Raw genomic sequence first — 144,179 nt, forward strand, 5'->3', positions numbered from 1 at the left:
AATTTTGAATGGCAGTGTTAAATATGATCAATGTGTCTATTGCTGTTCTCCCTCTATTTATCACAGTATCTCATGTCTAACAAAGTCATTTACAACAAGAGGACAGGAAGGGGGTCTTCACTTACAGACTAAACACACTCTCTCTCATACACACACACACACACACACACACACACACACACACACACAGTAAATGCCCGTTCTCTCATGCACTTGATGTTTCCCCACCCAATGGTCAAAGCACATTTCTAAAAAAAATAAATAAAAATGCCAGATCAGGTTTCAGTTTGACTCAGAAGATTAACTCCACTAAACTGGTTCTGTAAGATCATGGTTTTAACTTTGTACTTTTTCCATAAACTAAAATTGAGAACTGAATATTTACACACAATCTTTTGAAATCAGTGGAATTAGGCTCCATATTACCATGAAATGTAGTTTATCCAAAATTTAGACAATTTTCTTCAACTTTTAGCTGTCTATTTATAGGGTTCAGGTCTTGGGACTGGGGACTGGTTTTGGAGAAAAACATTTATTTCATAATGTGATTTTTACATCCCCCCCATTTTTTATTATTTTACTTCAATAAAAGGTTAGATCTTTGCATAAAAAAAAAAAAAAAAAAAAAATTATATATATATCAAAAGGATAAACAATGTAGATTTATTTTTTACAGGCATCTTTGATCATAAGGATCAAAGGACTTTGATCAAAAAAAAGAAAAGAAAAGAAAAACTCAGTCATTCATCTGTTCCACTCCGGAACATTTGTTGGCGAAGTAAAGCAAAAACTGTCGATATTAACTCATCATTTATTGACCTGTTGCATAAAGTGGATATCACATTTGAAATCATGCTGATATCCTGGAAAAAAAAGCACTCATGTGATATTAGTGAACTGTATCATGTTATAAATACAAAAAACTGTGCAAGAAGAAATTCAACAGTTTTGCAGTGGTCTCTTAATTCTTTCAGAACTGTAGAGTGAGATGCAAATGGCTTTAAATATCTTTATATTTCTCATACACAAAATATATGATATTTCATATTTCACATTTACACAGTAAGATCTTAAACTATATATTGTATATAATGTCTGGTTTGAGTTAATCTGTCGAAAGTTGTTTTGTGTAGAGCAGAAGTAAAACTGTGAGCATCATATGAGTAGGAATGGAAAAAAACACCTTCAACCACATGCTATTTATACAGACACATTACTGACACCTTAAACACAGTAACAAACAGACATCAAACACAAACGTCTAGCAGGAGACATCTCATGCACAAGCTGATCATCCACAACAGATCAAACATGTCTATGAATCTGGTCTTAAAGACTGAAGTTTGATCATCTCCTCATGGTAACAGGCATATACTCTATGTGATCCTCCTCTTCAACTTTCTGTAAAACACATCACACAAGATACAATAATAGCAAAGTTATGATATTAGAAATGTGACATCCTGATCTAAATCTCCCTCATACTGCTAAGATAACATAAGGTAGATTGAGATCAGATTCTCAGTGGTTTTGGACATCAAGTGGAGATGCAATAATTGCAAAATTGTTAATCTTAAAAAATAAATAAATTCTTAAAAAATCTAATATTGAAATTAACTAATATTATTCACTGTCACTATTCACTGACGTATATCCAAGTGAAACAGAACAAATGTTGGGCGGGGCTTGATTTTGTCCATGGGGAATTGATTGGATGGTTGTGGTTTGCTATTGGTGGATCTCATGTGAGTGACAGGTTGCCCCGCCCTCGTCATCAGATAATAGAAGAGATATTTTGATTCAAGATTACAAGGCACATGAATTAAAAAAATAATAATGTGCACAGATAAATCATTTATAATAAACACTGCAATAGTCCATAAAATAATAGGAATGTTCAATTTTGATTTCATGGTGACTTTAAGATAGTAATAAGTATTCTTATGGTACTATGAACTGCACAGGGCTAACAGCATGCACAAATATAAACAAGATGCAAGCCAAATAGGAAAACTGACAATTTTGCAAATGCATAAATAACAACAGAAGTGTGACCCTCTTTGAACAGACCTGTGAACCAGTTCTTTGGTTGTGAAGTAACATGTGACTTTCTGACTTCAATGGTTCGCATGAAAAATAGGGACATGCTCGGTCAGTGTTGAAATGCTTGAATTCGTTCAAAGGCAGGACGAAGGCCCCACTAAAACTTTTTCAGAGGCTCCTGGGGCATATGGCATCCGCAGCCGCAGTAACGCCACTCGGATTGCTTTATATGAGGCCACTTCAGCACTGGCTTCATAGCTGAGTTCCAAGATGGGCATGGCAGCACGGGACACTCCGAGTGACAATCACCCTGGCCTCCTGCCAAACCTTCAGCCCTGGTCAGACCCTGTGTTTCTACAGGCAGGAGTTCCCCTAGAACAAGTGTCCAAACATACTATTGTCTCAACAGATGCCTCCACCACCGGCTGGGGGCCATGTACAATGGGAAAACAGTTTCAGGTATTTGGACGGGTCCCGAACTACATTGGCACATCAACTACCTCGAGTTGTTAGCAATACGACTTGCGCTGGGTCGCCTCAAATCAGTGCTACAAGGCAAGCACGTACTGGTCCGGACAGACAGCACTCCGGCCACTGCGTACATCAACCGCCAGGGTGGTCTACGCTCCTGTCGCATGTCGCAACTCACCAACCCTCTCCTCCTATGGAGTCAGAAGCATCTGAGGTTGCTCCGTGCCATTCACATACCGGGCTTGCTCAATCATGCTGCCGTCAAGCTCTCACGACAGCCTGCGCTTCCAGGAGAATGGACTCCATCCCCAGGCGGTCCAGCTGATTTCGAGTTGCTTCGAGGTAGACCTGTTTGCCGCACCGGACACGTCTCATTGCCAGTTGTTTTACTCTCTGACAAAGGGGACCCTCGGCACGGATGCACTGGCACACAGCTGGCCCCAGGATTCCTACACAAATATGCATTTTCCCCAGTGTGCCTTCTGGCACAGACACAGTGCAAACTCAGGGAAGACATGTAGCAGGTCTTGCTAGTTGCCCTGTATTGGCCCAACTGGACCTGGTTCCCAGAACTCATGCTCTTCACGACAGCCCCTCGCTGGAGCATCCCTCTGAGGAAGGACCTGCTTTCTCAGAGACAGGGCACCCTATGGCACCCACATCCAGACCTCTGTAACCTCCACATGTGCCATGTTCCATGTTCTGGAACCATGTTCGTTCATTGGTCAGAGGAGAACTGGCCCCCCGACTGACCTAGGGCTCTCGCAAAGTTTTTTTCTCCTGATGGAGTTTTGGTTCCTTGCCACTTTTGCCTCTGGCTTTCTTAGTTGGGGATACCTAAATTTGAACAATATTATTGTTATTATTATATTATTGATACTGACGTGCATTTTTGGTCAACAAAACGTGCCTGGAATTTGGCCTGGCCAACTCTCACGTTATCCTGAGGCCAGGGACCGGATACGTGCCCAAGGTTCCCACCACTCCTTTCAATGACCACTGGATAGTGGATGTCGTCATCTTGGCGTATTAGACCCAAGGCGTGCTGTGCCCTCTTGGGTTGAGAGCTCACTCTACCAGAAGTGTTGCATCCTCTGGGGCATTGGCGGACGGATATACACAGAGCTACATATACATGGGCGACACCCAACACGTTTGCTATGTTTTATAGTCCTTGTGTAGAGCCAGTGTCGCCGCAAGTGGCCTGTGAACGCCGGGACCTGCTCTGTGTCTCGCTTGCTGACCCATTCCCCTCCTACGGACCAGATACATGCACTTATCTTGCTTAGGAGTTCCCCAGCTGGTGAACCTTGTTGAGTTCCTCCACCACCACCTTCAGCAGTCAGACGTGGTGGAGCGTCCGACACCAGGCCTAACACTTGTAAATAACACTTTTATAGTCAGATAAACACGGATAAAGTCACGTTTATCTGTTTTGAAGAAAATTCAACATGCTTTTAACATGCAGGACATTCAACATTGAAAGTATCACGAAACATACAAGAAGTTGTAATGTTTTGAATATGTCACCACCACATATTTTCATGAGCCTGGATTACTTAATCCTTTTGTGTTGGTATTACATTCATTATTTTTGTAGACTGGATGTGGAGTAGCATTATTTTCATGGCACTTCTTTAGGAGAGTAAGTGTTGAAATGTAAGTGTTATTAGATGTGTTTTTCAGTATAAGGACTGTTTATTGTTCAGTTATGTTGGAGATTGAAGAGTTTCTGTTATGGTGTTGTGTTTTTGTGGTTACCATTGTTCTGAACAGTAGCACTCTTGATGTGTGTTGCTGTGTAATGACTTTAGATAGCTGACTTGTTCTTGTTTTAAACCTTGTGTATAATTTTTTTTATCACCAAATTATTTTTTAGTGTATATCTTGTTTTTGCAGTTAATTGAAAGTGTTGATGGCTGAGTGATCCTGAACTCTTTCAGTTTTTTTATTGCTATTCACACTGACTGCTGGTGTTGTGGAATTTAAAAAATATCTAATATGCTGCTGTTATATATGATAAGACAAAAACTCAAGCGCTCACACATCTGAGTGTGACTCACTGCTGAATTTACACTGAGACTAACGATACTTTCATGTGCTATCAAAAATGTTCTACTTCCTACTTCTGAAGTCATGATTACAAACTCATCGCATTCAAATGTTGACCTGAGAGGGCATTAATGTCCAATTTTTGACTAGGAAACTATTTACGATAATTCCAATAGCATGTGAAGGCAGCATAAATATAGAGATTAAATGATCTTACCAACTGTTCTTTTCTTTTGTAGAACTTTGGCTCAGTGTAAGTGATCCCTTCTTCACAAGTCTGAACTGTTTAAACAAGAATAGATGCAAAAGATGCAGCATTAAACAATCAATCTCAACTTGATCTGTTTATTTACAACATATGCATTATTATCAAGACTCTTATCAAGAAATGTAAGCATCAATACAATTAATTAAAAACTATTTAACACTGGAATTTTTTTAAATTTTACAACTTTTTTAAACAGGCATTAAAAAAGTCTTCAGAGTATGCATGCAATATTTATACTTGCATTAAATTATTTTCATATAATTTTCATTAAAGCTCAACAATAATAATAAAAAAAAGTTTATTTGAGCAACAGACTGCATCTTTACATATGCAAGATGGTTCATAAATCGGTTAATAAGCAAGATGGTTCATAAATCGGTTAATAAGCAAGATGGTACATAAATAGATAAAATAATCGATTCAGAGATTTTGCATTTCTGTGTTTGCATTTAAAGTGTGTTTTAATGCAGTTTGAGTGAGTGAGACTAGTAAAGAGTGCGGTCCAGTGATATGACATGAATACAAATTTCAATTTAAGTGCCAAACCTAATAACTGCACACATGATTTTGGTTTCTTCTAATAAAAAGGAACTAGATGGCATTAACTATGAAAATTCTGAAAATATTTGTAATAAAATCATAATATTAGAGTATTCTTTCATATTACTTTTTTAAAAGCTGTAGGTAAAACACTTGCCTTCTCGGTCAGTTTTTCTGTGTTTCTTGCTGATCACGACTATAGCAACAATCATCAGAGATCCAGCAGCAGCAGCAGCAGAGATCAACACTATCAGAGACACTGAGACTGGAGGAGGAGAAGAAGAGAGTCATTAGTGCAAGTGAATGTTTCAGTCTGATCTACAGCAGAAGACAGAGATCAGGTCAGTAAACACACACACACATATCATTAGTGCTGTGGTACCTGCACATGTGTGACAGAGTGTGTTGATGTCCAGATGTGTGGTCTGGTTGCTGATGGGATTGTTCAGCACACAGCTGTAGGTGTTTTTATCCTGATATTCCACCTCCAGAGGGAGAGAGAGACTGATGCTGAGATCACACACACTGATGCTGGACAATACACTGATTCCTTTGTACCAGGAGAGAGTCACATCACACACTTTCAACACTGATGAACACACCAGTGAACATGATGATGAGGATGAAGAACATTGTGAAGAGTTACTGCTGATGACAGGAACAGGCAGACGAGCTGGAAAACAAAAGAGAATAAACATAAATATAAACAAATCAGCATTATTATTTTTACTTTAATGTTTTTAGTGAAGTTTTAGTGTAAATTTATAAAACAAACATGTGAATGTTTGGACAAATAATACACACCATAGATAGAAACACTGAATGTTTTTGATGACAGTTTTGCTCCACTTATCAGTAGTTGATAAACTCCAGTATGTTCAGTTCTGGTGTTTGTGATGGTCAGAGATCCAGTTTGATCGTCCAGCTTCAGTCTGTCTCTGAATCTCTCATCAGGAACATCAGGTGTGGAGAAGATTTGCTTCTTTGTGTTCATTTTAGCTATGAAAGATGTTTTATTTCTAAATTTCCACAGTATGTCTTGATCTTCATGTATTCTAACATCAGACTGTAAAGTGACAGAATCTCCCTCCATCACCGACACTGACTGTATTTCATTTGTTTTGGCACCAAACACACCTGAAGAACATGAACATATTAAAGCTCCTTTTTGTTTATAAAGCCTGAAATCAGCTGTAGATTTTATTGTATTAATATTCACTGAATTAGATATTTATTGTATTTTAAACTTATCTGCAATAGAGTAAAATCAAAGTGTGAAGTTACATATTTTTTAAAATAATAAATACATGGTGATAATTACATCTTAATTCATTCTGATAGATCATTAGACAAAACAGGGTCACTGCATCTGATTCACTTAATTTACTCAGGGAATTTTTTATCCAAACTTCCACTCTGTAGTTGTATATGATATACTGACGAATTATTTTGAAAAATATTTCTTAGAAAAAGCTGGAGAGAATTTGCTATTTAATTTTTGACATTGAGATATAATAACTAAAGATGCATGTGATTTGCAATCGGATCAATGGTTTTGGATTTCTGAGTAAGAAAAATGTACAATCACAGCAGAAAGTGCAGAAATTTCAATCATATATTTTGGTCAAAAACAGAGACCTCAGCTGATGAAAATGATAATTTGACGTCTAGCAGCTTTATTACCCTGATACAGAAAGAAATTAAGCTATATATATATATATATATATATGATAAAATGCTTTTATAACTCACCGATCAGTCTCCACCAGCACACACAGAACAAAAAAAACATGTAAAACATTATTCAACAGTTCACTGAACAGTCTGATCTAAAGACTATATCCGGTGAAAACACTCAAGCTGTTTATCTGGTTCGTGAATCCTCCCTCTGACAACGTTTGACCCTCCTATTTAACACATGCACTGAATATGAATATGTTTAAAAATATATGTGTGTGTGTGTGTGTGTGTGTGTGTGTGTGTGTGTGTGTGTGTGTGTGTGTGTGTGTGAACCTTTCATGAAGGTGTAAAACATTCTTCTTTTTTATCATTTGACATTGATTTTTTTTTTTTTTTTTTTTTTTTTTAAGTTTGAAGGTTTGAAATACATTTCAGGGTAAAATGGAGCTTAACTCTATCGATTTTAATATGGTTGTATATATTTAGTTTCAGTGTATGGAAACACCAAAGCACACAGTTAAAACCATGTGCCATTTTACAGTACTATTTTTACTGCCGTTCATCTTCTGAGTCAGACTGAAACCTGCTGCGGTTGGTTTTCTACAGAAACATGATCTGTTGGATGGACAAACATCTTGTAGGTGAGAGTGAACATCCAGAGGTGTTTAGGTGAAGAGTTTCTTCCTACGTGCTTTTTGACTTTCTTAATCTACGGAAACAATAAACCATGATCAGACACATTGTTTGACACAGGGAGAGAAACTAATGAAAAACACACTGATCATATTTTACTAATATTTAGTAAATCAAGCATCAGTTCAGGCAGGGCACATCCGTAAGCTTGCATCAACATCACCAGCTCCTCCTCTCATCCGCAGGATTTGTGCTTCAAATATTTCCTCATCAAATTCAGTCAGTCATTTATCTGAATTTAAGTCAATACATTTAAAGAGGCCATATTATTCCCTTATATAAGTCTTGATTTTGTTTCTGGGCTCTACTAGAACAGGTTTTCATGCTTGAACATCCAAAAAACACTATTTCCCCCATATTTGTCATTGTTGAAGCTCAAGCTGCGAGCTGGGGAAAATAATGAACTAAACATTAGGAAGTGTTACAGTCTGTCAGTAATACTCTGTTTAGTTCCTGTTTCTATGAAGCTCCTCCTTCCGAAAAAGCACAATGTGCTCTGATTGGTTGGTTGGACCAGTGTGTTGTGATTGGTCAAGCGCTTCGAGTGTGTTTGGGAAATGTCCCGACCCTTACCATAACTGTGAGTTTCAACACACTGGCTGCATCCGAAATCGCTTTCTTGACTAGGTACTTATTTTGATTACTAATATAATTACTTAACAACTGCTAAAAAAAGTATGTTCTATGTAGTATGAATGTGTGTAATCTACATTCGCCATGTTTTCAGTATCATGTGATCTTTTAGTGTCAGTTGCGTTGCTTCACTGCCATTCATTAATCCCCTCCTGGCCTCATGGGTTATTAAAATGTCCATCAAATGCACACTTTAGAATCCCGCTGGAAGAAGTATGTCATCCAGGTACTTTTTGCCTATTCTTATGAGTACTGTGAATTCAGATTTCTGTCACATACTGTTTTTCGACTACAGTAGGGAAATTAGCCATACTAATGCAAGTCAACCAGGCCCTGCCCATTTATTTTGCTTATCCCTTGGGCGGGAATTATTTAAATGAGGAATATTGTGACGTATTCATTCCTATGGGATGAGGAGGGGGAAGGGATACAAATGGATATAAACTTCAGCTGTGATAAAGTATGCAGACACAGCACGAGCGTCACTATGGTAAGAACTGAAGCAGAAAGTGTCCGACTTCACATCTCTGTTTTCAGTTCTTCCAGCCTGCACGTGGAAACTCTCACCTTTACATCCAGCAGGAGCCGATGTCCAACACACTACTGACAGTGAAGTGACGCAACTGACGCTGGTAGATCAGGTGACATTGACATCGTGGGGGATATAGTACGTCCAAATTTCATTCAATACAACCCATATTTATACTTTATAAAACATACTTTTTTAACGGTGGTAAAGTAAGTTCAAATTCAAATATAATATTGTGATCCCAGTCTGTGTTCCCCTGTCTTTTGAGGATTTTTAGTTTAGTTAAAGTGTTTTCTGTTCCTTTTCCTTTTTTCTGTATTCTTTCCCTGTTTCCCTGTTTGCCATGCTGCCTTGTTTGTTAACACTGTTCCCCTTGTTTGTCTCCATAGTAACCCTGATTAGTTCCTGATTTTTCCCAGGTGTGTCTTATTTTGCCTTGTGCATAAATACCCCAGTGTTTCTCATGGTCTTTGACTTGTGTTGTCCATTGTGGATATATGCATTTGTTTTAGTTTCTGTTGTTTTGATGATCATGTTCTGGCCTGGATTTACTTCTGTTGTTATGTTTAAATAAACCTTCAGCTGCATTTGGATTCAACGTCCTGTTTTTACTAAACAACTGTTACAGGACACCAGACCAAATATGGGTCAAGCAGTGAGACTCGTCTGATTTCGCCAAGAAACTCGCATATCGAGGACCACATCAGAGAGTTCCTGGACATTGCTAATATCACTGACCTCCCAGGCTTTGATTTGATTGACTTCTTTTGCTATGGATTGCATAACGCGTTACAATCTACACTTATCTGTGATGGTCCTCGAGGATCACTGAGTGAGTTCCAGATTATAACCTTTTGGATAAGTGGCTCCTGCTTCACTGTGGGGGAGGAACCTTCCCCTAAACATTGCATCTAGCTCCCAAGTCTGATGATTTCAAGTCCAGTGCTTCAGAGTCCGGTGGTCGGTCCCAAGTCCAGAGTCTGCCAGTAGCACCTCACTGCAGTACACGAGATCCAAGGGGCGGAGTTGGATACAGATCTAAGGGGTGGAGATTGGTAGGTTTAGGGGTGGGTTTAGGTATCAGGGGGTGAAGATGGGTATGTAAGGTGGATCCAGATCCAACTCCTCCCCCTGGATTTTGTGTTCTGCAGTGAGGACCATCTCAAGTCATTTCCCATCATGCTTTCGATCAGCGAGAAACATCTTCTGACTGCAGAATCCGAGACGTCTGTCTCACCGTCGCCAGAGGGGTTTTTTTTTTTAAATAAGAGGAAATGTAATTGGCATATTGAGAGAGCCACAATTGAAGGCAAGGTTGCAATGTTAGCATAAAAGAAAAAAGAAAGCGCAACACCTCCTAATGTTGTCATAAGCAGGGAAGGAGACCAGAGGCCGTTTTTTTTTAAAATGGATGTCAATGGAGGAGAAGCTTCACAACGACTTGCTGACGACACAGCTTAATGCTCATTGGTTTAATGATGTATAATGTGATGTATTGATCTCTTTTAAACATTTGATTTTAAAACTCTGATATCATGTTATAAATTGTGTGAAAATTCCCAAGTTTTCTGACAGTGCTATGCCTGTTTCATATAACTGTTGTAATATTTCTTAAAAATATTAATCAAAAAAAAAAAAAAGGAAAAAAAAATGCCTGTATTAAAGTAAAAAATAATGGAAAACCCGTTTTTCGAATGGAATAAAATAGCAAATGTTTTGGCTGTCTTATTCATCATATTTATTGTCCCATAAAAATACAGAACCTAAGTCCACAGTTATGTCCAGCAAGCAGCAACACAGCGCATGAGCGCGAGAGACGCGACCACCGCCTTTGATGTGTCTGACTCTGATCCACTTCTACCAGAGAGATCTGCATGTCCGTCGTTGCTGCACTTTTTCTCTCCTCTCCTCTCCTCTCCTCTCCTCTCCTCTCCTCTCCTCTCCTCTCCTCTCCTCTCCTCTCCTCTCCTCTCCTCTCCTCTCCTCACTGCATGGCGAGGCTCATCTCAAACGAGCCTAACCGCCCATCACTACAAGCAGAAGCTGAAAAAGACTTTTGTTTTGTACAGTTTAAAGAACGTTGGACGCATCACAGATTACTTTCAGTTTCTCTGGTGAAACAGCACTTTTACGTCACCGAATCTGCTGTCATTTTAGGCAAACATTGTGAAAATGCAGAATGTCTCAAATATGCGCTCATTGCGCGTTTATTTACTTTTGTACGGTAAGACATTTTAGGTTATAATTTCTCTAGTCTCTTTAGGACAAAGATGAACTAACGTGAAGCAGTTTAGTTAATATTCGCAGGAAATTAGTTTAATAGGCCTGTATGTATTTTGCTAGAGACCATTCTAAGACATTTGTTTGTTACAGTCTCTTTTCTGGTCAGTGATTAAAAATGAACGCAAACGTGATTTGTGTGTTGTTGTTTGGCTCGTAACTGTTAATTTCTTCTTCAGGTATTTTTGGTGTTGGTACAGATGGAGAGTCAGTGTCTGTGGTGGAGGGAGATTCAGTCACTCTAAAAAATCTTATAGAAAAAAAACAACAAGAAGAAATGATATGGTATTTTAATAACATTAGCATCGCTGAAATCACTGGAGATCAGAGTAAGATCTGTACAGATGTTCAGTGTAAAGAGAGATTCAGAGACAGACTGAAACTGGATCTTCAGACTGGATCTCTGACTATCACAAACACCAGAAACACAGACTCTGGACTTTATGATGTATGGGTCTCCAGCAGAAACCATGGTGGTGTAGAATCCTACTCTATTGTTGTCCGTGGTAAGTCGTTGTTTTTAAGGTCTTTTTAAAGTCCCCCTATAGTCAATAATGTTATCCCTTAAAACTTTTTTTTTCTTCACCAAAATGACATTTGTGACCCTGGACCACAAAGGTACATGTACATTTTTTGAAATTGAGATGTATACATCATCTGAAAGCTGAACAAATAATCTTTCCATTGATGTATGGTTTGTCAGTATTTGGCTGAGAAACAACTATTGAAAATATGAAATCTGAGGGTGCAAAAAAATCTAAACATTGAGAAAATCTCCTTTAAAGTTGTCCATTTATGTTCGCGATTGTGCAGTATTCACTCACAAAAATATTTTTTTTATATATTTATGGTAGGAAAAAATATCTTCATGGAACATGATCTTTACTTAATATCCTAATGATTTTTGGCATGAAAGAAAAATCAATAATTTTGACCCAAACAATGTATTGTTGGCTATTGCCACAAATATACCCATGCGACATGTGACTGGTTTTGTGATCCAGGGTCACATATGTAAACAGTTTTTTCCTATGAAAAAAAAATATATTCATGCCTTTAATTAGATTGAATGTAACTCTACAGCCTCGCTTCCTGGCTAATTAGCTCTGCCTCCACTCACTCACAACAGCTCAGATCGCTGGATGTCATTTGACTCTACAGTGAGCAGCACTTGCAGAGATCCACTGGCTTTACTTTTCTGTAGTAAACGACACATTGCATAATGGCAAGTGGAAATACAGGTTTAATTCAGGCATATGTTTTAACAAGAAACTGAAATAGAAGTAGTGGAAGACAGTATTATACAGACTCCTCTACAAGTTGATGTATCAGAATGGTAATGCATTTTATGTATCGCTCTCTACAACGTCAGACACATATCAGTAATTAATATGATTGGCCTTTGGATTGACTACATTGTCAAACAGCTATTAATGTGTTGCTAATGTTACACAAACCATGTTCCTGTTCGCCATCTCAGTCTGCCTACTAACAATCATCAGAAACACTTTGAACAACTCAGAACGTCAGTGGAGAAAGGCATATAGTTCATCATAACATCATAATCATCATCATAATAGAAAAATAGAAAAAAATTCTTAAGTATTATCATGGATAACATTCATTTATGTAATATTCATGAATTGTATGATGTTCATTATGTTAAATAAGATCATTCAGTATACTCATAAATGTTTGTCTGATGAGTGAATCTGTAAATCAGTGATGTTCTTCTTCTGCTATTTGTTTACATGTGCTACATTTATATACATTTAGGGGTGTGCAATATCGAGAGAGAAAAAAAGTGCTGATATCTTGGCTGGTTTAGTCCAGTCATAAACTAGCTTTTCATATTCTTCATATTCATACTCTGTGGTGTAAATTTTTGCTCATAGGGGCTTTTCTTTTCTTCTTCTTCAGGTTTGTCTGGTGTTGATAAAGATGAAGTGTCAGCGATGGAGGGAGATTCAGTCACTCTAAACACTGGTGTTAAAACAAACCAACAAGAAAAGATTAAATGGTATTTTAACAACATTCGCATCGCTCAAATCACTGCAGATCAGAGTAAGATCTGTACAGATATTCAGTGTAATAAAGGCACTGAGAGATTCATGGACAGACTAAAGCTGGACAAACGGACTGAATCTCTGACCATCACAAACATCAGGACATCAGACGCTGGACTTTATAAACCACACATCATCAACAGCAGAACCAGCATCATGAAGAGATTTATTGCTACTGTCGCTAGTGAGTATAATAGTGTTGACTCATTAAATATAAACATCTTTGATCTCATCAGTTGATCTAGGCTACTATAAGAAATCAGAGAAGTCATTATGTATAAGAGCATCCTTGAGTCTGAATATGTTTGTCTGATGAGAGAATGTGTAAATCAATGATGTTCTTCTGTTGTTTGTTTGCATGTTACATTATGAATCCAGACATATTTCTCTATTCACAATCTTTATGATCTGGAGGAAACATTTTCACTGCACTTTCCATTTGTGTAATTTTGTTTGGTTTATAATGAGCTGTTAATTTCTTCTTCAGGTGTGTCTGGTGTTGGTAAAGATGAAGTGTCTGTGATGGAGGGAGATTCAGTCACTCTAAACACTAATGTTAAAACAAACCAACAAGAGAAGATTATATGGTATTTCAATGGCATCCGTATAGCGCGAATCACTGGAGATCTCAGTTATATCTGTACAGATGTTCAGTGTAATGAAGGCACTGAGAGATTCAGAGACAGACTGAAGCTGGATCATCAGACTGGATCTCTGACCATCACAAACATCACAATCACAGATGCTGGATTTTATGAACTAAACATTATCAGCAGCAGGACCAGCATCATGACGAAATTCAGCATTTTTGTTAATGGTGAGTCGCTATGTTTAAAAACAAGAACTGTACAATTAAATTGCATTAATAATGTTATCAGTAAAATTTTTGCTGTGACATTCAGAGATGATTGTTTTTTTTTTTACATGTAAATTAATTCACATTTATTCACGTTTACAGTTAAAGGGGACCTATTATACCACTTTTTACAAGATGTAATATAATATGCCCTGAATGCCTCTTTTTGGGTGTCTGTATCTTTAAATGCAAATGAGCTGCTGCTCCCCCCTTTCCAGAAGAGAGCTGTGCCTTTACAGCTCGTGCCTGAATACTCTAGCAACAGAAAAACAGTAAAACAAAAATGAATGACAGTGAAAATACCACTGATATATGCTAGAGGTCAAGTGGGACACTAGTGAAGGAGAGACTCCAGCAGAAGTAGAAGCATGAAGATGTTGATGAATGGTTAGTTGATAAATTGATAAAACAGAGACCATTTAGACCATTTTCCACGTATCGTGGGCATGGCCTAATCCTTGCGTTACGTCATAAAAGACAGTAGATGTACAGAATATACACTTCATTTTCAGTCTCGCACACAGTTGAGTGCGCAGACCTCTCAAAATATATTCCTTGGCCGTGAACATAGAAAGACGCAATGTCTAGAGATCATCAAGTGAACTTGTTTTCAAGCACGCAAGTCACTCGCACGTGCCATTGTAAAGCCTGTGTATACCTTATTTAAACTAACATCATTACCCACGCTCCCCAGTTCCATTCGAGACCAGCAAGTTTTTTGGGCCGAAACTTAACCAATCTTTCCGGCCTAGAACCCCCTTTTCAGCAATGGAAATGTGCTGAATGGTTAGAGAAAGGACACAGGTGAGGGATCCACACCGGAAATATGTGGTGAATTTTGCAAAATAATAATAGTGTAATGTCAGTATAAATGGAAGACTCTAGTTGGTGTTATGTTGTTCGACAATGTTAATCAAATCATAAGTGGTTCTTTCTGTTAGTCCCTGGTTCTTTAAGGGCGGCGTTTTAGCGGGGTCAAGTGACTAGAGTGAGTTGAGAGCTGGGAGCAGGAAGACGAAGGCCCTGTCCCAAATGGAACCCTAAGCACTCGCGGTCTTCCTCTGAGTCCGCACTTTCGTGACGTAATGCCGCTTTGACTGTCGGGAAGAAGTCTGCTGCGGAGTCCGCATCAGCATGGGCTCGGTAAAAGTGCGCCTAAAGGGCGCAAATCAACCACATGGCGGCGCTCGCGAGCACCCTTCTGAGATCTAAAAATGACAAATGGGACACACTGCGGTCTCACGGACACGCGCACGCGGGCAGCCATTGTAAGTCCACAAGACCGAAAGTGCACATGAAGTGTACCATTTGGGACAGGGCCAGAGTGAGTTTAACAGCCAAGGCAGCACGTTATATCTCTCCCTTCATGTTTGTACCATAGCTGTCAACCCTCCCGTTTTTTCCGGGTTTCTCACGTATTTTAACTCTTTTCCCGCTGTCTTCCCGTTTTAGTATTTTCCCGTAAAATATCCCGTATTTTTAAAAGTCTTAAAAACGGCCAGATTTTCATCCTAGGTCTTACATTTCATTTAGTCAGGTGACAGATCTAATAAAGTGTTTACCCTCGTTCATTTCCAGAAACGCTGGCCGCAGAAAGTTGTTACAAAGTAGCAAAAAGTATGGAGTTGTAGCCTACAAAGCGGAGCGCTAGATCAGGGGTCTCCAACTCGTCGCTCGCGTGCTACCAGTCGCTCGTGGCTTGATATGAGCTAGCTTGCCAGAGGCCGTTCACATATCGCGTCTTTTGCACGCTCAAGTTTGTTCAAATGTAGGCGCGCGGCAAGCGCGCTCATAATTGAAGCGACGCGCAAATTTTTTTACCAGGCGCAACAAGATGAAAAAAATCTAAACTTTTCAGAATGCCGCAAACGCACCGCAGGTCATGTGACAGGAACCAACCAATCACCCCTTTCCATAACAACATTGAAAAATATCTACCTATCCCTCTGTCTCACACACACACATCAGATAATCCTAGATAGATAGAAAGATAGATAGATAGATACATAATGATCCCGAGGTAGCTATCTATCTAACTTGGATAATGCGTCGTCACATGTAGGGTCTTAAATTTGAATCTTTATGGTCTTAAAATGTCTTAAAAAGGTCTTAAATTTGACTTACTGAAACCTGCAGAAACCCTGAATGTTTACTTTGTTAATAAATAAAGCTCTTTAAACATATCCATTGGTCTGTAATATATATTGTGTAGTTATAAACTCTTTAGACTGTTAATGATTAGTGCTTTTTTAAAAAAGTTTTTGGGTAAGAATCGTGTAAAAAAAAAATCCCTTATTTTGGGGATGGATTCCGGGAAATCTCCCTTATTTTCAATGTTCAATGTTGACAGCTATGGTTTGTACGGTGTGGGTTATGGCCATAAGAGTAACCCTGCAGTTCTTGAATAAAGCCTTAGAAGGAGGAAGATTCCATTTGTTTACTTTATAGTAGCGAAACGCTTCAATATCAACAGCGTTTCTCAGAAATTGCTTACTGCACCTTTAAATGCAACTGCTATTTCATACTATGTGTTTCATACTACTTTTTAAGTTCTTGGTTTTATAGTTCACTTGGAATCCAAACTGCAGAGGCTTTGATATAAAAACAACTCTGTAAATTGTGTTTTATAAGCACTGAAAGTCAACAAATGGGAAATAGCATGAGGAATTAAAACATGTTTTTCAATTTTTATATCAGCAGTTCTTGATATTGTGTGTTTTGTAAGTTTTAAAAAGATCCTACAATCATCTGTTGGTTTGTGTTTCAGGTGTTCCTGCTTCAGAACGAGATAAAAAGAAGAGAAAGTCAGTGAAGGAGGGAGAATCTGTTACTTTAGATCTTGGTGAAATAAAAAAAATAAAAAAAAGAATTATGTGGTATTTTAATGACACTCTCATCGCTGAAATTACTGTAGATCAGTGTAAGATCTGTACAGATGATCAGTGTAAAGAGAGATTCAGAGACAGACTGAAGCTGGATCATCAGACTGGATCTCTGACCATCATGAACACCAGAAACACAGACTCTGGAGAATATAAACTACGGATCAACAGCAGCAGAATCGGCATCATAAAGAACTTCAGTGTTACTGTCATTGGTGAGTATAACTAAGTCACTCAAATCAACCCAGTTAAAGTTTTCATTGTGACCTCTTTGAAAAAGTGACTTGGACTCAATATTAAAATATAATTGTGATCATCTATATCACCTTAACATGCACATCAGGTGATACACAATTAACATAACATGCTGTTTCCTGTTCAGCTTACCGTGATGCTTTTCTTCTAAAACCCACCAGAATGTATCAGTTAATTTAATGTGATATTAATAATGATGACCGAAGTAGCAGATACATATATTGGTAGAGTTTTTTTTTGTCTCAGTCACTTTGTTAGTAATAATAAGTCTGTCTTCAGCTGTTGTAGCAGGAATAAATGCTGTTGCCGTTGCTGCTGTTCTTGGTGTTCTGCTGTTTGTTGCTGCATCTGCTGCTGTGATTTACTGCTGTGAGTATTACATACAGTTTATGTAACAAAATGGAAATTATGATGTTTATTGTAAATTTTAATCTTTAGAACATGTAAATATTTTGATTCTTATTCTAATGAACCAAAGTACCGTGTGCAGGTAGCACGGACAGCAGGACAAATCTCCTTTATCAGGTAAGATATATGAGCACTGAATCTGCCTGCATAAAAACTGATTGAGATCTGTGAGTTTGCAACATGTTAGAGTGTTTTGTGTAGTTTCACTCAGAAATCATTGCATAGACACACCAGTAATAACTCACTCTTCAAGACTACGCTTCTTCCATATTGTTTTACTATACAATAAAGATGAATACGTGAACACATTTTATGTTATTAAAAAATTACAATAATTTGTATTGCTATCATTATATAATCATTATATTTATTTACCATATAGGCTGTCATGATCCTAGTATCAGGGTGTAATATAAATGTTTCTTACAAGTGAACTCCCAAATAAAGTAAATGGCAATATGAAAACAAAAAGTGCAACTTTATTAAGAGAGAAGGTTAGAGTATCAGTACTGTATTATTCATATTCGCCAGTAGTTCAAGCATTTTAGATGTGGAGGCTGTTTAGGAAGGCTGTTTTTTTTTTTTTTGTAAAAGAAAAGCACCATGCATTACTCAAATATCAGGTGGAAAAACAGCATTTCAAGTCTTTAGTATTTTTGTGTTTGTCAATGAATCATCAGTCCCATTCATATCTTTTACCTTCTGTGTATCTGTTTTATTACAGATGTGTAGTGAAGAGCAACTCTAGAACTGTAGTGAAATCTAATCAGTCTGTGACTGAGGCTGCCAATAAGACACCACAGTAACATTATTATGTTTGCTTGAGAAATCAAACATTCTGATCTACTCTTTAAGCTGCTTCTTCTTCTTCAACTAAATTTTCTCTTTGTTTTCTAGCTACATCCTACCCTGGTAATCCAGAGTTCTCGCGAGAGCACAAGTTGAATTTGCTCAGCGAGTTACTCTGGTGTCGAGTAATGATGCTCATTTAATATGCCCCTCGATCTGAGCTGCACCAATCACATCAGGTTATCTGATATAGGCGGGCCAGAGGCGAGATGACGACAGCGCTGTGATGGCGAAGTCATTAGTAAACATTGCAAGATGGCTATGGATGAACACCAGTTGTTTGAAACGGCTTTGGCCACTACAATGAACGAGTTAGACTTGGCTTTTTATCTAAAAGAGGAACAGAAGACGGCGCTCGAATTGTTCCTTTGCAAGAAGGACATTTTTGCTGTTTTGCCGACCGGATATGGTAAGAATCTAATCTATCAGTTAGCTCCGCTGCTTGCTAAGTGTATGGGGCTTGTTGTGATTGGTTGTAGTGTTATCCAATTGCGTGCAGTGAGATTTTCAAATGCATGCTTGGTGCCGCCCCTCGAGCTGGCCGTTTTTCATTAGTCAACGCCAGACCATTAATCTTTTAGATTCAGGTCTGGATTTCCAGGCTAGCTACATTTTCATAAAATTTTCTTCTAGAGTTTTCAAGCTACATCCACCAAACTCTCCTACTTTTCTAACTGATCAGACTTACGATTTTCCTAAAAATGACAATCAAAACTTTAAGAAATCTCATAGATTTGCATTGACTGAATGAGTTCAAACTCAAACTGTCAAAATTCTCATTTAAACTGCCATTAAGCTGCCATTATATGTAATATTTCTAAGCCATAAACTCATTTAAGCTTCCATTCTATCTAATTATATCCAAAATTCTAGCTTTTAGAACTACTGAACTAAAACACAAAACTATTTCAAACGTATAAGCTTTGAACTTAAGTTAAACCTACTTCAAACTTCCCTGTTATGTTTTCTCAAGCCATCATCAAAGTGAGTCTACAAACTGTTTTATTTAGTTAATTATTTAGATTCTTTCAAAAAGAGAACACAAAAAGATGATGAATGATAGAAGAGGATCAGCAAACACTTGCCACCACACTTAGTAGTGACACAAGATTACACTGTTAGGTACCATACTGAAATATCACCTCAACACCAGTTTCAACTAATTCAAACAAATTTTCTAAAATTCAGTTTATAAGTCATTTAAATAATCCATTAAAAATGTAGTCAAACTATCTATCTATCTATCTATCTATCTATCTAAATATATATATATATATATATATATTATTATGTAAACATTGCTTGAGGAATTCAGTCAGTTAGCTATAAAGTAAGAAACAAAGAAATGTGGTGGCAGCAATACAATAGAGTGCTTTGTTTTTCAGTATATAGATGATTTGGGTTTAGTGAAGCGGCTAAAGTGATCCAGACAGGAACAGTGAGACATTTCATTAATAACTGAACATGAATCATTCAAGATGGATATTTTGACCAAGTAATGTCCAGCTCTTCACAGAGCGGCTGTCAGTCAAACACTCAGGTACTGAATTGTTGTCAATTGACAACATTAGAGAGGAACATCCCGGATGAAAACAGTCTATGAAGTCTATGAAGACCTTTGTGTTTTTGTTGGTTTGTTTGTAATGGCGTAGCTTTTGTGGTTAACAGAAAGTCAGATAAAATCCTGCAAGGGTTCGTCAATGAAATATCACCACATTGTGTCCTTGATCAAACTCTCACTCTCAGGAACTGAACCTGTAACAGAAAGACACTGGATAATTGTGGCGACAAAATGCCATTTCTTTTCTTTTTTTACATTGTATTTTCATTTGCAACATATTGTTGTTTTGTATGTTCCATACCTGTTACTGGCTGCTGGGCAAGCATGTTTACCTGTATTAATCATCTGAATGATGTTTTAAGTTTTTCACTTGAATACACTTGTCTGAACAAAATGCATTTGTACAAATCTCTGTTTCTAAAGTTTATCTGTTCTTTTTTCTTGTTCAAAGAGCTCAATTTCTGCCTACAGAACATCATCAGATCTGGGTTTCCCAAATCAATAGCAGGATTTAGAAGTGTTATATTGTGCACTTTAATGTAAATGTTCTCAGAAAAGTCATGTCAGTGTCACAACCAAAAACAAAACCTCAGTAGTAGAAACTTGGGTGCTTTGCACTTTGAGTGGAATATTAGTTTTTTATTCTATTTTATTTTTTACTTTGCAACAGCAAAGGAAAATGTGCTTTAAAATGTTATATACATAAAAACACTATTTTAATTTATGTAAGAATGAAAATAACTTGAAAGGTCTTTAAGTGTTTATGATGAATGACATTAAACAGATCTGTCTCACTCATTACGACTGAATCTGTGAGTTTGTTATCAGAAATAACTGAACTAAGCTAATCTTAACATTACTTACTGATGGACTAAATGTTCACCTGTTACATTTTAGGATTCATTTTAGGATTTTGACATTTACTAAAGCTAACTAGATGTACAACTCCATGTTTAGCCCTTCAGTTCAGTTAGTCTTTGTCTGTAGTTGTCGTTGTATACTCGTGTTTTGAGTGAATACTCTGCCTGTCTGTACCTTTGGAAGTATATCTGTGATTAAACTCTTACATTGAAGCCTTCAGCCTTATCGTCTTTGTCTGCCTGCACTCACAACCTGTGACAACTGTGATTTTAATAAGTTTTTATTTATATTGGAGGAAGGTGAAGGCTGTTCTTGGAAATGTGAATTCTCAGATAATGTTTTGCTTGTTTTAAGCAAAAACTCATTTTTTATTTATTTCTCCAGAAAACAAGATTTAATATCTTATGTCATTTTCCTACTTTAGTAAAATAACGTTATGCATCTTTATTTAAGAAATGTTTGATATTTGGACTGGAAACAAGACAAAAATACTAATTAAGAAAAGCATTTTTGCAGTGTAATAACTGAACTTGCAACAGTTTTGTTGCAAAGAACAATATTATGGTGAAATTAGATCTTGTGTTTGAGTTAAAACCGAATTATTGTTAAGCATAGCAAGAATCATAGCAAAAAGGCTAACAAATAAGAGTTATACCCACCAATTAATATTGCCCCTTCAATCATGACATGGATACTGTAATCATACAGAGAAAACATAGTTGCATACCTTTATCTTTCGCTCGTTTCTAAATTGGGCACCTGATGGCTTTGACCTTTCCTGTCCATCTCTTATTTGGCACTCCCGACATTGACAATCAACAGATCCCCTGATCCCCCATAACTGTCACTCACGAGTCACGACCAGAAGTCAAGACTAAACCAATTCACCTTGGTGGTGGTGACCAAGTAATCGTTTTGTATTACCTATTTTTATTAGCCATTCAGAAAAACAAAACTGCGCAGGAAATATAGAGGCCTGTATTTATAATATTATGAATGAAATGTGCGTTATTTGGAAGAAAGTCGAGGTGTGACTGACTTCGATAATTATATGGATCCCCCCCTCCCTGTCCGTTCCATTACACTCGCCATGTTTTCAATATCATGTGATCTTTTAGCGTCAGTTGCGTTGCTTCACTGCCATTCATAAATCCACTCCTGGCCTCATGAGTTATTAAAATGTCCATCAAATGCACACTTCAGAATCTTGCTGGAAGAAGTATGTCATCCAGCTACTTTTTGCCTTCTCTTTTATGAGTACTGTGAATACAGACTTCTGTCACATACTGTTTTTCGACTACAGCAGGGAAATATGCAAATTCGGATTTAGCCAATACTAGTTCAAGTCAACCATGCCCTGCCCCTTTATTTTGTGTATGTGTAATGGTTATGAGAGTGTTTACAGTCAGAAAAGTTCATTAATTCTATGTGTTAAAAAGAGGAAAATAAGCAATTTGCTTTAATTCATAGAAGTACTTAAATAAAAAGGGTGAAGAGCACATCATAATTCATGTCCATAAATAGAATACTGGTAAGAGTAGCACTGTGATTTCCTGATTGAATGATCTATAAGCGATTACTTTGGTCTTCAAGTTACAGAGTCATAAGATGATGCATTAGCACAATAACGTGTCAAAAACGGCATTATTTAACCCTTTGATGCGCACGCTATGGAAACCCCTTCTAATGCACAACATGGGTCTAAAAAGACCCGTATTCATTTCCTATGTTATTTCATGCATTGCTGGACTTTTTTTTTTTTTTTTTTATCTTTTGAGATCAATTTATTTAAGCATTTAATATTCCATGATCTATAAATTCCATGATTTATAAATATAAAAAATGTATTGTTTTCAATTACCAAAAATTATTATTTTAATTTTTTCTAGGTTTTGTGTTACTCTATCAAATTTACTTATCAAGCATGATAAAACAAAAGAATAAAGACAACATTTTGTCAAATTAATCATTTTAGCAGTCATTTAGACAACACATTTAACACTTGAAATATTAATTTGCCACTTTCTCTAACATAGCAATCACCAAAGGTGTAAAGTCCAGGTTCAGAAAGTAAAAGTCCTCCTCAGTATTTTGTTCCAATCACCTGAATTAGCCTAATTGCACCACCTAATTAGCAGTTTTTCAGCCAGTAGGTAGAACTAATTAGTGAAATCAGCTGTCTGAGGTCATGGGTGGAATAAACATATGGCAGGACTTTTACTTTCTGACCCCTGGACTATACACCTCTGGCATTCACATATCACAGATAACTGATAACAATAAAATTGAACTGTGTAACTGTATTGAATTGTGGTGAATGTGATCAAATAAAAGAAAATACAACAAACAAAATAAAATCACTGGGACAGCGGCATCTCAAATTGCCATCTTAGTGCTTACATGCCTCACAAATGACAAATGACACCTAAACTCTTAAAACATTGAATCATTTCAGCATATGAAGGATTATGAACTGTTAGGCCTTCTACATGTAAATAAGCTTTAAAATACAATCTTTTTTTTTTTTTGTGTAGCTAACATTAGCTAGCTAGACTATGTCACCAGCTAGCTAGCTAATAGTATTGGACATGTTTCACCTTCTCACAAGTCATTTCTCACTAGGATTACAAGGTCAAGGTAACCATAGCCTAATATTCAAATATGTCCATCTTTTACAAAATATAAAATATTTTCTGTGGTTAAAATAAAATAAGACTTGCATCAAATATACAAAAGCAGCCGTGTTGAGTTGTGAAATGTGTGGCAGGTGAATAGTATTCTGCAGTAAATGTTCCTACTTGCAAAAATGTGCAAATATCAAAGGTTTCTATATGGGTCATTTTTGACCCATGTATGTAAAATTGATGAAAAAAAAAAAAAAAAAAACTGTGTTTGTTTATAAAGTAAGAAATGAAACATTAACATAATGATTTGTGGAAATCAAAAACAAGATATTTAATGAATACCTGGAATAAGAAAAAAAAAAAAAACATATCTTTTAAAGATTCAGCAAAGAAACACTCAGCCATCACTGAAATAACATAGGAAATGAATACGGGTCTTTTTGGACCCATGTTGCGCATTAGAAGGGTTGCGATACAAAAACGATTTTTATTCGAAAAGAAAGAAATGAAAAAATTAAATTAGGATTTTTAATGATCTAAAACAAGTTAATTGAGGAATACCTGGAATACTGAATGATGAAATTAATTTCTTGCAAAGATATAGAAAATGAAAACTCAGTCGGGTCTTTTTAGACCCATGTTGTGCATCAAAGGGTTAAAAGTTACTCGTTTATTATTGTACCTTGTTTTCATGTGGTTGCTATTCAAAGTTTGTGTTTAAGAGTTCGCCTGTTGATCAGGAATCGGTTGATTATGCCTGACGTATCATACGCAAGGGAAGCGTGTTGCTCCTGTTCGTCCATTATTACACTGGACGTGAGGGAAGTAACACCGTCCTGTGTCTTATTATTCATTATTCCCCTTTCCAGGGGTGTAACATATGCCTTGGGTGGGAATTATTTAACCTCTTAACCAGCGCCCCTATTTTTGAGAATTTTCAGAAAACGACTTACCCAAATATAATAGTCTGTAGCTCTTGAACCCTATGGTCCATATTCATAACTCTGATATTTTTTTAAACCAGCCACTTCAAACTTTGTTACCCAAGAGTCATTATAACTCATAGGAACAGAGTAAAACAAGGTAAAAAATACATGAAAGTGACTCGCGATTTCTTTGAATAATCTTCACTAAGGGGAAAATGTATCAGAATTTTGTGTTAAAGGCCTGAAAACACCATAAAGATAAAACTGAATTAAGAAGTTAAATGAGGAATATTGTGACGTATTAATTCGGGATGAGGATAAAAATGGATATAAACTTCAGCTGTGATAAAGTATGCAGACACAACGCGAGCGTCACTACGGTAAGAACTGAAGCAGAAAGTGTCCGACTTCACATCTCTGTTTTCAGTTCTTCCTGCCTGCACGGAAACTCTCACCTTTACATCCAGCAGGAGCCGATGTCCAACACACTACTGACAGTGAAGTGACGCAACTGACGCTGGTAGATCACGTGACAGTGACATCGTGGGGGATATAATCGGCCTATGTCCAAATTTCATTCAATACAACCCATATTTATACTTTATAAAACACACTTTTTTAACGGTGGCAATGTAAGTTCAAATTCAAATATAATATTGTGATCCCAGTCTGTGTTCCCCTGTCTTTATTTTTAGTTTAGTTAAAGTGTTTTCTGTTCCTTTTCCTTTTTTCTGTATTCTTTCCCTGTTTCCCTGTTTGCCTTGCTGCCTTGTTTGTTAACACGGTTCCCCTTGTTTGTCTCCATAGTTACCCTGATTAGTTCCTGATTTTTCTCAGGTGTGTCTTATTTTTCCTTGTGCATAAATACCCCAGTGTTTCTCATGGTCTTTGACTTGTGTTGTCCATTGCTGATATATGCATTTGTTTTAGTTTCTGTTGTTTTGATGATCATGTTCCGGCCTGGATTTACTTCTGTTGTTATGTTTAAATCAACCTTCAGCTGCATTTGGATTCAACGTCCTGTTTTTACTAAACAACTGTTACAGAACACCAGACCAAATATGGATCCAGCAGTGAGACTCGTCTGATTTCGACAAAAAACTCTCATATCGAGGGCCACATCAGAGAGTTCCTGGACATTGCTAATATCACTGACCTCCCAGGCTTTGATTTGATTGATTTCTTTTGCTATGGATTGCATAACGCGTTACAATCTACACTTATCTGTGATGGTCCTTGAGGATCACTGAGTGAGTTCCTAGATTATAACTTTTTGGATAAGTGGCTCCCACTTCACTATGGGGGAGGTAGAGGAGGAACCTTCCCCTAAACATTGCATCTAGCTCCCAAGTCTGATGATTTCAAGTCCAGTGCTTCAGAGTCCGGTGGTCCCAAGTCCAGAGTCTGCAGCCATCAAAGCCGTCACTCCCAAAGCATCAAAGTCTGTCCCAAGGAGTTTGAGTGTCTAGTATTGCAGACCCGACGCTGATGTCAGTGCGAGCAGGGACGCAGGGAGTGCCGTAAACTGAATCATATCATTTTTTAAATGTAAACTAAAAATAGATCAAGCCAAATTTAGCTTGAGCCTGAGGCTGTTGAAGATTAGCCAATGGGGTGTCGATTCATTAAATAAGCTGTTTCTCCCCCCCCCCCAAGAAGCAGGGTTGTTGTTTTTTTCAGCATAGTGAAGCTTCTCCTCCATTGACATCCATTTAAAAAACAGTCTCTGGTCTCCTTCCCTGCTTATGACAACATTAGGAGTGTTGGGCTTTCTTTTTTCTTTTATGGTAACATTGCAACCTTGCCTTCAATTGTGGCTTTGTCAATACACCAATTAATGTTTCCTCTTATTTAAAAAAAAAAAAAAGACCTCTGGCGACAGGGGCGTAATTTGTGGGGGGGTTGGGGGGGGAGATAACCCCCCCCCAATATTTAAATCTATGCATTACAACCCCCCCAATATTTATACCATGATCACATGAAAAATATGCAGACCCAAACTTCAACCCCCCCAATGTTCAAACCAAATCTACACCCTTGTCTGGCGATGGTGAGGCAGACGTCTCGGATTCTCAGAAGATGTTTCTCTCTGATCAAAAACATGATGGGAAACGACTTGCTGACGACACAGCTTAATGCTTATTGGTTTTAAAACTCTGAGATCATATTCCCAAATTTTCTGACAGTGCTATGTCTGTTTCATATAACTGTTGTTGTCATATTTCTAAATAAAAATATTAATCTTAAAAAAAAAGCCTGTATTAAAGTAAGAAATGATGGAAAACACGTTTTTCGAATAGAATAAAATAGCAAATTCTTTGGATGTCTTATTAATCATATTTATTTTCACATAAAAAAACGGAACCTAAATCAAGTTGTCCAGCAAGCAGCAACACAGCGCATGAGCGTGAATCACGCGAGTGACGACAACCGCCTTTGATGTGTCTGATTGATGATCCACTTCTACGAGAGAGATCTGTATGTCCGTCGTTGCTGCACTTTTTCTCTCTTCTCCTCTCCTCTCCTCCGCCCATCATTACAAACAGAAGCTGGAAAAGACTTGTTTTGTACAGTTTAAAGAACGTTGGACGCATCACAGATTACTTTGTTTCACTGGTGAAACAGCACTTTTACGTCACCGAATCTGCTTGTCATTTTAGGCAAACATTGTGAAAATGCAGAATGTCTCAAATATGCGCTCATTGCGCATTTATTTACTTTTGTACGGTAAGACATTTTAGGTTATTATTTCTCTTGTCTCTTAATGACAACGCGATAAACGAACGTGAAGCAGTTTAGTTTATATTCGACGGAAATTATTTTAATAGGCCTGTATGTATTTTGCTAGACCATTCTAAGACATTTATTTGTTAAAGTCTCTTTTCTGGTCAACGATAAAAAAATGAAAGTGAACGTGATTTGTGTGTTGTTGTTTCATAACTGTTAATTTCTTCTTCAGGTGTTTTTGGTGTTGGTATGGAGGGAGAGTCAGTGTCTGTGATGGAGGGAGATTCAGTCACTCTAAAAAATCTTATAGAAAAAAAACAAGAAATGATATGGTATTTTAACAACATTAGCATCGCTGAAATCGCTGGAGATCAGAGTAAGATCTGTACAGATATTCAGTGTAAAGAGAGATTCAGAGACAGACTGAAGCTGGATCATCAGACTGGATCTCTGACTATCGGAAACACCAGAGCCACAGACTCAGGACTTTATGATGCACGGATCTCTAGCAGAAACCATGGCAGTGGAGAATCCTACTCTGTTGTTGTTCAAGGTAGGTCATTATTTTTAAATTCCCCCTAGAGTCAATAATTTAATTTTTATCCCTTAAAAAGATTGAATGTAACTCTACACCCTTGCTTCCTGGATACGGTTCATGAATATGCTAATTAGCCCTGCATCCACTCACTCACAATAGCTCAGATCTCTTGATGTCGTTTGACTCTACAGTGAGCAGCACCACTTGCAGAGATCCACTGGCTTAACCTTACTGTAGTAAATGTTGCACAATGCAAATACAGGTTTAATTCAGGCATATATGTTTTAACCAGAAACTGATACAGAAGTAGTGGAAGACAGTATTGTACAGGCTCCTCTACAAGTCGATGTATCAGAATGGTAATGCAATTATGTTCGCTCTCTACAACGTCAGACACATATCAGTAATTAATATTATTGGCCTTTGGATTGACTACATTGTCAAACAGCTAATAATGTGTGTTACACAAACCATGTTCCTGTTCGCCATCTCAGTCTGTCTTCTAACAATCATCAGAAACACTTTGAACAACTCAGAACGTCAGTGGAGAAAGGCATATAATTCATCATAATACACATCGTAATAGAAAAATAGCACAATTTTCTGAAGTAATATCATGGATAACATTCATCTATATTCATGAATTGTATGATGTTCATTAGCCTATGTTAAATAAGATCATTCAGTATACTCATAAATGTTTGTCTGATGAGTGAATCTGTAAATCAATGATGTTCTTCTGCTGTTTGTTTACATGTGCTACATTTAGGGGTGTGCAATATCAAAAAAAAAAAAAGAAAGAAATGATGTGCTGATACCTTGGCTGGTTTAGTCCAGTCATAAACTAGCTTTTCATATTCTTCATATTCATATCCTGTTGTGTAATTTTGTTTTGCTCATAGGGGCTTTTCTTTTCTTCTTCTTCTTCTTCAGGTTTGTCTGGTGTTGATACAGATGAAGTGTCAGTGATGGAGGGAGATTCAGTCACTCTAAACACTGGTGTTCAAACAAACCAACAAGAAAAGATTAAATGGTATTTTAATGACACTCGTATAGCTCAAATCACTGTAGATCTAAATAAGACCTGTACAGATGTTCAGTGTAATGAAGGCACTGAGAGATTCAGAGACAGACTGAAGCTGGACAAACGGACTGGATCTCTGACCATCACAAACATCAGGACATCAGACGCTGGACTTTATCAACTACAGATCATCAACAGCAGAATCAGCATCATGAAGAGATTTAGTGTTACTGTCGCTAGTGAGTATAATAGTATTGACTCATTAAATATATACATCTTTGATCTAGGGCTGGGTAAAAAATATCGATTTCTCGATTTTTACGAACCGATAACGATTCTTAAATCCCAAGAATCGATTAGTCATCCTGTTTTCAGTTGATGAATTGTAGCATGCATCCCATCCAATAAATCACAATAATCTTTGTGCTTTGTTACTATTGATATGAAACAAAGTCTCAGATTTCAAATTACGTCTATTTCCTTACGAAATTCCAAAACATAAATACCGCTGTGGCGTGAGATCGCTCTGGCTCAGCTCAAGAGAAGCAGCAGCGCATGATCTTCTCTTCCACCTTAATAATACCAGTTACTGTGCGAAATAAACATGAATGAGCATCTGAAAGTGTGTTAAAAGATAGAGTACAACTTATCGAAATCCGTATCATGCCACATGGAATCGCTCAATCAGTGTTTCAACCGTGGAAAGACGTTAGTAAAACAGCTTGTAAACAATGTCATGTAACATCACATTTACCTCAGAAAAACCATATCCCGTGACCATAATGTTACAGGTCTCGGGCAGTCGGGAGGACTGTAAGCAGTTTAAAAACTTAACAGTAAATGAGAGAGAGAGAGACAATAGTTAGTGGTTGCTTAAAGGTCCTCTTTGTTGTCTTTTAATCAACATTGTACTTCAGAGTTATTAAGACACTTTGAATCACAGGATTCATAAATACGTTGAAATACATATAACATACTTATAAGTTCAGTATTTTACACTTAAAGTAACACTAAGTAACTTTTCAACCTTCATAATATATTTCCAAAAAAACGCTTGTGATGGTACATCGACTTAAAATAGGTTGAATGACGTGTCTGCCATAGCCTCCCTGCTGAAAAAAAACAATAGAAACCATTACAGAATTGCTAATGGTTTCCACTACAAAACCATTACAAACCATCAGCCGTTAACCATTAAAACCATTACCAAGTGGAGTCCATTACGTAGTGTGTTTTGGGCCATATTCCATTAGGATTTATTGGTTTTAAGGGTTTCCATTACAAATTTGTATTGGTCATGTATTTTAATAGCCTGGTTCTACCAGACTCTAGTACATTTCATTTGTACAGAGAGTCTGGCCTCGCTCCATTGAGAAACGTTTACTTCCTTGTAGGCGGGTTCTCTGTTAAAGTTCAAAACTATTGGATCTGCCCAGAGTCACTCAGGATCTGCCATAGCCAATCGCTAACGTGTGGTTGACTGTGACGTATGTCATGCGCCGAAACCGGCCGGCGGAAACAAGAAGTCCAAATGATCAGAGGATTATGTTTAGAATAAGATGTCTGTCAACGAGAGCTGCTGGTTTTGTTAATCGAATTTAAGAGTTCAAGGAACAATTGTAAATTCTAAATGTATATTTGACACTAAGGACAGTGATGTATTCAGTCAACTGTCGAAGCTGGGTCTAATCATTAACAATACGCCGCTGCGGTCGTTTTGGATCTGCCGCAAATGCTGTACAGTGATCACCAGGCTACTGCGCGATATGGAAACAACTGTTCTGCCTCCTTCACTTGGTCCTCCATTAGTGCAACAAGAGGGGAGAAGACAACAACTATCGGCTTTGCATCCCTATCGTTCGCCTTAGCTAACTCATTCACCACTAGAACTGCCAGTCATTTTTACCGTTTTGAATTTTATATCTGCAATAACTTTGTTGAAAAAATAAATACAATCCTTCTGGTACCTGACTTTTCCTAAAAGTGTCTGTATTTTCATTTAAAATGTTTTTCATATAAATTACACATAAGGCAAAAAAACAAACAAAAAAACAAATGAACATCTATTATTTACCTATTTCGGTCATAAACGGTCATATTGACCGCACTGAATTTCGCGGTATTATACCAATATACGCAACAATAAAATGCGGTAAAAAATACACTAAACATATTCAACACAAATCATTTAAATGTAATGATATTCAGAACAGAACAAGAATGTAAAAATAACTAAAGCCTTTAGTTATTTTTTCATTCTTGTTCTGTTCTGAATATCATTACATTTAAAGCCAAAATGAAATGCTTTATAAGCGAAAGTGAAAGTAAGCGGCGTTAGGCTCACGCAACTCTCTAATTAGAATCCAAATGTTTCAACATTTGCGATGTATTTAAACGCTAAACTATTCTTTATCATAGGATTTTGAACTTCACTCACGTTCCAATATCGACGGAAAAAATCATCACACGCATAAAATGGTACGAATTGTAGCCTACTAGTACTGAGAAGCAGTTAAATTTATATGTTAGGTTGACTATTTTATTCTTATATTTTATTATGGCTATAATGAACAGGCTGCAATGCTGGAATATGGTGTGTGTGTGTCGGCGGGCGCGATCAAACAGTGGAAACATGAAAACATAGGCTATAGGCTATTTTGTTCATGGCATCTACAAATATAATTTATTTATAAATTATAATTAAACTTGTTTAAATGTACAGTATGGTGTTGTTTTGTTTTTAAAAGACATCCTAGTACAATAAATGTATTAATCTCTCAATTGGGGATTTATCATTAAAGATAGCCCAGAGCTTTGAATAGCGATCAAAATGACTGCTTGCGGCAGTTTAGTAGTTATGGAATTCTGGCACGAATTCTAGTGCTAACGGAGTGAGCTGGAAATCAAACTTTTCCCGAACCCGGTGGGGAGGAGGGCCACAACATCATTGCAACCAATAAAACTTAGCAAACATGTTCTTGCTCCGGCTTTAACTTCTGTATAATCGGCCGTTTTGCAACAAAGGACCGAATAGCTTTTCTCACGTCTTTCTCCGTTGCCATTATTATTCCAACTCAAACTGACGCACTACATCAACGTCATCGTTCTCAGCCACACCCTCTGTTCGCTGATTGGTCCTACAAAAAATTTGGTTCTGGAAACCTAAGAATATACAGCAGTCCCAGACGTAGTACTGAAGGAAAATGAAATTGAGCGGAAGTACGTAGGAGGGCGGAGCCAGGCTAGTATTTTAATGGTTTCCATTACAAATTTGTATTGGTTAAGATTTGTAGGTTTAATGCATTTAGCTGTTAATAATAACATTAATTATAGTTTTTAATTAATTATTTTGAATTATTATTACAATTATACACAACTGATATAAGCTGCACACCAACTTTTCAATAGCTTACAGCTCAGGTTTTGTTTAGCAAAGAATGAAGAACATGCACCTGAAATAAAAATTATATACAGTATTAAGACCTGCTTTTTTACTCAACCCAGATGGAAATAAACATCTGACACAAAACATTAATATTACATTTTTATTATTTGATTCACATTTATTCTTTTACATTGTGTGGCTTCACTGGGGCTGAATGATTAGACCTGCAAAAAAGAAGGAGAATTCATTAGGACAATGTACCTCTTAAAGGACACATATCATGCTTTTAAATTGTTCCTTTTTACATATTAATCATACATTTGTAGTCTATATAAAGCGGAACTGCAATGCTTGGGTCTGAATTCTTCATTATTATAGCTCCACAGGCCCCTTTTTAACCCCTTTTCTGATGTGCGTCTGAGAGCAACTCGTTTTGGTGCGGTCTCTTTAAATACAATTGAAACACTTCATACCCCGCCCCCTCTCCAGGTTGCAGAGGTGACACTCGGTTCAACTCCACCCCATTCGGCCATTTTTGTAGTTTGATAGCAGAGATACGATTATCTAGCGGCACAGAAACGTTTTATTCACACGTTATTAACAAAATGTCAACAACGGAAGACTTGTTCAGCCAGCCTTACATGTTGGAGCCGGAGCGAGATGAAAATGAAGACGATGAACCTGTAGAACAACGTCTTCATATGGATGTATCGCACTGGTGTGTTACTGTATTTACACATGAAACTTTGGTCTTCCGACCTTTTACCACCGTGTCGATTTATTTTGATTAATATGTGTGAGGGAGAGAGAGCAAGACAGCGTCTAGTTTGGAGACGGTGATGTCTTGTTTACACTTTCGCCTGGCTCTGAAGAGAGAGAGTGAGCGCGCGCGCGCGCGCGACCGGGTCTCTCTCTCTCTGCTCGTTCTTTCAGTTAAACATGCGCCCTTGTCACAAGCGCGGCAGTTTATCTACATTCAACGGTGTAATGAAGCGTGTGGGTTACTACATCCAACAACCGAACATTTTAACTTACCCTCTCGTAACTTCTGCATCCTTTAGCTTGGACTACAAAATTGCAAGTTAGCATTTTTGCTCTTAAAAACAGACGCCCATAATAGTATCAAACTGCAGAGCCACAGCACTATTGAATGGGAAAGAAAGCTGGGTCTCGAGCAAAAAAAGCTGCTCAACAGTTACCCAATGATATGATGAAATGTAAAAGTACAAAGATATTATAAGAAAACATTACTATTACATTAACAGGGTTTTTCCTGGCTCAAAGCGAGGCGGAGGTGGTAAAATCCTGATCATGTATTTTAATAATAAGATAATTAAATTAGCATTTTTCGTAAACCATCATATACTGTGTTTCCCACATTATTTTTGAGGGTGGAGCTCAGTACCTCTAGGGGGGTCTTTGATTGACAAAAACTGACAAAAAAATGAACACTTTTTTTACATTTTAAAGATAAATTAATTAATCTGGTGCACCCGAATCCGCTGTTAAAAATAAATAATCCACCCACCAACCGCCCAAAATATGATATTCTCTGATTTAGATATCTGCATCTGATCATCACATTACAATTATTCAATTCTCAGTGTTAAGCATTATAATATGGTAACATATCACACTGAAGTAGGCTGCTTTAAAATTAACATTTACTTAAATTAAAAGAAATTCTTCTTTTGGCAAAATTACATTTCCTTAATAACCTAAACAGAGGCTTTACTCCCTTAGAACTTAAATTATCAATGTTTCATTGCATTACTGTTGGAAAACATTTTACCTTTATAAAGGGTATTTTTTCCCGAATTTTATTAAATGTAGGCCTATGCTCCAACTTTCATTTCAAAATATTCAATTATCAATACATTCAATTAGAATAAGACACTAGGCTGTTAACAATCAAAACGTTGGGAAACACAGTAAGACATTTATATTCTAAACTTCTTAGATACCTTTAGAGTTGCTCTATCTTGTTCAGGTTTCATCTGATTATTCTCAGTTATCATCTGAAAAAAGGAAAGAAGAGCAAATAAAAAATATAAAAGACAAATAAATACTAATTTTAGTATTACTTATTGAAAGCCAATTTCAACAGAGGTTGCTATTTTTACCAACTTCTTCAATGATTATATTTAATCTAACAAGCACAAATAGTTTTCGATATTGGTATTAGCCACTATAGGCCTTTATCTCATTTCCTGGTTTCGGAACGTTCGAACTCGCCAAGCAGTGTACTCGCACTTCCGGTGGTTACCTTTAGATGAAAAGTAGGTCAGTAAACTTAAATAAAATCGCGATATAGACCAGTGTCTGTCAATATTAAACCGCATAAAGACCATTTAAGTAGGAATCATGCATGTTCTGCGTGTCTCTGTGAATGAATGGCACAGACACGCTGTTTCATTAACCACACACACACACTGAAGCACGCATGACGCTCGCGATGTTTTCAGCCTAACGTATTAACATTAATGCACTTCATCAACACAGCCGCTCTGAGAGTCACTTCAGCAGCATTTGAGAAAAATCATATCATATCATAACCAGGGGGGAAGGAAGTCGACCGGAAGTTGAAGTCGGCCGCGTGCCGCCATCTTGTAGCAGAACTTCACCTGCAGTTAGCATCCCATTGACTCCCATTCATTTTGGCGTCACTTTGTTTAAGAAGTTTGATGGAAGTTTTAAGCACTTCCATCACTGTCTGGTTTGGTTCAGCTACCAAATCGGACATCAGGAGACTACAACGGACAGTCCGGACTGCAGAGAGGATTATTGGTGCCCCCCTGCCAACCCTCCAGGACCTGTACTCTTCCAGAGTGAGGAAGAGAGCAGGTAAAATCATCACAGACTCCACTCACCCTGGACATCCCCTGTTTGAACTGTTACCGTCAGGACGGCGACACAGATCACTGGCCACAAGAACTTCCAGGCACAGGAACAGTTTCTTTCCACAGGCCATTTCCCTTCTGAACACTTAACATGCCCCCCAAAGCATATGCCTGTAAGTGCAATACTCCCACTGTCTAGTGCAATAAACTCAGGTGATATTTATATCTATATTATTCATACTACTCAAAATACTGTAAATATGTTTATAATCTGTAACATGCGCTAGACTCCCACTGTCTAGTGTAATATTCTCTAATTCAGGTGATATTTATATTATTCATACTACTCAAAATACTGTAAATATGTTCATAATCTGTAAATGTTTATTCAGACTAAACCCAACTGTGACCCTACTTTTTTACTTTTATACTATTTTTATTTATTTTTTATATATTTTCATTCTTAGAATTTGTATTACTATGTTCTTGTTGTATTTGTATTTGTATATGTGCACTGGAAGCTTCAATACCAAGAAAAATTCCTTGTGGGTGCAAGCACACTTGGCAATAAAGCTCTTTCTGATTCTGATTCTGATTCTGACAGCGAATAACTTTACATCTGAGGCGTTTAAAGACTCCATTTGTCCATTATTTATTTCTAAAGAAACACGACAATGTATAAAATGCTCCATTACCTTGTAGCTTATGTTATGGCCCCGTAGAAGCAGTTTTTGTAAAAGTAGGCTAACGATTGCGTCATAACCACGCGACTCTCTGTCGCACAGTAGAGAGATTACCGTATGGACGGGAGGAGAAGCTCGCGGGCAATCGGGGGGACGTGGAGGCAAAATGACAATATAATTAATCAGAATACCTAGCAAAAGTTGCTCCTGCTCCAAGCTCATGGACAGCTCCTACTCACACTCTACGTCTCTGCAAGATTCGGAAGGGAATGATTCAGATTTCTCTTGGCACAGCTCCTAGAAGACAGACGGGTTGCTCACGTGGTCCGTGTGTAACGCTTTGCTCGGTTTGAGTCTGCGCGTCAGGAAAGGAAGTGCTAAGAAATCGCGAAAAATGGGCTTCACTTGTCTCAATTGAGTTCCAATGGGGTCGCTGTGTCCATTTCTTTTACTGTCTATGATCATAACACACAGAGAGACTCAAATGTCTACACGGCAACCCGTCAAAATAAAAGTTTGGTTTAACCTTTGAAGAAAGGTTTGCTTAAATCATTACATTTTAAATAATTGGTTATAACAATTTAATTAAACCATTAAAATGGAGTCAAGAAAACTAAAAAAAACGAAATTTTTGGGAGATGCGAGAGCGAAGTAGTCCAGTGATAATTAACAGGCAGCCATGGTGTATGCAATAACAGGAAGACGCAGTACACTGCTTCGCGGCTACTTCCGGCGTTCTATTGTGTTGCGATAAAGGCCATTGAGCTGTGAATTATGGGTTATCAGTATCGATCCTAATATTCCATTATATGTGTCCCGGTAAAACTAGTGTCCTCATAGACCAGGATTCTGTCAAACTAACACAACACACTGAGATTCTCTAGTCAAGTTAAACATCAGGAACATGTACTTATGATGTCCTCATAAAACGGTGTCCTCATAAAACAGGTGCAAGACACACACATCCTGACACACTGTAATAAACACGCATGTTATGTGATGCATTAAAGCCATGAACATATTGTTTTATCATTCATACCTATGATATTAGTCATAGGTAGTGATATTGAGTACACTACACATAGGTAGTGACATAGGTAGTGATATTGCAGTAGAGGCCTCTGTGAAGTCAGGCTATGTAAAGACTATGCCATGTTATTTTACAGTTGATTACTCAATTTCTGTACCTAAATTAGACTTACGTGGAATATTTTTATTTTACATCTTTGTTACATTTTTTTACCTATGCTTGCAATGTATTATTTTCTGTGCAGAAACCCCTACAAAATCACACCAATCATTCTAGAATGATTAATTATTTCCCAAATACAGCTATTTAAGTAATTTGGTGAAATAGTTTTTCATATTGCATTATATATTGCAGAAAAAATGAAATATTGCAATATCAGTTTTTTGCAATATCGTGCAGGTCTATTTCCGTGGGTAATTTTTAACCTTTAATATTACCTTTTAATAATAAAACAAGTAAAATCATCACTTTAAATAACACATAATGTACCTGCTTTATTAAACAGTGTCACTTAAGCATGGGAACACTGAACTCACCTTAATAATGATTGCTGAATCTGCCCTGGAGCTCATCTTTGTGTTTCTCCTGAAGTGTAAAATGTATGTCCTCCTCCAGAGACTTGATCTTCTCCTTCACTGACTCACTTCAGGCATTATATCATGTGTCTGCTGTCATAGAAAAAGGCCCTCAATAATCCTGACCATTGCATTTCTTTTGACATATTATTCAACAAGCTTAAACTTAAAGGTATAGTGGAGGATTTTTTTCTTCCGGATGGATCATCTATAATATTGGTCCTCCTAATTGTCAATCATTCTGGTGATATGTTTACGTAAGGCCGTCGTACGTGCTCGTCCCTTAGTTTTCGCTTTCTGCGCATGCACACTTTCAGGTGTTTATGTGTGGTGACTGGTGAGCTACGGTTAACGCCATTCATTGAAGCTCGCCATTTCACCGGGTCGTTTGAAAATGTCTGAGGGTCTCTAGAGAAAAAGTTTGTACTAAGTGTATGAGAAGAAGAGAAAGGCCTCAGAAGAGAGAAACAAGACCAGAGTGTTTTTGGGAGATTGTTTCACACGATGGCGTGCGCTGAAAACACAGGTTGGGCTTTCCACTGATGCCTCAGTCGCAAGGTTTGTGTGGCGCAATGGATAAGACACATGCCTTTGGTGTGAGAGACCCGGGTTCGAATCCACTGTGAGACACCAATGTGTCCCTGAGCAAGACACTTAACCCCTAGTTGCTCCAGAGGCGTGCGACCTCTGACATATATAGCAATTGTAAGTCGCTTTGGATAAAAGCGTCAGCTAAATGAATAAATGTAAATGTAAGGTTTCTACTCGACAGGTAAAGATTGGCATGCTATTTGGAGAAAAAGTGCAAATCTTCTTTTGGAAAGTAATGTTGTATGAGCGATGCCGACAGCAACTTGTAAACAGAGCGTGCACGAGGAGAACCTCGCACACGTTTAATAGCCGTTCCCTCTCGGGAGTGATGCGCATGTGCATTTTTTCAAAAAGTGGAGAGGGCGGTTCTTATCTAAAATTCGGAAAGATCCTCCACTATACCTTTAAGACATAAACTGTGTTTAAGTGAATATAAGTATGAGTATTGTTTCAGTACCCATGCCTAGGGCTGTCGCGATAACCGCAATATCGCAGTACCGCGCTACTGACAAGCCAACCGCACAGGAATTCAAGTTACCGCAGCAACCGCGATATTCGCGTGTTTTCTTTTTCATAAGGCTATTCCCTCCTTGTTTTGAACTTCGTGCATGTGTATTGAATGTTAAATAAGTTAATAATGATAATAAGACGCGGCGATCGTGGTTTTATCATGGTGATTTGTACAGAGGCTTCGTGGATTTGCAGCCTAAACAGACAGTGAATGAGAGAGATCGACTGAGCGCGTGCGATTACCTGCGTCTGTCTTTGAGGTCAAGTTATATTCGTGAAAAGGTTGCCGTGTGGCCAAGGAAAGTTAAATATATGTCCTGTCATCCTTTTGACGTTTAAAATAAAGGGTATTTACCATGGATTTACAGAGGAACTCGCGGTCGCGGCCGCGGGAAACAAAACTCAGTGAGTCACGCATTGAATCAATGCCATTTGTCTCTATTAAGTGAAGCTTCAGCGTTACCCATGCGACGCATTGCTGGTCAGCTGAGCCTTGAAAAGTGGAGCTCAAAGTTAAAAATAATTAACCTTGTTTCATTACTATCTTTTAATGAATTAGTCAGCGTTTTTAAACGTGTTGGTGAATGAATGGTTTATGACTCACTCAAAGACAGTCCGTTGCCATAACAACTGCACGCTGAGTGACAGGCTTTCAATGCGCAGAGACGCTGTTTTGTTTCGGTTTATTGGTTACTTAAAATGTACTCGTTTTTGTGCATGCTGACCACATCGTGACACTTATTTATATAGCAACAAATAAATATAAATAATTCAAAATAAATTAATAAATGCGGTAAAACCGCATATCGCGCTATTGAGCCACTCAAAATTACCGCAAGGGAAAATCCTTCACCGCGACAGCCCTACCCATGCCTACATATGGGTGTGTTCATATCACTGATCTATATAGAATGACTGGATAGCTCATGACGTCATAAACAGTGAAGCCACCGCGCCGCCATATTGGTATTCCCTAGCGAGCTCACGCGTTCTATTGAATCAATAGGAAATTTTATGATTTGACTGAAAAAACATTGCCTAACGAGACACCGTTTTTAAATCTAAAGTCTCCCTGTACATTCTCACAACGCAAACATCCTAAGCATTTAAATGGGTATTTGTTTAAAGTCGGAAATTTTTCCTGCTTATTAAAAAACGGCAATTTCTTTGCAAAAGGAATAAAAAGCTGTACGAGAACACTATCGGCCTTCACTGAAAAACTATCTTCACAGGTAAGAAAAAAAGTTTGATACTATTAATTAAATAGTGAATGCTAAAGACCTATATTTTTGTGAATTGGTGAATATTCAGGTGAATATTGTTTCGTAGCCACGAATTAATGATACACGTTATACTAATTTGTTCCCTCGTTTTATATTGTAGCCACGTTGTAATTCGTTAAATCTAAATGAGGGAGGGAATTAGTTCATCGTTCAAGTCGTCGTAACAACGATTTATTTAGATCAGTGTGGACAGGGCGCATAAGAACAAGCAGAGAGCGAGAGCCTCGGTCGCGCGCGCTCACTCTCATCGCCTTCAAAAAACACGAGCGCTGTATTGCTCTCTCTCTCTCGCGCATATTATCGACAACATCAATTGACACAATACAGTAAAAGGTCGGTAGACCGATTGTGTTTTATAGATTAGTAGTTTGTTCATATAAAGTGTTTGATAGAACTTTATAGAAAGGGCAGGAGTACTCAATAGATTCAAACCGCTTTTATTTTAGTGTATTACGCGCTGCTCTCAGGGCAGGAGTACTCAATAGATTCAAATCGCTGTTATTTTTAGTGTATTACGCGCTGCTCTCAGGGCAGGAGTACTCAATAGATTCAAATCGCTGTTATTTTAGTGTATTACACGCTGCTCTCAGGGCAGGAGTACTCAATAGATTCAAATCGCTTTTATTTTAGTGTATTACGCGCTGCTCTCAGGGCAGGAGTACTCAATAGATTCAAATCGCTGTTATTTTTAGTGTATTACGCGCTGCTCTCAGGGCAGGAGTACTCAATAGATTCAAATTGCTTTTATTTTAGTGTATTACACGCTGCTCTCAGGGCAGGAGTACTCAATAGATTCAAATCGCTTTTATTTTAGTGTATTACGCGCTGCTCTCAGGGCAGGAGTACTCAATAGATTCAAATCGCTTTTATTTTAGTGTATTATGCGCTGCTCTCAGGGCAGGAGTACTCAATAGATTCAAATCGCTGTTATACAAAGGAATCAGCGTCGCCCTGGTAACAAACACAAAACACCTGCACGTCCTCACAGCGGGCTGATCGGTCACAGCTGCACCTCATCAGCCCACAGCTACAAAAGCAGCACGCGCTGAGCAGACAGACAGACTCTGGTCTCGAGCTGAATGAATTGCTGGACTAACCTTTCTCTCTGTTCCCTTCAGAAAGCAGCGAGTGACCGACAGCCCACCACGTTTGGAGCACGTTTGGACACCCACTTTCAGTTTGGATTGAACACTGCAGAGCACTTGGAGCACCAGCCATCACTCACCGGATCACCGTCTTCCTTCACCTTTATTTTTACACTGTAAATAAAATCCACCCTCCGGGGCCTTTTCACTAAGCCTGCCTTGTCGAGTGATTCTTCACCCCGTGAAAATATATATATATATATATACTGTATATATATAAGGTAAGATGTTCATCAGCTTGGCCAGAATGGGAGACCAGCTAAAACCAGCTGACCACCAAATTGTCCAGGCTGGGAAACGAGCTTGATCATACACGCCAGGCTGGGAGACCAGCTAAAACCAGCTACTTCCATCTTAAACCAGCCAACCAGATTTTTAGCTTGGTTTTAGCTGGATTTCTCGATTTTTCAGCAGGGAGGCCAGGTGTTGATGTTGACAAGGAAAGCATAAAATAACTGGTTGCCAGTTACACGATTTACTGCAGTTGATAAATAAATTGTTTTGGCAAGAGGTTGTACCTCGATCCAAGTATCTTTTTAACAGAGTGTTTATAAACAGTTGTGAGAAAGTAGAATTTCAGTTCTACTGTGAAAGTTGTCACTTAAACATAGGATCAGTCCAGGAAATCAGTGACAAACAAATTATATATTAATATATCATCAAACCAAAGAAAACACTAAATTTGTTGGAGACTTAATGGTTCATAATGGTGTCCAGTAGATACCAACATGTAACTATAAGTTGCCAAAGGGGTTCTATTTGTCCTTAATGGTATCCAATAGAAAAAACATGCCACCAATAGAAGAAAGCAAATCACCAATAGAGACCTACTAGGACCATTACAGTTTCCATTAAAAACAATACAGACAAATAGACAAAACATGCCACCAATAGAAGAAAGTAAATTACCAATAGAGACCCACTAGGACCATTACAGTTTCCATTAAAACCAATACAGTTCTCTTTATAACCATTAAAACCATTAGCAATTATGTAATGGTTTCTATTGTTTTTTTCAGCAGGGGATGGGGTTTGTATAGTTTTTAATCGTACTTTTAAACTTCGGGGTTCGGGTAGTAACACCCGCGCACAAAAAGAACTACAAAATTCGACTGCTTTACGGCATAGGCTACCTCACTTCCCCCAACACGTCCTTGCATGCTGTTGGACTTGTAAGTATATTGCTTATACTGTATATCACTCGGACAAGCTTTTTACTCGTTGGTGTGAGCTAAAAAGCACCTGGTGTTCTTGTTGATGGATTAGTAGACATCTTCGGAGGCTAGCTGTGCTTGTTCGATGTCCGACGATTTGTAACGCGTTGTGTTTATTCCCCAATCGAACTCGTGTAACTGTCTGTCACACCACGTTCTACCGTCCACAGCATTACTTGATAGACAAAAATAGGACAAGAATGAGCATCAAACAGAAACAATCCGCTTACGGTGTGTTCGAGGCGCACATACAATACAGACTGTGCCGAGTCAGTTAAACAGGGCGCGCGCAGCTCTTAAAGGGGACACACCTTATTGCCACTCGTTACAGCTTCTATCCGACTGAGCAGGGACCGGTATACAGGGGCATCAGGCTCAGGATCAGTGAGTGAAGAGACTGCTACGTGAGTGGTATTTACGACAGTAACGTTATACAAGTAGTCCACAGCGAATCTAGGGGTCGTTGTTTGACCAAAACGGAAATCCTACATAATGGGGCTTTAAAGCCCTGTTTACAGATCATTTCTGATGAAATAGAACGGTTAAGATTAAAATTTGGACACATGCTGCTGTCCCGAGAATTTTAGGTTTATTTCGCTTTCCCCAAAACCTCTAGAATGGGTGTATAGATGCACTGGAACAATCCTTCCTAAAACACATTAAACTTTCGTTTACAAAGACGTGAAACTCACCGAGTGGTCAGGGGTGTTCACTGATATGCTCACACAAAAATCGCTGCAAAAGATGCTTTCCAACAGGTTTATCGTAGTTTTTGTCCAACTCCATTGACTTGTATTGAAAGAGCTGTGTGAGGTATTACTCCGCCGCTTCTTCTTCTGCTTCTTCTGTGTATTCAGTGAAACACGAAGGGACTTCTTTATGACAAAAACATGTATGTTTATATATATATATATATATATGACATTAAAACATGTAAGTAAACATTTGATATGAAAATTAATGAATTTAATAACTAACCTTAAGAGTAAATGAGAGAGAGAGAGAGAGAGAGAGAGAGAGAGAGAGAGAGACAATAGTTAGTGGTTGCTTAAAGGTCCTCTTTGTTGTCTGAGGATGCACCGCAATCGTCACGGCAACTCCTCTCTCTCAACTGTCAACCAGAATTCAGAAGATGCAGCTGAGCTGCCCAATGTAAACTCACTACAATAATAAAACTTATCGTTATATATACAAGTACTGAAATAGACATGTGTAGGTAATAAAAGAAAGAAAGAAACAAACAAACAATATACAAACAATCCAATATCCCTGTGACCCAACTAAATTCAGGGTGGTCACACTAAGCTCTAGCCTGACGTTGTCATACTCAGATTCTAGTCAGAGAATGTGAGTCTGATACTGGTCCATTGAGCTTTGATTATGGGGCGTGTTTCAAACGAACCAGGAAGGAAAATGCCTCTGCACTCAATTGGATAGACCTACAACCAATCAGAGCAACGGAGTAAGTGACGTATGTTTTTCATTCATGTTTCCGATCGGCAAATGCCTTGATCGCGGTTCTCTGTTCCTCTTTTAAAATTAATGCGCTGTCGATATCTTCTATAACAGACGCGATGGCGGAATCTACACATGAAGTTTCATAAACAAAGTTCGAGAGGAGCACGTTCAAATAATCAATCCAATCAACTTGTCATCAAACAATTACCATCTACGGTCTACACTATCAGCATGAGAGGAAGCATATATTCACTATGTCAACTCACCTAACATTCCTTGACAGTTTTCAGCATCCCTCCACTCACTCTCGGCTTGTTCTTCCACAGCCTGGAATACGGGGGGAGTACTTTGGGTTCAGGCCGAATACCGAGCCCGACAGCACGCCAAATATGCATTTATATCTGACTTATTTGTAAGTGTGAACTCGTGAAATAACAATTCTCCAGCGGCAGTCATCTTTGTTGTAAACGAATGCAACCCAAGCGCTCGTTGGTGACGTGGATGATTACGTTATGTTGCTCATCTGTCCATCATCGTATAAAGCCCGCCCTGACAATTTGATTGGTCCGAACAATTTTTGTTCGGGCATAATAGCTCCTCAACGGATCGAGTCCAGACCGAACTTCCCGACCTAAAATTCTTGTGGGCGGGGCTAAGTTCGGCTGGCATCCAGGCTAACTAAGCTCGTTAGTCAGCTAGAAAAATTAACTCTAGAGAGGAGCATTTTGCTAAATATGCACCATATTATATTCATTATAATTTTTAATGTTCTTCAATATTTAATGCATGTTTGAATAAATCTAGTAAGTTTTTATGACAGCCACCATTTAAATGTTTACATTTCATATAACTTTATTAGTATAAAAATAAATAAAAGTGTAATTTAAGTTTTTATACAAATCAGTTAATTTTTACCTTCAATATTATAGTAGGCTAATGAAGCCTAGTAGGCTACAACTGACTCCCATAGTTTACAGCATTAGTTAAGGCATTTGTTTAGAGATTTGAAATTTGCCATGTATTGTAGGCCTACCTGATATCCAAAATAATCAATATTGAATCGAATCTAATCGAAATCTAATCGAATTGCAAGCTTGTGAATCGAAATCTATTCGAATTGTGACATTTGTGTCAATAACCAGCCCTACTTTGATCTCATCAGTTGATCCACTATAAGAAATCAGAGAAGTCATTATGTATAAGATCATCCTTGAGACTGAATATAATATTTGTCTGATGAGAGAATGTGTAAATCAATGATGTTCTTCTGCTGTTTGTTACATTACATTATTATACATTACATTACACGTTACATTATGAATCCAGACATATTTCTCTATTCACAATCTTTATGATCTGGAGGAAACATTTTCACAGCACTTTCCTGTTTTGTAATTTTGTTTGGTTTATATTGAGCTGTTCATTTCTTCTTCAGGTGTGTCTGGTGTTGGTACAGATGAAGTGTCAGTGCCTGTGATGGAGGGAGATTCAGTCACTCTAAACGCTAATGTTAAAACAAACCAACAAGAGAAGATTATATGGTATTTCAATGGCATCCGTATAGCTCGAATCACTGGAGTGCTCAGTAAGATCTTTACAGTTGATCAGTGTAATGAAGAAAATGAGAGATTCAGAGACAGACTGAAGCTGGATCATCAGACTGGATCTCTGACCATCACAAACATCACAACCACAGACACTGGAGAATATAAACTAATGATCAGCAGCAACAGGACCAGCATCATGAAGAAATTCAGCATTTTTGTTCATGGTGAGTCGCTATGTTTAAAAACAAGAACTGTACATTTAAATTGCATCAATAATGTGTTTAGTGATATTTTTGCAGTGACATTCAAGGATGAACTTTTTTTCTTTCATGTAAATTAATTCACATTTATTCATGTTTACTGTTAAAGGGGACCTATTATGCCACTTTTTACAAGATGTAATGTAAGTGTCAGGTGTCTTCAGAATATGTCTGGGAAGTATCAGCTCAAAACCCCTCAAATTATGTATTATACCATGCCCTAAATGCCCCTTTTTGGGTGCGTTTATCTTTAAATGCAAATGAGCTTCTTCCCCCCTTTCCAGAAGAGGGCTTTGCCTTTATAGCTTGTGCCTTGTGTACAGGACATGTGAATGTCTTTTATTTATTCCACAAGTTTTGACTCGTATCTTCTTGTTTTGTATTCACACTCGAAATCCATATAGTTCCTTTAAGTCAAGTCAAGTTTATTTATATAGCGCTTTTCACAATACAGTTCGTATCAAAGCTGCTTCACAGTATTAAATTAAAATAATACATCAATGTTTGTTTCTAGTGGAAAACGTCCACGTTTGGTAATGCTGATCAATAGTATTGTTGATTGATTAATTAAATTAAATATCCCCAAATTTCCCCAACTGAGCAAGCCAAAGGCAACAGTGGCAAGGAACCGAAAAACTCCATCAGGTGACCTAATGGAGAAAAAAAAACCTTGGGAGAACCCAGGCTCAGTCGGGGGCCAGTTCTCCTCTGGCATTTATGAACTAGAGGTCGGATTTAACTGTAAGATTAAAAATATTATATGAATGCCTGGCTGAAGAGATGCGTATTTAAACTAGTTTTAAACTGGGAGAGCGAGTCTGAGCAACGAACAGTATCAGGAAGGCTATTCCAGAGTTTTGGAGCTAAATGTGAAAATGCTCTCCCTCCTTTGGAGGACCTAGATATCCTAGGTATGACCAAAAGCCTAGAATTTAGTGATCTTAAAGAGCGCGATGGATTATAGGGTGATAGAAGGTCTGTTAAATGGACTGGAGCTAAGCCGTTTAGGGCTTTATAAGTCAGAAGCAATACCTTGTAATTATACAGAACTTTATAGGTAACCAATGCAGTGATGATAAAATCGGTGTTATATGATCATGTTTTCTTGATCTAGTAAGAACTCTAGCAGCGGCATTTTGGACTAACTGTAGCTTGTTTATTGAGGATGCAGGACAACCGGCTAATAAATCATTACAGTAATCTAGTCTCGAGGTCATGAATGCATGAACTAATTTTTCTGCATCAGAAACTGATAGCATGTTACGTAGCTTAGCAATGTTTCTAAGGTGGAAAAAGGCTGTTCTTATGAAATATATGAAATATGATTTTCAAAAGACAGGTTGCAGTCTAGTATAACACCCAGGTCTTTTACTGTAGAGGATAAAGTAACAGGACATCCTACTATATTAAAGTTGTATTGTAAGAGGTTTTGTGGGTGTTTTTTTGAACCGATAAGTAGTACCTCTGTCTTGTCTGGATTTAATAAAAGAAAATTGCGCGTCATCCAATCTTTTATATCTTTAACACACTCTGTCAATTTGGATAATTTAGCATTTTCATCTGGCCGTGATGAAATATATATTTGAGTGTCATCAGCATAACAATGGAAACTAATTCCATGTTTCCTTATAATATTTCCAAGTGGCAGCATATATATTGAGAATAACAGAGGGCCTAACACAGATCCCTGCGGCACTCCATAGTTTACTGGAGTTATGATCGATTTTTCTCCATTTAAATAGACAAAATGGTAGCCGTCAGATAAGTATGATCTGAACCAACTTAATGCTTGTCCTTGAACACCAGTATAATTTTGTAGTCGATCTAAGAGTATTGTGTGATCTATAGTATCGAACGCAGCACTAAGATCAAGTAAAACTAGTATTGAGATACAGCCTTGGTCAGAAGCTAAAAGTAAATCATTTGTGATTTTAACGAGCGCAGTTTCAGTGCTATGGTGCGGCCTGAATCCAGACTGAAACTTTTCATAGATGTCATTTTCTTGCAAGAAAGAGCCCAGTTAATATTTTTAAGCTTTTGACAGAGTCAATTGGAACTTTTTATTCACCACATTACAAAAATTTGGCTTTGGTGAGTCGTTTATTAATTGGATTAAAATTCTATACACAACACCTTCTGCCACAGTCACAACCAATGGACTAACATCACAAAGCTTTACACTGCACAGGGGGACTAGGCAAGGATGCCCACTCTCTCCTTCTTTATTCACCATCTTCATTGAACCCTTAGCAGCAGCCATCCGTCAGAACCCACTCATCAGAGGAATCCACACACCCCAAACACAACACAAGATTAGTTTATATGCTGATGACATTTTACTCTTTTTGCAAGATCCTCAATCATCTCTGCAAGAAATAACTAAAACCATTGATCTATACTCTACAATATCAGATTATGCAATAAATTGGAATAAATCTTCAATTCTTCCGCTACATCAAGCTAAATGGGATGTTGCAGCCCAGGTATCACCCATTCCTCTATGCACAGGCCACATCACTTATTTAGGCGTTAAGGTTTCCTCCAGGCTGTCAGAGCTGACTGGACTCAACTTCACTCCTCTACTGAAAATATTAGAAGACGACCTTCACCGCTGGTACAACTTACCACTCTCCATCCAGGGCAGAATAGCTATAATCAAAATGACAGTACTTCCAAAAATAAACTATTTTTCCTCAATGATCCCAACCCAACCTTCTCTCAATTGGTTCAAATCTTTAGACTCCATCATTACCCGATTCTACTGGAAAAATAAACCACCCCGGATAAAATTAAGCACTTTACAAAAACCCAAATCCTTAGGAGGATTAGAAGCACCACATTTTTACCATTACTCACTAGCAAACCAACTTCAATACATATATAAATGGACTCACCCCACTCAGTCAGACATGGCTACATGGCTAGACATAGAACAATCATTCTGCGAAAAATTGCACATATCAGACATCCCATTTCTTAGTCAGTCCATTAAACACCACCCATGTTTCAAATCATTGACAATAGCCTCTGCTCTGACTGCCTGGTAGAAATATCATCACATCACAAACTCCAATCAGGCCCCATCTGAACTCACCCCACTCTGGAATAACCCTGATTTCACAAGCAACAAAAAAACACTCAATTTCCATAAATGGGCACAAAAGGGCATCTCACATTTAAAGCACATTTTTCAGTCTAACAACTTTGTTTCATTTTCTTACTTAGTCCAGGAGTATGGTATCAGGAGCAATCAATTCTTGAATTATCTGCAACTCAAATCAGCTGTATTATCCAAAATCAACAACAGAACTATCAACACTCACCTTCCTACCGCATTAGCAGATTTAATTAATATATCCTCCCCGAAAAAATTACTTTCCAAAATATACAAAATTATAGCTAATTCAAATAAAACCATAACTTTACCAACAATCAAATGGAAAGAAGACCTTTCGATTGCTCCTGATACCGACTTCTGGACTCAAATTTGTAAAAATATTTATTCCATGACTAAAAACGCCAACCTTCAGCTCATACAGTACAAGACTCTTCACAGAACACACTACACTGGGGAAAGGCTGGCTAAAATGGGATTCACATCAGGAATTTGCTCACACTGCTCACAAAACTGTCTGGACACATATATCCATGCCACATGGCACTGCCCACCCATTAAACACTTTTGGAAAGACGTCAATGAATCCCTGTCACGCCTCCTGGGCTGCCGCATCCCATTATCCCCCTTACTCTGTCTACTAGGTGATCTATCAACTCTCAATCAGGAAATAACAAACAAAAGGATGCTCCTTGTAGCCTTAGCCATCGCCAAGAAAACTATCTTCTTGAACTGGAAATCCCGAAGCACTATTCACATAACACACTGGAAAAATTTGCTCATAGACTACATCTCCCTAGAATATTTTACACCTCATTACAACTGTATATCGGAACCTCAACACTCCAGATCAGACCTCATCCAACTATTACAAATCTGACACAGTCATCCCGATTAATTATGTATTCATTTATTATACATTTATACAAGGTTTCAGTAATATTGTGAGTATTTTCATTATTATAATTATTATTGACATTATGGTTATTAATATTTTCAATATCATAGAAACATTTAACAGTGATGGAATGATGGCGATGTGATGATACTTTGCTTGATATAAGGACGGTAATGGTATAACGTATATATTAAATGATTAAAATAAATAAATGGATAAATTAAATGATGATGATAATAATGATATAGATATATAAAATATAAAAATATAACCAAATCAAGTCAACATCTAACACATACCACACATGATTTTAATGCACCAAATGCTGATTTTAATGCACTTCACCTTCTTTTAATGCACCACCTTAGTTTAGGCATACATACAAATAGTAACTGTACAGTGAATGAGAAGAAAGGGAAAGAAAAGGGAAAAAAAGAAAGAAAGAGAAAAGAAAAAGGGGAAAGAAAAAGAAAAAAGGGGGGAAAAAGAAAAAAAGGGAAAAAAAAGAGGAAAAAAATAAAATAAAAAAAGAGGGGGGAAAAACATGCACACTGACACAGAAACTAGGAGAGGTGTGGTATGTGGTGGGTGGGTGTCACACGTGTGTGTATTGTTATTATTGTTATTGTTATTATTATTATTATCATTATTACTACAATAATTATTATTGATATCACTGTCGCCGTCAACGCAAAGTGTTATCATAATCGCCATCTTTAGCATTACTATTATTATACTTTTTTTAATTTATTTTTTTATTATTACTATTGTTGTTATTATTATTATTATTACTATTGTTGTTATTATATTATTATTGATATAACTATTACAATTGTACTTTCAATACAAAATATTATCATCATCGCCATATTTAGTATTTAGTATTACTATTATTACTGTTATTACTGTTGCTATTATTATTGATATAAATGTTGTTATTATTATTATTATTGTTATTATTGATTTTATCAATATCAATATCATCACTTTTTTGTGTTAGTATGAGTACCAATACTGTTATTGTTATTATCACTATTATCAATGTTATATATTATTATTATTATTATTAATATTACTATTGCCGTCAACACAACTTATCACCATCCGTAGTATCCTTATTGTATTATTACTGTCATTGTTATCACTGATATTACTGTTACTGTCACCACAAAATATTATTATCATTATTATTATACATGCTATTACTATTTAAATACTATTTAATACTTCTACATATTACTATCATTATTTGTCGTTGCTGTTTGTTTTTTTTGTTTGTTTTTTTTCATTGATGTTATTATTACTGCTGTTTTATTGTAGTTTTTGTGTTCTGTTGTTGTGTTATGTGTTTACCTTATGTATAATAAAAAATAAATAAAAAAAGAAAAAAAAAAGAAAGCCCAGTTGGGCGGATACAACTTTTTCTAGTATTTTAGACATAAAAGGAAGATTTGAAATATTTTGTCTTTGTCACTGTTTATTCTTCCAAGTCAATTAAAAAAAAATCACATTTCTATCATACAGCATAATCCTCTTGCGCAGTCTTCTCAACAACGTATTTGTAGAGATACTATAATTGTAAGACAATGTATGCTATATTATAATAAATGGTCACTAATAAAGGAGCGACTCCAGCAGAAGTAGAACCTCTGAGAATGCATGACAATGAAGATGTTTCTGTATGGTTAGTTGATAAATTTATCAAACTGAGAACATTTGAACCGTTTTCCAAGTATCTGAGATATTGTGTTAACACTAGCTGATCTAGTGAGGATATAAACATGACCGATCACTCAAGGGAGGGATCTATGCTAATGAACAGTCCATCACCAGCCATGGGCATGGCCTAACACTTGTGTTACACCATAAAAGACAGTAGACATACAGAATATACTGTATATAGACATACACTTAAGTTTCAGTCTTGCACACAGTTCAGTGCGCAGACCTCTCAAAGTATATTCCTTGGCTGTGAACGTAGAAAGACACATTGTCTAGAGATCATAGTGAACTTTTGTTTTCAAGCACTCAAATCACTCGCACGTGCCATTGTAAAGCCTTATTAAAACTACCAGCATTACCCCCGCACCCCAGTTTCATTCGAGACCAGCAAGTTTTTATGGCCGGAATGAACCAATCCCATAATTATTGCATAATTTCCATTATTTTTTGCCTCTTTAAAGTGATATTTGGGATGGACGTGTTTGTTTGGGTTGCTTTCAAATATCGACAGCGTTTCTCAGAAATCGCTAATTGCACCTTTAAATGCATCTGTTGTTTCATACTATGTGTTTCATACAACTATGCGATTTTACTTCACTAGGAATCCAAACTGCAGTGGATTTGATGTAAAAACAAAAAAACAAAAAAATTGTTTATATATATATATATATATATATATATATATATATATATATATATATGCAAAATGAGTTTTATAAGCACAAAATGTCAACAAATGGGAAATAGGCTGAAAGTTAGGATTAGCATGAGGAATCAATTTCATATCCTCAGTTCTTGATGTGTTGTTCATTTTCCTCAAAAATATCCTCCAATCATCTGTTGGTTTGTGTTTCAGGTGTTTCTGCTGCTGAACGAGATGAAATGAAGAGAAAGTCAGTGAAGGAGGGAGAATCTGTCACTTTAGATCTTGGTGAAATAAAAAATAATAATTTGATTATGTGGTATTTTAATGACACTCTCATCGCTGAAATCACTGGAGATCAGAGTAAGATCTGTGCAGATGTTCAGTGTAAAGAGAGATTCAGAGACAGACTGAAGCTGGATCATCAGACTGGATCTCTGACCATCACAAACACCAGAAACACAGACTCTGGAGAATATAAACTAGAGATCAACAACAGCAGATTCAGCATCATAAAGAACTTCAGTGTTACTGTCATTGGTGAGTATCATTAAGTCACTAAATCAACCCAGTAAATGTTTTCATTGTGGACTCAATAGTAAAATGATGCATGCACATCAGGTGATACACAATTAACATGAAAAATACAGACAATTATGAATGCGATTTCCTGTTCAGCTCACTGTGATGCTGTTCTTCTAAAACCCACCAGAAGCCGCCATTTATCAGTTAAATTACATGTAATAAAAATGATGACCAAAGTAGCAGACACATTGGTAACGTTGTTTGTATCAGTCACTCTGTAAGTAATAATGACTGTCTGTCTTCAGCTGTTGTAGCAGGAATAAATGCTGTTGCTGTTGTTCTTGGTGCTCTGCTGCTCGGTGCTGCAACTGCTGCGGTGGTTTACTGTTGCCGAGGAAAAATCATATGTGAGTATTACAAACAGTTGATGTAACTAGATGAAAATATATTTATTGTTTGAAAATTTTTATCTTTAAAAGATGTGAACATTTTTATTTTTATTCTAATTAACCAAAGTACTGTGTGCAGGCAACAGGACGAATCTCCTTTATCAGGTAAGATAATGAGCACTGAATCTCCCTGCATAAAAACTGATTCAGATCTGTGAGTTTGCAACATATTTTAGTGTTTTATGTAGTTTCACTCAGAAATCATTGTATAGAAACACCAGACTACGCTGCTCCCATACTGTTTTACTATTGTAAAGGTCACCAGCTGGAGTGCTCTTGAGAGCCATCAGAGGGCACTCCACACCAGACTAATATCACTCCCTCACAAACTACATTTCCCATAACTCACTGCCTGGACTCATCATCACTGACTGCATTCACCTGTGTCTCATTACCCTGTTAGTCTCAGCCTATTTATACCATGTTCACTCATTCACTCACTGCAAAGTTTTGTTTGTTGTTGCACTGCATTTCTGAGTGTTTTCCCTGGTTTCATGGCTCTTGGTTTTTGGATTTCTTACCTGTTCCGTGGATTACTGTTTTGCCTCTGACCCCTGCTTGGTTTGTTTGTTTGCTTGTTTGTTTGTTTGTTTGTACGGCCTACCTGTGTTTTGAACTATCTCCTGTATATTGGATTATGTGTCTGGATTGCCCCTTAATTAAAGCTGCATTTGGATCTCAACCTTCGTGTCTCGGAGCAGTTTGTAACAACTATACAATAAATATGAATACGTGTATATATTTTATGTTATTATAAAATTGCAATATTTTGCATTGCTATCATTATATTATTATAATTCTATTTATTTGCCATATAGTCTGTTACAACCCTAGTCTACGGATCAGGGTGTAATATAAATGTTTCTTACAAGTAAACTCCCAAATAAAGTAAATGACAATATGAAAACAAAAAGTGCAAATTTATTAAGAGAGCAGAGTGATAAGTTTGGTTGGAGTACTAGTGCTGTATTATTCATATTCGCCAGTATGATAGTTCAAGCATTTTAGATGTGCAGGCTGTTTAGGAAGATGTTATATATATATAACCAATATATATATATATATATATATATATATATATATATATATATATTTGTAAAAGAAAACCACCATTCATTCATCAAATATCAGGGGAAAAACAGCATTTCAAGTCTTATATATTTTTGTGTTTGTGTCAATGAATCATCAGTTCCATTCACTTATTTTACCTTCTGTCAATCTGTTTTATTACAGGCATGTGTTGTTGAGGACCCGTCCCTTAATCAGAATAACGCTCAATTGACGGATGTGAATTCCCCTGAACCCTCTGTGACTGAGGCTGCAATTGAGACACCACAGTAATGTTATTATGTTTGCTTGAGAAATCCAACATAAACTATTTCAAACTTATATAACCTTTAAACTTAAAACCTTCAAACTTAAAGCTGTTAAACTAAAAAACTTTTTTATCTAGTTAATTACTTTCAGGAAGAGAACACAAAGAAAAGATGAATGAGAGAGGAGGAACAACAAACACTCACAACCACAGTCAGAGAAAAATAATGCCACAATACCAAGATTACACTGTTAGGTACAATACTGAAATATCACCTCAACTCCAATTTCAACTAATTCAAACTAATTTGCTATAATTCCGTTTTTAAATCGTTTAAATATTGCATTAAAAATATAAAAATATTGAATTATGTAAACAATGCTTTAGAAATTCAAACAGTAAATTAGCTAAGAAACAAAGAAATGTGTTGGCAGCAATACAATAGAGTGCTTTGTTTTTCATATAGAGGGTTGGGGTTTACTGAAGTGATCCAGACAGGAACAGTGAGACATTACATTAATAACTGAACATGAATCATTCAAGATGGATATTTTGACCAAGTAATGTCCAGCTCTTCAGAGAGCGGCTGTCAGTCAATCATTCAGGTACTGAATTGAGTCTGTACTACTGATTATGGTAATGTTACAGTCTTTACTATTGTCTCTATTGTCTATTGTTTACTAGTGTCAGTTGACAACTCTAGAGAGGAACATCCCTGATGAAAACAGCAGCTGTTGTCTCTGATAATCACGTTACTTTAAGCTGTTTTCAGATGGAATCCTTTTATTTATGTTTGATGAAGAACTTTGTGTTTTTTGTTTGTAATGGCGTAGGTTTTGTGGTTAACAGAAAGTCAGATAAAATCCTGCATGGGTTAATCAATGAAATATCACCACATTGTGTCCTTGATCAAACTCTCAATCTCAGGAACTGAACCTGTAATGGAAGACACTGTATAAAAATGGCAACAAAATGCCAAATTGTATTTTCATTTGCAACATATTGTTGTTTTGTATGTTCCATACCTGTTACTGGCTACTGTGCAAGCATGTTTACCTGTATTAAGCATCTGAATGATGTTTTAATCTTTTCACTTGAAATCTCTTGTCTGAACAAAATACTTGCAAATGTACAAATCTCTGTTTCTTAAGTTTATCCTGTTTGATCTTCTTGTTCAAATAACTCATTGTCTTACAGAACATCATCAGATCTCTGAACTCTGAGATCTGGGTTTCCCAAATCAACTGCAGGATTTAGCAGTGTCACATGGTGCACTTTATTGTAAATGTTCTCAGAAAAGTCATGTCAATTTCATAGAGTACTGTGATAGGCCTCAGAAAAACACAACCTCAGTAGAAGGCAGACCTTGGGTGCCTTGCTCTTTTTAGTGGAATATTAGTGTTTGTTTTTTTGTTGTTGTTGTTGTTGTTGTTGTTTTTTACTTTGCAACAGCAAAGGAAAATGTGCTTTAAAATGTTATTTACATAAAAACACTATTTTAATTTATGTAAGAATGAAAATAACTTGAAAGGTCTATAAGTATTTATGATGATTGACATTAAACAGATCTGTTTCACTCATTACAACTGGAATCTGTGAGTTTGTTATCAGAAATAACTGAACTAAGCTAATCTTTACATTACTTACTGATGGACTAAATGTTCACCTGTTACATTTTAGGATTTAACTTTTGACATTTAATAAAGCTAACTAGATGTACAACTCCATGTTTAGCAATATGACCAGTGTCTAATCAACTGTGTTTTTATTTCATCTATTTATATTGGAGGAAGGTGAAGGCTGTTCTTGGAAATCTGAATTATTAGGTAAGGTTTCTGTCACAGCATTCACATTGATTGCGTGTAACTGAGCGTTATGAATTTGCTTGCATAATATTAGTCAGGTTTTCCTGTGAACGCCACTGTTTCACGTTGATCTCAGTGCTATGATGCTGCTTTAGCTGCTTTTGCTAAAAAATCCACCATTTATCACTTCAATTAATATCATAAGACTGATGACCAAAGCAATATTTATAAGATGAAAATATGACATCTAGAACAGCAGCTAGTATATAGTATAATATCTAGAGATATTATTATAGAGATGTGATTTTCTGCTTTGGACACTAGAGAGTGATGATGTGCTTGTGTTACATTTGCTAAAATATCCAGCAGATCATATTGTGTGTGATACTGTTAATGCAAAATGCAATGATACATATGAAATGCAGTTAATATCCTTTAAAAAAAATTATAAAACAAAACAAGAAATGTACATGACAGGCATAGAAGCACAGTGAAGGGTGGAATCAATATTTACTAATGAAAGTTATGTACATTTCTATATGATAACCCAGACAGAAACATAGTGTCGGCCCAGATCCGGCCCACATCTGGTGCGTGTGGAATCCATGTGTTCCAGATGTGGGCCGGATCTGGGCCGACATGTTTCTGTCTGGGAAACTAAAATTAGAACATTTTAGTTGAGTTTATGGATGATATGCTTTTGAGGAACCACTAAATTATAAAAAAAAATCAGACATTATAAGACACACACACACACACACACACACACACACACACACACACATGCACACTCTCACACACACACACACACACACACACACAAAAAAGAGTGAAAACAGGGAATAAATGTGAGCAAAACCAAAAGGTGTGAGACCAGATCCAGTATGAACTCTCATCAGTTCCAGTGGATAAAGATCATCGTTTTTTGGGGATATTTTCATACACAGACTCCGTTTTTGATTTCTGAAAGGAAACACAAACTCTGTCAGGAACCTGCTAATGCGACGGAAAATTAATAACAGACCAAGTTTTCTATCTGAATAACCTTGTTATTCTCTTAATAAAACCTTTTAAAACTCCAGATAGATTAGTAGAACTGAACATCATTTTCTATAATTTTTACTCCAAAGGATGATCTTGAATGCTGCTTTTTTATTTTTGATATGAATCAAATACAGACCTTTTTTTACTACTACTACTTCTGAAAGATGCTAACATAGAGCAGCAGGAGGAAATGACATCAAACATCCCATTCATGACTTTTCAACCGTTAAATCATCAAACAGTTGAAGTTCTGCAGGTTTGCAGTCTCTGCTCTGAGAATGACTGTCTTTCCCACTAAAGCAACAGCAGAGACACTTGTTGCAGAACGTCTACAAAGAAAGCAATGTATGCTAAAGCTGCATCTCAGCTCAGATAATGATGAACCGCAGAGACGCTGCAGATCGAGGACACACTTCAGCACAACATGAGTAACAACTCTGTGTCCTACTTTCTCTCCAAAGACAACCTAATGGTATAAAAGCTGGTTTTGTATGGGTGATTTTAGAACAATCAAACCAACAGTCAGAAATGTTTATATATGTTTTCCAAACAAAATATTATTTAAATTAGTATGCTAGCTGGTGTAATGGACAAACGTTTCTAGACTACATTAACTACAAGTCATAGCACCTCATTTATAAACTATGTACAAAAAGAAAAACACTTTCAGGCAGAAAGCAGCACATACGTATATACATTGTTTTTCATGGGTGGTTCTCTTTTCCATGCCGTATTTGTGTCAGCACTCCGTAAAGAGACAATCTGCACGTGCTCAAATCTTAATGTGCTCAAAAAGTATAAACATAAAATAAATCAAACATGGGAACAAGTTGGCCATGTGAACTTGCAACAAACACATTTGATATTATGTGCAGCTGTTACTCTGGGACGGATTTTTAATCTTTAATTCATTTACTTAAGTTTTAGCATATATGTAATTTTTTGTCCCATTTTTATCTAAATCAACTCTTTTTTTAAATGTTATGAATTGTATGCTATAAATGATTAATTAACATTATTAATAATCTTAATAACATTCTCATAAAACATTTATAATCTCAATACAAATCTAAATAACATTATAATATTAATTAATGATCTGTCTAATAATGTCCAAAAAATTATGAGCAGGTTTACTGCGTGTGATCTGTTGTACCGGCAAATAAAAAAATGCAATCACGCGCAGATAAGCTTCTCTAAATTATTATTATTATTATTATTATTATTTTATTACTAATTGCCACACTGCAAAAACCTTGGACAAATAGCCTAATCACATCCTGTATTGATTTACTAGACGCATCATTTTTGATATGGGACGATCCCGTAGCTATTTTACGGAACGAGTTCCCAAGAGAACATTGCACCCAAGTTTTAAACAGATTGAGGCCTACAGTGGATACAACATTTGCATCCGATCCCAGGGGATTGCACATACCTATGTATAAATGTATAGGATAATGCAATGTAAGTCGCTTTGGATAAAAGCGTCTGCCAAATGCATAAATGTAAATGTAAATGCATAAATGTAATATTTCACTTGGCTTGATATGACCAAAGAAAAAAAAAATAAGAAGTAGGCCTACGTAGAAAGTTTCCAGTCACTCACTGAGTGTGTTTAAATACACATTCTTAACCCGACATGCGTGAGGTCATGTAAACTCATTCACTTTTGAAGTGAATGTGAGTGGTGACTGAGGCTGTCAGATATAATAATTTAGCAGTTGTAATATAGGCCTATTACTTTTACTAAAAAAAAATTACATTGCAAAATAATATTCCTCTAAAATGGAAAAACTATTTACACTGAGGTGCAAACAGTAGGCTTAAAAAAACTCTCCTTTTGAAGGTAACAATGACAGTTGAGTCTATAGGCCAAACACTACTAACCGTCTGATGCTGCAAACTTCAATCGACAAACTTCAATCACACTAACTGACTGCAACAACTTCTTACCTTTTTACGTGTTGTTGGTTTACACAATGCTGAATCCGTTCTGTCTTCCTCCTGGGTCTGAACTGCTTTAACAATAATACAGACATGTTGAAACAACAGAGCTTGCAATCTTATGTAGAAATATGTAACAAATAAATATTGGTGCTTCAGATGCATTATTTGAAGTTATTTGTAGTTAATAATTTACTCTCCTGACCTGTTTTTCTACATTTCTTGCAGATGCAGAGGATCACGACTATAACAACAATCATCAGAGATCCAGCAGCAGCAGCGGCAGAGATCAAGACTATCAGAGACACTGGAGAGTGTGAAGGAGACTGTGTGTCCAGTGCTGTAATGATAAAGAAGTGAACGCGTCAGTCTGATCTACAACAGAAGACAGAGATCAGGCCAGTAAACACACACACATATATCATCAGTGCTGTGGTACCTGCACATGTGTGACAGAGTGTGTTGATGTCCAGATGTGTGGTCTGGTTGCTGATGGGATTGTTCAGCACACAGCTGTAGGTGTTTTTATCCTGATATTCCACCTCCAGAGGTAGAGAGAGACTGATGCTGAGATCACACACACTGATGCTGGACAATACACTGATTCCTTTGTACCAGGAGAGAGTCGCATCACACACATTCAACACTGATGAACACACCAATGAACAATTTGATGATGATGATGATGATGATGAACAGTTTCTGGTAATGGTAGGAGTGGGCAGATGAGCTGGAAAACATGAGAGAATAAACATAAATGTGGTTAAATCTAGTCAAAAATCTTATTTTCAGTGTAGTGGCATGACAGTGAGTGAGTGTTTCTATCATCTCAAACTATAAAATTATTAAGCATGTCAAAATATAAAAAGAATGGAGAATTTAGAGTTCAGTACAAGTTAAACCTAATCAACAGCATTTGTTGCAATCAAAAGCAAATTGTGTTTATTACCACAATTTATTTCCATTTGTCCTGCAGAAAAGCGAGAATTTGGGTTACAGACTCTTACAATGGAAGTTCATGGGGATTTCAATAGTATGGCCACAAGACATGAACAATACAAATGTTAACATGATTTTAGTATATTTTTTTTTTATTGCTAACTTTTCATGCATAAAGTTGTCTAATTATACAATTTTGTCCCTTTGCCAACAGAACACCTAAAATTCTAAAACAGCAAAAAATAAATTATTTAAATAGCTTTACAGCTTAACTAAAGATAATCATTATTGTGTTTCTATTCAGTTATAAGCTTCACATTCTCCTTTTAAATCCTTACAAAATTGACTTAATTGACTTCCATTGTAAGCGCCTTGTAACCTTGTTTTAATCAACATTATGCTGTCAGTTAAGTTTAACTTCTACTGAAGCCAAAATATTCCTTAACAAATAACCAAATTCCAAATAACAAGAATATTTGAAGGACTGAAGAAATGATCTCTATACTCACCATAGACAGAAACACTGAATGTTCTTGATGATCGTTTTGCTCCACTTAGCAGTAGTTGATAATCTCCAGTATGTTCAGTTGTGGTGTTTGTGATGGTCAGAGATCCAGTTTGATTGTCTAGCTTCAGTCTGTCTCTGAATCTCCCATCAGGAACATCATCATATGTGGAGAAGATTCCAGCAGCTTTACTGATTTCAGCTATGAGAGAGTTTTCAGCTCCAAATTTCCACAGCATGTCTTCATCTTCATGTATTTCAGTAACAGTGTTTAGAGTAACAGAATCTCCCTCCATCACTGACACTGAATCACCAAACACACCTGGAGAACATGAAGAGGTTTAAAGCTGAAATCAGTTTCTAATCTTTACAAGAGACTCAAAACAAGATGCAAACATTTTTATCTTTAATGTATTTTAAAGTTATCGGCTTGTAGAGCAAAATAAACATCTGAAGTTACATGACAAGTCAATTACAGCCGAGTAAAACTTCAAAGTTGATTTCTAAGTATCTCACAATTATATTTGTTAGATTTAATTTAATTTAGAAGAACAGCAAATGCAAATCCTCTAACTAATCTGAACCGTATAGAAGCAGCTTTATTTCTCTAAAACTGAAAGAAATTAGGTTAACACTTTATTTTAAGCTGACGTAGTTACGCTTTACTGCATACTTACTATAGTAATAACAGTAAATGATGCATACTTACAAGTAACTAACCCTAAACCAAACCCTAACCGTAACTCTAAAGTAAGTACATGTTAATTAGTATCACTCAGTTCTTATTTGAGAATGTCCAATGTAACTACGTCAAACTTAAAATAAAGTGTAACCGAAATTAGACAGTAAATTTGTAAAACTTACCAATACTCCACCAACACAAAAAGAACAAAACAAACATGTCGAACATTTTCTCCAGTGGTTCAGTGAAAACTGATCTAATAGGACTGCTGATAACACTCAATCTGGTGTAAGTCCTCCCCGCCACTGAGTTTGACCACCCTAGTTCACACGTCTGCATGCGTGTTATGATGTCTCCAGCTCAGCACTGTTTTTAACTGTTAAGTTATATGTATTTAATTATACTTAACAGTTGAAAATAATGCTGTGCTGGGCGCTATACCGGTTTCAATTCTGCGTGAGATATATCTAGATACTGCCATACTCCAGTGCATTGCTGAAACAATTGCTGAATCTATTCAATGGCCACGAAGAGCACTATGTAGAGTGTTTTGAGAGGGTACCTTTATTAACTCCATACCCTTCTTACTAATGGGTATAATTTTATAACATAACAATAAATAACCCACAACTAACTTTCTTTATGGCAAGTAGAGCCCTATGACACGGACTGAATCAAGGAATCCAGTCATACATGGAATTTACTCTATAAAGGCCTGTTCACAAGAACAACAATATAAAAATACCGATAACTATATTAGCTTACACAATATCATTGTTTATTCTAAGCACATGCTTGTATGTCGCTTTAAATGCTCGAGCTCGTTATAGCAGGATTGAAATGATTGGCTGTCAATGTCTTTATGGTTCATCAGCTGGATAAAATCGTTCTGAAAGTGATTCCAACGATATCGTTTCTCTGTGCCGTTATCGTTATAGCTGTGGTGTGAACTCTGCTAATCTTTAATTTTGAGAATGATTTTTAGACCTATGTCTAAAAGCGGACTTTTACCTCCACAGAAGCACGCCGGTTAACTAAGAAATACACTTGCGCTCCCCGGGGCGGTTCAGCGCAAAGAGGAGGCGTGTTCCGGCGCAAACGTTCCCTCATGCTATTTTGCAGGTTAAGAAAACAATTGCGCCACTAACCAGTAAAAAATAGTTTCAACGTACAGTATGGAATTTTTCGCCACTAGGGGTCGCTAACCTATTTACAATAACAAAGGCGTAGTTTGATGACGCAACATTTGCTAAGAACTAACGTTATACGCGAGTGCAGAATTACTACTCACAGTCACAGGTCAGTTTATTAGACAAATTAAACTTGTGAGGTAACGCAGCGCTGTTTCACTTGGTCTAACATTACACTATCACACTAAACTGCATTTGAATGTGTTGAAATGTATGTGTTAGTTTGTCTGTATGAGACTAGCAGTAAGCTAGATCAACATTATAACATACAGATCATATTCTAAAATTTCATCATGTTGAGCTATATAACATTGATTAGTTTTATGTAAATGTGCTCACCTGTTTAATAAAGTACATGTAGAAGCGGTCGAAGTCTCGGACGTGGAGCTCTCGTTTATATACTGTCTATGGGAGCTCTCGGCATGTCGAAAACACCGCGCTGATATTGATTCTCGTTTTAGTTCTCCTTTTGTATCCAAAGTCTGCTTGCCATGGTCCATAATGTTTGAACGAAACAACAACAGCGTGCAAATAGACATTGCGAACTACCGTCAGTCACTTGGTTACTGGTTCGGAGCTGGTGCTTTGGCGGTGGAAAAACAAAGAACCGATTTGAAACTTGGCTCTGGCTCCGAACCAGCACCAGCTCTGCCTTGGTGGAAAAGGGGTAGGGCTCTGGTTCATAGCTCTGCCTCTGGTTGCCATGGCAGTACGAGCGGAAACCAGGGACAACGCGGATATGACGCCATTGACGGCGACAAAACGGAAATAAAGAAACGGGACGTTTCTCGAATTAAATTACAAATTTCTCCTGGTTTGAAAGTTGTTGGAAACAGTCGGGATAATGTAAGTACACAACAACAAAAAATATATAACATAGATATAGTGATTTTTGCTATTTTTAAAGCAAAAAAGTAACATATTGTGGCTTTAAAGTCAGTGGCGCGTTGCGCATGTTATTCATATGCTATTTTAAGGGCGCATGCTTGACCATAATCAATGTAGCGTGTGCACAACGCGTATACACTTTGATTCTCTCATCTACACAGACGCTGCAGTTTTCATTTTTGCAAATCATACATTATTACGATAGATAGATAGATAGATAGATAGACAATTTATTAAAAAAGCATACATCTAACTTACACATTTACCCAAATTATCATACGCCTGTTTAACCAAAGTTAATTTGGGTGGGTTTCTCCATCCCCAATGTCCCTGACGAGAACGTCGGTCTCCTCGGCTAATAGGAATCCGCTTTAGAACAAGCACGCCTGCTCTTAAAGGGATACTCCACTTTTTTCGGAAATAAGCTCATTTTACATCTCCCCCAGAGTTAAACAGTTGAGTTTTACCGTTTTAGAATCCATTCAGCCGAACTCCGGGTCTGACGGTACCACTTTTAGCATAGCTTAGCATAGATCATTGATTCTGATGAGTCCAGTAGCATTTCTTTCAAAATGACCAAAGAGTTTAAATATTTTTCCTATTTAAAACTTGACTCTTCTGTAGTTAAACCGTGTACTAAGATCGACGGAAAATTAAAAGTTGCGATTTTCTAAGCCTATATGGCTAGGAACTACTCTCATTCCAGCGTAATAATCAAGGAACTGTGTGGCTGTACAATGGGTGCAGCAGGCGTAGTGATATGACGCAGCGCCTGAAAATAGTCCCCAGCTCGGTAACTTCTTCCAACGTGACCGGGACTAAGTTTGTCTAACCTATTAGACCTATTTTCAGGCACTGCGTCATATCACTACGCCTGCTGCACCCATGGTACAGCCGCACAGTTCCTTGATTATTACGCCGGAATGAGAGTAGTTCCTAGTCATATAGGCTTAGAAAATCGCAACTTTTCATTTTCCGTCGATCTTAGTACACGGTTTAACTACAGAAGAGTCAAGTTTTAAATAGGAAAAATATTTAAACTCTTTGGTCATTTTGAAAGAAATGCTACTGGACTCATCAGAATCAATGATCTGTGCTAAGCTATGCTAAAAGTGGTACCGTCAGACCCGGAGTTCGGCTGAATGGATTCTAAAACGGTAAAACTCAACTGTTTAACTCTGGGGGAGATGTAAAATGAGCTTATTTCCGAAAAAAGTGGAGTATCCCTTTAAAGGGAATGTGAGATGTCGCTCTGATTGGTTTATTTCACGTTACGCCCAAACCACACCTATGAATAATGAAGCTACTTCAGACCAACCCATTTTAGATTTGAGTCGGGCACAAGAGGCATTTATCCCGCCGGGAAAATAGCAACAGCGCCGGAGATCCGCCCACAAAGTTACTTGCGCTTTGCACTTGACACTTGCGTTTCAGATCGTTCAAATAGGGCCCTATATGAGAAAATAGACACATAAACTTCATCTGCAGAGCAGAGCTGCTATGAGAGTCACTTCACGAGCTTCACCATTTCATTTGATAAAACTATCGTCATGTCAGTCAAACAGAAACATAGGTCTTCACAACAACCCGTCAAAATAAACGTTCGGTTTAACTTGAAGAAATTATGACAGTGTACTTCTAGAGTGCACTTCTTAAAGTAACAACAACAACAACAACAATAATAATAATTTATTAATACACACATTAACTCAAAGGTCTTCATATTACTACTTACCAAAGTAAAAGTTTAGTCTAACTTGAAGACATTCTGAAAGAAATATATTACTATTGCACAGCACATTGTTCTTCTTAAAGTAATAATAATAATAATAAAACTTTATTTTTAAGCAATATTACAAAAGTTGTCATACATGTTTTAATTTAAACTGTAAACTTGCCAAAAAATGAAAGGAATTATTACATTCTCATTTGAATTTTCATTTCATTTAAATGGTTTTATATTCTATGTACTCCTGAAAGTAAAATAAACCACAATAAACAAGGTTCGGTCATGGAAAGAAAAATAAAATAATGTGATATACTGCAAAACTGCCAGAATCTTTACAAATAATGTGATACAGATTTTTGGTCAAACGGCCCAGTGAAAAACAATCTTTATTAAATGGAAAACATGTTTTTGATGTTAACATTGATGGTTTCTAAAAGGTAGTTTCTGATTGTGTCAAATATGAAAAAGTAGTAATATATTGGATTATTTAATATTAGTCAGCCTCTAAATCTTATGGATTTTAAAAATGCCGTTATAATCATTCAGTTTTTGCGAAGTGGCAAAAATCATCGCCATCTTAGATTGCCAGTCTTACTGAAGTCTGACTCTAGCAGCTCATCTATTGAGTCAAACTGAAACTGCTGTGGTCGGTTTTCTTCAGAAATGTGGTTTGATCTGCTGGATGGACAAACAGCTTTTGCATGAGAATGGCCATTTGTCTGATGTGTGTTTAGTTTGTAGACGATGGGCTTTTTCCTGTCCTGCTGTTATGAACCTCACAGTCACACAGTCTGACTTTCCTCTATAGCTTTACAGTGAAATAAAATTAATTTTACACATGTAAAAAAAATAAAAAATAATCATAATTTAAAAAATTACAGATGTGTGGAAGTCTGTATTCTTCAGTGTATGGTAATGAGAAAATGTTAGATATGTATTAGCTTATATATTAGTGTCAGGGTTCTGTCACTTTGGTCTAGTAGTTTATTCTTGGTTTTGTGACAGAGCCCTGACACTCCTGCGCACTCTTCTGTTCATGCGGGTTGTTTTGTGTGTTTGTCAGTAGATGTGGCCCATGTGACCTTTGCCGCTGTTTCTATGCATGTTTGCATTTGATGCATTTACGCTGTTTTGACCAGCAGGGGTCCCCAGCGTGTGGTGTTTCGAACGCTTCGAAACCCGTGAATCATTTTGCGAAGCAATTGGTTCAGTTGATTCAAAGCTTTGAAATGCTTTGTTTCTCCCATCACTAGGGAAACCAGGATTTGCAGCAAGATTTTTTGTTGTTGTTTTCAGTACCTATTTATTTTATGTTTCACTAATGGGACATTTCATCATGATTAATAAATATGTAATATATTATTAGCCTTTTATTAATGTCTAATATGAGTATTTTAACGTGTTATGTATTTCACAAGATTAGGGCTGCTTTTACAAATGTTAGATAGCATAGAATATATCAAGAAGATAACTGGAGATTTCTGCACTATATATATATATATATATATATATATATATATATATTTATATATGTGGACTAAAATTGCTCTCGGTTTTCATCAGGAGCTGTGGGTCCTCCCTATCTGACACATCTTTATGTTACTTTCGTTTTGGCGTCAACGAACGGTAAATGGGCTACTTGTTTCCACAGAATCTGCATCAGTGTCAGAGGAGGCGATGAACTTTCTTATTTTCATCCTATTGTGGTTTTTACAGCTTGGTAAGCATGCATCTGTTTCTGGTGAATTCTCGATAAAACCGAATGAATATTGTGACGGATTTTCGTATACAGCTAAGGACAGCTTTTGGTTTCAGTTCAAAATTCGTTGGCTATGCTATAAATGCGCAGTGCGCTGTCATCGACGCAAAGTATTTCGCATGTCATTCTTCAATTGTTCATTCAGGTTACGCGGTCCTCTGTCCTCAGGTCCGAAATAGGGGTGAGCGGGGCACAAAGTAACGCTTTTTGACTTTCTCAGTTTGTGTAAATCTACTTATGGTTCAGAGTATTTATTTTCCCACATTAATTTCCCACATGTCTAGTACAATTATGTGTTTTTGTTTTATTAATACAGTATATACTTTTTTCTTGACATACCCCGAAAGAATGGAAGTGAAATGTGACCACATGCCCCATAGGTGGGGTTCATTGTAACATAACATATGACAGCTTAAAATGTTATCTGATCTAATAAAAAAATATACAAAACAAACTAAAATATTTTCTAAATAAAATACAATTAAAAAACTTTTTCATATAAAATAATGGCAATTTTTTATAATTAAATATAAACTAATTTTTGAGTTTTGACTACGAACACATGAAAACACAGCTATACAACATAGTTCAAAACAAATATATAATTAGTAATTTCTGAACATTGACTCTCAGTCTTTATTCACATTTTTCTCACGTTTTCTCAATAAAATTAATAAAAGAATAGAATATAATAGAATATTTCTAATAGTGGCACATTGTAACGCAGTGTGACAACATGCCCCGTCCTGCACAACTGGGGTTTAAACCCTGCTAGTGTCTTCTGCTTGTTAGCGAAGCATTAAATAACCAACTGTTAAATAACATATTGGAGATTTAAATAATATCAGATTTGTCTTATTTTAAATAAACACCAAAAATAGAGATGAAAAATTAACTTAAGTAAGAAATGTACTTTTGCTATGGTTTAATAAATGTCTATGGATATCTTCCAAAAAAAAAATATATATATATATATAGTGTCTATATAGTGTTGATATGGCAACTAGTAAATACACAAAGTTTCGTCATCCAAGCTTGTGCGGAAGTAGGCTATTTAAAACAAGCGTGTTACAACTAGCCCCGCGTTAGGTTGTGCCCCGCGCTCCCCTATCTCTCTCTCTCTCTCTCTCTCTCTCTCTCTCTCTCTCTCTCTCTCTCTCTCTCTCTCTAATCGTGTAATAGATTGTAATAGATGACACAGAACTATTTCGGGGCGTGTTTCATTTTAAAAGAGTTATTAAAAGCGCACTAGACTGGGAAAGAGAAACACCCTTTTGGAACCTTTATTTTTAAGAGAGTGAATTTAATATTTTGTTTCTTACTGCTTTGCTGTTATATACTCTGGTCATAGTTGTGAGTTTATTTGTGATGTAATTTCTGTAATATAGCATAACGTAATTGATGCTTATTACCAATCAAATGTTTAGATTGTTTAGAAATTTACTGAAAATCAAATTTTACCATGCTTGTTGTATGTGTCCTATACTTTCTTAAAGTGATTTATGATTATCTGTTCTTTTCGTCTCCAGGTATGTTTGGTGTTAAGACAGACAGAGTGTCAGTGTCAGTGATGGAGGGAGATTCAGTCACTTTACACACTGATGTAGAAACAAACCAACAAGAAAAGATTAAATGGTTTTTTAATAACACCCGCATCGCTCAAATCACTGTAGATCAGAGTAAGATCTGTACAGATGTTCAGTGTAATGAAGGCACTGAGAGATTCAGAGACAGACTGAAGCTGGATCATCAGACTGGATCTCTGACCATCACAAACATCACAAACACTGACTCTGGAGTTTATCAACTACAGATCATCAGCAGCAACACCATCATTGGAAAGATATTTAGTGTTACTGTCCATGGTGAGTCATTTAACAAATGTTTTAAGACATGCATAATCACAGTGTGTTTACATGAGTTACTTTCAGAGCTGTTTATTCTCTTTGCCTGTGTACAGTTGCGTCCCAGACATTTGTGGACTACACTTTGACGTTTTGTTCTACAAAGTTAATAACACACACCCATAGCGAAAACGGGAACTTTGAAGCAGTTTGGTTCATTTTTTGAAAACGTGCGTTTTTAAAGGGGTCCTTTTATGCCCTTTTATGAAATCTTGATTTTGTTTTTGGGGTGTACTAATATCTTTTCATCCTTGATTGTTCAAAATGTGCATTATTTTTCACATATTTTACAGCTTCCCAGTCTGTCTTGTCGTTTTTGATGAAGTCCCTCCTTCCGAAATACAAAATGTATGTAATTGTGATTGGTTAGCTGGCCCAGTGTGTTGTGATTGGCAGCACTCAGCGTGTGTTCGGAAAATGTCCCGCCCCTTCGTAACCGCAAGCTCTACTCAGATGTAAATATTAACAATGGCGTCAATTTTAAAACAATTTGAGCCAGATTCAGACCCTGACAATGTTTACGAACAAGAGGATTGTGATGAACAGATTTCATGGACTGACTTTGCAAAAACAAATTTTACAGGAAGTTTCAGAGTGGTTATATATATATATATATATATATATATATATATATATATATATATATATATATATATATATATATATATATATATATATATATATAATATATTCGATGGTATACACCATTTAATCATATTTGTCGGAAAACCATGGTAATACAAACAGTAATCGATCACAAAATCACTGACAATTTTCCTAAGAACAGTCTTACAAAAGCAAGAACCTACAGAAGCAACAGTACCCAGCTAGCAGGGAACGTTCTCAGAACTTTCGCTAACATTCCCTACAAGTTTGGTTAATGTTCTAAAGAAAACATTTGAATGTAATGTTTACCGAACATTTTAAGAATGTTTTCTCATTTAAAAAAATGTTCCTTTAACGTTATATGAAAACTAAGATATAACATTTTAACTGCAACATTCAAAAGATGTTTTGGGAATGTTTCTGAAATAACAAGTTGTACTATGATCTCAAAATATCATTGTCCCTATGTTTCATTATAACGAAAGAAGAACGTTCTCTCTGTCACGTTAGGAAAACGTTTTGAGGATATCATTGAGAGATGAGATGTTGAATGTTCTTTATAAAACGTTCTTCTAATGTGACGAGTTAACACAATTAGAACATTTTACTTGCAACATTTTGAGCATATTTTGGGAATGTTGTTAAAGTTAAAGTTTGTACAATGATCTCAATATAACATTGTCCCAATGTTTCATAAAAACAAAAGAAGAACATTCTCTCTGTCACATTTGTAGAATATTTTGAGGATATCATTGAGAGATGAGATGTTGAATGTTCTTTATAAAACGTTCTTCTAATGTGACGAGTTAACACAATTAGAACATTTTATTTGCAACATTTTGAGCATATTTTGGGAATGTTGTTAAAGTTAAAGTTTGTACAATGATCTCAAAATAACGTTGTCTTAATGTTTTGTCATAACAAAAGAAGAACGTTCTCTCTGTCACGTTAGGAAAATGTTTTGAGGATATCATTGAGAGATGAGATGTTGAATGTTCTTCATAAAATGTTCTTCTAATGTGACGAGTTAACACAATTAGAACATTTTATTTGCAACATTTTGAGCATATTTTGGGAATGTTGTTAAAGTTAAAGTTTGTACAATGATCTCAATATAACATTGTCCCAATGTTTCATGATAACAAAAGAAGAACATTCCACTTGCAACATTTTGAGAATATTTTGGGAATGTTGTTAAAGTTAAAGTTTGTACAATGATCTCAATATAACATTGTCCCAATGTTTCATAAAAACAAAAGAAGAACATTCTCTCTGTCACATTTGTAGAATATTTTGAGGATATCATTGAGAGATGAGATGTTGAATGTTCTTTATAAAACGTTCTTCTAATGTGACGAGTTAACACAATTATAACATTTTATTTGCAACATTTTGAGAATATTTTGGGAATGTTGTTAAAGTTAAAGTTTGTACAATGATCTCAATATAACATTGTCCCAATGTTTCATAAAAACAAAAGAAGAACATTCTCTCTGTCACATTTGTAGAATATTTTGAGGATATCATTGAGAGATGAGATGTTGAATGTTCTTTATAAAACGTTCTTCTAATGTGACGAGTTAACACAATTAGAACATTTTATTTGCAACATTTTGAGAATATTTTGGGAATGTTGCTAAAGTTAAAGTTTGTACAATGAGCTCAATATAACATTGTCCCAATGTTATGATAACAAAAGAAGAACATTCTCTCTGTCACATTTGTAGAATATTTTGAGGATATCATTGAGAGATGAGAGGTTGAATGTTCTTTATAAAACGTTATTTTAATGTGACGAGTTAACACTATTAGAACATTTTACTTGCAACATTTTGAGCATATTTTGGGAATGTTGTTAATGTTAAAGTTTGTACAATGATCTCAAAATAACGTTGTCTTAATGTTTTGTCATAACAAAAGAAGAACGTTCTCTCTGTCACGTTAGGAAAATGTTTTGAGGATATCATTGAGAGATGAGATGTTGAATGTTCTTCATAAAACGTTCTTCTAATGTGACGAGTTAACACAATTAGAACATTTTACTTGCAACATTTTGAGCATATTTTGGGAATGTTGCTAAAGTTAAAGTTTGGACAATGATCTTAAAATAACATTGTCCCAATGTTTCATGATAACAAAAGAAGAGCATTCTACTTGCAACATTTTGAGGATATTTTGGGAATGTTATTAAAGTTAAAGTTTGTACAATGATCTCAATATAACATTGTCCCAATGTTTCATAAAACCAAAAGAAGAACAATTCTCTCTGTCACATTAGGAAAATGTTTTGAGGATATCATTGAGAGATGAGATGTTTATTGTTCTTTATAAAACGTTCTTTTAATGTGACGAGTTAACACAATTAGAACATTTTACTTGCAACATTTTGAAAAAATTAAATAAAATAAACCTCAGCATAGGAGCTTTACAATGAGGGAACTGAGAACATTGTGTCTTTATACATAACATAAATGTCCTTTCAAAATGAAATTATTTTCAAACCTGTATGACTTACTTCTCTGAAACACAAGAATGTTGGGAATTAAACAACATTGGAACCCATTATATGAAAAAAAACAAACAAAAAAAAACAGTGAAGTCATTTCTCAAGATATCTTAATTAAGGTTACAAAATAAATTCATACAGTTTTGGAACAACATGGAGTACCGGTAAATAACGATAGAGAGTCTATTTTTTGGATGAGCTGTTCTTTTTAGGACATGTTCCCAGGGTCCTTTGCTAAATTAACCATGGTTTTTATTATAGTAAAGTGTAGAAACAATATTTTTATGGTGGATTGATTACAATAATTTATTACCATTTAGTTAGTGTTGCAAAACCATGGTTAATGTTAGTAAGGGTTCTCCAGATTTATATAGCCTAACACTTAAGGAAAACATAAAAAATGGTCCTATGTCACCCAGATCAATAGTCTGTTAACACACATTAACACACTTTTTACATTTTCTTAAGATCAAGCATTGGACCATGTTTACGGAGCAGAACAGGCACCAACAGAGAAACAAGTCCATCACTAGTAAGTATCCACAGCATTTTATAAAACCGTAGTCAATTTTAAACGCACAATGCACTCCAAAATAAAAATCTATTTTTTTTCCCCTCGTGCCAGATTTATATCTGTCCCAGATTTATATCTGACTTTCTTTCCACAGAGATTTTTAGAAAAATTATCATTAAAGAGAATCATATAAAGAGAAATGTGGGAGGAGCTTGAATTTATTGCCTAGCCCTGTTTGTTTGAACCGCGAGAGCCGTCAAAGCTTATGCTACTCCTATGTCATGCACCGACAAGAGCCTTTTATAGTCAACACGTCGGACGCAAGCAACTTGCAGTTTTGCCCCCACCAACAACGCATAGTATTGCATACAACGGTGCGTCGCGTATCAAAAACTGGGACGACACATTTTTCTACTCATAGACGCATATGGCGGCCGAAGTGTAGCGATGCGTAGCCTTGCAGGCGCATATGCGTATCGATGCGTTGACTAACTCTTTGGGCGTAATTTGACTTGCATATGGCTGTCTGCTGGAAGCTAGTTATTTAAGTCGATAAAATTATAAATATGGTAGGGCTGGGGGAATTAACACGTTAATCTTCGCGATTAATTTGAGATGCTTAACGAGTTTATAAAAAAAATGCAATTAACGCAGCACTTTTTTTGCCTCATTTTAATGACTTCCTGTTGCGGAAAAGGCTGCAAAATATGCCGTCCCGCCCCTCCGTGTTTGGCGATCAGGTTTTATTCTCGCGCAGCTTTCATGACCGGGTCTTTTCCGCTCCGCGCTCTCCATTCCGTGTGTGTGTGTCGGCGCACTGACACACACACACAACACTGAGCAAACATTGAGCTCTTTGCTCAATGTTCTGCTCCGTGTTTGCGCTGCGCGTTCTGCTCTGTCGTTAACGGCCCAAACGCTCCAATCATGTACCGATCATGCACTGGAAAAGCAAAGTCAAATAACGTGAAATTTCTCAGTAGTAGACTTCTGTGAAAATAGCCCTACTGAGCTGGTATAGTCATGCTGACAACAATGGTAAAATTACCTGCTCTGATCACATGCTCTTGTAATAATAGCTTTGTAGGACTATGTTTTATTTTGATAATTAGAAAAAAAAAATATATAATAATAAATTGTTAAATTTATTATGTTGATTGATTATTGAAAATAATAATATATTGATATATTGATGTTTAATATTATTTTAATACAGGGCTATTTTCTGTTCCTTTTTTTCCTTTTTGTTGTTTAATTAGGTTATTCTAAGTTTAAATATTGATGATTACAAGCTTGGGGGAAATGCAATTAATTGCATTTAATTACAGCAAATTGTGTAAATAATCAGTTACTTTTTTTAATCGATTCCCAGCCCTAAAATATAAAATATGGATATGTTTCTTACACAAACGCATCACTTCGCTTCACCTTTCGCCTTTATTAACCTGCCAGAGCCGTGTGGAGTACTTTTATCATGGATGGATGCATTTTTATGGACTTGTCAAAAAAATCCCACAGGGAGCTACAGAATAAGAAATCTTTTAAGTCCACTTTTTTCCATCAGTAAAATTACAGTTTTTTTTTTTCCTCTCAGAATTGTGAGGCAAGAACACACAATTGCAAGAAAATATCAGAATTGTGAGCTGTCTTTTTTACTCCCCTCAGAATTCACCCTTCGAGGGAGTTTGATTGACAGGTATTTTTTACATTTTTTATTTTACCAAAAATATTTTTTTCTAAAAAAATTACACAAATTAAACGTTGAGACTTTGTTTCAACTTTCATATCAAAAGTAACCTGCTCTGTCTTGTCTCTGCGTTTAAACGTTTCAGCGTTTTTTCTGTGATCCGCAATGTATTTTTCATTGCGTGACAACATGATGTGTGGCGTGAGAGCGCCATGGCTTGTTGGACATAGCAACAGTAACTAAAGGGGGCGGGTCTTTGCAAATTGCATTAACCATGGCTGCCTGTTAATTATCACTGGACTACTTCGCTCTCGCATCTCCCAAAAGTAAATTTTTTTTTGTTTTCTTGATTCCATTTGAATGGTTTAATTAAATTGCTATAACCAATTATTTAAAATGTAATGATTTAAGCAAAACGTTCTTCAAAGGTTAAACCAAACTTTTATTTGACGGATTGCCGTGTAGACCTTTGAGTTTCTCTGTGTTTTATGATATGATGATAGTTTTTCTCAAATGAAGCTAAAATGCTGCTGAAGTGACTCTCAGAGCAGCTGTATTGATGAAGTGCATTAATGTTCTCATAGAAACGACAGCAAAAAAAAAATAAGCCAGAATTGCTTTTTTTTCTCAGGTTTTACTAATTTATCCTGTGATTCTGACTTTCAAACGGCCAATTGCGAGTTTATATCTCGCACTTCTGAGAAAAAAAAGTTTGAATTGTGATTCGCAATTACCTTTTTTAAAAATTGTATTCCATGGCGGAAACAAGCTTTCATATGCACAGACAGTAGCTCACATTTAACATGCAGATTGTGCGCACACAGAAACCTACTGGAGCACAAAAAGTTAGTGTCAACACTGTCCTGTGATTTCTCAATAAGAAACAGAAGTTATAGCATATTTTTCTTTCTGCTTTTGAAGTAACTAAAACTTACAGCTTAGCTAATAGCAAAGAGACGATTCACAGGTATGATTAAATCACACTAGAAATTGTTCTATCTCAAATGCAGTACTACTTTATCTGTATCTGATTTAAAACAAGCAGAAATCTGTAAGAAATGTAACAATCCATAGACAATATAACTGATGAAAATGGGCTGTTACATCAGAGCAAAAGCATCGTGGGCAGTGCTGTGACATGCTGCAGCTGTGCTCAAGGCTACCTGAGTTCGAGGTTCACACTTCTCAAGCCAAGTTTGTAGTTTGTTAAAATAATTTAGCCTCTAGTTGTGTTATTAAAGGGATACTCCACTTTTTTTGGAAATAGGCTCATTTTATAACTCCCCCAGAGTTAAACAGTTGAGTTTTACCGTTTTCGAATCCATTCAGCCGAGTTTCTGATATTTGGAAGAATATCAGTAACCAGACAGTTTCTGGTCTCATTGACTTCCATAGTAGGAAAAAATATATACTATGGAAGTCAATGAGACCAGAAACTGTCTGGTTACTGATATTCTTCCAAATATCAGAAACTCGGCTGAATGGATTCGAAAACGGTAAAACTCAACTGTTTAACTCTGGGGGAGTTATAAAATGAGCCTATTTCCAAAAAAAGTGGAGTATCCCTTTAACATGTATATAATGGATTAAGTATATGTTTTAAATTACAGAAACAAAATAGATACTCATAAGGTATCATATTTATACTTTTAAATAAACTAATCTAATTAATTTCTGATTAATAATTAGGCTGGCTAATTTAGAAAGTTTTCAAAGTCAATATTGCTTGTGATCTTAATATGTAATATGTATTTGTATTATTTTTGTTTACACTGTTGCATGATCTTCTTTTATAGGCTATGAGGAAAAACTCTACCATGCACACAGAGAATGGAGCTCAATTCTGCTAACTGGGAGAGCAGCTGAAAAACAAGAAGAGAAGAACAGTAGAACACCTATTAATGCAGATGACTTTATTCTTTTTCTGCAAGAACCAAGACAACCAAATACTGATGATGAGCGCTCTGAGCAAACAGCAGTCAAGACGTGTGATTGCACATTGGACTTTACTGAGTTCTTCATTTAATGTTGGGCATCTACTGTACGCAGAACTTCTAATAATTTATGTGAATGCCATTCATAAACCTGTTAGATTTTTGTTTTATTTTAGAGATTAATAAAATTGTATGTTTTAACAATGTTATAGCTAAGCATTTTTTATGTTTAAGAGAACATTTTGGGAACAAAAATAAAACTTCCCACTAAAAAATTTATAAGAATGTTAAGTAGTATTTTTAAGAGTATTTTTAGAGAATGTTATCCTAACTTTTAGAAGAACGTTCTAAGAATAAAAATAAAACTTCCTGCTAAAAACTTTATAAGAATAAAGGGATAATGTTCTAAAAATGTTATGATTAAACATTTATAGAAGGTCATCATCACAAAACATTTTTAGAGTGTTCTTAGAGAATGTTATCCTACCTTTTAGAAATAATGTTCTAACAATATTATTATTAAACATTTTTATAATGTTGTAAAAAAAAATGTTATCTGAACTTTTAAAAGAACATTCTGGGAACAAAAATAAAAACACCCCCTGAAAACTTTCTAAGAACGTTAGAGAATAATGTTGTAAGAATGGTACACCTAAACATTTTAATAATGTTTTTAAATAATGTTATCCGAACATTTAAAAGAACATTCTGGGAACAAAAATAAAACTATCCGCTTACAACATTATAAGAACGTTAGAGAATAATGTTATAAGAATGTTATTACTAAACATTTTAATAATGTTTTTAGAAAATGTTCTCTAAACATTTAAAAAAACATTCTGGGAACAAAACTAAAACTAGCCGCTGAAAACGTTCTATGAACATTAGAGAATAATGTTATAAGAACGTAATTACTAAACATTTTAATAATGTTTTTAAAAAAATGTTATCCGAACATTTATAAGAACATTCTGGGAACAAAAATAAAACTACACGCTAAAAACATTATAAGAACGTCAGAGAATAATGTTATAAAAATGTTACTACTAAACATTTTAATAATGTTTTTAGAAAATGTTCTCTAAACATTTAAAAAAACATTCTGGGAACACAAATAAAACTAGCCGCTGAAAACGTTCTGAGAAAATTAGAGAATAATGTTAAAAGAATGTTACTACTAAACATTTTAATAATGTTTTTAAAGAATGTTCTCCAAACTTTTAAAAGAACATTCTGGGAACAAAACTAAAACTAGCCGCTGAAAACTTTCTAAGAACGTTAGAGAATAATGTTAAAAGAATGTTACTACTAAATATTTTAATAATGTTTTTAAAGAATGTTCTCCAAACTTTTAAAAGAACATTCTGGGAACAAAACTAAAACTAGCCGCTGAAAACTTTCTAAGAACGTTAGAGAATAATGTTAAAAGAATGTTACTACTAAACATTTTAATAATGTTTTTAAAGAATGTTCTCCAAACTTTTAAAAGAACAATCTGAGAACAAAACTAAAACTAGCCGCTGAAAACATTTATAGAACAATACATGCTAATGTTCTTAGAACATTTTTAGAACAAAAAAATTCTAGCTGGGTAACCACTACATCAATACTGTAATGTTAGTTAGCAGGCTAGTGAAGGCACAGCTTTGCCTACCATATTTTTCTTTGTTTGTTTTTTTCAGATGTATTGAAGGTCATTATATTCGTTCAAATAAGTAATTTCACCATGGTTAATAAAAGTTAAATGTTGCTTCTCCTCCCCACTAGGGGGACAATCACAATCACTAGGGGACAAACGCAGCAATTACATGTAAATGTCAGAGAGAGAGAGAGCGGAAAGGAGGTTTCAGAATCCCACAGAAGATTCCTCTATCCTATTATACCAGATGTTTATTTGTGTTTTAGATGTTCCTGGTGCAGAGACGGATAAGACAAAGTCCGTGAAGGAGGGAGAATCTGTCACTTTAGATCCCGGTGTAGTGAAAAACCCCAAAGATTTGATGACGTGGTATTTCAATGACAGTCGTTTAGCTGAAATCAGTGGAAATCAGAGTAAGATCTGTACAGATGTTCAGTGTAAAAAAAGATTCAGACACAGACTGAAGCTGGATCATCAGACTGGATCTCTGACCATCACAAACACCAGAAACACAGACTCTGGAGTTTATCATCTTGAGATCTTCAGCAACAGCAGCATCATCCGCCGCCAGCGCAGAATCAGCATTATCAGTGAAAACAGCTTCAATGTTCCTGTCACTAGTGAGTAAAATTCAGTCATTCAGTTCATTTTCCCTTGAGCAGGTCTAAAGTTTTTCAATGATTTTGTTTTCATTGTGGCCTGTCTGAAAAAGAGAGCTCTGACAATTAAAGTATAATTGAGATCATTGTATCACTTTTATCACAATTGAAAGTATTATTAATTGGTCAGTTTTCCCATGAGCACCAGATGACGCCATTTATCGGTTCCATAAATAGCACACAACTGATGAAGGTGGTGTTGTGGCAAAAATTCTTCATTAAACAATCATCACTGCGTAAGAGACATTTCTGAGTCAAATTGTCTTTTAAAAGTATTTATTCTTGCAAGAAGGCCCAGTTGTCCACACAGAAATCACAAAGTACAGTCTGTGAAACAAGTGCGACCATCAGAGAGGAGTGCGGAGCAGCCTTTATATCTTCTCTCAAGGTCTCCTGCTTACAGGCTCTTATCTAAACAAGGGAAGGTTTCTCGGCTAGTGATCTAATCCTGCTTCTCACAAACTCACAAGTTCTAAATTGGATGACCTCTGACCCTAGGGACGTCTCAGCTGCTTCCCAGTGTTTAAAAACACACACACATCAGTCAACTAATGTTGGCAGACCACGGTCAGTCCAGCAAAGGGTCATTTCAATGTCTTACTGAAAATAAATGAGAATCAACACTGTAAATCAATGAAAATCTACAGTGGAAAGGCATAAGAATCAATTGTGGTCAATCTCTAGTTAATGACTATCTTTTTTTTTCATTACAGATTGGATTATGTATTTACTAATACCAGGATCTGTCAGTGTTCTGCTGGTGCTTGCAGGTAACTGGTGAGAATTTCTTTCTTGTGTGTGTGTGTGTGTGTGTGTGGCTGAAACAACAATCCTTCATTTCCTTGACGATCTGTGAATCTGTTTTCTTCCAGGTAAACGGAGTAGAAAACAGGCCCATAAGAATAACACCTTGTATCCCTTATTAAATAATCAACCAAATGTCTTTTGGACAGATGAAGAGTTTTTTTTAATGTATGTGTAATTCTGTCACAACCATTTAGCAATTTGGATCCTCTTCGCTGTGAAGCTTAGTGACATTTTACTGGATTTAACTAACCGTGGAAGTTATTCTAGTTCTGTTGAACATGTTGGTGGGCTGCTATTCAATAGTCATTTGTTTTCTTTTAAATTCAGTGTTTCAGTTTCAGTGTAACTGCACATTAGCCACTAATAGTGGACACACTACTGCCTCACTCCATAGGCTTCTACACAGTGGCCAGAAGTTGTAACTGCAAAACATTTGGTTGAAAGATGACAAGATACAAAAATTTATCATGGCTGGAATATCTTGCCAAAATATGATGACTTAACGGAATAATAACATTGTTTAATTTTTAAAGTAGGCTTTTTCATATACATAGTCATATGATATATATAAATTTTATATATACAATCAGTTTTGATTAAAGGGATACTTCACCGATTAGCTTTAAGCATTGTATCAGTAGAAACCCGGTTGGGCAGCGAAGCAAGTGCATTCTGGGAGTTGTTGTCTTCCATCCAAATGAGCCAAAAATACATTTTCTGGCTTTTCTCAGTAGAAGGCACCAACTTGTAAAATAATTTCACATTTCTACTACATAAATGACCCAATTTAAATACTTCCATCTTTCCAGCGGTAAAATATCCCTTTAACTATGTGTTCACTAAAATGGACATCATGCATCCGCAGGTATATTTCAGCCAACCGATATTTAATATAGGCTCATAAATCAAATTTGATGTGGTGTCCTTGCAGTGATCCGACAGGGTGGCACATCGACCGTGACGCGTGGAGCTCATATTGTCCAAAGTTTACTTCATTTTGACATGAATACTGTATACATAAAGCTGAACACATCTTTTCAAAGTATAGTCCGTATATACAAATATATTACTGTGGGTTCCTTCACTTCAAGGACAGCTTTACTGTATTATTTATTGTAAGGTCCCAATAACAGCATCCATTTATGATTTTAATAAATATAATCATATAGGCTGCACTGAATATTTTTATTGTATGCAGTTTTAAAATGTACTACACCGGTGCAAATATTATTAGTTTAAAGAGAATGGAAATAGCATGTTAGTAAAGAGAATGGAAATAGCATGTTCGTAAAGAGAATGGAAATAGCATGTTCATAAAGAGAATGGAAATGGCATGTTAGTAAAGAGAATGGAAATAGCATGTTAGTAAAGAGAATGGAAATGGCATGTTAGTAAAGAGAATGGAAATAGCATGTTAGTAAAGAGAATGGAAATGGCATGTTAGTAAAGAGAATGGAAATAGCATGTTCGTAAAGAGAATGGAAATGGCATGTTAGTAAAGAGAATGGAAATAGCATGTTAGTAAAGAGAATGGAAATGGCATGTTAGTAAAGAGAATGGAAATAGCATGTTCGTAAAGAGAATGGAAATGGCATGTTAGTAAAGAGAATGGAAATAGCATGTTAGTAAAGAGAATGGAAATGGCATGTTAGTAAAGAGAATGGAAATAGCATGTTAGTAAAGAGAATGGAAATAGCATGTTCGTAAAGAGAATGGAAATAGCATGTTAGTAAAGAGAATGGAAATAGCATGTTAGTAAAGAGAATGGAAATAGCATGTTAGTAAAGAGAATGGAAATTAGATTAGATTAGATTAGATTCAACTTTATTGTCATTACACAAGTACAGGTACAAGGCAACGAAATGCAGTTTAGGTCTAACCAGAAGTGCAATAGCAGCAAGTGCAGGATATACAGTGGTTCCATAAGTGCAGAACATGGATATGTACTGAATAAATATAGAGTTGAATACTATTATAAACAAAAATTTACAGATAGATTGTCCTATGAATATAATATACAGATAACTATTACTGTGAACAGAGTTTACAGCTAGATATGTACTGAATATAATAATATACAGATGGCTATTACTATAAACAGAATGTTTACAGATAGATATGTACTGAATATAATATACAGATGGCTGTTACTATAAACAGAATTTTACAGATAGATATGTACTATGAATATATATACAGATGGCTGTTACTATAAACAGAATGTGAGCATAATATACAGATGGCTATTACTATAAACAGAATTTTACAAATAGATATATGTATAAGTTAGGCTAATGAGCAGTATAACAATGGATTTAAAGTAGTGCAAATAAAGTTTGGACAGAAGCTATCCGAGTGAAAGTGCAGTGGAAAGTAATTGCATATTACAGTTAAGGTACGGTATTGCAATGTATATATAAACAGTCGGTACTGTAAATAAACAGTCGGCAGTGCAAATTGAGCATATTCCAGTCAAGGTAGTAGTGCAAGATGCATATGTAAACAGTTGTTACTGTAATAACAGTCAGCAGTGCAAATGAACATTATAGTATTGCAAATAACAAAATGGAGGCAGGTGTGAGGAGGGAGAGGAGAGTCAATCAGTATATAAGGGGAGTGGGATCAATGAGGGTTAGAGTTTAATAAAGAGACAGCTCTGGGGAAAAAACTGTTCTTTAGTCTGCTGGTCCTGGTCCGGAGGCACCTGAAACGCCTGCCGGAGGGCAGGAGAGAAAACAGTCTGTGGGCTAGGTGAGAGGAGTCCTTAAGGATGCTGCGAGCTCGATGCAGACAGCGTTTCCTCTGGATGTGCTCGATGGCAGGTAGTGGAGTCCCAGTGATGCGCTGGGCGGTTTTCACCACCCGCTGCAGTGCCTTGCGCTCTGCAACAGAACAGCTCCCATACCACACTGTAGCACAGTTGGTCAGGATGCTTTCTATTGCACAGCGATAGAAGTTCACCAGGATAGTGGAGGAAAGCTGATTCTTCCTCAGTGTCCTCAGGAAGAAGAGGCGCTGGTGAGCCTTCTTGACCAGGCTGGAGGTGTTGGTTGTCCAGGTCATGTCCGCCGAGATGTGGATCCCCAGGAACTTGAAACTGGAGACACGCTCAACAGCCATTCCATTGATGTGGATGGTGTCGTGTGTGCCTCTTGACACTTTCCTGAAGTCCACGATGAGCTCCTTCGTTTTGGTGGTGTTGAGGAGCTGGTTATTTTCGGTGCACCATGTGGCCAGGTGCTTGATCTCCTCCCTATAGGCAGTCTCATCGTTGTTGCTGATGAGACCAATCACCGTAGTGTCGTCCGCAAACTTGACGATGGAATTAGATCCGTACACAGGCTTGCAGTCGGAGGTGAAGAGGGAGTAGAGGAACGGGCTTAGCACACAGCCCTGTGGTACACCAGTGTTGAGTGTGATGGATGTGGAGCAGTTGGAGCCTGATCGAACATTCTGGGGTCTGTAGCATGTTAGTAAAGAGAATGGAAATGGCATGTTAGTAAAGAGAATGGAAATAGCATGTTCGTAAAGAGAATGGAAATGGCATGTTAGTAAAGAGAATGGAAATAGCATGTTAGTAAAGAGAATGGAAATGGCATGTTAGTAAAGAGAATGGAAATAGCATGTTCGTAAAGAGAATGGAAATGGCATGTTAGTAAAGAGAATGGAAATAGCATGTTAGTAAAGAGAAATAGCATGTTCGTAAAGAGAATGGAAATGGCATGTTAGTAAAGAGAATGGAAATAGCATGTTAGTAAAGAGAATGGAAATAGCATGTTAGTAAAGAGAATGGAAATGGCATGTTAGTAAAGAGAATGGAAATGGCATGTTAGTAAAGAGAATGGAAATAGCATGTTAGTAAAGAGAATGGAAATAGCATGTTAGTAAAGAGAATGGAAATAGCATGTTAGTAAAGAGAATGGAAATAGCATGTTCGTAAAGAGAATGGAAATAGCATGTTCGTAAAGAGAATGGAAATAGCATGTTCGTAAAGAGAATGGAAATAGCATGTTCGTAAAGAGAATGGAAATAGCATGTAGCAAATTAGCTCAAAGGGGAAAAATATATATAAAATTATCATATAAGCGACATATATAATTACAGCGGGTTATATTTAATTATAAAGGTATAGATCAGCTTTTTCAGAATTTTTTTTCAAGGAAAACACGTTTAAATATGTAATTTTGGTGATTAAAGATAGTTTTAAGGGATACAATTATTGACTACAGGGGAAGTTGAAAGATTATTCTCCTGGCCAAGAAGGATAACTTTCTCTATGTTATAAACTCTATGTTGTACTAACAAAGCATGTAGCAAGATCGAACGTTTAAGTGACTGATCTGTGAACTGCAAACACAGAGACAATCAAGTGCGGATATAAATGGTTTAATAAATTAAACTATTCAACTAAACTAAGCAGAGCTTATAGAATGAAGAAAAGCAAAGGAAAAGAGAGAGAAGAGCAAAGAATGGACAATGTTAACCACAACCTATCATCAGAGATTCAAAATCATCTTCTTAAAAGAGGTCAAACTCAGAGACGCATCTAAAGATTGATAAAATGGTTATTTGCATTGGCTTTGGTGCTGAACAAGAGTCCTGGATTCGTGTAGAATACAGAGATTCTTCATGAGTTTGTTATGCATGAGCTGAAGCGTTCATTGAACTGAAAGTTAACTTGAAAGTAAATTTGTAAAGTAAGTCAGTAAGTAAAGTAAAGTCCGGAAGAAGTGTCTTGTGTTATGTGCTTATGAAATTCTTAAACTGCTGATCTTATTACCTTAGTATTTTCACTATATTTTGGATATTAATATCCGCTGCAGAGTTGATAGTTACGGCCTGTTTAATTGAGAGCTGGACGATTCATTTGTTCGTCCGTGACTCTTTCAAAATTCCCTATAAAATTAACAATTCTCTTTAAGCTAAACTGACCTGTTTCACTTACAGAAGCTTCACGAAGCAACATTTTTAAAGCGCCCATCACTACGGGTCATTTACAAGACACCGTTTTCAACTAGAATGGAAAACTGTTTATGCATTTTGGCCATTCATTTACACAACAATGGTGTTTCGGAGGCCTGAAACTGCAAATTTGTGAAAACAGTGACGTCAGGCGCATGCGTATTACGTGTACAGTCTGAATGTGTGAATCATAGATATCATATAATAAAGGCTAGATGTCTCGTGCGCGCTGCTAGCCAATGGAGGTCGACGTACGCACACGGCGGCCATCTTACCACAGGGTGCTCGCTCACTCGTAACATGGTGCAGGTACTTTTAAATAACCATAACTTGCTCAATTTTCTACCGATTTTCAAACGGTTTGGTTTGTTATAAACGTCAGAGATGTAGTTATGATACTGCATACATATGAATAATTATAACAATGGACTTCCATATGAAAGAAGTATAGCCACTTTAATAACGTTTGTAAGAAACCAAACCGTTTGTAAATCCGTCAAGATTTCAGCGAGATATGAGGATTTGTGTGCGTGCTGATCACTCACCCTAATTCACAGCTTCCCTGTGGCAAGATGGCCGCCGGTGATGCCGGAAGTGACTCCGCCTTAAGACATCTAGCCTTTATATGGATATCTATGGTGTGAAGTGTTTCTTTACAAAGTGATGTCGCCAACTACTGGCCTGACGTGAATAATGCAGGTTATAGGCGTTTTTGCGGATCTGGTTATTTTGACAACGCTGTCATCTGTACATGGAAAAAAAATAATAATGAAAAATGTTTGTTTTTTTTCAAAAATTCCATTTTTAGCATATCATTGTTGTGTAAAGGTACCCTAAGCTAGGACATGCCCGTACTTGTAGCAGGTGGGAAGCACATAGAGCCTAATAGGAGAGTCTGCTTGTTGATTACAAAGTAATTGATTACAAAGTCACATATTTGATTATATGTGTTTTACATTGTATCTTCACTCATTGTACATTGATCTTGTCTATGCAATAATGTCTATGCAATAATTTTTATAATTGTGTCTTGTTTTTTCCTCAAAAAATCTAAACATCCTCAAAAAATAAAATGTATAAAATTGCCATGGTGCTGACTCTTTCTTTTCCAGGAATGCACTAAATATTTAAATGTACGGCCTTGTTCCTTTAGTTGATTTTTAAAACTAAGCAACTGCAAGCAAGCATATGTACTTGCGTAGACATTGTAATGCATGGAGTCACTATTGCATGCAAGTAAACTGTTAGTTTCATGTTGGCATTAGCCCTTCAACTGCACGCTGTTTTCACACCTCTATCATGCCCTCTCAAATGCACATCAACCACATGTTTATTTATAGGCACTCTTATGCACACACTTTTTGTTTAAGCAACTGATCAAACCACACGTAGGCCTATATTATTTAAGAACATCAGACCACTGGTTTCAGACTCTCAAACTGAGCTGGTCCCAGTAGGGATGTTGTGAAGTTTAGTGCTTTTCCATAATTTGTGCTCAGATATGGATTCTCAACAACCCCAGAACTTGTCCACAACTTGTAAAGATCAGAGTTCACACACTGAAACCAAATGCTCAGAGCTCACTAGTGAAGGGGTCAGGGGACTTAGACTACTCTCGTGCAGACAGACGCATAGTCCACGTGATTCTCCTCTGAAGCTGTCTGTAACAAAAAACATTAAACAAGATACAAAAAAAAATTGTTTGAAATGAATTCAGATGCATAACAGCAAGTGTGATTTACTAGGCTAAAACAAACACTGTGGCAAATATTGTTATTATTGGACAAAGGAAAGAACTGCAGCAATGAAATTGTCCCAAATACTATTCAGTTTGATTGGACACAAACTATTGAAATCAACATCCTCTTCCATTTTAAAAGTCTATTTATTTATGCATGATATGGTTACTTGAGTTTTATTATCTAGGTTTTTTCCTCCCCCTGCTGTCTGCTATCATAACAGATCTACTACCAATTTTTTTGGTCACAACCCACAAGCTGAGAACCTCTGATCTACTCAACCCATCAGAGCAGAAGAATAAAAACTCATCTTAATCGTAAGTGTGTGTCAGATCATCATATAAAGCACATACACCTGCACTCATGCACACAATAAGACACAGAAATAGAAAATGAACTTACCAGTTTACGTGCATTTCGTTTGTAGAATATCGGATCAGCGTAAGTGATCTCTTCATCGTCTGCACTGTTTCATCATCATCATCATCATCATCATCAACAACTATAACAATAAAAATAGGTAAACAAAACAGTACTGAAATTTAACTAAATCTTTGTATTCAAAGTAGTTAAAGTGTTCATTTATGTGATTAATGTCAGATAGAATTACCAAAACTGTCTCTTAACTTGTCACTAAGGTAGTTCCCTAAACAGGTTATGTGTGTATGTAGCGCCATCTAGTGTCTTAGATATACACATATATATTGCAAACTAAGTGTAATTCACAGAAATGGTCAAACTCAGTACTACACTAAATTTATAATTCTCTCTTATAAGCAGTAAACACTTGCCTTCTTGATCAGTTTTTCTGTGTTTCCTGCAGATCTAGAAGATCCCGAATCCTGCAACAATCATCAGAGATCCAGCAGAGATCAACACTATCAGAGACATTGAGACTGGAGGAGGAGAAGGAGAGAGTCATTAGTGTAAGTGAATGTGTCAGATCTCCAACAGAAGACAGAGATCAGGTCAGTAAACACACACATATATCATCAGTGCTGTGGTACCTGCACATGTGTGACAGAGTGTGTTGATGTCCAGATGTGTGGTCTGGTTGCTGATGGGATTGTTCAGCACACAGCTGTAGGTGTTGTAGCTGTAGCAGACAAGCTGGAAAACATGAGAGAATATAAGGAATAAGGATAAATCTAATAAAGTGTGTTTGTCATCCCACACTGAAATCATTTTATAAATTAGTTGCAGTAACAAGAAGAATATGAATGTTTTGGACATACTGTATGATGTCTCGACTCACCATAGACAGAAACACTGAATGTTTTTAATGTCAGTTTCGCTCCACTTATCTCTAGTTGATAAACTCCAGTATGTTCAGTTGTGGTGTTTGTGATGGTCAGAGATCCAGGTTGATCGTCCAGCTTCAGTCTGTCTCTGAATCTCCCATCAGGAACATCATATGTGGAGGAAAATGTTAGTGTCTCTATTGATTTTAGCTATGAGAGACTTTTCAGCTCCAAAAGACCACAGTAGGTCTTTATCTCCATGTATTTCAGTAACATTAGTTTGTAAAGTGACAGAATCTTCCTCCGTCACTGACTGTATTTCATTTGTCTCAGAACCGAACACACCTGTAGAACACGAAAAGGTTTTAATCCCAGATTATGGTTCTTTTTTTTTTTGTTTAGAAAGTCTGAAATCCAAGGTGAATTCAAGAACAGCAGTAAAGACTTAAAAGATTAAAGGTTACATATATGAACAGACAGATAAGTGTGATCTTTATCTTTAAAGTTATCAAATGTAGAGTGCTGAGTTTAATTCTGCTGGACATTTTTAATCATAGTTGTGTATGTGGGACATTACCAAAAGCCTGAATACAAAGTCAATCAGTTTGATTTGATTGATTTGGGAAGAAAAGTAAAATGCAAACCCCTAATTTGAAATGGAGAAATAGATAGTGTTCTGAAACAGAAAGAAATTAAGCGATAAAGATGCTATTTTTAACTTACCAAGAAGCCTCCTGCACAAAGAAAAGAAAAGAAACTCGTGAAGCATTTTCTTCAGTAGTTCAGTGTCTGATGTAATAAGACTATATCCGCTGGAAACAGTCAAGCTGGTGTGAAATCCTCCCACGACACAGTTTAACCCTTCTAATGCACACACACATGCACTGTATTTACATATAACCATTCATCTGGCTCTTATTGAGGCTTTAAATGTACCGTACTTATATAGAAAACAATTCTTCTTTTTTATCATTTAACATTGATTCATATTGAAAGGCATAGTTGCCTGACTGATATGTACAAGTATAAGAGTGCAATATTGTGAACATCTTTCTTAAAATTTGAGGTAAAATAAAAATCATGGACTTTAAAATAGTTCACAATCATTTAGTTGTAGTGAATGATAAAACAGGTAAAATCATCTGTCATTGCCGGTCATACTGTGGTGAAACACTAACAGCTCGATGTCGGAGTCAAACTGAAACCTGTGGTCTGATTTCTTCACAAACATGATCACATGAAAACACAATGATCATATGTAACAATTCAAAGGTTTGGAACAGTTTTTCCCCTGTTGTTTGTTTAAATTCATTTAGTATTACAATTAATGTGATCAGTAAAGGTAAAAAAAAAAGGCTTTTGAGCTTTAAAAAGTATTAATTTGATTTCTTTAAACCTGATTGCACCTTTATTGATTTATATTATTATCTCACGTGATTATTTAACATTGTTTCTTTTCTTTTTTCTATAGTTGTTTTTCTTTCTTTTTTTTGTATTGTATTGTATTTGTACTGTACAATTGTACTATTGTATGCATAATGGCATAAATGTTGTATACTTGCATTTGTATTTCATGTTGCTTAAATAATAACAACAATAATAATAAATGTACGCTAACGTTAGGCCTACTTATGCTAATGCTCATAAATCTGTGTTTTTATAGCAGTAAAAATTATAGCTGTGTAAAAATTAAATATTATTTCATGTTTATCAAAATAAAACTGATACAAATATAGAACACACTTTATTCTTATATTAATATAGACTTATCGTGAGTGTTATTTTTTTCTAAGACTCGCACTATTAATTGAAAAGTGGTGTATATTGATTTGACAAATATAACGCTGAATCCACTTTCTTTGTGATAAAGCAAGCCAACGGAAGCAGTCACGGCTCCTTGAATTAAATATAGTGTAAGGAAGTGGGGAAAGTTTGTGTGTGTGTGTGTGTGTGTGTGTGTGTGTGTGTGTGTATGAATGAGTGAGTAATGAATGAGTGTATTAGTGAAGAAGAGAGAGTAACGAAATAGACTGTAAACCAATTATCTGATCACAGAAAAACAAGAAAACAGGATTGTATGTACTGTAGAGCATATCATAATGAATGACTAATACTGGAAACAAAAGTAAAAGAAGAAGGTGCAAATATCATGACTTTAGAGTATTTATTGAGTAAACAGTAAAGGAATAAACCTATTAGAATAGCTCTAATAATAAAATAAAGGAACAGGAAATTGTATAAGAATATATAGTTTTGTTTTACATTTACATTTACATTTATATTTATTCATTTAGCTGACGCTTTTATCCAAAGCGACTTACAATTGCTATATATGTCAGAGGTCGCACGCCTCTGGAGCAACTAGGGGTTAAGTGTCTTGCTCAGGGACACATTGGTGTCTCACAGTGGATTCGAACCCGGGTCTCTCACACCAAAGGCATTTGTCTTATCCATTGCGCCACACCACCCCGTTTTGTATATTTGATTTGGCCGTGAAACGTCATCACACGTTCATGGCAGGCTGTCGGCTAGTCTATTCTGGTGTGTGTGTGACGGGTAGGTTTAGGGGTCGGTTTATTGTGTGTGTGTGTGTGTGTGTGTGTGTGTGTGTGTGTGTGTGTGTGACGGGTAGGTTTAGGGGTCAGGTTAGTGTGTGTGTGTGTGTGTGTGTGTGTGTGTGTGTGTGTGTGTGAGAGAGTGATGGGTAGGTTTAGTGGTCGGGTTAGTGTGTGTGTGTGTGTGTGTGTGTGTGATAGGTTGGTTTCATATTCAAATCAAATAACCAATCGGAGGAGAGCCCTTCTAGCCAATCAGAGGCGAAAAAGGCGGTACCTTCCCTGTACCTTCCCCTACCATCCTGGCAGTGCTTTAAGTGGCCCAAAAGAGGTGCCGGTACTCTTATTATTATTATTATTTTTTTTTTGCTGACTCCCCTCCCCTGAGGTAACAACAACTATATTGAAGGGGTTTTATATAGCAGTCAACAGACGACCTTATAAAAAATAATAAATCCTTTTATTAGCTTGTGGATTTGCTTGAGCTAGAAAGAGCTAGGCTACTTAACATAAATAAAATGTGCAAAAGTGTATTGAAAAAATACCCTTAGAAAGAGCTACAGTAGAAAGAGCTTCTGAACATAAATAAAATGTACATAAAATAAATTATAAAACATAATAACATAATAACCATGGAAGAGTAGAACATAAACATGAGTCTTAAAGATGGTTCATTTCTTTACCATTGAGAAATATACAAAAGCAGATTCAGCTAAATACAATCACAGTAGCCTACCTACACCAAATGAAAAATGAGAAATACTGTACAAATCATTTTCTTTTACTACTCAAGAGTCTGAAGCCAGGAGAGCATATTAAGTGTTCATTGTATTTGTATTTTAACCGAGCAGCTATGGTTGCGCGTTTCACACACCCTCTCCGAACCACGTTGAGTTGTTGACACTGACAGCGGCAAAAGCGACGCATGCGCTTTTCACTTGTAAAACTCAAGGGTGTATTGGTAATGTAGTCTCTGCTCTCGGTAGGACGAATTAGGAAGCGTGCATTGTGAATGGCGCTCTGAAAAGCGTCAGCGCAGCCAAAGGATTAAAACAGATGTGCAAATGAGCGTACCGGCCGGTACGCTAAAAGCACGTTCTGGGCACACGGAGAGGTGGCGGTACGCTCAAGAGCTATATTTGGAAGTGGCGGTACTGAGTACCGGCGCGTACCGGTCCACTTTCTCCTCCCCTCCCTTGCCATTTGCAAATGTCACGGATCTGTAAGACGAGGCAAAGACGAAGAAAAAGTCACATATTCTGTTTTTCTGTTTGTTTTACACACGTTTCGGAGCTTCAGCGTCGAATGTCACATCACTGGCGAAACCGACACACGCTTTGTCGTGTTGTTAATGTTTTCGACGCTGCTTCTTCAAATGGCATGAAGTTGGTTTGACGTTGGACGTTCGATATTCGCATATTTAGGGACCGTCTCAAAATTACATGCGACATTGGTATAAACGTTTCTAACTTCAATAGCATTTAAAACCAACTGTACATTGTTCATCTAGGTGTCAGGTATGATGCACACCTTTTAGATTTTTGATATTTATGACAATAAACTGCTAAATCATATGCAAATATTGTTATGTATTTCACTACTGTATGGGGTCATACACAAAATATGACAATATTTAAAGTGCAATTAAAAAATTATGATACAAAATATCTTAATATATCAAACATTTAAATATTGTCATATTTTGTGTATGACCCCATACAGTAGTGAAATACATAACAATATTTGCATATGATTTAGCAGTTTATTGTCATAAATATCAAAAATCTAAAAGGTGTGCATCATACCTGAGACCTGGGTGAACAATGTACAGTTGGTTTTATGACTGTAAGTCATTGTCTTCAAATGCTATTGAGCTTTAAATTTTGTCATATTTTGTGTATGATCCCATACAGTAGTGAAATACATGACAATATTTGCATATGATTTAGCAGTTTATTGTCATAAATATCAAAAATCTAAAAGGTGTGCATCATACCTGAGACCTGGGTGAACAATGTACAGTTGGTTTTATGACTGTAAGTCATTGTCTTCAAATGCTATTGAGCTTTAAATTTTGTCATATTTTGTGTATGACCCCATACAGTAGTGAAATACATAACAATATTTGCATATGATTTAGCAGTTTATTGTCATAAATATCAAAAATCTAAAAGGTGTGCATCATACCTGACACCTAGATGAACAATGTACAGTTGGTTTTATAACTGTAAGTCATTGTCTTCAAATGCTATTGCACTTTAAATATTGTCATATTTTGTGTATGACCCCATACAGTAGTGAAATACATAACAATATTTGCATATGATTTAGCAGTTTATTGTCATAAATATCAAAAATCTAAAAGGTGTGCATCATACCTGACACCTAGATGAACAATGTACAGTTGGTTTTATAACTGTAAGTCATTGTCTTCAAATTCTATTGCACTTTAAATATTGTCATATTTTGTGTATGACCCCATACAGTAGTGAAATACATAACAATATTTGCATATGATTTAGCAGTTTATTGTCATAAATATCAAAAATCTAAAAGGTGTGCATCATACCTGACACCTAGATGAACAATGTACAGTTGGTTTTATGACTGTAAGTCATTGTCTTCAAATGCTATTGAAGTTAGAAACGTTTATACCAATGTCGCATGTAATTTTGAGACGGTCCCTAAATATGCGAATATCGAACGTCCAACGTCAAACCAACTTCATGCCAGTGCTTCTTCAAATCTCTATTTGGCGCAAGTAACTGTCTCTTTCATGTGTATATAAAATGGCATCGACATAAACATTCGACGGAATCTGGACTTCCGCAAAAGTTGGGAAAATGATGCTCGGCATTTTTCTCACACTGTGTGTTTTTCTCCTGCATGGTAAGTCATTTTTTTTTATAAGACAGATATGTTATCTATTATTAGATATGAGGGTGCAGACTGAGGAGAAGGCCTTTAACAGATGACCCACTCACTGACTCACACGCTATTAATCCTGTTTTAAATGGTGAATATATTTCTGTACAACTTCAAGTAGTTCTATATTATTTAATGTTTTGACGCAATTTGATTTGGGAGAGGGAGGAAGATTGAACCTCCCAACTGCAAAACGTCAAAAACGAAAGTTTGAGGCAGGGTCGTATTAGGCCTAGGCTTTAAAATAATCATGGTTTTATTATAGTAAAAGTGTAGTAACCATGTGTTTAGCGGGTTGATTACCATTTGTATAACCACAGTTATCAAAACAATGGTTAATGTAACAACACCATGGTTCATTTGTGGTTACCATGGTTTAACCTACAATAACCATGGTTTTGGGTTTTTAATTTCCTTTACGGTGTGCTATGGAAGTTTAATTCTGAATATCTCTAAAACTTGAACAAGATTATTCATTAGACTTGTGTTTGTCCGATGAGTGAATGTGTAAATTTATGATGTTCTTTTACTGTTTGAATACAGACATATTTCTCACAGTCTGTGATCTGTAGAATAACATTTTCACAGCACTCTTCTGATGTATAATTTTGTCCCACTATCCCAGACATTCATGATTTATGATTATCTGTTCATTTCTTTTCCAGGTGTTTCTGGTGTTGAGACCGACATAGTGTCAGTGAAGGAGGGAGATTCAGTCATTCTACACACCAATGTTAAGATACACAATAAAGACAGAATTAAATGGTTTTTTCAAAACACTCGTATAGCTCAAATCATTGGAAATATTAGTATCTGTACAGATGTTCAGTGTAAAGATGGTGATGAGAGATTCAGAGACAGACTGAAGCTGGATGATCAGACTGGATCTCTGACTATCAGAAATATCCAACACACAGACTCTGGACTTTATGAACTACAGATCACCAGTAGCATTAGCAATACTGACATCCATAAGAGCTTCAACGTTACTGTCAGTGGTGAGTATAATTCAGTCATTCAATGCATTTTCCTTTAAGGAGTGTTAAAATACAGCTGAATATTTTTAAATCAGTAAAGTAAAATAAAAAAAAGTGAGCTTTGACTCGATATTAAAATGTTATGGAGATCATCTCTTTTACCTTAACATTTTTCATGTGAACAATGCATAAAACGACATGGCTGTAATGTCAGTGTTATTTCACTTGTAAAAAAAAACAAAAAAACATTGCTATATTTTTTACCCTGCACACTGAAGAAGGCACGCGCCGAAACGCGTCTGCAAATAAAAATAAATATATATTTATGCATAGTGCGGCCTCTCTCCCACTTTATATATTTTTTTACCCACCATTTTAAAAGTGATTTATGATCATCTGTTAATTTCTTCTTCAGGAGCTGAAGTGTTTGTGTTTGTGATGGAGGGAGATTCAGTCACTCTAAACACTGGTGTTAAAACAAACCAGCAAGACAGAATTAGATGGTATTATAATTTGATTTGTATCGCTCAGATCAGTAGCGATCTCAGTAAGATCTGTACAGATGTTCAGTGTAATGAAGGTACTGAGAGATTCATAGACAGATTGAAGCTGGATCATCAGACTGGATCTCTGACCATCACAAACACCACAAACACAGACTCTGGAGAATATAAACTAGAGATCATCAGCAGCAGCGACAGCTTTAGTTTTAGGAGGAATAGGAGCTTCAGTGTTACTGTGACTGGTGAGTGTCATTTAGTCTATCAGTGCATTTTAAATACAGTGCCTTTCAATGTGGACAGTTTTGACCAACATTATGATGAATGTTATAAACCTGCACAATACACAAAAGCAGTTTTCCTATGAGCATTGATGTTTCCTGTTGAGCTCAAAGTGCTTTGATGTCATTTTAGTTCCTGCTTCTCTAAAACCCACCATTTATCAGTTAAATCAGTACCACACATCTGATGAACAAAACAGAAAGGTGTAAATGTTGGTCAAACGCATCAGTGATATTGATATGTTTATCTTTTTTTTGTTACTGCTTTAGGTCCAAATTCAGCTGCTGTTGCAGGAATAGTAGTTCTGGTGCTTGTTGTTGTTGTTGCTGCTGTTGCTGCTGTGATTTACTTTCACAAGAGTCGCAGGAATCGCAAGAATGATTATAAGGTAAAAAAAAAAACACACCGAAAACTTGCATACACACAGCACTTACAGATCTGAACAGTTTCATGTAGTTTAATTAACAATCAGTACATATAAACTGTTTTACTTTAGAATGAAAAGCAGTGGCATGAATATATATTTTATTTGATTTAAATAATTATTATATTAATACACATGTATGTATGTATGTATGTATGTATACTGTTTGAGGATCAGGGTAAGATAAATGTTTCCATCACCACCAAAGCATATCTTCACAGTTGAGGCAGTGCAAAAAACAACTCTTGAATAAACTAAATGATAATAAAATAAAATAATATAAAAACAAAAAGTGCCACTTTATTTAGAGAGCAAGTCTTATTAGTACTTGCCAATATTCAGGAAAACCACCCTAAATTTATCAAAAAGACAATTCCAAGTCTAGATTTTATGTTTGTGAATCTGTGTTTTCTTACAGGAGAATCATGTAGAAGACCCTTTCCTTTATCTGACGGAGCCTCTAATGGAGAACGCTGCCAATGGGACGTCTCCTAATCAGACTGAGCCTCTAATGAGGAACGCTGCCAATGGGACGACTTCTAATCAGACTGAGCCTCTAATGAGGAACGCTGCCAACGGGGCGACTTCTAATCAGACTGAGCCTCTAATGGGGAACGCTGCCAATGGGACGACATCTAATCAGACTGAGCCTCTAATGGGGAACGCTACCAATGGGGCGACTTCTAATCAGACTGAGCCTCTAATGAGGAACGCTGCCAATGAGGCGACTTCTAATCAGACTGAGCCTCTAATGAAGAACGCTGCCAATGGGACGACTTCTAATCAGACTGAGCCTCTAATGGGGAACGCTACCAATGGGGCGACTTCTAATCAGACTGAGCCTCTAATGAAGAACGCTGCCAATGGGACGACTTCTAATCAGACTGAGCCTCTAATGGGGAACGCTACCAATGGGGCGACTTCTAATCAGACTGAGCCTCTAATGAGGAACGCTGCCAATGGGGCGACTTCTAATCAGACTGAGCCTCTAATGAAGAGCGCTGCCAATGGGACGACTTCTAATCAGACTGAGCCTCTAATGGGGAATGCTGCCCATGGGATGTCTCCTAATCAGACTGAGCCTCTAAAGGAGAACACTGCCCATGGGACGTCTCCTAATCAGACTGAGCTTTTAATGGAGAACACTGCCCATGGGACGTCTCCTAATCAGACTGAGCCTCTAAAGGAGAACGCTGCCCATGGGACGACTTCTAATCAGACTGAGCCTCTAAAGGAGAACGCTGCCCATGGGACGACTTCTAATCAGACTGAGCCTCTAAAGGAGAACACTGCCCATGGGACGTCTCCTAATCAGACTGAGCCTCTAAAGGAGAACACTGCCCATGGGACGTCTCCTAATCAGACTGAGCCTTTAATGGAGAACACTGCCCATGGGACGTCTCCTAATCAGACTGAGCCTCTAAAGGAGAACGCTGCCCATGGGACGACTTCTAATCAGACTGAGCCTCTAAAGGAGAACGCTGCCCATGGGACGACTTCTAATCAGACTGAGCCTCTAAAGGAGAACACTGCCCATGGGACGTCTCCTAATCAGACTGAGCCTCTAAAGGAGAACACTGCCCATGGGACGTCTCCTAATCAGACTGAGCCTCTAAAGGAGAACGCTGCCCATGGGACGACTTCTAATCAGACTGAGCCTCTAAAGGAGAACGCTGCCCATGGGACGACTTCTAATCAGACTGAGCCTCTAAAGGAGAACACTGCCCATGGGACGTCTCCTAATCAGACTGAGCCTCTAAAGGAGAACACTGCCCATGGGACGACTCCTAATCAGACTGAGCCTCTAATGGAGAACGCTGCCCATGGGACGACTTCTAATCAGACTGAGCCTTTAATGGAGAACACTGCCCATGGGACGACTCCTAATCAGACTGAGCCTCTAAAGGAGAACGCTGCCCATGGGACGACTTCTAATCAGACTGAGCCTCTAATGGAGAACACTGCCCATGGGACGTCTCCTAATCAGACTGAGCCTCTAAAGGAGAACGCTGCCCATGGGACGACTTCTAATCAGACTGAGCCTCTAAAGGAGAACACTGCCCATGGGACGTCTCCTAATCAGACTGAACCTCTAAAGGAGAACACTGCCCATGGGACGTCTCCTAATCAGACTGAGCCTCTAAGCCCATGGGACAACTTCTAATCAGACTGAGCCTTTAATGGAGAACACTGCCCATGGGACGTCTCCTAATCAGACTGAGCCTCTAATGGAGAACACTGCCCATGGGATGACTCCTAATCAGACTGAGCCTCTAAAGGAGAACGCTGCCCATGGGACGTCTCCTAATCAGACTGAGCCTCTAAAGGAGAACGCTGCCCATGGGACGACTTCTAATCAGACTGAGCCTCTAATGGAGAACGCTGCCAATTAAATGTTTTTTAAATTATCAAGCAGTAAACCAGCAACGAAGTAAGAACCAAAGCAACACATTACCAGCAATGGATCAGCAAGTGCTTGATGTTGTCCAGTATGCATAGGTTTATTAACCCTTGTGCATTGTTTCAATTTACAACCTTTCGTTATGTTTCGTGGCTGAAAACAGCCACTACTTTAAACTGCTGTAAAAATGTATCAGATAAATATTTTTTTCAATTTTTTTAAATCTATTAATCAACCTCAGTCCTGCTCAAAAATACTAAATGTTTAAAAAAAATTCAGGATTTTAACTCTTTAATTGCCAAATTCGTAAATGATGTCACTGATTTGGGGAAAAAACCCCACAAAATTACTAATTTTCAATATAAAATGTGATTGTGGACTGGATTTTTTTTTACCTTTTATCACAGTCTTGGACATGTCAAAGATTAGAAACAACATTGGTTTTGATGCATTGTTAGTTTTTGTGCAGCATCAGATTTGTACTTTTTCTCCCTCATTTACTGTTCGTGGCTGTTTTTGCCCCATTGACTTCCATTATAACCACATTTTTTGTTTGCAAAGCCATGACACCATATAAGCATGCATTTTTGATTGTTGGTGGTTTTCCCTGTTGGGAAGAGGTCAAATTTGTAATTTTTACTGTTGATAACCAGGTGGCACCATTAACCCTTTAGATAGGCCTGTGCAAAAAAAAGCTTAGTTTCTGGCTTTTACATGGAGTTATATGGAGTATAATAGCATATTTGTGTGTGTGTGTGTGTGCGTGCGTGTGCGTGTGCGTGTGTTTGTGTTTGTGTGTGTGTGTGTGTGTGTGTGTGTGTGTGTGAGAGAGAGAGAGAGTATGAGAACTCACCTTGATGCGTCTGAGAAAATCAAAATATGCACCTCAGCTCTCAGAACTACATGGAGTAAACAAAAACAAAGTAAGTGTATTTATGTATCTGCTGCCTTTTGATGGTGAGAAATGCAGACTAAACAAAGCAAGTGGATTTAAACACTTGCATGCAAGCCTGCTGGTCATTTGATGGTGAGAAGAGCAGCAAGCAACATGAGAAAGGGCTTGACTTGTAGTGAAGTTTTAGAGATGATTATGCAGCCTGACCCCTCCAGCGAGCTGCAGGATGTATCGTCTTCTCCCTCTGACACCACAGACTCAGGAGAGTCAGATCCTGATTTGGATGTGGCACCCTCATCATCCTCTCTAGCTTCCACTGACGGCGAGGAAGATTCGGAGGATCCTGGATCTGAGTGGATTGGGAGAAACGGCGAAGTGTGGTTTTCCACCAACGCGGAGACAACTCCCTTTCTTCAGCCTGCCAGAGGTGTGACTCCAGGGCCGATACGCTATGCCATCGCAAGGGTCCAGAACATGGATTCTGTGTTCAACGGATTCTGTTTTTTACGGAGCAGATGATTGACCTCATTGTCAGCATGACCAACCTCCATGGGCGCCGCACAATGAGAAACTGGACCGGGGTGGACTCCACAGATCTCCGTGCCTACATGGGGCTACTGATTTTGGCCGGCGTCTACAGGTCCAGAGGGGAGTCCACACGTTGCCTGTGGGATCATCGCCTTCCCCTCCTATTTTTACTCCGTAAAAAACAGATTGAACACAGAATCCATGTTCTGGACCCTTGCGATGGCATAGCGCGTCGGCCCTGGAGTCAGGGGAGTTGGCAGGCTGAAGAAAGTTGTCTCCGCGTTGGTGGAAAACCACACTTCGCCGTTTCTCCCAATCCACCCAGATCCAGGATTCTCCGAATCCTCCTCTCCTTCAGTGGAAGCTAGAGGAGGATGATGAGGGTGCCACATCCAAATCAGGATCTGACTCTCCTGAGTCTGTGGTGTCAGAGGGAGAAGACGATACATCCTGCAGCTCGCTGGAAGGGTCAGGCTGCATAATCATCTCTAAAACTTCACTACAAGTCAAGCCCTTTCTCATGTTGCTTGCTGCTCTTTCCACCATCAAATGACCAGCAGGCTTGCATGCAAGTGTTTAAATCCACTTGCTTTGTTTAGTCTGCATTTCTCACCATCAAAAGGCAGCAGATACATAAATACACTTACTTTGTTTTTGTTTACTCAATGTAGTTCTGAGAGCTGAGGTGCATATTTTGATTTTCTCAGACGCATCAAGGTGAGTTCTCATACTCTCTCACTCACACACACACACACACAAACACACACACGTGCACACACACACACACACACAAATATGCTATTATACTCAATATAACTCCATGTAAAAGCCAGAAACTAAGCTTTTTTTTTGCACAGGCCTATCTAAAGGGTTAATGGTGCCACCTGGTTATCAACAGTAAAAATTACAAATTTGACCTCTTCCCAACAGGGAAAACCACCAACAATCAAAAATGCATGATTATATGGTGTCATGGCTTTGCAATCAAAAAATGTGGTTATAATGGAAGTCAATGGGGCAAAAACAGCCACGAACAGTAAATGAGGGAGAAAAAGTTCAAATCTGATGCTGCACAAAAACTAACAATGCATCAAAACCAATGTTGTTTCTAATCTTTGACATGTCCAAGACTGTGATAAAAGGTTAAAAAAAATCCAGTCCACATTCACATTTTATATTGAAAATTAGTCATTTTGTGTGTGTTTTTTCCCAAATCAGTGACATCATTTATTAATTTGGCAATTAAAGAGTTAAAATCCTGATTTGTTTTTAAACATTTAGTATTTTTGAGCAGGACTGAGGTTGATTAATAGATTTATGCAAAAAAAATTGAAAAAAATATTTATCTGATACATTTTTACAGCAGTTTAAAGTAGTGGCTGTTTTCAGCCACGAAACATAACGAAAGGGTAGTAAATTTACTGTTGAGTTTTTGAAAAATTTCAAAGCATTTTCCCAAAATATGTATCAAAATAAAATTAGTCACCAAAAATCATTCCATTTGCTGAAACATGGAGAAAGTTATGGCCAAATTAAGAATCAAAAATACCCCGTAGTGGATGAAAACATCCCCAACAGCACATAAGGGTTAAAGCTGCTGAAGTGATCCAGACAGGAACTGTGAGACAGTTCTCACTTTTCTCTGACCAACTAATGATAATCTGTTGTGACGATAACCGCATCACCGCAATATCGCGTTAATGAGATGCCTACCGCGGTGTGAGGTCATCACCGCACTTTTTTTTTTTTTTCTGCTGAAAGTTACAGGAGTGCATATGGTGTGTGATATGAACTATAAACACATAAATCTTTGCTTATAATTTACTGTATTCTGCGAGTCCCATGTTCAAGGGCTTCTAGAGAAAAAAAAAAAAAACGCATCCTTCACAAGGGAGGGACAGTCCATTAAACATATGGGGGATTTATTTTTTGTGCGTGTCTGATTATTATTAATTAACTGCTAGGTTTCAGTACTTGTGATGTTTACAGATAATGTTCAATTAAATACACACAAACACAGGCATAAAAGACAAAAGCATAAAGTAAACAGTTGGAGTTAGATTTTAATTGCAAGTAGCGATACTTCTCTTATGTGGTATAGGCAATAACAGTTGACGGCGCTAGCCGAATGACATTATTAAAAAAATGGCCACGAATCTAGTGTCAGCTGCTAATCTCACGAAGCAGCTCACAATCAAACAGCATGCAGGTGCTGGATTGAGTGTAAACTCAGTCTTTTGTTTTGTACTGATTGTAAATATTTAAATAGCCTCAACAGTATAGGGATTCAGAAGTGTTGAATATATCATATTTTTTTGTCAAGTCAATATTTTGTCATGTCCAAGCTAGAATACGGTCATTCATTGGTCAAACTCCTCACAAAATCCTGTACCATGAATTTACCACGATGTACATCAATAAGAAATGGACATTGATGTTATCATTTCACAAACACTAATAGTTCAGTTTATTTTAGTAAAATCTCAAATTCAAATATTGGAAATGATCTGTGCATGTAAAAAAAAACATTTTATTTTGTGGGAAAAGACAAAAATCACATGCCTTTCAATGAGCAGAGTATTTTTAGATGTTTTTTTTTTTTTTTCAGCCAGTGAAAAAAGGTGTCTTGAATTTGAGCCTTTTGAAACACTTGAAACTATTTTCTCTCTGAAACATGGAAATTAATTGGAAAGATATTTGTATGTTTCTGTGATTAAAAGGGCATTACAAACATTGTTTCACAACTGGATTCCTTGAATGATGAATTCCTAGTTAGGACACTAGATGATACTCTAATACAGTATTCATACTACTTGTATTGTGCACATACACTCTACAGCCACTTTATTAGGTACACCTTTCTAGTACCAGGTTGGACCCCCATTACCTCCAGAACTGCCTTAAAGGGATACTCCACTTTAAAATGAAAATTCTGTCATCATATACTCACCCTCATGTTGTTTCAAACCTGTATGAATTTCTTTCTTCTGCTGAACAGAAAGGAAGATATTTAGAAGAATATCAGTAACCAGACAGTTTCTGGTCTCATTGACTTCCATAGTAGGAAAAAAATATACTATGGAAGTCAATGAGACCAGAAACTGTCTGGTTACTGATATTCTTCTAAATATCTTCCTTTCTATCTTCCATACAGGTTTGAAACAACATGAGGGTGAGTATATGATGACAGAATTTTCATTTTAAAGTGGAGTATCCCTTTAATTCTTCATGGCATAGATTCAACAAGGTGCTGGAAACATTCCTCAGAAATTCCTCAGGACTGCATCTATAGGTTTTTGTGACAGCGACACCTTGCCAATTCTGCTCCAACAGAGGAGACCTGATTCAAACTTCAAACAAACATGCAAAGACTAGACCCATGGATATGATTCATTACAATGCTTAACACAAAAATGTATCTAATGAAACCCGAGCAGATATAAATGTAATGCTTTAATTGACACTTTTGATTTAATTTTCAATGTTAATTTTATTCACAACAGCCATAACAGATTTGGTGTAATTGTGCAGGGGCATTTTTTTTTTTTTTTTTTTTTTTTTGCCCTTACCTTTGGGGGGCATATTTGCAACAAGCGCCCTAATTTCCGACCCTGATCTAATGAAATGTGATAATCTCAGGGATTGAGATGCAGGGGAGGCTATTGTTCTTTGGTTTTGGTGGTTATTGTCCCTGGCCATATTCCCTTGAAGGTATTCGGAAGAATACCAGGCCCTGAGCATACCCCATGGCCCAGGCCCATGGGGTATGTAGCCAGGGTTTCTGGCCCTAGGGAATAAAGCCACGACAGCCACTGGTGTGTACCATCTAGGACAGGGAATTGGAACTCTGGACCTCGCTCTGTGGAGTCAGTGACTCTGCCCATTCAGTAGCTGTTATGGCATTTATTCCTTCAGCATGACGGAGTGGGTATTTGTTCCCCAAAGCATCCTAAGACACGGTGTGAAGGTCTCAAGTTACAAATGGTTCCCTGAGAAGGGGAACAAGACACTGCGTCTCATTGCCATGCTTTGAGTATGCCTGCCTGTTGGGCAAATCTCCTTCAGACAAAAGATTTTCATACTTTAACAGTTTTTTTTTTCCTGAATGTGTCACGTGTGCTAGTTGCGGATTTCATGCTAGTGATGGAGATGGTCTCAGAGAGTGAATCCACAAATATTATGTATTTTGGTTGGATTATGCAATGATTGCAGGTTTTGAGTTTGCATGTGACTGTGAACATGAGTGTGAGTGTGTTTGTACTAAAAAAAATTTAGAGTTATTTTTGCTGACATATGAACACGTTGTCAGGGTTCATTTAAGTTTAGAACACGTGATACGTGGAAAATGTATTCCACACATCAATAAATGACAAAGCATCACTTCAAGAGAAGTCACAATATAGAAAAAAAAAGAAGTACATACATGTCTTTCATTGACTACTGGTTCCACAAATTAAACATATACTATAAAATAATGTCCAATTATAACATATAATATACATAGAGTGGGGAGAACAAGTATTTGATACACTGCCGATTTTGCAGGTTTTCCCACTTACAAAGCATGTAGAGGTCTGTAATTTTTATCATAAGTACTCTTCAACTGTGAGAGACGGAATCTAAAACAAAAATCCAGAAAATCACATTGTATAATTTTTAAATAATTAATTTGCATTTTATTGCATGACATAAGTATTTGATCACTTACCAACCAGTAAGAATTCCGGCTCTCACAGACCTGTTAGTTTTTCTTTAAAAAGTCATCCTGTTCTCATTACCTGTATTAACTGCACCTGTTTGAACTCGTTACCTGTATAAAAGACACCTGTCCACACACTCAATCAAACAGACTCCAACCTCTCCACAATGGCCAAGACCAGAGAGCTGTGTAAGGACATCAGGGATAAAATTATAGACCTGCACAAGGCTGGGATGGGCTACAGGACAAGAGGCAAGCAGCTTGGTGAGAAGGCAACAACTGTTTGCGCAATTATTAGAAAATGGAAGAAGTTCAAGATGACGGTCAATCTCCCTCAGTCTGGGGCACCATGCAAGATCTCACCTCGTGGGGCATCAATGATCATGAGGAAGGTGAGGGATAAGCCCAGAACTACACGGCAGGACCTGGTCAATGACCTGAAGAGAGCTGGGACCACAGTCTCAAAGAAAACCATTAGTAACACACTACGCCATCATGGATTAAAATCCTGCAGCGCATGCAAGGTCCCCCTGCTCAAGCCAGCGCATGTCCAGGCCCATCTGAAGTTTGCCAATGACCATCTGGATGATCCAGAGGAGGAATGGGGGAAGGTCATGTGGTCTGATGAGACAAAAATTGAGCTTTTTGGTCTAAACTCACTCGCCGTGTTTGGAGGAAGAAGAAGGATGTGTACAACCCCAAGAACACCATCCCAACCGTGAAGCATGGAGGTGGAAACATCATTCTTTGGGGATGCTTTTCTGCAAAGGGGACAGGACGACTGCACCGTATTGAGGGGAGGATGGATGGGGCCATGTATAGCAAGATCTTGGCCAACAACTTCCTTCCCTCAGTAAGAGAATTGAAGATGGGTCATGGCTGGGTCTTCCAGAATGAAAACGACCCGAAACACACAGCCAGGGCAACTAAGGAGTGGCTCCGTAAGAAGCATCTCAAGGTCCTGGAGTGGCCTAGCCAGTCTCCAGACCTGAACCCAATAGAAAATCTTTGGAGGGAGCTGAAAGTCCGTATTGCCCAGCGACAGCCCCGAAACCTGAAGGATCTGGAGAAGGTCTGTATGGAGGAGTGGGCCAAAATCCCTGCGGCAGTGTGTGCAAACCTGGTCTAGAACTACAGGAAACGTATGATCTCTGTAATTGCAAAGTTGTTAAGTTCTGCTTTTCTGATGTATCAAATACTTATGTCATGCAATAAAATGCAAATACTTAACAATCATACAATGTGATTTTCTGGATTTTTGTTTTAGATTCCGTCTCTCACAGTTGAAGTGTACCTATGATAAATATTACAGATTTCTACATGCTTTGTAAGTGGGAAAACCTGCAAAATCGGCAGTGTATCAAATACTTGTTCTCCCCACTCTATGTATATTATATGTTATAATTGGACATTATTTTATAGTATATGTTTAATTTGTGGAACCAGTAGTCAATGAAAGACATGTATGTACTTCTTTTTTTTCTATATTGTGACTTCTCTTGAAGTGATGCTTTGTCATTTATTGATGTGTGGAATTGTGTTTGAACCGTTTTGAATGGTTGTAAAAAAATAAATAAAAAAAATACACAGACTCTGATGGTTGAAGCAGCAGCAGCTCCATGCGTTATTAATACATATTTCTCCCCTCATCAGGTGGTGAGGGTACTACACATGTGTGTATAAGGTCATGTTGCATATGCAAATAAATGTTTATGATATTTTCCTATTTCACACTTAGATTTTAAGACCTTTTTGTGAAACACCTTTTTGTAGTATTTTTTTTCTTTCTAGAGCTGAGAAAGAGTACATTTTCGTTCAGACTTAATCAATTACATTTTTAAATATCCAGTCATACAAGTATCAGGAATAATACAAATTATTTTAAGAAAATAAGATATTTGCCATTTGCAATTCATATAGCCTATATGTAGCCTATTCTTCTATTAGCCTCATATATCATATTGATATTCATACTGGCATTTAAAGCCACAGTTTAATGGACAAATGAACTTATCACAGAGAGAAATTCAACACACAAGCAGACGCACTGTTAAGCTTTTATTTGTCCACATAACATGAAACTATCTGAATGTGTGGTCTGTGGTGGCTTCTTCGTCCAACGAAGCTGCTTTTACAGGGTTTTGGCTGCTTTATTTTTGGCTAAACACCAGATGGCGCTGTTTTTCGACACTTTCGAAGCTTTGAATATATTCCCAGAACAATCAGGGAAAAGCCCCAGTGCTTCATGAGGCTTCCTTTGCCCATCCCTACCTTCAACCACACTCTTCACACAGACACACTACTGACAACTCAAACACAGTCAAAAAAATTACATCAAACACAAACCACCAGCAGTAGACACATTCTCACAATATCAAACAATATCTGTTTAGATGTAAATAAATGAATAAATCAGAGTCTCTTCTCCTTTAGATGAGTATTTTACATTTATGTTTTGAGCTTTTTTTCAATGAGATTCATACCCATGGTCTTTTTAATACGGAGCCCATAAAGAGACAATGTGATGGAAGGAAAAATAAAAACCAATTATAGTTTTGTGAGAGAACGCAATGTTTCTCTGGGAAATGCAATACTTTTTAGTTGTTTTCCCTCTCCCATCTAATTTTTTATTTTTTTTTAACCATTGCCATGTCCCTTTTAGGGGCTCTGTACTTTAAGATGAAACATGAAAGCTGTCTTGTACTTCTAAAAATAATTAAGTTTGATCATCTTCTCATGGTGAGAGGTTCATAATCCACGTGGTCCTCCTCTTTCAATTTCTGTAAAATAAAAAAGCAAAAACAAAAACAACACATAACAACCTATAGGCTATGATAATAATAAAATACGTGGCAGGTTCAATCTGAAGATTGATCAAGATGTAATGCGTTATAGGTCTATAGTATTTTTCTAATAACATTGATCTGCACTGTTATATGAAAAAAATTCCCTCCTACGGCCAAGCCGTAAACCAACTTGAGGAAACGCTTTTTTCAGTAAATTCTTTATTTTTAGTTTAAAAGAGGTTGTTAAATTTAATAATAAATTAAATTTTATTTAGCATACTAACATGCCCTATTTCTAGACAGTAGTTATCTGACACAAGAACTTTAATTTAAATTTAACAAAAAATGATTTGTTCAAGTCGACTTAGTCTTGTTGTTGTCATAACCCGGCTCAAAGGCCATGACAAATGCGAAGAGGACACGGAAAATTGCCAAAAATAAACATTTATTATAACAACTTAAACAATAAACTAACAGTTAACAATATAGAGTGTGTCAGTCAGTAACATCAGTGGTGTAAATGTGGATGAGTGACTAGAGTGACGTTTTGGTGTTGAGAAGCGATAACAAAACAAAATATAACAAAATAAGGGTGTGATGCTGCTGCTAGCAGGAGTGGAACCGAACCAGAGAGAGCGCGAAATCCAAAGAGCCAGAGTATTTATCCTTCCCACAGCGTCTCGTGCAGGTGTTCCCAATCTGGCTCTAGCGCAGGTGCTGCCAATCTGGATTACGGGCACTGATACCTTCAGAGACAAAAGGAGACTGTAAACTGCCCAACACCACACAGTTAAACACCTAACCATGCATGACCGTCACATTGTCAAACCATTAATTGTTGAAATGTTTCTTTTCCTCAATGTAATTACATTCATTTAACAAATTAGTTTAAAAAAAATGGAGATCCTGCAGTGTTTCAGTTGCTGAAATGTAGTCCAGGTCAAATGACTAATTGCTTGCTTAAATGTAATCTGTGACTTGTTTTTTATGTGTAATCTTTTGTTATTGTCTTACCGTTTTCTGTGCGTTTCTTTTGATGAACACTGGATCAGCGTAAGTGATCTCTTCTGCACAAGTCTCAACTGTTTCAACAATAAAAGATACATTAAAACAACATAACTCAACTTGATCTGTTGCTTTACAACCTATAATTATAGGGCTTTAATGTTAACACACAAATTTCATTAAATGTTTAATGGTGCAATTTTTTTTTTTTTTTTTTTTTGCCATCAATGGCATCAACAAATTTAATTTAACATTAGGCCTATAACTTTTTACAATACTTTGTAACACTTGCCTCCTCTGTCAATTTTTCTACATTTCTTGCAGATCCAGAAGATCCCAACGTCAGCAACAATCATCAGAGATCCAGCAGCAGCAGAGATCAACACTATATAAAACAATGGTTGAGCCTCATCTGTAATGGACAAAATGAGCCATTACTGTGAGTGAATATCAGCACTACAGTAAGTATAACTTGATAGATCAGGTCAGTAAATAAACACATAAGTGCTGTGTGACAGAGTGTGTTGATGTCCAGATGTGTGGTCTGGTTGCTGATGGGATTGTTCAGCATTTACATTTACATTTAGGGCGCTTTCACACTGGCAGTTTAGGGCGGACCGGGGCACGGTTCGCATGAAAAATCGCTAATGTGAACGCTGTCATCGGACCCGGGTGCGCACTAGAGTACCGAACCCGAGACTACCTGGAGGAGGTGGTCTGAGCTCGGTTGCTCCCGAACCGTGGCGCGGTTCGCGTTAATGTGCAAGCAACACGGACTCGGGTGCGCGCTTGTTCAGGAAGTATAGTATCCCGCGCATGCGTATCACTGTCGATATCATTGTTTGATTGCGTTTGCGATGACGTAAGATCACTGCAAACGCACCTGGGTTCGATACAACACTTTTATCCAAAGCGACTTACAAATTAGGACTAAATTAAGCGAGTCATCATGAAGAGGCAAAAACAACAACAACGCAAGAAGTGCTCAAAATACGAAGTTCAGGTATTATTCAGAGTAGCATAAGCCTGATAAGTGATGTTTCAAAGGGAAAGGAAATATTATTTAAAAAAAAAATTATCTAAAATCAATATTTTTATTCATAAATATGCCCTCAATGGTGTACAAATACCTATGCCAATGATCAGACTAATCCTCGTAAACGAAGAATTTATTATCTTTATATACATGGGACGGGTAGGTCCACGGAGGCTTCCATGTAGTTCCGCCATCTTGAAAAACTATAATAGCAGAGAGGGACAAAAAGTACTAGGCCAATGCGTTTCCACAACGCGTTTTCGTTCAGAACCAGCGTCACGTGACTGAAGCCAGCAGAAGCGGAGGAGCAGAGCAGTGAGAGGCGCTTGTCACTGCCGCGGCAAGTTTAAAAGGCTGCACTGCACGATTAAAATACACCGTTCATTCATACATATGCTGAGTCACAGGATAAAGAGTCCTCGTCGTCGAAAAAGTCCAAAATAGACCGTAAAAGGAAACGTGACCGGAGATTACAAAAACAAGGTTTAATGTCGGGATAGCTAATGCAGGAGAAAGCTTTCAAAAGAGACGCTGAAGTTTCCTGCTTTCTTCTCGACAGGTAACGTTAACGTTAAGTCAATGTTATGGCCTTAATTACAAGCTTTTTTTTCATTGCTTGGTTGTGTACTTTATCATGAAGCAAAGAGGACACGGAGACTGACAGAATAGACAGAGCAGGTTACTTATGATATAAAAAAATCTCAGCTCTCAGATTCTGTCACTTTTATTACGAAATTCAAACGATATATACTGTTTTTTGGCGCTTGTAAATGTGACGCGAGTCACGACGGATCCCTAGCGGCACGTGAACCGATCATCTCTAGCTAGTAAATAAACACAAATGAACAATGTTGAAAGATACAGTACAACTTACCGAAATGTAACGTTATATTCCTCATACATTATATCGACCAATCAATCAAACAAATGGTAAACAGCTGGAGAACAATTATGTATGTCACAACATTTACCTCAGGAAAGCCATTTAATGACCATAATAAAGGCTAGCAGTTAGTTGGCTAGAAAAAAAGAGCTATAAAGAGTATTTTGCTAAATATGTGTACTATATTACATATTTATTATATTTTTGTTTATATCATTAAATAAAGTTATTATAAAAAAAAAACGCATTATATATCTTTCTGTATGTTTACAGCATTAGGTGAGTTGTTTTTTTCTTGAGAAAAATTAATGCCTATCTTGTGTAGATACCCCCCCCACCCCCCGCTCCTCCATAAATCTCACTCCAAGCAAAACTCAAAAGTTGGCAGCTATGTTATATAGACAGTAGAACATTTATAGTTAAAAGTTAAACAGACTCTTTGATGAATAGCAGATATTGAGTAAAGTAACGATAGAGAAGGCTCTGATGATGATGATATCTAACAATGCACGTACTTCAAAAAATATAACGAGTAAAGAAGGCATTACTACTAATTACCATAGTTAATGTTTTTCACAGTCAGTAATTGATAACTAACATTCTTTTTTTCGTTGTTTCAAGTTTCAGTTTGTTTTAAATAACAAACCTGTTCACCAAGAAAAACTCGAAGTGCTATTATAAGACATTCTGTCATAGCTTTTTGGTACATAACAGCTACCGTAGATGCAACGCGCATTTGAAAAAGTGAGGCGCTGGAGAGCATTATTCATTTGAATGCAAAATACAATTTCACCACTAGATGGGAGAAATTCCTACACAGAGTCCCTTTAAGTGCTCACGGAAGAGATGGGTTTTCAGCTGTCTTTTGAATGTTGTCAGGGATTCTGCATTCCGGATGAGGGTGGGGAGAGCATTCCACCAGCATGGAACTGTGAATGAGAATGTTCAGCACACAGCTGTAGGTGTTTTTATCCTGATATTCCACCTCCAGAGGTAGAGAGAGACTGATGCTGAGATCACACACACTGATGCTGGACAATACACTGATTCCTTTGTACCAGGAGAGAGTCACATTACACACATTCAACACTGAACACAGCAGTGAACAATTTGATGATTTTGATGAAGATGATGATGAAGAACAGTCTCTGGTGATGTTAGGAGTGCGCAGTTGAGCTGGGAAATATGAGAGAATAAACATAACCACAATTTATTTTCAGCAGAAAAGCAAAAATCTGGGTTACAGTGAGACTCACAATGACAGTGAACAGGGCCGATCCGCAAACATCAAAATACTCACTGTGCAGTGACCAGATGTGAACAATATGAGTGTTAACATGAGTTTAATATGAAAACAGAATCACACACTATCCTTTTGTGTGTAAAGTTATATACAGTAACTTTTTGCTTTGACATCACAACACCTTAAACACTAAAATGAATGATTTAAACAGCTTTACAGCTCAAATAATACACAGGTTTCAGCAGATGAATTAATGTAAGTGTTTTTATAAAAACTAATGTAAGTGTTAATGTTATTTTATAAAATAAATAAGCATTACATTTCTGCTTTTAAAATGTCCAAAAACTGACCCGGGCGTTCTAACAAGAAAGATAAAGACTACAGCCTCAAGTACTTGTGGCTAGTGTGCCTCTTGAGATCATGGGAGTGAGGTTTACACACACAGATCTTACTGGACTACGACAGTTACACTCACCCTCATTTCGTGCATCTTCGGAACACAAATGAAGATATTTTTAATGAAATCTAAGATTTCTGTACCTCCACTGACAGTCAACATAACTACCACTTTGACTCTCAAGCATGTTCACTTGACATGCGAGAACCAATGAGGTTTATTAATGTATTTTCCAGGCATGAAAATTACAATTACAAAACGCAGCACGTTTAAGCTTCAGCAAGAACCAATGAGGTTTATTCTTGTGTTACGCAGCACGTTTAAACTTCTGCAAGAAACAATAAGGTTCATTCTCATGTTACGCAGCACGTTTGAGCTTCTGCAAGAACCAATAAGGTTCATTCTCCTGTTACGCAGCACGTTTGAGCTTCTGCAAGAAACAATAAGGTTCATTCTCCTGTTACGCAGCACGTTTGAGCTTCTGCAAGAAACAATAAGGTTTATTCTCCTGTTACGCAGCACGTTTAAACTTCTGCAAGAACCAATGAGGTTCATTCTTGTGTTACGCAGCACATTTAAACTTCTGCAAGAAACAATAAGGTTCATTCTCATGCGTCAAAGCATAAGCTTCTGTTTATGTTCGCTGATCAGTGTTTTTATTTGAATAAAAATCTAAATCAAATCTGTTCATCATATAAAGCGATCATGTCTCTTAATTCTTATGGATTAGTTTTATGATCTCTTTATGAACTTTTTAAAGCGTCAAAGTGGTAGTTGAGAAGACTCTTCAACTGAGGGACAGAAATCTCTTCGATTTCATTAAAAATATCTTAATTTGTGTTTCAAAGATGAACGAAAGTCTTACAGGTTTGGTACGACATGAGGGTGAGTATGATGAGAGAATTTTGATTTTTCAACTTACCCTTTAAGTTTAGCTGAACTCAGAATATTCTTTAATAAAACAAGAATATGTGAACATTTGGACAAATAATATGTCTACTGACCATAGACAGAAACACTGAATGTTTTTGATGAATGTTCAGCTCCAAATATGTCTAGTGAATAAAGTCCAGTGTCTGTGCTTCTGGTGTTTGTGATGGTCAGAGATCCAGACTGATGATCCAGCTTCAGTCGGTCTCTGAATCTCCCATCAGGAACATCAGATGTGGAGAAAATTTGTTTCTCTCTACTTATTTTAGCTATAATAGAGTTTTTAGCTCCAAATTTCCACAGTATATCGTCATCTTCATGTATTTCAGTAACATCAGAGTGTAGAAGGACGGAATCTCCCTCCATCACTGACACTGACTTCACTTCATCATCACCAAACACGTCTGGAGAACAAAACAGAAACAGGTTTTATGCAGGTTAAGGCTACTAATGGTTTGCAAAGGATGAAATCTGTTGTGTTTTTTTTTTTTTGTGATCAACTTTTTATTGAATCATCATTGAGAAGACATAAACCCGGATTAGACATATAATCAATTTGTAGTAAAGAGGACAAAACCAAGTTTACATTAGTCCATAGGTTGACAACAATTGGACACTCCCAAAACATATGAAGAAAAGTGCCTGATGATAAGGTGTTACAGATATGGCAGTTATAGGTTGATTGCAGTTTCATTTTGAACCTCTTGTAAGGAGTAATGTATGCCCTATGGATGATTTTGAAATGAATTAGACGATGAGCCAAATTTTTAGAAGTTAAGATTAGATTAGACCACACCCTCTCCCAGTCGACAGACAAATTCAAATCAGATAATTCACGATTCCAAATAGATTTAACAGAAAGAGGCTTAGCAATGTGATCATTAAGTTTACCATATATTAAAGAAACAGAAGGCCGACCAGAGGGTGGTGCGATCCAATCCCACATAGGATGAGAAGAAATGGGGGATGCTGTTGGAAAGTTTTCTTTCTTCGACGCAAGACCAGGAGACAGTTGGGATCACGTTCAACAGAAGTTATTCTTTATTGAGAACTCCGCTGTACGTGGCTGCAGTACTTCCAACATTATCCTAAGTATGTAACGGTACATGGTATCTTATAGGCAATTCAGTGGGCTGTCCTTAAAGGTGCTGAACTTACACACAGCCTTTAGGGATGACCACTGAATCTAATCATCTAAAGACAATAGAGGCAATTACCCCCAACTGAGATAATGGTACCCCCCAAATGGTATAAACAACAAATGGTCATGAGAACTAAGACTATGAAACATTCACACATAGTTCATCTCTTAGTAGGAAGATTAAAGACTAACAAAACCCCTTCAAAGGAAACTGTTAAATATAATCAGTAAATGTATGCCCTCATGTTCACCTTGAATGCCCAATACAGTCACCTTAGTTTTTTATGTGATGTTATGTAAGGAAATAGGATCAACAGATCTAAAACATATTTAAAATAGATTCTTAAAATTTGTAACCCTTCAATGCCCAGGGAACTCCATATGCCTTGAGGGCTGAGCGTAACTGAAAAAAGACAAAATATGAGGATGCTGGTAAACAGAACTTAGTTCTTAGTTCTTGAAGTGCGCAGAGCCCCTGGTTATCATATAAGTCGACGCATGTGTTTATGCCCAGTGAAGACCAAGAAGGCTGCACAAATGGCCGATTTCCACATAAAAAATTAAAGTTGTGCCATAAGGGTGTGGTGTTACAAAATTTGAAAGGTCCTCCCATCAGACTTTCAACCCTTTTACAGATTCTAATAGAATTGTCCACCACCGGGCCAAATTTATACTTGTTTTTATTTCCTGTACCAGCAAATAGAATGTCCTGGAGCCTATGTGGTTTTGTCACAAAATAAGTGGAGCAGTGTGATTGATTGGTTAACCTTACTTTATTTTGGAAATTGTTATTGATTGATATAGCAATTTCTGCCTTAATTTTCATATTTGGTTGCTGTGGACTAATTTATTATATTATTTGTGGTGAATTCACGTTTATATTGTTTGCTGTGGTTTTTCCTTGTTTGCTGTGATTTTTGCTGGGGCCTGTACCATGAAGGTAGCTGAACAAACTCGAGGTTACAGGATTAGTTTTGAGTTGACAAAACCAAACCGATGCAATCAGGCTTTATTGGTACCATGATGCAGCTCATCAACTTTCTCTGTCAACTCAGGCTTTGATCCTTAAGCTATGATTACTCCACGCGCGCGTGCACATAAAAGAGTGACGTCGACACTGAACAACCAATCGCGGGTAGAGCGAGAGCGATATATTTTTCCGCGGAGGAGCAAGAGATAATCATTCAGAATTACGATGACTTTAAATATGTATTTCAAGCTCGAAACAATACGGTCTCTGCTGCCAAAGCAAGAGAAGACTGTTAGAGAAAGATTGCTGATTGTAATGTGTAAGTTAAACAAATACGTTCTATATTTATGTAAAATTATGTATGTATGTGTAGCCTATATGTGTAATATAGCCTATAGCCTATTTTTATAATATATAAAAAATGATACATGCACATTTTTTATATATTATAAAAATAGGCTATAGGCTATATTACACATAGGCTACACATAGGCTACATATATACATAATTTTACATAAATATAGAACGTATTTGTACTACTAAGAAAGCTAGGGAATCCTATCATAAGATTAACAGAATAATAATAAAGATTTAAAATAATTCTTAACATGTATTATATTGTATAGTACATTTGTGCAATTTGCTTTTTTTTAAAAAATAAAAAAATGTGTTCATGTGATGTCACCCTATCAATATATCTTACCGGGAATTTTATAAAAGCCCTCTTTTATGGACATGGCCGATAAATGTCCGGGGAACACTATTAATGAAACTATTCATGTAGGCCTACTCCTGCAGAGCGAGGACCACCTTACGAATGGTTCGACAAACCGTGTTTTCCACTATAGCTTCTGTGCGTCACCCACCGTGCAAGTATGTACCACTTGCAAAAAAAAAAAAAACGCAACGCAATACCATTTGCGTTACAGTAAGTGCATAAATTCGACGTGTTAAATTCTTTATGTGCGGCTCAAGAAGTTCGCAAAGATAAGACATTCCTTCCGCGGAAAATCTGTATCTTTCATACAAGTAACTATCAGGAAAGACAAGGGGATTTTGTCTGGCTAAAAACTCTTTCTCTACGAAGTGCTCGTCAAACAATTTGCGCTGAGATGTCCACCGGATTTGGAAGAAAAGGTGAAGTCATTGTAACAGACACTGGGAATAAGTTACGTCACCTATATGTTTCTTTGCTCTCAGCTGATTGGTCAAACTTCAGTCTGAGCTCTTGAATCCAGAACATAACCTGCCCCGGAGCAGGCTAGCCGTGCAGCGTAAGATACCATGGCAACGAACACCGATTCAAGCCAAGCTACTTTCATAGTCTACCTAAAACCCAGGGTTGGCGGAAACTAAACTGAAACATAGCTGGCTAGCCACCTAAACCGGCTTCATGGTACAGGCCCCTGGACCATTGATGGTACTGTTTTTCCTTCACAAACTGCAACAACAACAAGCACTAATTGACACACCTGTAGAACCCCAATCACATCAGCGATCTAATTTGCCAGCTGATCAGATCACTCCCAATAAAAAGGACGCTAGATCTCTTATCGGCAGAGAGAACGCTCTGGACAGATGAACGAGCCATGTGCTGAAGCGGACTTTTGCTGAGCTTTTCCCTCGGTGTTGTTGCTGGCTGGATTTCCTGTGCCTGGTGGAGCCGAATCCCAGACTCTGCAGTGTCAAAGCTCTGACTAAAGGGAAGTGGTTCTTTTTTTTTTCCCACGCTGATGCGCGTGTGTGTTTTTAACATCTGAGTTAAAGGAGGCGTTCTTAGATGTCCATTTCTGCTAAGGTGACAGATCCAGGAGCCGACGGCAGAGCAGCAGACACGAGAGCATGGTTGATGCCCACTTGAAGTAGGAAAGGAAAGTTAATATTTAGTCATCTAAGATTTTTTTTAAGTTGCTGGGCTACGAGCAAGCTGCCCATTGATTTCACGATCTCTCCACTGACAGACGCAGAGCGGCGCTGTGGAAATCCTGGGATTGGAATCAGCTGTTTGAGGTCTCGCTGAAACAGACATTCTTTGCCGGCGGCAGGGGAAACACGGAGCTAAATCCGGATTTGACTGGATTTGGGTATTGTTTCACCCTGGGACAGAATATTGGACAATTCATGGTTTTTGATTGTCTCCCCTGGTTTTGAGCATGAAATTGTGATTTTGCTGCCCTTTTAAATTTAACTTTTAAACAAAAATAATAAAATACTATTGGTATTTCTTGTGTCTTTCTCTGTGTTGGTGTGGCTGGGAATCTAGATTTATTTAAAATGTACAGACTTCCAATCTGTTAGTTTAACCTTGTCAGCTTCAATTTCTCTCCATGAAACTTTGGACTGAGGATCAACCCAAATATGAAGAGCCTTAAGTTGGAATGACCAATAATATAGTTCAAAATTTGGCACAGCCAATCCTCCTGACAGTATAGGATGCTGCAATGTGGTAAGTTTTATTCTGGGTCGCTTCCCATTTCAGATAAACTGGGAGAGTATGGAATTGATCTCCTTAAAATAACCTGAAGGGGGGGAAAGTGGCAGCATAGAAAAGAGAAAGTTAAGCCGAGGTAACAAGTTCATTTTGACTGTGGAAATTCGGCCTTGAAGAGAGACTTAAGATTATTCCATCTTTGCGTTTCACACTTGATCTTGCCTAGCATGTTATTAAAATTGTCCCTGGCAATCTTGTGGATGTTTTTATATACGGTAATACCCAAATAGATGAAAGAGTCTTTAATAGGGATGAATGAGGGGATAGGATAATTAATCGTTAATCGATAATTGTTAATCGGCATTAAAGCAGATTTGGTCCAGTTTATCTTATATCCTCATAAACTACTAAAGCGATCGAATTCCTCAATTATACTGGTTATTGACATATCAAAGTGATCTAAATATAAAATAATGTCATCAGCGTATAACGAAATAATATTATGATGATGGTCGTGAATCTTAATCGGTGTTACTTCTGATTTCCTAATGGCTTGTGCTAGTGGTTCAAGGGATAAACAAAACAATAAGGGGGAAAGTGGACATCCCTGCCTAGTTCCTCGCTGTAGAGGGAACGGGGGGAGATAATATTACCAGTTAGAACTGATGCCTCAGGTGAGTGGTAAAGTGTCTTAATCATAGAGATGTAATGTTCACCAAAACCAAAACATTGTAGAACTGCCCACATATAGTTCCACTCCAGCCAGTCAAAGGCTTTTTCTGCTTCTGTTGCGGTTTTAAAGTAAAAAATGTTGTTGTTGTTTTTTTACAAATAAATTTGTATTACATTTGTTGTCATTCAAAATTACTGCAGAAGTATTTCTTAGCTGGGCATGAATTTCCATTTTATCAATTTTGTATAAAATGTATTATTTAAAAGTACAAAAAATGCCTGAGTTATGAAAGTGGCACTGAGCCATATTCATTTTGTATTATTTGGTGTAATTTTTTCTTGTGCCACTAGGGGGCTGTATGTGCTTTGTGGCTCAGCCCCGGTATGTAATTTAACTTAGAGGAAACCGTACTCGGTTACTAACGTAACCTCGGTTCTCTCTAGAAGAGGGAACGAGTACTGCGTTTTTGTAAAAACGCTACGGGAAAAGTCTCTTTTCACGAAATACTGAAGCAAAAAATTATCCTTAATTTTCATACATGTAAAGCGCGTTGCGGCAGTGCTTAGCTATGGCGAGACGGCTTGCTCGCTCATTGGCTGCTCTGCAGCAACTGCATAAGCCTATCGAGCGAGGCCTGAGGTGACGTCAGGCCAATGAGGACGCTTCGCGCCCTCCTAGCCATTTCCCGCCGAGACGGGTGTGGCTAACCTCTATATAAGGAGCTCGAGAAGGCTGATTCACTTGATTTTCATCGCCGAAGCGAACCAGAGTGAACCGTACGCACGGCAGAGAACGCAGTACTCGTTCCCTCTTCTAGAGAGAACCGAGGTTACGTTAGTAACCGAGTACGTTCTCTTTCGAGAGTCCTCTCGTACTGCGTTTTTGTAAAAACGCTACGGGAACCCCTTGTAAAATGCCGTGCGTGCTGGGATAAAGACACCGATCACTGGAAGCTAACCAGGTGCACAGTGCATAATCAACAGATAGACTCACAAAGAGCCTGGGATTAAGGGAGGGGAACCTTAATTCCCTATATTGTAACGTCCGCAGACGTAAAACATGACCTCACAGAGAGAGTCTAGAGACAAGAGGGGATTCCTCTGTCCTTATATGGTTGCGTCAGCAGACGCGAATGTGACATCACATAGACAGGGTGGGGGAACCTGAACTAAATGTGGGAAATGTGGGTCTTACACAGTTCTGCCCATAAGACAGTCGGCAGCGCGTTGCGCATGCGATTTCAGTGTTCTAGTTAGACAGCTGAATCGGCTATACCGATAGTAGCTTAGCCTGCAAGGCGGGAACCTCTAGGTTGTAAAACCTGATAAATGTAGACGGCGAGGCCCAGCCCGCCGCCGTACATATATCCTGTAAGGAAATCCCGCTGGACCAAGCCCACGAGGAGGCAACGCCCCTCGTGGAGTGCGCTCTAACTCCCAATGGGCACTGGAGGCCCTTGGCAGTATAAGCCAGCGCTATGGCGTCAACTATCCATCTGGATAAGCTCTGTTTCGACACAGCCATTCCCTTGGAACGTCCACTGAACGAGACAAAGAGCTGCTCAGTCTGTCTGAAGACAGCAGAGCGGGACACGTAAGCTCTTAAAGCCCTAATGGGGCAAAGAAAACTTGAGTCCCCTTCCTCACTTGATCCCGGCAGGGCAGACAGGGAGATAACCTGAGCCCGAAATGGTGTGTTGAGGGACTTTGGCACATAGCCATGCTTAGGTTTGAGTATGACCTTAGAGTCGTTAGGTCCAAACTCTAAGCACGCTGGGCTCACAGAGAGCGCGTGCAGGTCGCCTATGCGCTTCACCGAAGCGAGAGCCATCAAGAACACTGTTTTGAAAGACAAATGTTTGAGGCTAATAGATTGGATAGGCTCGAAAGGGGCACCTTTCATGGCCGCCAAAACCGTAGAAAGGTCCCACATAGGGACTGAAGGAGGTCTGGGAGGATTTAGCCTCCTAGCTCCCCTGAGGAAGCGGATGACTAAATCGTTCCTTCCTAGAGACTGCCCCAGCGTTGTTCCAGAAAACGCTGTAATAGCCGCCACATAAACTTTGAGCGTGGAAGGGGATCTGCCCTTATCCAACAGCTCCTGTAGGAAGGAGAGAACCTCCGTCACCTCACAATCGAGAGGTGATAGGCTCCGAGCTGTACACCAGCCGGAGAAAACCGACCACTTCGAGGCATAAAGCCGCCGAGTTGACGGCGCCCTGGCCTGAGTGATGGTATTTATCACTCCCTCTGCGAGGTCAACGGATAACCGTTGAGCGCCCACACGTGAAGGGACCACAGCTCCGGGTGTGGGTGCCAAATCGAGCCCCTGGCCTGTGAGAGGAGATCTCTCCTCAATGGCACTGGCCATGGAGCGATGTCTGCTAGCTGCATCAGGACTGGGAACCATGCTTGGTTCCTCCAGAACGGTGCTACAAGCAGCACTGAGCATTTCGTTTCCTTGACCCGCTCTAACACCTGTGGCAGGAGGGAGACGGGGGGAAAGGCATAAAGCGGGCAGCACGGCCACATGTGGGACAGCGCGCTGTCGTTCTTGGAAAAGAACACGGGGCAATGAGCGTTTTCGCGGGACGCGAATAGGTCCACCTCCGCTCTGCCGAATCTTTCCCACAACAGCCGGACTGTTCGCGGGTGTAGAGACCATTCGCCCAGGGGAATGTTGTTCCTGGACAGCCTGTCTGGGCCCACATTCTGGAGCCCAGGCACATGCACTGCTCTCAGCGAGCGCAAATTGTGCTGAGCCCATATTAGGAGGCGTTTCGCCAGCCTGTACAGGGATGCGGATCTCAGACCGCCCTGGCGATTTATATAGGACACCACGGCTGTGTTGTCCGAACGGACTACGACGTGTTGGTCCTTGATTCGGGGACAAAAACGCGTCAGCGCATTGTGCACTGCCAGCATCTCCAGGCAGTTGATGTGTTGGAGCTTTTCTCGTTTCGACCACAGGCCGAAGAACGGTCTGCCCTCGAGCAGCGCTCCCCATCCCGAGGTGGATGCGTCTGTCGACACCATCCTCACTCCCGAGGAAGTCCCCAGGCTTACACCTGATCGGTACCAGTCGCCCGCCAACCAAGGTATTAGGGCTGTCACACAGCTCTGATTGACCTTGAGACGTAACCGGCCGGACACCCACGCTCCGCGCGGTACTCGCGCTTTCAACCAGAACTGCAGAGGGCGCATGCGGAGCAAGCCCAGCTGAAGAACCGGTGATGCTGAGGCCATGAGACCTAGCATCCTTTGAAACGTCCTGAGCGGGGTAGTCGCGCCGCAGCGGAAAGATCTCGCTGCGCGCTGAATGTGCAGCACGCGCTGTGGCGACAGCCGCGCTGTCATAGACTGTGAGTCCAGAATGGTACCCAGAAACGAAATCGTTTGACTGGGGTTCAGTGAACTCTTCGTCCAATTGACTGTGATACCAAGATTCTCGAGGTGATCGAGTAAAATGGTCCTGTGCTCCACGAGCTGTGATCGTGATTGAGCTAGGATCAGCCAGTCGTCCAAATAGTTCAGCACTCGCATGCCTCTGAGTCTGAGAGGAGCGAGCGCTGCATCCATGCATTTCGTAAATGTACGAGGTGCCAGGGACAAGCCGAACGGCAGGACTGTATACTGGTATGTCTGACCCTCGAAGGCGAATCTCAAGTATCGCCTGTGATGTGACGCTATTTGTATTTGAAAATACGCGTCCTTCAGATCTATCGACATGAACCAGTCTCCTCGGTGAACATGCGCGAGGATTTTCCTGGTCGTGAGCATTTTGAAACTGCGTTTCACTAATGCTTTGTTCAGCCGTCTTAGATCCAGTATGGGTCTGATACCACCGTCCTTTTTGGGAACTAGAAAGTATCTGCTGTATAGCCCCCCTTCGCTTTGAGCTAGGGGTACATGCTCTATCGCCCCTTTGCTTATCAGTTTTGATATTTCGGCGCGAAGTAGGTGTGCTACTTCTAAATTCACCGAAGTTTCGACGCGCGCTGTGAAGCGGGGAGGGCGTCGACAAAACTGTAGCGAGAAGCCTCTCTTTATAATGCCTAGCACCCAGTCCGAAACCCCTGGAAGCGCTGCCCATGCTTCTGCATGGCTGGCTAAGGGCTGGATGCGAAGCGCGCTCTGTTCGTCGTGTGACAGAGGTGCTTCGGGGTGCGATAACATAGGCGTTATGCCTGTGACATTCGAGGCGGGGGGCGCGCTTATTACAGCGGGCAGAACGCTCGTCCTCGACCTTACTACAGTGCTTAACTGAGTGAGGGAGGGCTGAGCGAGTCTCGCGGGACTCATGTCTGCGAGTAAATGTGAGCGGGAAGCGGGCACATTCACTGCTTTGGACGCGCTGTCTGCCTGAGCAGAGCGAGCGCGCACAGGTCTCGTTTTTACAGAGAGCCTGTGGTCTGTGAGACATAGTGTATGTGGGCACTGGGAAGTGGGCACTTTCACTATATTTGAAGCGCAATCGATCTGAGTCGATTTTATGTGCGCGAGCCCTAAGTGTAGGGCTGTGCTTATGTGTAGGGATGGGCACTGAGGAGTGGGCATCGACACTACATTTATAGCACCATCGGCCGTGGCCGGGACACCAGAAAATACACTCTTTTCGGGATATATCTGGGTAGCCGTGAAAACGGCTTTTGTGTGCAGGCAAGCAGGCAACTGTGCGGGCTTGCGTCTTGCAGAAAACGCTGGAACAGTCGCAAGTCTTGGGACTGAAACAGCGGCGCGCTTGGGTGAGAGACCGGCCGCAACGGGACTCACACACCTGCGCTTTCCTAGGAGTGCTAGGACTTCTTCGGGGCTTCCGGCTTTACCACAATCCTCGGCCGCGGCCCGCGTTGAGCGGGGCGTCGGCTGGTAGAGCGAGAGCGGGACCTAGAGCTGTGCTGCTGTCGCTGCTGTCGCTGCTGTCGCTGCTGTGAAGATGTGGCAGAAGGCGGGGGCTGAGGCTGAGAACTCCGCGGAGTCTGTTTTTCACGACTTGCTGCAGAACCAGAGCGCTTCGGGAGGAAGTGCTTGAAGGCTTGAGACGCTTTCTGGGCTTCGGTAAATCTCTCCACGAACTCGGAGAGAGAAGAACCGAAAAGGCCAGCGGAAGACAGCGGGGCGTCGAGAAACGCGTTGCGCTCGGAATCAGCCATCTCCGTGAGCGTAAGCCATAGGTGTCTCTCAGCAACAGTGGCGGAAGCCATACATCTTCCCATGGCTTGTGCAGCAGACTTGGTAGCGCGGAGTGTTAGATCCGAAGCGCTCCTCAAATCCGCGATGCAGATAGCTTCAGGTCCCATCTCATCCAACTTACGGAGGAGATCACCCTGGAATATCTGCAGCGTAGCCATGGTGTGTAGCGCTGACGCAGCCTGCCCAGCGGCGGAGAAAATTCGCGCGAGCAGCGTCGCCGTTATGCGGCAGGCTTTAGAAGGCAACACCGGTTTAGTCCGCCGTCCAGCAGAGGGCGGGCAAAGGTGGGTCGCTATCGCCTGTTCCACCGGCGGAAGTGAAAGGTAGCCTCGGTCTTTTGCATTATCCAAGGAGGAAAATGCTGGCGACACAGACGAGCGCGTTCGCGCAGAGTAGGGCGCATTCCAAGCCTTCGCCACTTCTTCATGAAGCTCAGGAAGAAAGGGGGCGGGCTTAGATTCCGGAGAAGTGCGCTCACCAGGGAGGAAGCTACCATCCAGCCGGGTACGAGAGGGGAGTTCCGGTGCAGACCACTCGAGGCCGAGGCTCGCCGCGGCCAGCGCAAGTACTCGCATGAGCTCCTTCTCGATGTTGGCTCTCGTAGTGGGCTTGCGGGCAGGAGGCGCGAGGTCCTCAGAGCTCGCCCAGTCCTCGCTGCCTGAAGCTAGCAGAGAGCAGGAATCCTTCTCCCCCGACGCGGCCTCGGAAACGACTTCCTCTGATGAAGCGGCGGCAGACTGCGGGCGCTGAGCATCAGGAAGTGGTACAGGAGAAGCCGGTGAAGCTGGCGGGCGAACCGGCGAGCTTGGTCGGGCTGGAGCGGGTTCCGGGACCCGCTGCGAGCGGCGCTTCTTGCGGCGCGGCAGCGCGGCGGGGAATGCAGACTCTGAGAAGGATGCCAGGCGAGTCCGCAGAGTCACCATCGGCAAAAGCTCGCAGTGAGGGCAGCCGCCGTCAGCGAGCGCGAGCGCTGCATGGTCCTCTCCCAAACAGGAAACACAGATGACGTGGCGGTCTCCCTGGGAGAGTGGGGCTCGGCACGAGCCACACGAAGGCATCTTTAAAAAGACGCAGCTCTTTTAGGGGGTGAGTGTCGCGGGGCGAACACACACACACACACACACAAGAACAGAGTAATGAAAGGATATAGCGTCGGAAAGCGCAGCAGGTACGGCTGTAGAAGGCGGCGTTGCCAGCAGCTTCGAGTGGCTCGTCCCGCTGAAGTGCTTGCCTCAAACGACGCTTGCTTCCTCGTGATCCAGCGATGTGAGAGCTTCGCTGAAGAGATGAAAAATCAAGTGAATCAGCCTTCTCGAGCTCCTTATATAGAGGTTAGCCACACCCGTCTCGGCGGGAAATGGCTAGGAGGGCGCGAAGCGTCCTCATTGGCCTGACGTCACCTCAGGCCTCGCTCGATAGGCTTATGCAGTTGCTGCAGAGCAGCCAATGAGCGAGCAAGCCGTCTCGCCATAGCTAAGCACTGCCGCAACGCGCTTTACATGTATGAAAATTAAGGATAATTTTTTGCTTCAGTATTTCGTGAAAAGAGACTTTTCCCGTAGCGTTTTTACAAAAACGCAGTACGAGAGGACTCTCGTAAGAGAACCAGACACAGGTGTTGCTGATTTGGGAAGCAAACAGTTTTCGACTGTGCCTTTGTGGTGAGCAATTCGGTTTGTTGTTTTGGTTACATGTATTATGAGGTAAGAAGATATTGCCGCTGTATGATATATGAAAGAAAATAAACTTGCTAGATAATAGTAACATTACTGAACTCTCCGTTTGTTTTGTGTGAGGTCGCACGGGCATACGTCTAAACTTAATCCACTGTATTAGCAACCAGTAGGCTATACACTTCGTTTAGGACTTATGTCAGTATACAGGCACAATGAAGGATTTCATTTCTGAGCCTCCACTGTTCGAGTTTCTCCATCATAGACATTTGCATAAGTATGCATGACTTTTAACATTTTAATACATTTCCATGACTTTCCCAGGCATTAAAATTACAATTGAAAAATGTCCTGATAACCAGAGAGGCCTGAATCCAAAGTAGGCTATATCTCAAAATAAAATCTCAGTTTGATTTGGTCTGTGATAGTGTAAATAGTCTAATCTAAACCATAGCAGTAGTTTGTTATTTTGTTCTGAAACAAATGTGAGATATTAAGCCATAAAATGTTTTTAAAACTTACCAGTTGGACACCTCCAGCACAAACAGAACAAAACAAACATGTGAAACATTTTCTTCACCCGTTCAGTGTCTGATCTAAGAAGACTATCTGCTGAAAACACTCAACATGTGTGCGTATCCTCCCACAATAGTCTCTCTCTCTCTCTCACTCACTCACTCACTCACACACACGTGGAAAGAAGTGGAGATGCGCTGTCCATTTTTTTTTGTAGTCTATGGTGTGGTTTCAATCAAGGCAGCGCATTAACGGTGATTGAACTGACTGGAACTATCTGTGTATTCGCTGTTTTGGGCTCGATTCGATTGCTCCTGTCTGCTGTGAGTGTGTCTGCTTCGGTGCTGTAAGCTCCGTCTTAGCCTCGTATTTCCTTGTTTTGAACCATCATTTACTACAATTTCTAGTTGTTTATACTACTACTAAATACAGCTTACCCAACATCGCTAGCTTCCGTTACTACTAGCACAGCACGCTAGTAATTCGCTAGCCTGTTTACGCGCCACCCGTGCGCTCAGCTATTTTTATTTATTTATTTTCTCTCGCGCCTTTGAGTTCATAAAAGCTCAGGTGAGTAAGAATCACTCTACAAACACGGTGAGTAATGTCTTGTCCTGTTATTATCATGCGTCGCGTCTGAATACGTTGTTGTTTTTGGAGCTCTATCGATTTGATTTATAATTCTTGATTTTTCTCTCTGCCTCGCTGCCTGCTGTGAGTGTGTCTGCTTCGGTGCTGTAAGCTCCGTCTTAGCCTCATATTTCCTTGTTTTGAACCATCATTTACAACAATTTCTAGTTGTTTATATTACTACTAAATACAGCTTACCCAACCCTGACATCGCTAGCTTCCGTTACTACTAGCACAACACGCTAGTAATTCGCTAGCCTGTTAACGCGCCACCCGTGCGCTCAGCTATTTTTATTTATTTATTTTCTCTCGCGCCTTTGTTCATAAAAGCTCAGGTGAGTAAGAAACACTCATCAAACACGGTGAGTAATGTCTTGTCCTGTTATTATCATGCGTTGCGTTTGAATGCGTTGTTGTTTTTGGAGCTCTATCGATTTGATTTATAATTCTTGATTTTTCTCTTTAAACTCGCTTACAACGAACATTTTCTACTTTTCCTCACTGAGAAGCACTAATGTTACTGCTCAAACCTCATTGTTACAACGCGGACTGTTGAGCAGACGCGTCTCAAGCCTATTAGTGATCCAACGCTGCATACTCTTAAAGCCTGGTTTATACTCGACGCGTCCGCACGAGCGCGAAGGTGCGCGCGGCAAAAATGACGTCATTGCGGTGTGGGCGGTCGTGCGCGTTGGGTTCGCAAGACCCAATTTCGGCTGGCGGTGTGCGCGACATTTTTTGTAACAACGCGCGCGGCGCCGCATCCGAAGATGGACGACTTCGAGCCGAATCTGGCCGACCTCGAACTTCTCACCACACCAGCACCCAGTTTGCAGTATAAATGAGTTGCTTACATTTAAAAAATGAGCAGACAATAGCATAAAAAGTATTTTTAATGAACATAAAGGTCCATGTTTAATAAAAATGTTCACGAAACATTTAATATGAAGGAGATCGTTGATTTAGTTATGTTTTTTACACATTCTAATATGAATATCCATATATTTTGTTTTATTGTCACAAGTAATAATCTCAGGGTTTACAGGGTTTTACACGATTCTTTTTGTAGTGTGGTATTGGTGGTGGTGTACTAAAATAAACATTGTCACGTGTGTATAGCTTTCTTCTTCTCACTGCTGATTCCTGGTGGTTTAGAGGACAATTACTCGAGTCGCCCCCTATCGTTTCAAAGAATAGTACAACGGCGAGCGCGTCAAGTATAAACGCCTCGTCCGTTTCGGGAGGTGCGCGCGCAGTCTGCAGAGACTCGCACTGCGGAGCCAGGCGAAAGTATAAACAAGGCTTAAAGGTTACGTCCGTGGATCACGGCTGAACGCGTCTTATCCACACTCACTTATAAATAAACATTTTTTTTTCGCCTATCGTGCGTCTACTCTACACCCCTACCACTAAAAAACCTAAAAAACCTCATAGTTACAACGCGGACTGTTGAGCAGACGCGTCTCAAGCCTATTAGTGATCCAACGCTGCATACTCTTAAAGGTTACGTCCGTGGATCACGGCTGAACGCGTCTTCTCCACACTCACTTACAAACAAACTTATAATATAAATTAGTATTAATATTGATAGCATCACTGGTAGCTTCGTTGCTAACTCACTGTCCATCTGTTAAAATGGCGAATATATCAGATGTAAGTAGTCTACCGCTTGGTGCAGGTGAGGACACATTTGAGCTGCACGCACTGCAGTCTGAGCTGGAAGCTGTTGAGAAACAGATCCACAACCTTTTATTGAGACAGGCCGAGCTGAGAGACCGGTGTTTGGCTCTTGAAACATCACGCGCCGATGCACACAAATCAGTGTTTAACGTTACTAACCCGCTGACTCCGACCGCGTCTACTCCGTGCGTTCCTCAGCATCGGTCGCAATCAGCCATGGTCTCGTTCACTCCGGCTCCAACACGCCACCACGAAGCCTGGGTGGTTCCGCAGCGGAAGACGCGAGTCAGGTTTAGACCAAGACTTTCTCCGACCCTCCCGGTTTTCGAGTTATCGACACAAAACCGCTTCTCCCCTCTACGCGAAACAGAACGCGATGCTGTGATCATCGGCGATTCCATCGTTCGGCACGTACACGCTACGTTAGGTAAAAGTAAGGTGCAAAGTCACTGCTTTCCTGGTGCTCGTGTTTCTGAAATCGCTGCTCGCGTTCCCGAGATCCTGAACGGTGACGAGCGCGTCGGAACTGTGGTCCTGCACGCGGGAGTGAACGACATCAGGCTGCGCCAGACGGAGATTCTGAAGAAAGACTTCAGGAATCTAATCGATACGGTACGCAGCACATCGCCTGAAACAACGATCATTGTGTCAGGACCGCTTCCCACGTACCGACTAGGGCATGAAAAGTTCAGCAGATTATTTGCGCTAAATGAATGGTTAATGTCATGGTGCAATGAGCAGAAACTGCTCTTTGTAAATAATTGGAATCTGTTTTGGGAGCGTCCTAGGCTTTTCCGTGCTGATGGCTTACACCCAAGCAGATTCGGAGCGGATCTTCTGTCAGATAACATCTCCAAAATGTTAAATACCCTTTGACTAGTAACCAAAAGTCCAAATCATAGTCTCTGCTGCACCAATTCAACTGATATAAATACTAGTGTAGAACATTGCATAGAAACCGTGTATATTCCTCGTTTAGTGAGATCAAATAATAAATCTAATGCAGGATCTAGGAAAAATCTAATTGTTATTAAAACAGAAAATGTTGCTATTAGTAAACAAAAACTATTTCTAAAGCTAGGTCTTCTAAACATTAGATCACTCACACCTAAGGCAGTTATTGTAAATGAAATAGTCACAGATAATAGCTTTGATGTACTTTGCCTTACTGAAACCTGGCTTAAACCAAATGATTATTTCGGTATTAATGAGTCTACTCCTCCTGGATACTGTTATAAGCATGAGCCCCATCTGATTGGTCGTGGCGAAGGTGTTGCAACCATTTATAAAGATATTCTAAATGTTACCCAGAAAACGGGTTATAAGTTTATTTCATTTGAAGTACTTGTACTAAATGTTACGCTCTTAGATGTTAGAAAAACATCCCTATTATCTCTAGCCTTGGCTACCGTATATAGACCGCCAGGGCCTTGCGCTGATTTCCTAAAAGAGTGTTTTGGAAAATTCAGCGTTTCTTATTATCATTCGTTTCCAAACTGTTTAATCATATGTTTCTGTGAGGTTTTCTAGCAGCTGAGGAGGGACAGGGAAGCGAGAGGCAATTTAGGTCGTAGATGAAGGCCTTTGGGTGTCTCAGGGACAAAGAACAGTGTGACCTGCACCAGGGGGGTAGAAACCAGTCCGAACTAGCTGAAGATAGGGGGTATCTTTCTGGAAATTTACAAGAAACCTGGAAGGAGGAGTTCTTTTGCCGAGAAACTGTATAAGATCTGTATGTTTTATTATGTCTATTAGGTATTCTATTTCAAAGCTGGGTGGCTGCGGCTTTTGTGAAAAGAAACCTCATTGAAATAAACCTTTTCTCTTTATTACAGTTTTGCCTCTTGAATGTTTCTTACACCTCTGATGCTGTTTGATACTAACTTCTCAAAATTGCCATTACAACTTGGTGTCAGACGTGGGGTCCTGTGCGGATCTTCTTCTCCTGGTCCTGAAGAACGGATTTGGACGGAACTGCAAACCCGGCGGCATTAGGCAGCCGTCTCATACCCCGACTGTTTGAGATAGTGACTCAACAGGTTAAGGGAGAGAGCCAATTCCGGCGTTCAGGACCAAGGGAGGAACTCCCACCAGGATCAGAAAGAATCCGCGGCAATTACAGAAAAGAGAAAGCATCTCTGGGTAAGAAGCGGCAGAATTGTTTTATTGATGTTAAGTGTGATTTGATAATTGTGTGTGAACGTGAACCATGTTGGCTGAATTTGCTTTGGGTACGAGCGAGAGGTGATTCAGGGGAATCACAATTTTTTTGGGGTAAGGGCTGAGGAATTCGGATCAGTTTCTACCTCACTTAGCTCGTTGGTGGACGGAAGGGCCACAGGTGATTCAGGGGAATCACAGATTCAGGGGAATCACAGGTGCTGGTTAATTAGTTTTGCTCGAAGTCTCTGTAACCCGAAGAAGTCTTGCAAAGGTGGACGGAAGAGCCACGCCAGATTAATTGGGTGAATCAGAATCAATCGAGCGCTGGAAGGTGCTCATGAGAAGATTTTGAGTAAAACATAATTACAAAAGCACAGCATATTTGCTGAAACCCGACCGGTTTTGGGTGGAATAAAATCGGGTCTGTTGAAGACGTTTGACAGATACTAAGACACGTGTCGAAAGAGTAAAATCCAGAAGGGAAATTCAGCCAGAATGGGGTCATCTAACAGTAAATTAGATAATTTTTATACACCAATTTTCTGTCAAATGAGAAATAATTATGGTGGTAAATGTATGGTTGACATACAGAAACTGATCAAATATCACGATTTCCCCGAGGCGGGAACCTTGAGTAAAATAAGACTAAATGTAGTAAAAGAGTCAGTAGAAAAGAACGAGGGAAAACAGAGTAGCTGCTGTGTGTGTGTTAAACATGTGTGTAAGAACTGTGAACCGACTATAATGTGTTGGGTAGAAGAGGCTGACAGGCGAGAACGAGAGCAAATACAAAAAGAATTGGCATGTAATGTTGAGAATGTTGTGTGCGTAAACACAGTTCCACTGGAACAGAATGCTACTAATGAACCGAATGTATGTGCTTTTCCACATGTGACTGAGGTGGCAACGGCTCCGCCGCCTGCCTACAATACAGCTCACTACCCAGTAGCAGAGATACCGGCCCTCGGGCTCGATCTGGACCGCTTTCCACCAGCCCCGAGAACAGCCCAAGAAGCACGACTTGCAGAAGCACGAGCACAAATTGAACTGGCAGAGGCAGCCCAAAGAGCAGCGCAGGCAGAGGCAGATGCAAGAGCAGCGCGAGAGCAGGCAGAGGCCGCAGAGCGAGTGGCACACAGACTAACAGCGCAGTTTCATGCACAGTTACACGGGCGTTTGAGTGCAACGCTGCGGCACGCTACTCACGCTGAAGAGGACAGAAAGGAGAAGAAAAAACCCCTCACAATGGTGGTTATGCAACAACGACAACCTAAACAACCCAACAAACCTGCATCTTCCCGTTCAAACCCTGCTAACCGAAGAGGACAGAGAAGAGCTGCTGGAGGAAAATGGAGCTGTTATGTTTGTGCCACAAATGCCCACTCGCTCCGAGACTGTACAAAATATAGAGTGTGCAAGAAGACGGACACTGGAGCAGCGCGTGTCCCACCATGAAGTCGGATTGAACCGAGGGGGCTGGAGAGCGGTACGGAAAGAGTCCGGTTCTGGCCAATCTCTGGCTACAGCAAAGGGAAGTGAAAATATTTTTACTAACACACACACACACGACACACACACAAACACATACACTGAACTTCTTTCTGCTACCTGCAATGAAAAAACTGCTTGCAAATCTTTTTGTGTGTCTGATGAAACTTTGAGCAAAGCAATGACTGATACTTTGAGCAGTGTTGTGAATGACGAATGTATGAGATTGTACAAAAGTACAGGGTTTCCTGAAATGCCAATTTACCCGTTATTAGTCAAAGGGGTAATTATTGAATTTTTTGTCGATTCTGGTATCAGTCTGTCCACGTTACGACCATGTGATTTACCATGTTTTCTACGGGAAAGTGTAAATTAAATTTGTCCCTCTGTGCTGATTCTTATGGAATTAGCATTGAGGAGGCACCACAAATTACTTGTTCTAAATTTGAGCCGAAGTGGGCTTGTGTCTGGCAGGTAACAGATATTGATTGGGCAGAAAAGATTTTGAAATTGGCAAAAGATCGTACAGACCCAGTCAATACAGAGTTTATGACAAATGACAAAATGCATTGTACATCACATGTCGTAACAGAGCGAGATTCAGATTTTGAAAAGATGTGGTTTAATTCTGTGAAGAATGAAAGTGTGAAATTTGACCAGATTTTCTGGACAGAAAGTGTGTGTGCGCATTGGCTGCAGTGTTGACAGAAAGTCAGAAAGCTTGTTATCTAAATGACAGAGAACACTGCCTGCCACTTATCTGTCTCCAAGGCCATAAGCCAGCAGTGGAGAGATGTGGGCCTTTTTGTGAGAGAGTGTGTATCGGCCACAGACTGGGTGAGAGTTGACACACACACAGCAGAGAGTCAGAGTATGGGGGCATTTAAATCAAAATGTGACTTTGAGGTTGGGGTTCAGAGAAATGTGACTGCTATTGGGAAAATGTGACAGGACAGGGAGAGGGGGATATTTCTGCCTCAGAAATTGATATTTCTTTGGCACAAATATCACCAAACTTGTGGGCAAAAAAAAAAAAAAAAAAAAATATGATGTGGGGCTGATAAAAGGATGTGAGCCAGTTGTAATCACACCAAAATCTGATTTCAGACCATGTAAGGCACAGTATTCCCTGAAACGTGAAGCAATAGAGGGCATAAAACCAGTGTTTGACGCTCTGTTGAAAGAGGGTGTAATTAGGCCTTGTGATGGTTCACAAGTTAGAACCGAAATTAACCGTACTCCTTTCTTATGTTGATGACCTTTTGATCTGTTCAGAAGGTGAGTCTATTTGCAGGGCTGACACTGTGACTCTCCTGAAGCATCTTGAAAGGGAGGGGCACCAGGTCAGCCTTTCAAAGCTGCAGTTTGTGAAACAGGAAGTGACATTCCTGGGGCATGTTATCAAACAAAACAGCAAAGCACTGTCACAGAAAAGGGTGCAGGGCATAAAAGAAGCCCCAAAGCCTGTAACAAAAAACAGTTGCTGTCATTTTTGGGGATGTGTGCTTACTGTCGTACATTCATTCCCAATTATGCCATTTTAGAACAGCCTTTACGAGCCCTGACAACAGGGAAAGGGTTGAAGTCATGTGACAGACTTGTTTGGACAAGTGAAGCTGAGACAGCATTTGATAACATGAAAGCACAATGAGATATCTCGATTGTTAGGCCTTCTGGTTGTAGACCATCCACTGTTTAGATGGTTGATGAAAAGCATGACCTTATGACTTCTGTTCTCCTGTAGACGCATGGTGACCGATGAGAAGGTAGCCTATTTTCAACAAAACTCGACCCTGTGGCAGCGGGATTGCCACACTGTCTCCGGGCGGTGGTGGTAGCTGAACTGGCCCTTAATGGCCTCAAGAGAGTTTGTAGGCTATGCTGATCTGACTTTAGGGGTCTCACATTTGGTGTCTTTGATTTTGCAGGAGCAGAGAACGTCACATTTGTCTACAGCTCGATTGAGGTATCATAAAATTTTGTTTGACATGCCAAATATCACTGTTAAAAGGTGTGCACACCGCGTCCAGATTTGTTGGACGTTCCGCTTGATAATTGTGACAATGTCCTTTTTGTGGATGGATCTGCGTCGAAGAATCCACAAACAGGACAGAATAACGTAGGTTATGCGGTGACGACTGAATTTGAAACTGTAAGATCTGGCAAATTACCATGTCATTACTCTGCACAGGCAGCTGAACTAGTCGCTTTGACTGAAGCATGTAAACTGATGACTGACAAGTGTGTAACGATTTACACAGACTCGCGTTATGCTTTTGGGGTCACGCATGACTTTGGTGCTCTGTGGAAGCACAGAAAATTTTTAAGTCAGACGGACGACCAATACTAACTAGTTAGTATCTGACCTTTTGGAGGCCATTATGCTGCCAGACAAGATTGCGATTTGTAAATGCGCAGCGCATATTAATGATAAAAGTTTCGTATCAACAGGCAACGCCAGAGCTGATATGGCTGCGAAGGCAGCGGCAACAAACCCAAACTGGAGCTGATAACATTGGCGCCACTTGCGTACAACTTGACAATAACCTTAACAACGACATTTCTCCTTGTTTACAGAGCATGCAGTCTTTTTCCACAGGAGCTGAGAAAAACAAATGGAAGGCTGCAGCCTTGTTGATGGTGTATGGAGATCTGTTGGTGGACAGCCATGTCTGCCCAGCCATTTTTTCTTACATTAGGCTAAATTAATGCATGGGTGGGACCATGCATTAAAAGAGGGGATGATTATGCAAATGAGAGAATTGTGGTTTACCAAAGGTTTCACAATATTTGCTGAGAATTTTTGCAAAAGATGTGTGATTTGCACCGCATATAACATTGCACGGGGCATTAAAACACCACTGGCAAGTCAGCCAGCCCCAGAGGGGCCATTTGAATATTTAATGATTGATTTCATTGAACTAACCCCGTGCGGAAAACAGAAATATTGTTTGGTATATAGTCGTGGATATGTGGTCACGATGGAACACACTGTGCCTAACACGCTGCCAGCGGGGGCGCTGTTGAGCGTGAAAACCAGACGGTAAAGAACAAATTGGCAAAATGCTGTGAAGAAACAGGGCTCTCGTGGGTGAACGCACTCCCCACTGTGTTAATGTACATGAGAATGAAAAAGAGAGTCAAAACAAATTTGAGCCCATTTGAAATCCTCTTTGGTAGACCACCATTCATGGGTATAACGGGGGAAAGAAGGAGGCTTCCATCAACAGATGTGTGTGAGAATGAAATGTTGAATTACTGCAAAGAGATGTTGTGTTTGTGATCTAACAGTTCTGTGCAGGTGAAAGAAATGCCAGGGGCAAAGTAGCAGAGACGTTCCTGCACAAAACCAGACCGGGTGATTACGTGGGTGAATGCCAATCACTGCAGGAGAGTTCCACCCATATCAGGAGAGCAACAGGAGGTGGAACCCCGACGACAAACAACAACGGCGAAACCTATCGTGCTGCCAGGGCCACCCGAGATCGAACGGGCCTCTGGAGAGGAGCTGGCCTGGATGAGAGACGAGGGGACAAGCAAAGGTCAGACCGAGACAATTGAAAACTGGGTGGTCAGACTGCAGAATTAAAACCAACCACGAAGAAATCAACTTTAAGTGTCCATTCGATAAACCGTATCAAAGTTCACCGGCGGCAGTTTGGGTTTGTGGTAATATCATATCACCGTTTGCAAAAAGGACTGGTCAGGGTGCTGTTATCCAGCTTTAATGAATGTGGGAACTTCTGTGTATCTGCCAAACAAGGTGGTTGAAGTTAACAAAGAAAATGTTTAGTGAAAACCTTTAGAATATGTTGAATGATTTTCTTTACAACTTATGGAAAATTAATGTGCTGCCATTGATAATGATGAAGATTATGATTTGGCTGTTGTGATTGAATCCACACTGGTGGACTGTAAAAGAATACAGAGAACTGCTTATCAGTGGCTCTGTTTACATTCCTGATTGGGACACACTGCTTCAAGGGTGTGCAGTAAGTTGGAGCCGTTTGCAAGCTCAATGATCAAACTATAGGCAAAGAGAGTGTTTTAATTATGGTCAGAAGGGCCATTTAGTCCGTAATTGTAAATGGACACTCAGAAAAGAAAGTGATAACGTGAAATTTCTGGTATTAATGTGGGTAGATAGTTGTAAGGGAATCCTTTTGAAGGAAAGAGCTAGTGAATTGATGAATACAGGTTGATGTAAAATTAATGACTCCAACAAATGAGTTGCAAAATATTTTAAAAGTACCGGTAACTAAAAGGATGATTGTGTTTTGGAATGAAACGCTTTGATAAGGTTTTAGATGATATAGAGAGACAAATCTAATGAGTTTTATCACAACTTGTAATAAAATGAACAAGAGAGGCAGCCTCAAAGGTTAGTGTGAATCCTAAAAGAAGATTGATAAACTCCTAGAAAACAAAACATTGAAGTTATTGAGAACTTGACAACTAAAATTGAGATGAAATGTGATCAAATAAGTAGAAGCAGTATTACTGGATTAATAGTTGATAAATGTAAAATGTGTAAAAAGGCATCTGATTAAACAAACAGTTTGTTAATGTTTTGAACGTGGAGGAATGGTTGACCATGAAAGAAATAGGAGCTGATGTTTTGCTTTCAAAAGATAAGCTTGTGATTGGCTGAAACAGTTTGCTTATCGGAATCTAGTGTGTGCTGTGGCTGAGACGTCCAGTGCGACAGAGACACGATCTGTAAATTTGTAATGTCTAAGTTCCCTGATGTGGGCAAAAGACAAATGTAAATTATGGTTGTTTAAAAAAAATAGATGTAAATTCTGGCAAAGATGCCTTACTGCTGGGCTAGAGTTAAAAGTTTAAGTGGTAGATAAAGTTTGATTTTAGAAGTTTATGAGAGTACAGTGTGCCAGTCCTAAATGCCTCAGAGTCTCTCTCATTCAATGTCAGCTAAAAGCTGTTAACTGAGCCTGTGCGATTTAGGGATTGAGAGATGAGTAATGTGATATTTTGTTTTTTGTGAAACAGCAGAGATAAGTGGGGCTGAGGAAATATTGATAACATTAAGTTGAATCTGCAGACTAACAACTTGATAGAGGAATACTGTTTCCAACCAGTGCTAATGAAATTGATGACATGTAGTACAAAATCTTATACTTTTGTGAAGAGTCCTGAAACAAACAGTGAAAAGAGGAGAGCAAACGCTGTAAGCAGCTGTGCTCTGAAGCCTTGACTTCAAAGAAATGTGGAGCTTGTAAAATGTTGGGGGTATCATGTTTTAATATTCCTGATTATAGTGACAACATAACCAATATCATCGAGCACAAGGAAAGCGGTAAAAGAGCCACCTCAAGCTACTGATAGTGAGTGGGTGGGGTGGCTGATGTCTGCATGGTCAGGGTGGTTTTATAGAATAATTCAAACTGTCTTGCCAATTGTGGGTATGGGATTACTGATTCTGTTTTGTTTCCCATGCATTATGAAGTGCCTTTCCAGCTTAGTGCAGAGATTGATCAGGGCAGGGACGGTTAGCACGTCAGTCCAAGCAGTGAAACTGACTCTGTACCCAATAACTGATGGAGAGCAATGTGATGATTATGACAGCGATGACGTGTATACAGACATGAGTTAAATGTGTTTTCTTTCTTTTTGTTGCCTTCCTGGGACCAGGAAAGGGATTTTCTAAACTTTGATTGTTTAGGTTTTGATGTCAATGATTGACTGTTCTATTCACTGTTTTTATTATTATTATTGTTTTCATTATTTTTATTTCTTTTTCCATTGTAAGAATGATGATATGTTCAGAAGGTTAAAAACAGCGGTCATCCGTGTTACGAGGTGACGTACAAGTGGAAGGGTTTGAGCTGAGGGATTTTTATGTATACTATTTCTTTGCATTTTTTTTTTTATGAATTGATATGTGTTTTCCATACTAATGTGATCTATACTATTTCTTGTTTATACTGGGGTGACGGAGGGTCCGATCTATAGTGTCGGGGATGCAATAACAGTGCTTATTCATCTAGCCCGGTTTCAGAATAAACCTTTACTTGCTTGCTATAACATGGGGGGCCTATCCCGACAAAAAACAGCCTAAGCTTTTTCATTCTAAATTTTAATGAAGGTTCAAGTAAAGTGATCAGGTATATAAAAGTCAGACATGAAGAGTATAACTGTGATGTAAAGACTTGAATCAATTCTGTTCTTGAAATGTAATGATATAATGATTTTGAGGAAATTAGAAGACAAGGGTAAATTTTCCTTTAATACGTTTATCAGAGAATGATAAAGAGGAGGAATTGTTTTGGAAAATTCAGCGTTTCTTATTATCATTCGTTTCCAAACTGTTTAATCATATGTTTCTGTGAGGTTTTCTAGCAGCTGAGGAGGGACAGGGAAGCGAGAGGCAATTTAGGTCGTAGATGAAGGCCTTTGGGTGTCTCAGGGACAAAGAACAGTGTGACCTGCACCAGGGGGGTAGAAACCAGTCCGAACTAGCTGAAGATAGGGGGTATCTTTCTGGAAATTTACAAGAAACCTGGAAGGAGGAGTTCTTTTGCCGAGAAACTGTATAAGATCTGTATGTTTTATTATGTCTATTAGGTATTCTATTTCAAAGCTGGGTGGCTGCGGCTTTTGTGAAAAGAAACCTCATTGAAATAAACCTTTTCTCTTTATTACAGTTTTGCCTCTTGAATGTTTCTTACACCTCTGATGCTGTTTGATACTAACTTCTCAAAATTGCCATTACAAGAGTTTGCAGATTTTCTCTCAGACCTATTAGTCAATGTCGATAAAGCACTAATTGTTGGAGATTTTAACATACACGTAGATAATCCAAATGATGCATTAGGAGCTGCGTTTACAGATTTATTAAATTCATTTGGGGTCAAGCAAAACGTCACCGGACCAACACATCGTCTTAATCATACACTCGATTTAATTATATCACATGGAACCGATCCAACCGATATAGATATCATTCCATAAAGTGATGAAGTCACTGATCACTACATGGTCTTGCATATTACGTACTATGTCATGCGGCGTCGCGTTATCAACCAGGCAGAACAATCCTCCCATCCACCATAGATAATTTCTCAAATTGCTTATCTAATCTGTCTCAGCTGCTGCCTGAACCCAAACAAACAGATGAACTAGAGGAACTAACTAGCACTATGAGCACCATTCTCTCTAGAACATTGGATGTGGTTGCACCTATTAAATTAAAAAAGGTCAGAGAGAAAAATAAAGCACCATGGTATAACAATACTACGCATGTTTTAAAGAGAGAAACCCGTATTTTAGAGCGTAAATGGAAACAAACTAATTTAGAGGTCTTTAGAATCGCGTGGAAAGACAGTATGTCACGTTATAAAAAGGCCCTAAAAGCGGCCAGGGCTGAGCATCTCCGCAAACTAATAGAAAACAGCCAAAACAATCCAAGGTTTTTATTTAACACCGTGGCTAGACTAACAAATAAACAGACGTCACCCGAACAAAATATCCCGTTACAGTTCAGTAGTAATGATTTCATGAACTTCTTCACTGAGAAAATAGAAAGCATCAGAACCACAATTGTAAACGTTCAATCTTCAATCGCGCCTTATAATTCAGCTTCAATTATCACCCCGAAAGAACAATTACAGTGCTTTACAACTATAGAACAAAAAGAGTTAAATAAACTTATCACTTCATCTAAAACAACAACATGTTTATTAGATCCTATACCAACTAAACTACTGAAAGAAGTGTTACCTGTAGTGGAAGAGCCTCTCCTCAATATTATTAACTCGTCTTTATCTTTAGGTCATTTTCCAAGAACATTTAAACTGGCAGTTATAAAACCTCTCATTAAGAAACCACAATTAGATCATAATAATCTAGCAAATTATAGACCCATTTCAAATCTTCCATTTATGTCTAAAATATTAGAAAAAGTGGTGTCCGCTCAACTGGGCTCTTTCTTGCAACAAAATGAGATCTATAAAAAGTTTCAGTCTGGATTCAGACCGCATCATAGCACTGAAACTGCGCTCGTTAAAATCACAAATTATTTACTTTTAGCTTCTGACCAAGGCTGTATCTCAATACTAGTTTTACTTGATCCTAGTGCTGCGTTCGATACTATAGATCACACAATACTCTTAGATCGACTACAAAATTATACTGGTGTTCAAGGACAAGCACTAAGCTGGTTCAAATCATACCTATCTGACCGCTACCATTTTGTCTATTTAAATGGAGAAAAATCGATCATAACTCCAGTAAACTATGGAGTGCCGCAGGGATCTGTATTAGGCCCTCTGTTATTTTCAATATATATGATGCCACTTGGTAATATTATAAGGAAACATGGAATTAGTTTCCATTGTTATGCTGATGACACTCAAATATATATTTCATCACGGCCGGAAATTGACAGAGTGTGTTAAAGATATAAAAGATTGGATGACGCGTAATTTTCTTTTATTAAATCCAGACAAGACAGAGGTAATACTTATCGGTTCAAAAAAAACGCCCACAAAACCTCGCACAATACAACTTTAACATCATAGGATGTCCTGTTACTTTATCCTGGGTGTTATACTCGATTGCAACCTGTCTTTTGAAAATCATATTTCATATGTTACAAAAACAGCCTTTTTCCACCTTAGAAACATTGCTAAGCTACGTAATATGCTATCAGTTTCTGATGCAGAAAAGTTAGTTCATGCATTCATGACCTCAAGACTGGATTACTGTAATGCTTTATTAGCCGGTTGTCCTGCATCCTCAATAAACAAGCTACAGTTAGTCCAAAATGCCGCCGCTAGAGTTCTTACGAGATCAAGAAAATATGATCATATAACACCGATTTTATCATCACTGCATTGGTTACCTATAAAGTTCCGTATTAATTACAAGGAATTGCTACTGACTTATAAAGCCCTAAACGGCTTAGCTCCAGTCTATTTAACGGATCTTCTATCACCCTATAATCCATTGCGCTCTTTAAGATCACTAAATTCAAGGCTTTTGGTCATACCTAGGATATCCAGAACCACCAAAGGAGGGAGAGCATTTTCACATTTGGCTCCAAAACTCTGGAATAGTCTTCCTGATACTGTTCGTTGCTCAGACTCGCTCTCCCAGTTTAAAACTAGATTAAAGTCGCATCTCTTCAGCCAGGCATTCATATAATCCTACAGTTCAAACTACAATCCGGCCTCTAGCTCATAAATGCCAGAGGAGAACTGGCCCCCGACTGAGCCTGGGTTCTCCCAAGGTTTTTTTTTTCTCCATTAGGTCACCTGATGGAGTTTTAGGACACCATTAGGTCACTTGATGAAGTTTTTCGGTTCCTTGCCACTGTTGCCTTTGGCTTGCTCAGTTGGGGATATTTTGGGGATATTTAATTTAATTTTATCAATCAATAAATTCCTCTTGAAACAAACTTTGTTGTATTATTTTAATTTAATACTGTGAAGCAGCTGCTTTGATACAATCTGTATTGTGAAAAGCGCTATACAAATAAACTTGACTTGACTTTACAAACCTGTTTGAGCCTCTGTTCACTGTACTTTGTGTGTATGAGTGTTGCTTAATGATTATATTTGGTTAAAAGCCTAAATTAAATCAGTTCATCATATAAAATAAAATAAAATAATTTTCAAATCCACAGACTTTTAAAATGTGTAGTTTGTTGTTTTCAGCAAATATATCCTCCAATCATCTGTTGGTTTGTGTTTCAGGTGTTTCTGCTGCTGAACGAGATGAAAAGAGAAAGTCTGTGAAGGAGGGAGAATCTGTCGCTTTAGATTCTGGTGTAATGAAAAACACAAATGGTTTGATGACGTGGTATTTAATGAGATTCTCATCGCTGAAATCACTAGAGATGCGAGTAAGATCTGTGAAGATGAACAATGTGATGAGAAATTCAGAGACAGACTGAAGCTGGATCATCAGACTGGATATCACAAACACCAGAAACACAGACTCTGGAGATTATACACTAGAGATCATCAGCATGTAGCGACAGCTTCAGTATTAGGAGAATTAGGAGCTTCAGTGTTACTGTGACTGGTGAGTGTCATTTAGTCTGTCAGTGCATTTTAAATACAGTGCCTTTCATTGTGGACAGTTTTGACCAACATTATGATGAATGTTATAAACCTGCTCAGTACACAAAATCAGTTTTCCTGTGAGCATTGATGTTTCCTGTTGAGCTCAACGTCCTTTGATGTCATTTTAGTTCCTGTTTCTCTAAAACCCACCATTTATCAGTTAAATCAGTACCACACAACTGATGAACAAAACAGAAAGGTGTAAATGTCGGTCAAAAACATCAGTAAAATTGATGTCTATCTTTTATTGTTACTGCTTTAGGTCGAAATCCAGCTGCTCGTGCAGGAATAGTAGCTCTTGTTGTTGTTGTTGCTGCTGCGGTGATTTACTATCGCAAGAGTCGCAATAATCGCAGGAGTCAAGCAACAACAGATATTACATACAGCTGATTTAACAAGATGCAAAAATGAGTTTGTGTGTGAACGTTTGTGAAAATATGTATTTTCATTTTGATTGGAATTGAGTTTGTCATTATTGTTCTAACAGGCACCAGGACCAGGACAGAGCCAAATCATAATAATGAGGTAAAATAAAACACACGAAAACTCGCATGCAAACAGACACACAGCACTTACAGATCTGAACAGTTTTATGTAGTTTAATTAAAAATCAGTACATAGAAACTGTTTTACTTTAGATTTAAAAGCAGTGGCATGAATATATAATATATATGTGATTAAATAATTAATACACACACACACACAGGGAAACCCACATTCTCCATGAGTAGTTTCATATTATTTTAATCAAAAAGAATCAGGCATTGAGATTCAAATGTTGTACTACTGTAGTACTGTATTATGTCAAATATTCAGGAAAAGGAAACCACTGCAGATTCCTCAAACACAATTCCAAGTCTAATTTTTTTTTTCTGTTTGTGTGACTGAATCATCAATCCTGTTAATTTATTTTACCTTCTGTGAATCTGTTTTCTCTTACAGGCAAATGGTGAACAATTACTCACCCCTTAGTCAGAATGAACATTCTGGTAATGGGACATGCTGTAATCAGACTGAGACTGCCAATGAAACATCACAGTAACATTATTATTTTGGTACATTTATTTAATGGGACACTAAAGAGAAGATGGATAATGAGAGAAGAAGAGGATAAAACTCAATGAAAGGTTAAGCCTATGGCAAGCAGGGCGGGGCCAAGAGTCTCGAGTGTGTCATGGGCCCTGTCCCAAATGGCACACTTCATATGCACTTTCTGTCTTGTGGACTGGCTGCCGTGTCCGTAAAGTCCATGAGACTGTAGGGTGTCCCATTTGTCATTTTAGGTTTCAGAAGGGTGTTCGTGAGCACCCCCTTTGCTGTCGATATGCGCTCTGAATTGATAGGAGGAGCAATGACAGTGAAGAACAGTGAAGTCCCTGCCTCCTTGTTCCCCTGAACCTTTAACTTTTTTACATAGCCTTACTATTTTCAAAAAAGGCAGTTAAGCAGGAAACAAGCTTTAAAGTATGAACCAAAGTGACACTTAACCAGCAATAGAATAGAAAGGCCTGGTTTCACAGACAGGGTTTAGATTAAGCCAGGGTTAGCCCTTAGTTCAATTAAGACATTTAAGTAGCTTTTATAAACGTGCCTTAAAAAAAATGATTGGTGTGCATCTTGAGATGAAACAATGGCACTGACTATTTTTAAGATATTTCAGTGCAAGTTGCTTTCAGTTCAAACAGCTCAAACATGCGGTTTAGTCTGGGATTTGGTTTAAGCCTTGTCTGGAAAACGTCAAACACTTGCCTCTGTTTCACAGTGTGTAGAGGTTTATTAATGCTGCTAAAGAGATCCAGACAGGAACAGTGAGACCTGTGGTTTTTTTTTTTTTTTTTTTTTTTTTTTTACTGATCTTGTTTAACATTGGTTATTTTGCCCCGTCTGTGTTCGTCCTCTTGTAACTGATTGTTTTACCCTTCCAAGACAGCTATTATCATCAAGAAGTGTATTTGACTACTAGTAGTCACATATGGCCTTGTACTGTAAGACATAAGCACTTTTCACAAATGCACAGTTGCGAATTTGAAAGCAACTGTCAATCAAACGACACGCATGTGCTGAATGGAGTTTGCACCGATACTGTGACTGTGTAGGTGCTTATCATTTTTGAATTGACTTCTTGCTCTTACTACATATCATGTACTGTATTGTGGTCTTCAGATTCTAATGCTTTAGCTAGACCTTTCAAGCAATGTTTGTCCAATTTTTATTTATTTTTATTAATATTTTGTTCTTAATGTAAATAGCTTAAATAGAATTTAGAAGTGTCTAATGTATTGTCATCTATTTTTGTCATGTTAATATTTTGTCATTTCAAAGCTAAAATACTGTCATTTGCCAAACCCTCACAAAATCCTGTATCATGAATCTTACCATGATGTATATCAATAAACTGGACATGAGTGTTTCCTTTTTACAATCACTAATGGTTCAGTTTATTTTTGTTAGATATTCAAATGTGGTAAATGATCTGTGCATATAAAGATGTTTTATTTTATGTGAAAAGACAAAAATCAAATCAAACTATTTGTAAACATTTGTACACAACTTTGCATCAGTCAGCATTAAAAAAGGGCCTTGAAGTTCTTCCTTTATAAACACCATTTTCTTTCTAAAATATGGAAATTAATTGGAAAGAAATTTGTTTGTTCATGGGTTAAATTTCATTAAAAATATTTTTCACTCATAACTGGTGTTTTAAACCGTGAATTCCTACTTAGGACACAAGATGGCGTTATACATTATTCATACTATTCATCCACTCACCAGGCACTTTATTATGTACACCTTGTTAGTACCGTGTGTTAAGGCCAGCTTGTTTCAACATCTCAATTCTCTAATTGCACAAATTGCACCACAAAGAGCGAGGAGGCTTCCGGGAGTCATAAGCGAGGATACACGGGTGTATCCACAGGTGTATCTTGAGTGATCAAGTATTCCAATGTATAAATAAGCTTTCCTTTGATTCCTCTGTCCTCCTTTTCTTTCCTTGCAGCCTTCCCTCATATCCTACAGGGGGTGGAGCTGAGACGCAAATAAAGGAAGCAAGGAAAGGAAACGAGGATGCACAAAAACGAACTGAGAAGCACCCCATGACTCCACAGGAAGCCTCCTCACTCCTCGATATTCGCTTCCTTGCGGTGCAATTAGAGAATTGAGATGTCCTTCAAGATGGGTAAGCTCGATCGGTTTCCGGTAATAGGATGGAGGACAGAGGAGTGAGGAAACGAGGACGCAGTACAAGTTCCCATTCAGAAGAGAACACTAACAATGCCAATACTGGAAATCAGAAAAAAAAAAAAAATCTGAAGAGATAATTTGAAAGAATATTTAATACCTACATTTTGATGATTTATGTTTTTCCTTTGGACAGCAGCACTGATGTGCACTGTTTTGCCATAATTTTCTACTTTTAGTTATTTTCTTCACACAACCAATGAAAACAAAACAAATTACAACATCCATCAAACATGGGCATGCTACTATAAATATAGAACAGTACATCGCACATTGAATTTATTCTTAAATAATTCCCAGACATTGACAGAAAAAAAAACAAACAAAAAAACAGGATGACCTTTATTTGAAAAAAAGATGTGAGAATCAAGAATAGTTCTTCTTAGAAATAACTTCTGCCTCGCTTCCTATAGCTGGAAATAACTACTGAAACTAGCAGAGCTTGTCTGCACGAACACTGCATGCATGTATACGGTCATGTTGCATTTGCACACAAAGTATAAGATATTTTCATATTTCACAGGAATAACAGTGTTTGATTTAAGACCTTTTTGTGAACACAAGTTCAGAATTTTGTTGTAAAAAGAAATTCTGTAGAGCAGAAGTCAAACGGTTTAATGTGAGCAGGAATGGAAAAAGCCCTTCAACCACACTCTTTACTCAAACACACTGACACCTCGAACACACTCAAAAACTGACATCAAACACAGACCTCCAGCAGCAGACACATTCTCACGCACAAGCTATTTGTCCAACAGATCAAACAATATCGGTTTAGATGTAAATAAATGAATAAAGCAGGGTCTCCACTATTTTACATAGTAATGTACTCTAAGATGAAACATGAAAGGAGGTTTGCAGTGAAAGTGATCAAACAGCTGTCTAGTACTTGTAGATTATAAAAATAATTTAGTTTGATCATCTGCTCATGTTGAGAGGGGCATAATCCGTGTGATCCTCCCTTTTTACATTCTGTAATAAAAAACAAACATGCATAACAAAATATATGATAATAACAAAAAAGGGGGCAGGTTATTTCTGAAGATTGATTGAGATGTAATGTGATCTGCACTATTATATGAAAAAATAATAAAAAAAATCCCTCTTACGGCAAAGCTAACATAAACCAGCTTGAGGAAATGCCTTTTAATCTAATAATAATATATAATACTAATAAATTATACATA

The 144,179-nt window shown here is 38.2% G+C and overlaps 5 protein-coding genes and 1 long non-coding RNA gene across 9 annotated transcripts; 4 read left to right on the forward strand and 2 right to left on the reverse strand.

Moving 5' to 3' along the window:
- The first annotated feature begins 26,924 nt into the window (after positions 1-26,924).
- On the forward strand, positions 26,925-29,189 carry LOC311085778 (uncharacterized protein). Its single transcript, XM_084118410.1, has 3 exons — positions 26,925-27,204; positions 27,437-27,757; positions 28,676-29,189. The coding sequence occupies exons 1-3, from the start codon at positions 27,153-27,155 to the stop codon at positions 29,143-29,145; spliced, it is 843 nt and encodes a 280-aa protein (XP_083974536.1). The 5' UTR covers positions 26,925-27,152; the 3' UTR covers positions 29,146-29,189.
- A 5,646-nt stretch (positions 29,190-34,835) lies between these two features.
- LOC311085905 (uncharacterized protein) lies at positions 34,836-54,346 on the forward strand (the record flags this gene model as incomplete). Its single annotated transcript, XM_084118523.1, has 6 exons — positions 34,836-34,995; positions 44,916-45,065; positions 51,879-52,205; positions 52,496-52,597; positions 52,719-52,744; positions 53,873-54,346. 6 exons carry the CDS (start codon positions 34,836-34,838, stop codon positions 53,978-53,980), a joined length of 873 nt encoding a protein of 290 aa, XP_083974649.1. The 3' UTR covers positions 53,981-54,346.
- Positions 54,347-55,066: 720 nt separating this feature from the next.
- LOC311085776 (uncharacterized protein) lies at positions 55,067-64,609 on the reverse strand. Of its 3 annotated transcripts, none has more exons than XR_014606938.1 (7): positions 63,422-64,609; positions 60,199-60,516; positions 59,190-59,480; positions 58,956-59,090; positions 58,760-58,821; positions 56,418-56,722; positions 55,067-56,346 (listed from the first exon to the last, which is right to left on the reverse strand). XR_014606938.1 is itself a non-coding variant. In XM_084118407.1 (6 exons), the coding sequence occupies exons 1-6, from the start codon at positions 63,214-63,216 to the stop codon at positions 56,675-56,677; spliced, it is 861 nt and encodes a 286-aa protein (XP_083974533.1). In that variant the 5' UTR covers positions 63,217-64,609; the 3' UTR covers positions 56,417-56,674. The 3 variants fall into 3 exon arrangements, 1 of the variants encoding a protein (XP_083974533.1); XR_014606939.1 differs by having other exon boundaries at positions 58,760-58,824; XM_084118407.1 differs by lacking the exon at positions 55,067-56,346 and having other exon boundaries at positions 56,417-56,722; positions 58,760-58,824; positions 63,213-64,609.
- Positions 62,193-79,407, forward strand: LOC311085760 (uncharacterized protein). Of its 2 annotated transcripts, XM_084118384.1 has the most exons (6): positions 62,193-62,912; positions 66,335-66,403; positions 67,972-68,307; positions 77,499-77,852; positions 78,605-78,661; positions 78,764-79,407. In XM_084118384.1, exons 2-6 carry the CDS (start codon positions 66,361-66,363, stop codon positions 78,871-78,873), a joined length of 900 nt encoding a protein of 299 aa, XP_083974510.1. In that variant the 5' UTR covers positions 62,193-62,912; positions 66,335-66,360; the 3' UTR covers positions 78,874-79,407. The 2 variants fall into 2 exon arrangements, with proteins under 2 accessions (XP_083974510.1, XP_083974509.1); XM_084118383.1 differs by lacking the exon at positions 62,193-62,912 and having other exon boundaries at positions 66,277-66,403.
- A 6,999-nt stretch (positions 79,408-86,406) lies between these two features.
- LOC311085800 lies at positions 86,407-87,418 on the reverse strand. Its single transcript, XR_014606959.1, has 3 exons — positions 87,364-87,418; positions 86,655-86,985; positions 86,407-86,509 (listed from the first exon to the last, which is right to left on the reverse strand). It is a non-coding gene; the product is annotated as an uncharacterized lncRNA (long non-coding RNA).
- A 5,764-nt stretch (positions 87,419-93,182) lies between these two features.
- Positions 93,183-96,467, forward strand: LOC311085906 (uncharacterized protein; the record flags this gene model as incomplete). The annotated part of the gene is made up of 3 exons (XM_084118524.1): positions 93,183-93,842; positions 94,149-94,267; positions 94,722-96,467. The coding sequence occupies exons 1-3, from the start codon at positions 93,536-93,538 to the stop codon at positions 96,465-96,467; spliced, it is 2,172 nt and encodes a 723-aa protein (XP_083974650.1). The 5' UTR covers positions 93,183-93,535.
- Between the last annotated feature and the right edge of the window lie 47,712 nt (positions 96,468-144,179).

Source organism: Abramis brama (assembly GCF_963993115.1).
Source record: "Abramis brama genome assembly, chromosome: 6".
Classification (NCBI taxonomy): Eukaryota; Metazoa; Chordata; class Actinopteri; order Cypriniformes; family Leuciscidae; genus Abramis; species Abramis brama.

Coding starts and splice junctions, on each gene's coding strand:
- LOC311085778 (XM_084118410.1), top strand. CDS start 27,153: ATGCAGAATGTCTCAAATATGCGCTCATTGCGCATTTATTTACTTTTG. Junction 27,205..27,436: donor CATTTATTTACTTTTGTACG/GTAAGACATTTT, acceptor TTTCTTCTTCAG/GTGTTTTTGGTGTTGGTATG. Junction 27,758..28,675: donor CTACTCTGTTGTTGTTCAAG/GTAGGTCATTAT, acceptor CTTCTTCTTCAG/GTTTGTCTGGTGTTGATACA.
- LOC311085760 (XM_084118383.1), top strand. CDS start 66,280: ATGTTACTTTCGTTTTGGCGTCAACGAACGGTAAATGGGCTACTTGTT. Junction 77,853..78,604: donor CTTCAATGTTCCTGTCACTA/GTGAGTAAAATT, acceptor TTTTCATTACAG/ATTGGATTATGTATTTACTA. Junction 78,662..78,763: donor TGTTCTGCTGGTGCTTGCAG/GTAACTGGTGAG, acceptor GTTTTCTTCCAG/GTAAACGGAGTAGAAAACAG.
- LOC311085776 (XM_084118407.1), bottom strand. Junction 59,091..59,189: donor ACTCTGTCACACATGTGCAG/GTACCACAGCAC, acceptor TTATCATTACAG/CACTGGACACACAGTCTCCT. Junction 56,723..58,759: donor AACCAACAACACGTAAAAAG/GTAAGAAGTTGT, acceptor GTTTCCTTTCAG/AAATCAAAAACGGAGTCTGT.